This window comes from Schistocerca nitens, chromosome 5, assembly GCF_023898315.1.
Source record: "Schistocerca nitens isolate TAMUIC-IGC-003100 chromosome 5, iqSchNite1.1, whole genome shotgun sequence".
In the NCBI taxonomy this organism is placed as follows: domain Eukaryota; kingdom Metazoa; phylum Arthropoda; class Insecta; order Orthoptera; family Acrididae; genus Schistocerca; species Schistocerca nitens.
This window is the reverse complement of record NC_064618.1, coordinates 552,788,356-552,932,534: the sequence shown is the minus strand read 5'-3', so window position 1 is coordinate 552,932,534 and position 144,179 is coordinate 552,788,356. Positions and strand designations below refer to the sequence as shown.

Sequence of the window (144,179 nt, the reverse complement as noted above, 5' to 3'; positions counted from 1 at the left end):
GATTTACGTGGAGTATGAAATACATTTCAATCGGAAAAATGTGAAAGAAAAACTATTAGAAAGATTTAGAACTGCACGTGAGAGTCACTTCAACGTCACTGAGGAAGATCGGCGTTGATGAGCCTTCTCAACTGCAAGTGAGATTTCATTATCATTGCGAGTGAAAGAAAGACAAAGTCGCTTGTCCAGTCGATGAATGCTATGACACATTCGCATACAACAATGCCAGGGGTAAGTATCAGTGAATTACTGTTTCTGAAGCGTTATACCTGTCTTCAGGAACCTTGAACAAAAGTAGGACCATTTTTTTAATGTGCTCTTCAGTTGCAGGAATCTTGTAATTGATGCAGAAAAACCTGGAAAAACGGAAGAGAATAATTTTCAAAATTATACCCGAAATTCTTCTTACCAGTTGCAGCAAGTAATTCATTGTTTTTGGTGGACTCTTATTCTGGACATAACGTCACATCTGTCTGTAGGCAACGTAAAGATTCAGCTTCTCAATAAAGAAATTTTTCGACATTGTAAGGCATTTTTCATTAAATTATCAGACAGTATAATTTCTCATAGCTCTTTGTCATTTCAAATTTATCAGCAGAATAGTGTTGTTAAACTTCAGTCACTTGTGCATTGTCCGTTTGCATCACCAGGTTTTAGAATTTAATCCAATATGTCTGGCACGCAGCACAATGTGCAGAAAAACAGCTGTGACCATTTTTTCCTCCATCCCAGTACTGCGTAAATAAAATTAGTAATTACTGTGACATCCCAAAAAGCATTAATTTTTCGTATCTCAGGTGAGCATTGTGTAACGAAAATGTTTGTTTCCGTCAATCAATGGACAATTCGCATTTTTATGTCAATTACTGGAAATAATTAAGGAACTGTTTCCTTGTCAGTAAAATAAACATTATTCAAAAATTATCGTAATAGCAGTGCTACACAAATTGTTATAAAGTATTTCATGTCAACAAGTCCCAATTGATGGAAGTCGTCTGCAGTGCAACATCATACACTGCTGTGATTTTCTTTCCTCTGCTTGTCACCTTTGTAGCAGCTACATCTGCAAAAATTTGGCTTACGTTGTTAACTGCCGGTTATTCAAAATATTTATAATTTGAGACATTTTTGTAGTTAACTGCTTAAAATTCGCTTGTGTGCATTATTGACTTTGAGTTTCGTTGCAGTATGTTCTCTCGTCGTGGCTGCAACTGCTCATTATCGATTTGCTCACCAGGCAGGAAGGGCAGTACAAATAGCAGTTCTTCATGCGGCTAAAACAAGTAACTTCAACATTTAAAAAAATGCTTGAAGTGCACCTGAGCAGCTAAAATTTTGGCAGTGCTTTCTTTTGGCATATTCTTTCTGTATGAAAGATTGCAGGTTAGGTTTCGACATTTGCAATTGAATTGTTCCCCTGTAAGTTCACTAGTGTGTAAGTTCCTTAATCATACAGTCCTCATTGAAAGAGACTTTAATCATTCAACACTCAACTGGAAAAATTATAGTTATGAAAGTGGTGGGCATGACACAATGTACTGCAAAACATTACTAAATATTAATTGGAAGCCTACTTACAATGGGAATATACAGTGGTTGAGCCAATAAAAGCAAATAGACCAGACCTTTTTGAAGATATACAAACAGGAACTGGTAAGTGAACATGAGGCAGTTGTAGCAAAAATTGTTACTAAAGTACAAAGGATGCATAAAACAAGTAGAAGGATTTATATGTTCTGCAAATTAGATAAAGAGGCAATAGTGTCATATCTCAATGAGGAACTCGAAACATTTAGCTCTGGAGAAGAGTACTGTTCATAGTGCAGTAATCCTCCATGGTATACAGTTGCTGTAAAAGAACTTCTACAGAAATAGAGAGTAAGCATTATAGGTGTGAAACAAAACTTAGGGCATTATATAGGGGTATGTTGAATAAAACATGTTTAGCTGCTTAGGGGCCAATGCATGAAGCCTTGAGTGACTGCCATAGCAGAGCATTATTGGAAGACCTCTCGCAGAATCCGTAGAAATTCTGGTGAATGTAAAGGCTTTTAGTGACACTCAAGTTACTTTGCAGATACTCATGAACAAGAGTGGAACTGAAATTGAAAGTAGCAAAGCAAAAGCAGAAATGCTGAACTGTATTCAATTGTTGCTTTACAAATGAAAATCCGTGTGTAATCCCCCAATTTAATTTTCCCACCACTGCAAAGATGAGTGATATAGAAATTAGTGTAAGTGGTGTTGAGAAACAACGTAAATAGCTGAACTATAACAAAGCTCCAGGGCCTGATGGAGTCACAGTCAGATTATACACCAAATTTGCTGCTAGGCAAGCCCCTGTATTAACCATAATTTTCTGTAGATTCCTCAAACAAAAAACGTGCCCAGTAGTTGAGACAAAGTACAGGTCACACCTGTCTAACAGAAAGATAGCAGAAGTGACCCACAAAAATATTATCCAGTATCCTTGACATCCATTTGTTGTAAAATCATAGAAGTGTTCTGAGCTCAAATGTAACAAGATATCTCAAACAGTATGACTTCCACAGCAACCTTCACGGAATCTGAAGTCTGGTAGATGCAGTATTTCTAGATTTCTGAGAATCATTTGACTCAGTACCACATCTACACTTATTATGAAATGTATGACTGAATGGGGTACCAAGGGAAATTTATGACTGGATTGGGCACTTCTTGGTATGAAAGACGCAGCAAGTCATCTTGGATGGAGAGTCAACGACAGATTTAGAAGTAACTTCACATTTAACCCAAAGAAGTGTGCTGGGACCCTTCCTGTTCATGTTGTATACTGATAACCTTGCTGACGATATTAATAATAATCTCAGATTTTTGCTAATGGTGCAGTTATGTATAATGAAGTACTGTCTGAAAAACTGCACAAGGATTCTGTCAAATATTGATAAGATTTCAAAGTAACACAAAAATTGGAAACTTTGTTTAATGTTCAGAAACTCAAAATTTTGCAATTTACAAAATGAAAAAACGTCATACACTATGTTTATAATACTAATGAGTAATAGCTACAATAGCTCAACTCATACAATTACTTGGGTGTAAATCTGTAGTCATATTAAATGGAACGATGGCAAAGGCTCAGTTGTACGTAAAGCAGGTGGCAGAACGCATTTCATTAGCAGAAGATTAGGGAAATGCAACCAGTCTGAAAAGGAGATTTATTACAAATCACTTGTGATCTATGCTAGAATATTGCTGAAGTATGAAGAACCTGTACTAAGTAGGATCAAAAGGTCTTATCGAACATATACAGAGTAGGGCAGCACAAATTGTCAGTGGTTTGTTTGCCCACTGAAAGAGTGACATAAAAATACTAAAAAACTGAGCTGGGCGGTACTATAAAATAGATGCAAACTATTCCAAGAAAATCTACTTACAAAATTTCAAGACCCTTGATGAATCTATGAATATACTATAACTCCCTTGGTATTGTTGCAATAGAGATCATCAGGACAATATTGGATTAATTATAGTGCGATCAGAGGCATTTAAACAGTTGTAGTTAATTAGAAAAGACAGTTGGAACTAAGTACGATCAACATCCTTTAAAAACACAGTAACTAGCAGTGTTCCAAAACTGAAACGAGGCAACTATCTTACCAAGGGCGTAAAATTATTGTAAATGGGCCAAATTAACCAAAATTATCGTACTTATCAGCATAATGACCATAATGCATACTACTGAATGTCAAATCTGTTTGTGTATCTGTTGTAAAATATACTGCTGTTTTCGAATCAACAGAGATTTTTTAGAAATAAAATTAATGTTTTATGCTTGACATACACAACTGTTCCATGAAAAGTTGTGTAATGGCCCCCTGATTCAGTCCCGTCATGTTCTGGTTCCATGCCGGACACTTTGCATCCACTCTTGCTTTTTCTTATTGCTACCAACACCAGTGACCTAACAATTGTGACACAATAGTTTCCTGACTGGAATTAACAACAAGTGTTGTACTCCTTGTTATTACGTAGCTGTACATCTGCAGACGATCATCTGGAAAATATGCTTTCACGAAGCAATGTTAGATCAGTGTACATCGAAACCTTAGCAGTTGATTGGTGCAAGACGCACTAGCTCTACAAGTCGCACACACAATGTGGATTGTCAGTGCCGAGCCTTGATTACGTCAGCTTAGTCTCACACATTTCCCCACACCCGGGGAAAAACATAAGACGTGACTCCATTACCTATGGTCTTCAGTTATGATGAATAAACCGAGATGACAGAAAAAAACAAATGCTGGCGAGAGGCATGTCACGTCGAGTGGAGAAGAATTACACCAGTCTCACCAACTCAACGCTGTTCACACAATGCACCAAACATTTGCTGTGCCTGTTCCCCAAGGCAGTGTTATAGGCACTCTGCTGTTCCTGATCGATTTAGGAGACAATCTGAGCAGCCGTCTTAGGTTTTTTGCAGATGCTGCTGTCATTGATTGTCTAGTAAAGTCATCAGAAGATCATAACAAATTTCAAAACGATTATAAAAGATATCCATATGGTGTGAAAATTGGCAATTGACCCTAAATAATGAAAAGTGTGAGATCACCTATATGAATGCTAAAAGGAATCCGTTTAACTTCGGTTACGCGATAAAACAGACAAATTTAAAGGCCATAAATTCAACTAAATTACAATTACAATTATGAACACTTAAAATGGAAAGACCGAATAGAAAATGTTGTGGGGACAGCAAACCAATTAGAAAAGGTAACAGATCTACTAAAGATAGCAGTCTGGTCCTTTTAATCCCACAAACCAACCAATCTACTAAAGAGACTGCCTACACTACGCTTGTCCGTCCTCTTTTGGAGAATTGCTGCATGTTATGGGATCCTTAATAGATGGTATTAATGGAGTACATCGAGAAAGTTCAAAGAAGAGGAGCACGTGTAGTATCATCTAGAAATAGGCGAGAGAGTGTCACTGACATGCTACAGGATTTGTGTGGATATCATTAAAACAGAGGCGTTTTTCGTTATGGGAGAATCTTCTAACAGTATTTCAACCACCAACTTTCTCCTCAGAACGCGAAAATATTTTGTTGACACCCACCTATACAGGGAGAGACGATCATCATAATAAAATACAGGAAATCAGAGCTCGCACGGAAAGATATATGTGTTCGTTTTTACCGAGTGTTGTTCGAGACTGGGATAATAGAGAACTGTTGTGAAGGTGGGTCGATGAACCCTCTGCGAGGCACTTAAGTGCGATTCGCAGAATATTCATGAAAAGGTAGATGTTGTGCACCCTAAAGTTCGAAGAAATTGAGCAAGACTTTTATTTTAAGAGCTTAGTTCGTTGTTGCCTCAGAATATCGCTTCCTTTAATGAATACGTGAAACTTCAGCGCCACCAGCCACGTGATAAGATCGCACACTTCAAACACGTTTAACTCAACTACCAACACTCCAGTACAAAATATGCGAAATGTGTAAAGCGCGAACATCAACAATCAAATTATTGATACTGAACAATGTCATTACATTCTCGCTCACTGATCGGTAGACGTTCACAGCCACTGAGATAATAGGCAAAAAGTGTACCTACCTAAGTAACAAGCCAGTAGGGCTGTGAGGAAAAAATATACCTTTGTAATTTAATTGTCGTCGATCAGTGTAAGGGTACAAAGTTGAAACTAGGCGCGGAGGCTGATGGGAGCGACCGCAAAGGCATTTACCATTTACAGTCGCTTACGTTAGCCACCGCGCCGAGTGTGAACTTTGAGCTAATAATACAATGTATTGTCCAATTTTGTATTACGTTCGAAATTATCTTACATCTGTATACGATAGTAATATGATTTCGCGTATCTTACACAGGCATGAAACTATCGCAAATGTACTGTAATTATCATATGGTTGTGAACACTGGTAACTCTATATTATTCATAGGTCGGTAGAAGCACATTAGCAAAAGTCATATCAGCATTAAAGTCAGAGAGCTTCAGATCCAATAACTGGCAAAAACGTTCCACATCTCAGACCACCTTTGCGGGAAAGTCTTGCCTGTCCAAAAATCGACACCGATCGACTTCGTTATTTCTAAAATTCAACGCTATTGCTTTTGTAGTTGCCACATGGCCATTCTTCCAGTGTTCCATACGTGAATGGAATAGGAAGAAGTCCTAATAATTGGTACTTTGCGGAGTATCAATTAGATGTAGGTATAGAATGGTCACAAGCTTCTTTAACTCGCAGGAGGGTGTTACAGATAGGAAAATGGTGGATTTCCAGACTCTTGAAACTATCCCATGACAGCTTACAAAATTTCAATAACCAGCAATAAGTGCAGAATCTAGAGATGTTCTTCAACACCCTACTTCTTGCTCTAGTAGGAACCATGAACACAGAAGTAGACTACTTACAGCATGTACATAGGCCTCCAAGCTCTCATTCTTCATGCAATGAGCATGTGATGGGAGCAGGGAGACATCTTAAAACTTGAGACAATTCTAACTAATATCTGTCATACACTTCACATTTGTTTGCAGAGTTTGTATGCAGATTAGGTGTTGGCCTACAATCAGGAGTGGATGCCAACAGAGAGAAAAAAAAAGTGTGCATGAACCACTGAATTCCATGATATAAGAAAACCACTTTAAGTGCATAGAGGATGCCTTTCAATCCATTTGTCTTCTTTCATTTAACTCATGGTGAGTTTCAGATCTAAAAAAAATGAAGCAAGGACAGTAAGCATGGCTGTGAACTTGTTCAAACTGATTGATTGTTATGTTTATTCATCCATATTGTGGGGCAGCTGGTTGGAAAACATGTTGCTGTTATATAATTTGTTTGAATGTAGAAACACTGCATTTCCCGTCCAATGCACCATATGTGGGGCGGCGGGAGGAATTATTGTTGTTAAAAATGTCCCTATTATTTATGCTGTCTTTTGCCGTTCTCAACACTGGCTCTCTAACTACAATATTGGCAACCAGAAAGTGATTAGCAAAACGTGAAGCCTGTAATTAGAATTCCTAGTGCCCACTTCATCTGAGAATACACTTATAGTTACAGCTTATAGCTCTGAGGAATTAGGAGATTGTCTGGGATTTATAATCAAAAACGATCGTGAAAAAAAAAAAAAGTTCTGTATTCTGAAAGTCACAGATGAAAACAAAAGAATCCACACATTCTAACTAACAGAGCAGTTCAGAGTCTAATGCGCTGATGCAACTATAAATGTCCAAATTAAATGTTTAAATGAATGCTCGCCATAATTTGATGATTAGGTTCATCAACCGCCACGCTAAATAATGGTAGAATGTTTGTCCCGCGGCGGCACGTGAAAATACGACAATACGCAAACTGAAGATCGATAATTAAAGTCATCCCAGAATTAACACTTCACTCGAAAATGATATAATGGTTACGCGTATTCCGAGTAACTTAATACGGCATCCGAGGCTGTTTGTAGCAATGATACCGACGCGACGCGACTCCCGACACAGATGGCGTGCTATTCAGCGTCTATTTAGAGAACTGGGGCCTATGCTTCCTCGCGCAGCGTTCTTATATATAAAGCCGCGGTGCGGACGGCTAAGGGAACGCCTGATCAAATCGGCTCTCCCGACTAGCCGCTGGGCTAGTAATGCACCACTTTAAGTTACCTAATAAATCATAGCTTCACTTGCTGATGGCCGATGAAGCTCTTAATTTAAATGTGCATTCAGCACGCATGTAAGTATTGATAATAAAATTTTGACGTGGCTAAGTTAAATATTTTGGGCGAGAGAATTAATTTAATTACAATGCACCCAGTAGACGAGCTTTGAACTGGCCCTTTGGAGATACGCTATCGCTATAGTTTTATAGGTATTCAAATGAAACTTCTCACATCTTCGTAGTTGTAGCGGATCTCCAACCTACTTAAATATAAACATCCTACCCTTATATATTAGCCTACTTAATCTATCTTGCTTCCTTAAGTTTTATGACAAAAACCAGAAAATATTGAATTTCAACTAAAATCTTAAATTGTGACATCCAGAAGACTGTTTCTATTAAATATTTATGAAAAAGGAATCTAATTATAAATTTTGAAGTCTCTAGCTCTTTTCTGTTGCGCCAATGATTTTTACAGAAAAACGTCAAAATTTCGAAAATGGCTAAAGTTATCGAACTGATATTCAACACACATTAATTTAGTATTACTCCTGACATGCTAGAAATGTCTTAGGTTATTTGCTTGATTTTTAAAGTATTGCGCAACATTTATGACGTGAGAGCTAGTTACAGCAGACTGGCTGGCACACAATGAAAAGACTGATGGGAATTTACTACGGCGTGAGTAGGCTGCTTCCCTACATCACCCTCTACTTAATTTTTTTTTGTTTATGAATGTTAATGAACGAAAAAAATTTAATTACGATAAGGGAAGCAAGAGAACAGTTTAACTTCCCATGAAAAATTTAAAATTGAAATGTAAACATGTAGAAACATTAAAAGAAAACTGATTACCTACATTAATTATTTAAATTGCGGGCATGTTCACTGCCTCTTAAGCAACATTATTACTCAAAATTTAAGCAAAGTCAATGAAACACTTTGGCTTACATATTGCCTTAGACAAACAAACACATAAAAATATGTAAAATTATGAAAATCTTAAATCCATTAAATACATTTTTACATACACAAATTCGAAGAGAATAACATGATACATAAACAGATGATTATCTCTTAGCAGTCTTTTCTAAACCTGAAAGAAAATTTCACAAATAATTTTTACACACGTGGTTGTAGCCGCTTTGGCTGGCGTCCTACACTTCCATTCACAAGGGTAGAGGAGGGGAAGTTGCTATGGTGTGCGTCCTTCACGTTCACTCTAATTTACATGGGGAAAGGGGAGGGGTCACTATGAGTTGTGTCCAAGTCACTCCACGCTTTCATGCAGCTACCAGGCTGCCATTATCTGGTTTGTCCTGTAGAACAAACAAAAAGAGTGCCTCAGACTCTGTTCACTTAACATCTAAGGGTGGGTCACAATGAAATGGGGATATATATATTTTATCCTTCAGTATGTTGCTGGAACAAAGTTAACAGAACCTTTCTAATTTTACTCTCACAGTTACTTGACTGTCATAAAATCGGTAAACAAATGGCTCAAAACGCTGTTACTCACTTACTAGAGAAAATTTATGCTCAAGGCATACAATCATGAATCCTATTTAATTTCAATTTATTATTTTTGGGCCGGAACACTGAACCAATGCTCGGTACATTCCTGATAAAATTGTATTTTGTTTACTTAGCTGACTCATCTTTAATTACTTTATTCTTAGAGATATTAAGAGTATATTTGATTAGTAGTTTTCTCAGCTTCTTTATACATGTGAGTAACTTTTGGTAATAGTACAGTTCTGAGTGTTCAAAACACACTACGTTTAGTTGACTACAAAATCCACTTATTGGTCCTCTGCTGCTGTGTCAGTTCCACATCTGCAATTAGGTACTTACTTACTTTGAAGTGTATTTATGCTGAGCTATCAATAATGTTTCACGTCTGCCATTAGGTTACTCAAATATGTTGCTAGTGTATGTACTTATTTAACACTCACTCTATTAATATTTAAAGCATAGGATAGCACATTTATTTCATATCTATAGTGTATTGCAGCTGATCAGTTTGCTCACGTGGCAATCCATTTCCACTCGATCGGACGCTGAAACCACAGGTAGTCTCTCTCGACCTACCACTAAAGTGCATCAAGTAATTATGGACGAGCGTAATGCTAAATTCCTTAAACCTATAGGACACCATGAGCTGCTCTGTCTCATCTAGCATAAGGGTACCTATGGTCACATTCACGCCTCCAACTCATAACCTCAATACATGTAGGTGTGTCCTGTCACACACTACACCAAATAACGGCCAGCTCCAACCTTATAAATACTTCAGGGACGTGTCCTTCACGTCTCAACCACAAACACTGCTCAATTCTATTACACTGCCATTCCTTGCTACACAAGGTGAGTTTATCCTTACAACTTATCTGCATATTTTTCATAACACTAAGCAATCTCTTTTGCTATTAATTAGTTAGCTCTATGGCATACAATAGGTTTCACTGCCACTTCAGATCCTGCTTGTACACGAATTCGTATATCTTTTTAAATTACTATTGGTGGACCATTTCCAATAAAACAACACTTTATACTTATAATATTACCAGGGTTCTATACGTAATTGTTACTCAAATACATTTGTATCTTAATTACGTCATACTTCTCTATTGTTTATGTCACTGTTAGGTTTGTCACATTAGGTATTTTTCTTCACTAATCGGTGGATAGAATGGTTCCAGAACTCATGGCTTGATAGTCATGACGGAAAATTTTAGTATTACAAAGGAGTCGAAACTGTAGTGGATAGGAAAGATGAAGAATGAGTGAGACCTGAAATGGAAAGAAGATCTCACACAGCTGGGACTGCACAGCTGCCACACTGTGTAGAGGTTACAGAACAACCTCCTCCCTACAGCATTCATTCATAACCTTTGACCACGCCACGTCGATCTGAAAATACCTTATGATGCCTTTTTAAAACCTGTCTCAGTTCTTCCTTCTGATTAGCTGAAATTTTCTCGATTTCCCGCAATTTAGCTTCTATTTTGTCTAAAATAATTGCTTCTTCTTCTTCTGTGTTCAGCTTATTTTTACTAAGATTAACACCTTCGTCCCAATACCTCCTATTTTTCAGAACTCGTATAGGCAGCTCCCAAGTTTCATCATTAGTTACTACATGTTTATCACTAAAAGGTACTGTAATTACTCCGGTTATTGGCAAGACCATTTTTAACTGACTTCTTTCAAAGTCAACAGCACTCTGATATTTTGACAAGAAATCTATGCCAATTAAAACCTCAATACTGAGATTGTATACAATTAAGCATGGATGATCAATTAAATTACCATTAATGTTAAAGGACAGCAAAGCTTCTAGCTTTACCGTTTTTGACACCTTGCCAGTAGCACCAATTATTCTTAGTCCTGATACCCTCATTACTGTAAGCTTGTCTTTACCAGGTAATGCATCAAAGAAGGACTGAGATATCGCACTCACCTCACTTCCACTGTCTAAGAGACAACGTACATTGATACCCAACATATTCACTATTATTATAGGGTGGCTTATTCTAGGTTGTACAGGTGGTTCCTCAAACTCATCCAATAGTTCCTTTTGGATTTGTCTCCAACTAAAGTGATCGACATCTGTCTTCATTACATTTAGGTCGCAGTGTGTAGGGGTTTCCTGAATTACATTTTCAGCTGCCTTTTCCAGTCGGTCTATTAATTTCAAATCGAAACACCGCTCGACTTCATTACATTTAGTTTGCTGAACATGACCCAAATTACTGTAGTCTGAGCGATTCTGCGCCTCCAGACCGGGCATAACACTAGTTACAGCTAAACCACTTTCACCATTATCGTCGGGTTCCTTCTCAAGTGACAACTGGTCACAGCTACTGGGTTCATCGACCCCCAACAGGCTACCCTCTACATTCTCACTTACCTCCTGTCCTAAATCTATTAGTACAGTATCAACATCCTGCACAGGCACTTTAGATAAGAGCACATCATCCTCATCGTAAATATAAGCATGAATTTCTTCTGCTTCTTCACCTGACAATTCAGTATTTTGTAGCTCCTCCATATCATTACAATGCTGCGCCTTTTCTTTCTCTTCCCACTTAGAAAGCGTCTCTAACACGGTATCTATCAAATACTGTGAGTGATCTAATATTTCTGTTGTATTCTTAGGCGCTACTGACTCTTCATCCACATGTTCAGTCTGAGTATTCTGATCTGTCTTACCAATTACTGTAACCACTGGCTTAGGAAAAGTAACCGCCTGGTGAGCGCCAGTATCCTCATAGACGGGAACTAGTTTTCCTGCCTCTGCCTACTACTGTTTCCTTTATTTATATTATAGTTAACTGGCACAGCATTGCTTTCTGTACTATTGTTTACATGCATAATTTTGTTTCGAACAAAATTATTATCATTTGGATGCCATTGTTAGTTCTGACAATTATTTCTCCAATTCCTACCTCTCTTAGGATGGTGAACACCTACTGTTCTGATGTTTACATTGCCATTCTGCTCGTTCCTAAAATTACTACTATTGTTATTAGCATTTCCGTTATTAAGTGCTTGCTCCTCATTGGCAGCAACACATTCTACACGTTCCAAATATTCAATGAAACGATCCAGATTGTCTCTAGGGGCAGATATAATTCTAGTTTGCCAATACCATGGCAGTTTGGCTTCAAGACCTAGTATAATCATTTCCGGTTTTAGCTTTTCCGCCAAATGTGACAAACGTGAAATCCATGACCTAGCAAATTCTTTAATAGATTCCTTGCCTGCATTGAAGCGTTTTCCACTCCAAAATTCTCTCAACACTTCATTCTGCTTATTGCTAGACCAATACTCATTAATGAAAGCTATTTTAAAGTCCGCTAATGTTTTACACTTCAACATAACATCAGCTGACCAACGCATGGCGTCACCTGCTAAATGGCTTCTAATAAATGAGATTTTCTCTCGTTCAGACCAAGTTGGTGGAATCACATCTTCAAAATCGTTCCAGAAATCTAGCGGGTGGATATTTTTAACTGGATCGAACTGCAAGAATTGCCGACACCCGATAAAAGCGGCGTTTGCAGCTACAACTTGTTGTATACTACCATTACCAGAAGTTACTGAAGCTACTTTATTTTCAATGTTAGCAATGTTAGTACTAATAATTTCCACTCTCATTTCAACATTATCTACCTTTTGCATAAAATGAGTAGTATCAGTTTTGATTGCGTCTACTTCTGCTTGACATATGTTTACTTTTATGTTAACATCTTTAAACCTATCTGAGCACAGTTCAGATTCCGCCTCGATCTTTTCTGTTAACTTGAGCTCCAGCTTCGCATCTTCCATTTGGAAGTCTTTGCGAACCTCAGCAACTTCGGATTTTACTGTTTCATACATTTCAGAAAATTGTTGAGCAACCTTTTTCTTAATATCCTCATGATTGTAATCAATTTTATAATTCAAACTGTCTAGATCCTCTTTCAACTTATTGCAACCAGCCTTGAAGGCATCGTCCATTACCTCCAATCGTTTATTAAAATTAGTTTGGCTGGCCACAATCCTGTTATTTACCTCAATTATATCATATTTTAATTCAACATGACTGCTTTTGACCTGTTCACTTATTTCAGACTTTAATTCATCTGTCATTTGAGCATTACTGGCAGCTATTGCTTGTAATATAACATTTAAATCAATAGCCCCAGTATCTTTGGGTTGCTCACTAGCTGGTTTCTTTTCACACTCAGGTGAAGAAAAACTAGCTCCAACACCAGAATCATCAAAACTAAATGAAACTTCTGATTGATCAGTCATATCTAACTTATCCTTTTTAAACTCTACCACCTCTGATGGCTGTTTTGTTTTTAATTCATCAGATAAACTATCATCCAATAAATTGACAATTTCTGATTTCTGCTTTACTACAGGAGTCTCTATTATTGAATCATTGCCCCTTTTCACACTATTGTCAGGAGACAATACTTCATATTTCACTTTAATATTACTACTTTCATGCATATTTACACTTGAACCGTTGTCTGGATTTACAGTTCCCTCAACAGACATAGGTTCTGATTTAAGTTTAACTTCAGTTTCTTTTGGCGGTTCCATCGCCGACAGTCTTTTAGTGCAGGTTAGTAAATTTTTTAACAGCTTTTCACTTAACTTAGTTCCTTCTGCACGACGTATGGCGTTGCCGGCGTGGCGTACCAGGATTACTGATGCGACGCAGCTCGCTGAATTGCAGACAGCACTCCGACGGCTGTTGTGTGTTTGCGTGGCCCGCAACTGCAGGCGCGGCTCCAGCTGCTGCGGCAGATGACTGCGGTGCGGCGAAACTGGCTTCTCGCGATGCCGTCAGCGCCACTAGCCTCAGTGCCAGCTCCGTCAATGCAGATGCGTTGTTAATCCAATTGCGTCGTCCACATGCACACGTAACACATTCACTGTTCTATGCTCAGTTGCGTGTCGCATTTCACTCGCGAATCTGAATAGTTAAAATCACTTTCACTTTTACTCAGTTTATTTCCTGGCCGATGCACCATATGTGGGTCGGCTGATGGAAAATATGTTGCTGTTATATAATTTGTTCGAATGTAGAAACACTGCATTTCCTGTCCGATGCACCATATGTGGGGCGGCGCGAGGAATTATTGTTGTTAAAAATGTCCCTATTATTTATGCTGTCTTTTGCCGTTCTCAACACTGGCTCTCTAACTACAATATTGGCAACCAGAAAGTGATTAGCAAAACGTGAAGCCTGTAATTAGAATTCCTAGTGCCCACTTCATCTGAGAATACACTTATAGTTACAGCTTACAGCTCTGAGGAATTAGGAGATTGTCTGGGATTTATAATCAAAAACGATCGTGAAAAAAAAAGAAACGTTCTGTAATCTGAAAGTCACAGATGAAAACAAAAGCATCCACACAATCTAACAGAGCAGTTCAGAGTCTAATGCGCTGATGCAACTATAAATGTCCAAATTAAATGTTTAAATGAATGCTCGCCATAATTTGATGATTAGGTTCATCAAACGCCACGCTAAATAATGGTAGAATGTTTGTCCCGCGGCGGCACGTGAAAATACGACAATACGCAAACTGAAGATCGATAATTAAAGTCATCCCAGAATTAACACTTCACTCGAAAATGATTTAATGGTTACGCGTATTCCGAGTAACTTAATATGGCATCCGAGGCTGTTTGTAGCAATGATACCGACGCGACGCGACTCCCGACACAGATGGCGTGCTATTCAGCGTCTGGAGAGAACTGGGGCCTATGCTTCCTCGCGCAGCGTTCTTATATATAAAGCCGCGGTGCGGACGGCTAAGGGTACGCCTGATCAAATCGGCTCTCCCGACTAGCCGCTGGGCTAGTAATGCACCACTTTAAGTTACCTAATAAATCATAGCTTCTCTTGCTGATGGCCGATGAAGCTCTTAATTTAAATGTGTATTCAGCACGCATGTAAGTATTGATAATAAAATTTTGACATGGCTAAGTTAAATATTTTGGGCGAGAGAATTAATTTAATTACAATGCACGCAGTAGACGAGCTCTGAACTGGCCCTTTGGAGATACGCTATCGCTGTAGTTTTATAGGTATTCAAATGAAACTTCTCACATCTTCGTAGTTGTAGCGGATCTCCAACCTACTTAAATATAAACATCCTAGCCTTATTTATTAGCCTACTTAATCTATCTTGCTTCCTTAAGTTTTAAGACAAAAACGAGAAAATATTGAATTTCAACTAAAATCTTAAATTGTGACATCCAGAAGACTGTTTCTATTAAATATTTATGAAAAAGGAATCTAATTATAAATTTTGAAGTCTCTAGCTCTTTTCTGTTGCGCCAATGATTTTTACAGAAAAACGTCCAAATTTCGAAAATGGCTAAAGTTATCGAACTGATATTCAACACACATTAATTTAGTATTACTCCTGACATGCTAGAAATGTCTTAGGTTATTTGCTTGATTTTTAAAGTATTGCGCAACATTTATGACGTGAGAGCTAGTTACAGCAGACTGGCTGGCACACAATGAAAAGACTGATGGGAATTTACTACGGCGTGAGTAGGCTGCTTCCCTAAAATATAATAACGTTGTATGGATGTCGTCAATTGTGTCTTATGAACTAAAATATACATGGGTTCTTACAATGTTTACAATTCAATTCATACAATTTTTACAGGTCAATTCTTACAGTATTTATAATTATGCCATATACTGTTGCTTCATATAGGCCTATGTGGTATTTGTGTCTACTAAATTGCTATCTACAAATATTCTAAATACTCATTTACCTTATAACAGCTTTTACTTAATAAATATGTTTTTGGCTTTTGGCTAAAGATGTGAAGTTCATTTACACCTTTTATTTCCTGTGGCAGCCTGTTGTACAGCTTTAGGACATTATATAGCATACTGTTCTGTGTTTTGGACTTGTTTTTCCTGTGTAGGTATAAGTAGTAGCTGGATCTAGTTTCATTGTCAAGTATTGAGCTGTATGTAGAACACAGATGAATATCTTTCATTGCATACATTACAGTCTGGAAAATATATTCACATGGGACACTCAGAATCAGCACAATGAGCCCTATTACTGCTATTTTTAAGTATTGTATTGTATTGTATTGAACTGGGGACCCAGAAACGATGGAGAGGCTTCATCTGTGACACAGCCCCCAGTGGTTCAAAACCCCACAACAGGCTACAACAGTCCACTCACCCCACCGCCGGCCCACACCGAACCCCGGGTTATTGTGTGGTTCGGCCCCCAGTGGACCCCCCCCTCTCCATGGAACATCTCACACCAGATGAGTGTGGCTCCAAATGTTTGTATAGTAGAGTAATGGTGGTGTGTGTGTACATGGAGACAGTGTTTGTGCAGCAATCGCTGACATAGTGTAACTGAGGCGGAATAATGGGAACCAGCCCTCAGTCGCCGAGGCAGATGGAAAACCACCTTAAAAACCGTCCACAGACTGAGTTAAACTACAAGGCTAACCAGGTGGGCCTAAGTATGGGTATTACTTTCACTTGTTTTAGGTGCTTAGGAAAAACAGTCAGATTTGAAAGATTCATTGTTTATTTTTGTTAATGGAGTTGTTATGGAATTTTCACATACTTTAAAGATACAAGCTTGGGTTCCATTTAGACCTGTTGATTATTAATGTTTTAATTGATGTATAACTTGTGCGACCTCTCTCTCAGTTGCTGCATAGTGTGCCATTTATTTTGGTGGATGGTTCTAGGTGAGTAAGACACATGTGTATGGAAAGTTCTGTTGTAATTTCTTAGCGATGCTGTTGAATTACACATTTACAAAGTTAGCTGTTTCTTTTGGGTGGTTCATTTGTCTATTTTTGTTCTTAATTTGTGAATTCAGATGTTTTTGCCCTGTGTTTGCTGTTTCCAGTTTGATAATATTCAATGCTGGTTTGCTTTTGCTTTATGGTTGTGAGTTTTTTAGTGGCTAGTAGTACCTTTCTGTAGATTCTCTTGTAGTTTTTATAAAATTGCAAAAAGGCTGGGTCAGTCTGTCTGTTTTTGATTGAAACGAAATACCTAACAGTTTCAGAGGATTTTTTGATACCCCTGGTTATCCATATATTTTTTTCTAAAGTTGCAATGGTATGCAAAGTTTTGGGGAAAGCTTTTTGTTATTTAGAGAATGGACATGAAACTATTAAACATTTGGTTCACATTTGTTTCCGCGTAGACCTCCTCCCACCCTTCATATTATATCTGGGATGAAAATTCATGCAGGTTTGACTTTGACAAGAGCCTTTTGTATACTTTTAATTTACGGGCCTTTTCTACACAAATATTTACTTTTAATATCTCACACAAATGATCTGATAAGCATAGATCTTGAACATGTATATAGCATTTTTTCCTGTTTACATCTGTTGCTACATGGTCTATCAATGTAGAAGATTGTTTGGTTACTCTATTGGGACAGTTTACAAGTGAAGTCATGCCATAACTGTATAAAACATTTAAATAAGGACGGCTGACATCATCTGACTTCATTGTATTGATATTGATGCCCCCACAGACGATTGTACTTGTTTCTGAGCAAGATACCTCAGCTAGTGTCTGATTTAGTTTTAAGGAAAAAATATCCACATTACACTCGGTGATCGGAACACACAAATTACCATTAATGCTGCGTTCTGTTACCTCAGTAGCTGAGAGTTCAAAATGTTCAACTATTAATGCAGTAGGGTCATTTCTGTCTTTAAATGAAATATGTATCTTTACATAAATACATGAACCCCACCTTTCATGGAGAGTCTACTGTAGAAACAAACAAGTCCATATGAGGTTAAGGCTAAATATGAGATTTCAGTCTCTTTGCACCAGTCTTTCGTAAGACACACAACTGAGCTGTATAGTGTTTGTGAATTTACTTCTAGTTGCTGAGAAACGTCCAGTTTCTAACCTTAAGTGATTTAAGGGAAATGCGGAAGCCTTATCCTTACAGTGTTTTGAAACTTGCACAATCAAGTGCAGTACTGCAGTACTGATTATTTTCGTTCGATATGTATTCGATCCAATGCGGTGTGCATTTTCAGGGTATGCGAAATATTTTTGTAGTGAACTGCTTTGGTAATTCGAATGGAAGTGGTAGTATTTAAATTACTTGTGTATTTAAAACAAGAGCTGTATACAATATATCCACATTTAACGTGATTTCTGGAATTGAATAGACCTTGGGCGTTCTCCTGCTGTACCAGTGGATCATGCAATAAAATCTAATTGACGACATTTTGAGCCAATAATCTAGCCCGCAGGAAAATAAAACGCATACATATGTTCCTGGAATTAATTTTGACAGGTACACATTAGATTTTTGGGAGTAGATTTAGTAACAACAAATGTCATGAGCGTATTTTATTCTCGTAGGATGTGGTGTAACTGTCAAGTGATAGCAACTGTGTTAGGAAGATGCACGAGCAGGTTGACCGTCAGCAGACATACCACAAATAATAGCGTGATTCGTTGTCAGCAACGATAGCACCCCACATTTCTTGTTTTCTGATTTCGCTTCAGTGTCAATCCATTATAGATGTACATGCGTGGTGTGCTTCCTTGGGTATTTACCTTAATTGACGTAAGACAATGATAATACAGTGGGCGGCACCCTTTCTCCTCAATGTTATTTGTAATCTGTATATCTTGTCATATACGTTCGTTCTCATTTGTAATGGGGGGAACAGCTATCTTTCTCCTCGTGTTTTCATCCGAATTTTAAGGATGCTGCTGTTCTATAACGCAAACCATGAACTGAATCAGCTTTACTGTAGGCCTACTACGATTCAGCCTGTATTTTTACAAATCATTTATTTCGTTGAACATAGTTCCAAATTTTACAGCTTCAGGCCATTCCTGTTTTTTCCAAGATATATTTTGCCAAAGATTTTTAAATTGCCCATATTATATTCAGTGCATTTTGAATTTTGTTTACAGTTGAACCCATTTTCTTTAATGTTTCACACATACTTTATTTCCCAGGAGATTGACAAGAGTATCAAAGTGCAAAGAAAACAGCAAATGAATTGCCATGGAAGTTCACCAGTTGTCATGCATACATTGCCAATAATGCATATCCAGTTGAATTGTAGCAGTCCTCATTGCCAAAAAAATTAAATGAATTAGTTTTAATAATGAGTAGGCAGTGGAGAGGATGCAACATGACAGTCTTAACTCTGAAATAGTGGAGGAGGTACATTTCAATTACTTCACTTTTTAACAGTTTCAGTTTTTCCGTGCTGTAATATGTGTTTGAATGAAATGGGGTCATTCCATGTCAATTCAACCAATTTGAGAAAATGTTCCAGCTGATAGTCTCAGATTTGGCTGAAATTTAGCACACCATGCTACCAAGTGTGGAACACTCGTGTAAAAAATTTTAAGTTCCCCTGCCAATTAGTTCCAGAATTATGGCTTGTGAAAGAAGGTGGCGTGACCTGGAAATTGCAACCTGCATCTGGAAATTTATCTTCAGACCCAACTTCAGGTCTTAATAACTTTGGAACTATTCCACACAGTCCAGTGAAATTTTTACAACCCAGTAACATCCACTTAGAGAACACACTCTATTAATCAAAACACCACCAACATATTTCTGAGGGAAAATACAAAATTCCAAAATGTGATTAAAAAAATGTAATATGTTAAAAGGTACATATTGTAGGTGCCCTGTATGCCAAATCTAATTCACTCAAAAAGGGTATAAACACACACACAACTCATCTTGCCCATATCAGTCACACAAACAGAGTTACATGCACATGAAAATACAAAAATTTGAAAAATTACCTGAAAAACATGGATTTTCTAAGTGTGGTAGCACAAAAGGGACAAGTGATATCCAAGCCAAATTTCAAAAACTGCATAAATAGACCATAATATAATATGTGGCAAAATTTCAACTTGTTATTGCAAGGCATTTGTTTACAATAAAAGTTGACAGAGATGTATTTGGTTACGTTTCTTTTAACACGATTTAGCAAGTAATAGTGATGATGCAGACTGCTTGTTTCAGATAAAGCTGCAGCAATTGTTGGGAACCATTAGGCAACAGAAAGTTAAACAATGGTAGTTTTCAGGGACAGAATGAGTCATGGTTAGGCAGGAACAACAAAGGGAACAAGCAACAATTACAAGTTACTCATATTTTTATGATTCTAGTTCAGACTGGTCAGTACTGTTGTGGAAAGTCAGTATGGAGGCAGAAGAGTGTACTAGTGGTGCTTTTGTTCAAACAAGTTGCAGTATTGGTAGAGCACAAGCATCTGAATGTCATAAAACAATGTATGGAACAAAATGTGGCATTTGCTTTTTACTGTATGATCTGGATGAATCAGACCAAGATTTGTTGCTATGGAGATCTGGGATACACCCTGTGGACAAACGAAGTACAGTTCCAGGAAACTTTAGTGTTTGTTATCATCATATGAAAGTGTTTCTGGATAAGTATTCTTTCCTACAAAGAAGTTGTTTTGATCCGTTTTGGATTCATAAGAAGACAGTAAAGTGTAGCCTCAGAGAAATTGATATAAAATCAGTATTGAAAGTGAATCAGTGCATGGGACTTACCATGAAACCAGGACAAAAGTTATGTTCCACATGTTTTGCACTGCTAAAAAATGAAGAATATTCTGATAATTTACATGACAGTGATGAAGAGTATCAGCCACCTACAACCACAGTGGATGAGCGATTAAATAAGATAAGATAATTTTATTGTTGTTAGGCCATTACAGCAATAGACAAATAGACAAATTTTTGTACAGCACAATTGTTACATTAATAAACACAATAATAAAGCATTATTGACTTACAATTCAAGGTCCCAGTCAAAGAATTCTTTTAATTCATAAAAGAGGTTGGCAACAAGCCACTTATTTAATGTTTCAAAAGATGAGGTGAAATCAGTCGAAGAGTTGCTAAAAAGCAGACTAGAACACATTAAAACTGTTGCAGGCACAAGAAGCCATCATCACTTCTCTCCAGCGGACTCTGACTGTGCAGATGAGCAGACTGTCCAGTTCATGCACAACGTGTGTTTTCACAGTGTGTCTGACTCAGAATTCAAAAGCAAAAGCAGCAACATACAACCAGGTAGCTATGTTATTGCTGTTTATGATGATAAATGGTACTTAGGATGTGTTGCAGAGTGCTGTGAAGCAGAAGGTGATGTATATGTGAACTTCATGGCACCAGCAAGATCATTTCATTGACCACGTTTGGCAGACAGGTGTTGGATTCCTTTTGAACATATTCTTATGACAGTTCCAATTCCTACCACAGTGTCAGGAAGACAGTACAATTTGCCACTCAATGTACAGAGTACAGTAGCTAAAGTGTGGGAGAACTTCTGTTTGAAGCACAATCGACTTGTTTTTAGCAGTTGAGGTGCAGTAAACATTAATGGTAGGTTGTGCTAATCTGTCTATATGTTGTTGCTTAGTGATTAAACAGTTGTGGGAGAGGATAAGAAGAGGCAGAACAGTTTACGATATGTTTTCACAAAATTGTGTTGTGGAACAATGGCCACATCACCAAATACATCTGTCAACTTCCATTGTACACAAATGTCCTGCAATAACATGCTGACATTTTGAGATCTATATCATTATGGTCTACTTATGCAGTGTGTGAAATTTGGCTTGAGTACCACTTGTCCCTTTTGTGCTACCACACTTCGAAAATCCATGTTTTTCAGGTAATTTTTCAAATTTTTGTGTGCATGTAACTCAGTTTTTGTGACTGATATGGGCATGATAAGTTCTGTGTGTGTTTAGGCCACATTAAGCTTACCACAAAAATTTATACCCTTTTTGAGTGAATTATATTTGGCATAGAGGGCACCTACAATATGTACCTTTTAACGTATTACATTTTTTTAATCACATTTTGGAATTTCATATTTTCCCTCAGAAATAAGTTGTTGGTGCTTTGATTCATGGAGTGTGTTCTCTAAATGGATGTTACTGGGTTGTAAAAATTTCACTGGACTGTGTGGAATAGTTCCAAAGTTATTAAGACCTGAAGTTGGGTGTGAAGATAGATTGCCAGATGCAGGTTGCAATTTCCGGGTCACGCCACCTTCTTTCACAAGCCATAATTCTGGAACTAATTGGCAGGGGAAACTAATACTTTGTACATGAGTGTTCCACACATGGTAGAATTAGTGTACTGACTTTCAGTCAGATCTGAGACTATGAGCGGGAGCCCCTGGTTGAACTGACATGGTATGACCCAAGGAAAACTACAAGTTCACCAACAGGACAATAGCTGAGAATGGATTTCACTCCATCATATTACATAATAGGATAGCTATTTTATAAATACTGTTTGATGGTACAGTATTCAAAAGGTAAAAGTTCAGTTCTGTTTCTCAATAGTGCATTTTTGTTACTCAGTTGAGGTAAATGAGATTTATTCACCCATTACAAGATTCTGCATTGAAAAACAGTATAAACCACATGAAACACCTTATTTGAAGTAAGTGCTTGAACATGGGGAGGGGACGGGGGGGGGGGGGGGTGATTTCACACAGTTGAAATGTAATCTCAGCCCATTGAAATAATTTATTTTGGCAGTAATATGTTTATATATGGAATAATAAATGGAAAGTAATTTGTTTGCATTTAGATTGGGTAATAAGACCTGAACTCGCAAAAAAATATATTAAACTGGAAGTGAATATGACAGTATTGCAAAGGCCATGAATCAGACACAAATGTTAGCAAATTGCAACTCAAAGTATGAATGTGGAGAAGTATTCACTGCTGATCAAGACAGTGAGCTTTATGATCACAAGTTAAAAATATTAGCAGTTCACTAACGTATACAGCTTACAAAGTACTTGGGACATAAACAGAATAGGTTAAAAGGTTTCAGGAGCCAATATCAACAGTGCACCTTAACAAAACCTGAAATCATGAGCAGCAGCTTTTAATAAAGCAAATGTTGCAGAATTATTTTGACTGTTATGAATGAACTATTCACGTAGATTTCACAGAAAACTGAATATACATCAGGAATGTTATATTTGGTACTTTAAATGCTGTATATTGTAAAAGTTAGGTAGTGAAATCATCACCCACCCCTCCTCTTTTTGCAGTTTCTGTAGTTTATGTACAGTAAATGTACATAATATACATCAGAGTACTTGTTGGAGTTTTGTTCACTAAGATAGTGTGTCTCAATTTACCTTTCACTTTTCGTGTTTACTATAACAAAAACTGCAAAAAATGTAGCAATCCTACTGATTAGGCTTCCACTACAATGAAGATTTCAAGGAGGGGAACTACTATCACACAGCAGCATTGTAAGTAACTGAACAATTGAATATCAACTGAGCACTAGCAAACACAATCTAGGTGTTTGAGTATCATTCCTCAGTCTGCAACAGAAAAATGTAAGCAAGTGCAAGCGAAAGATATGAAGTTTGCAGCAAAGTACAACCAAGTCCTATATATGGGACAAGTTGAAGAGATAAGAACAAAAATTACTAAGTAAAATTCGTGGGGTCAATTATATTTCTGTTTTTTCAAATTGTATTAGTAATGATAATGCTGCACATATCAAATCAATGAAATATATATTAATTTGGTTTAAAAATAAGAAGAGCTATTGTTACGTAGGTGCAGAAAGGTAACTAATCTTTTGTTGAATAATGCCCCATGGTAGGGATACAAGTCTAAAAAAAAATTGCTTCAGCTGAAATTTAACATTTTGACCTTTTGTTTATTACTGTGAACTATGATTGAAAAAACCTTGTCTAATATGCTATAGAAATTAATAGTGCCAATTCAAAAAGAATAAATAAATAAATAAACAAGTAAATTCATGTTTCATAAGAAGAGGAGTTATAACCAAAAAGTTGTTGAAATGTCCCCATTTGTCACCCCCACCCCCCACCTCTTCTTTCGTACATTGAAACAGTAGTCTATTTTCTGATAGAATACTGGATTCTGTTGTAATACTGTTTTTATAGTATCTAGAAGAACTGTTGATGCTAGTGCACTGATTACAGTTTTCTGCAGTTTTCCAGGTAAAATGAAAATGTCTACAAGAAATGACTCTGGTGTCGAGAACATTGTTGAGTCCTATGAGGCATTCCAAATTCTTCAGGAGATGTCAAAACTGTTAGATACAGGCTTGGATCCTGTCACACTGGCATTCTGCATTCGACTGATTGAGCGTGGTGCTCATCCTGAAGCCCTTGCCCAAGTAATACTTGACATCAGGAGAGAGGTGAATGCACTGAAGGAGAAAGAAGATACTCATAGCAACTGATATGTAATAATGCAGCGCTTAGAAAGAAAGTGAATTTTCAGTCATAAACATATTATTACTTGTAATGGCAGTGGCTCAGACTAACAGGCTTGGGTGCCTATAAGACCTGGTCTCCTTCATTGATAATGAAATTAAAGCCAATTTTTGGAAACCTACGCTCTTTTTCAGATTGAGCAGTTAGGGGAAATGATTTGGAATCCACATAAAAGTGTGCCTCACCCCCCTCCTGAATAGTTTTTTTTATGTCAAAGCTGTGCTCTTTGAATACCTTGTAAATTACTCTCGTGCCTCATGAAAGACTCTAAAGGTACAAAATTGTCTTTAAGTAAAGTAAACATGGGAACTAAGTGTTCCATTTATTACGTTAAATAACAGCAAGGTTGTATTATTTTATACAATGCATGTATGACTCGACAGTGATGTAACCCTGGTTTGTATAGCTTAATTTTAGTGACTTTATGTGCAGATCTGCAAAATACTAAAAAATATTTTAGTAAAGCAATGTAAATAATTAATAACAATGTAAATCTGAACAAAAACCTTCGTACTTAAAAAAATGTATAAAAATAGTGTGATTTAGATATTAAAAATTGTTTCCAGTATATATTTGTAGCCACGTGCCACTAATTAGAATGGAAATTTCCTGTGTTTTATTCCTTTAACCTTTATAGTGCTCACTGTAATCACTTGGAAATGGTTTTTGTTGACATACAAGAGCTGTTTTTAAAGTTACTCTTCAAAATGAGCCATATCAAATTATATCTTCTGAGCCATAATGATTATGATAATGATCATTTACTAATGACACACAGATTCTACTGCAGGATGAAAATAACAACAAATGTTTTCTGTAGCACACAGTAAGAATCAGCAAAATTTTCTGTTTCTTAGAAAATGAGCTGAGATAGTGTTACTTTCAGAGTTTGTTAAAATTTCTTAAGTTCACGTGATTGTATTAAATGTGGTACAATTTATGTGAGGTATAGCAGGTGATAGTGTAGTACTCTGCCTATATTAAACAGTGGCCCATGAAATGCTTGCTGTGACTAAACTACATACAACATGGTGAACACAAAAAGAATGCTGGGTGCATGCTCAAGCAAGGTCATGACAGTTTAGTGAGGCTATTGGAGTAAACATTAGTTCAGTCCACTACATGTTGGTATTGTCAGTAATGTTTTGGCTCCTTCATACTGTACAGTTATTCTTAGATTTACATTGACATTCTGTATGCTCTATATTAAATTAAAGTGTAATGTACATAAAGAAATTTGGGCCAGGTCACTACTGCAACATGAGTGGGGAGAGATATATCATCATTCAAACTTTACACACTGTGTGCATCTCGTCTTTCCAGCTGTCTATGTCAACCATTTTTTAAAAATTCCTTCTGGATATTGTTTCTGCTTCTGTTCCTTTATTCAAATAGATATGTAGTTTATTTATGAAACTGAAGTTCCTTTGCCAAAATCCAGTGTGATCAATGCAAGTACTTAATTGTGTTTATTATTATTTTATTGAATACAAGAAATTCTCTATGGCAAATTTATCAGCTATATCTACGATCACACTACTTTCAGTCAATACTTTTTGTTTAATGGTGTGCCCTTCTAATTGCTTTGAGGTAAAGGACACTTTTTTCCATACTGACCTCTGCAAACAACTCTCCTGTTCTCGCATTTTTACACATAGACCAAACCATTTTTGATACTCCTCTCTACCCCCCCCCCCCCCCCTCCAACTTTTGTACTGTATGTTGTATCAGACCAAAACAAAGACAGCTACTATTGGCCACTATAAAGAAATTATTGCTCAGTTACAATGACAGCAAAAACTCTATTTGATACTATAAATCTACACTTCAGCAGTAGTTTAACATTATATAATGAAAAAACCAGCAGAGCTTCAGTGTATTATTAGCTAGGAAAATGATTCATTTTCCCACATGTACATGTGACCACATAGTGGTAAGGCTGCTGGAATAGAGGGGTTTTTTTGGTATTAGATCACAGTACAGTCTTTATGAAATGACTTAATTTGACAAAATTATAGTTATGTTACTGTTGCTTTTTTAGCATGCAGTATAACAGAGCTAGCTTGTGCAATAGATCTATTTCTCTAGACACTGCCAAATGTTGGGGCGTTGTGAGATAGCATTCAGCATGAAGCCATGTCTATCATTGTTTCGCAAGTTGAACAATGGAAAATCCAGGATGGAATGTAACAATATCATGAAAAGAGAAAAGAAAGTTGCCACTCCTTTGTCAAAAATAGACACCCCCACCCTCTCTCTCTCTCTCTCTCTCTCTCTCTCTCTCTCTCTCTCTCTCTCTCACACACACACACACACACACACACACACACACACACACACGAGACTGCAGTTCAGGTAACTGAGGCCACACTGCGAGCAGCATGATGGGAGTGGCGACTAGATGGGGACAAGGAGGAGGCTGGGGTGGAGAGGGAGAGGGATAGTAGGGTAGGGGTAGTGGAACAGTGAAGTGCTGCAGGTTAGATGGAGGGCAGGCGAGAGAGGGGTGGGGGAGGGGCAGTGGAAAAGGAGAGGACTAACAAGACTGGGTGCGATGGTGGAATAAGGGCTGTGTAGTGCTGGAATGGGAACACGGAAGGGGCTGGCTGGGTGAGGACAATGACTAACGAAGGTTGAGGCCTGGAGGGTTACAGGAACATATGATATATTGCAGGGAAAGTTCCTACCTGTGCAATTCAGGAAAGCTGGTTTTGGAGAGAAGATTGGTTATTTCGCAAGTATCAGTTTTTGCTGGAGCTTGCAATTTGAAGTTGTTGATTGCTGATAATGCTTGCCCACACAGTCTGCTTGAGAGAAGTGTTTGTGTCAGAATTACTTGAGCTATCAGTGTATGATTCACTATACCAAGGTAACTTTCAAATACTTTTACTAACATTATTCCACATATTCAGAGTGTGCTTCTGGTCTCTGAATAGAACTCTGCTGATCTGTTGAATTATGTGGGTGATCTTTGTGGAGTTGTAAACTTTGTTATCGAGTGCAAAAGGTTCTTTTTGTACTAATTTTCCACCTGTGTTTGTTTACTTTATTTTCAATTGATTCGAAAGCCTTTTATGGTCATGTCTTCAGACAACTGCATGTTAATACAAAGTAAGTAATAGTCATCAACATAGTCATGAAATAATAAAAAATGAAATGATCGTATGGCATTGTTGACCGGGATGTCCCAGTCGGGTTCGGCCACCAAGTGCAAGTCCTTACTTGATTCAGCGCCACATTGGGCGTCTTGCGGCCGGTGATGAGCATGAAATGATGAAGAGGACAACACAACGCCCAGTCCCTGAGTGGAGCAAATCTCCAAACCGGGCTCAGTGCATGGGAGGCAAGCATGTTACCACCCAGTTAAGCAGGCGGACAACATAGCCATTATGATGCAAAATAATGAGAAGCATTATGTACATACATTATCACTGCAATCATAGCACAAATCTAAAGCTAAGAATCTAAACATGCCACATTGTGAAAATGGACTACTTAATAGGAATCTGTTAATTTTAAAAATGAGCACAGGCTTGACTGCAAAATACTTTTTTTGGGCACTGGTTATAGTGGTCAGTTTTTGACCCTCTTCAGACCTTTTACTGCGATGGTGGACAGTGGCAGTGGATGGTGCAGCTATTATAAGTCCACAAATGTCAGTGTTGACCTTTGGGGAGTTATAACAGCCACTCCAATCATCACCACTGCCTACTGTCGTGGTATGAGGTCTGAAGGTGGTCAATAACTGACTGAAACCAGTTACCACAAAAATAAATGTTTTTTGCAGTCAAGACTGTTTTTGCTCATTTTTAAAATACTTTTTGCCAGACCCCAGGTCTCCATGAGAAATGTTCTTAAAAATTACTGAATATGTTAATGTCCTGATATAAAATTAGTGGCAAGAACTGCGAAAGAAGGTGATGGAAAAGGAGTCGGATACCACCATTAATCCATTACACGGAAAGCAAGATGGACTTGGAAGGCATAGCCGCATCCTGCTAAACAGGCACTAATTATACATGGGAGAGAATGTGATAAAATAATGGTTAGTGTATTTAACCCTCAGAAAGGGTTAATCAAAAAGTGGAAAATCTATGAAGTATCAATATGGAAAGGACATATTTCTGCTCATCACATAGAGGAGGCACTGAGTTGCAGATGGACACAATGAAAATGAATGCTAGATATATTCAGATATTGGACCAAGTCTCATCAGATGTACAGAAAACACCCACAAGCTCAACTCTCATACATGGCCATCGTCATCTCCTGGCACTAAGGCCTTAGCACCCAAGGACGACAGTGGTCACATGTGTCTAAAGTAAGCTTGTGTGAATGTGTATATTTTCTGTTTGATGAAGGCCTTATTCAGATAACTAAATACATCTAGCATTCTTTTTCAATGTGCCTGTCTGTGATTTAATTCCCCCTGTATGTGGTGAGTAGCACTCTAACCTTTCCCTATTGTTCTTAATCAGTGTTATGGACACATTGGTAACACACACTAGACACAGAAACAAAGATTATGACTGTATTTGTAGGCAGTAAGGCAATGTCCAGCTCTAATAAATAGTACATGAAATGTACTGAGGTATAACCTTAATACTAGCTTGTACCAGAGGAACCTACATGTGGAATGCAAGGATTAGCCAATAATTGAGTTATCTCAGCCCCTCCCACCGGAGGTTTCAGTCCACCCTTGTGTGTGTGTGTGTGTGTGTGTGTGTGTGTGTGTGTGTGTGTGTGTGTGTGTGTGTGTGTTGTTCTTAGCATAAGTTAGTTTAAGTAGTTTGTAAGTCTTGGGACCATTGACCTAAGCAGTTTCGTCCCTTAGGCATTCACACACATTTGAATGGAGTTATCTCTGGATAGGTTGATTGCCGAACTCTTGTCATTTGGGTCATAGAAAGCCACAGGTGCAAGACTTGTCCGATACACCCACTCAGCATATCCTCCAGTTCTGTCACATGTTTATCCTATTCTGTCGGAGACAGGGCCACCTGTGAAAGCAGGTCCTATGAAATTTTAGCTCAGCATTGTATATGGGCATGATCACCAACCTAGTGTCCAACCAAATGAATGGCCATTGCTAAATGTGGCCTAGAGCAGAGTTGCCCATCCAGGGGCAGAAAAGACTGGTTGTCACAGCATAGTCTGATGGCAAAAAAACTGCAACACCAAAAAATAATTAATGTAGAGTGAAGAAATTTCGGGAATACATTTGTCTGGATAATATATTTAAGTGATTAACATTACAATATCACAGGTTACTGTAAGCATGAGATAAGCCATTGCAAATGTGAAATGCTGGTGGATTAATAATAATAGGTGTAACCACCAGAATGCAAGCACCCGTATGCACATGTGTTGAGTTGCACAGGTGATGCTTATCAGTTTGTGGGATGGAGTTTCATGCTTCTTGAACTTGGTTGGTCAATACAAGGACAGTTAATGATGGCTGTGGATGATGCTCGAATTGGCAATATGTCTACACACTGTAGAGCATATTGAGCTATCACAGTGGTATGAGGGCGGGTGTTAACCTGTTGAAAAACACCCATGGAATGCTGTTCGAATGGCAGCTCAACAGTTTGAATCACCAGGCTGATATACAAATTTTCAGTCAGGTTGTGTTGGACAACCACAAGAGTGCTCCTGCTGTTATATGAAACTGCACCCCAGACCAATACTTAAGATGTAGGTCCAGTGTGCCTAGCATGTGGACAGATTGGTTGCAGGCCCTCAATTGATCTCCTCCAAACCAACACATGACCACCACTGGCAACAAGGCAGAACCACTTTTCATCAGAGAAAACAACATACCTCCACCCTGTCCTCCGAGGAGCTTCTGCTTGATGCCACTTAGGTTGCAAATGGTTTGGTGTCAGTGGAATGTAAGCTACAGGGTGCCTGGCTCAGAACTGACCCTGAAGCACTGTGGTGCCAACTGCTTCTCAGATTGTTGCTGCAGAGGTAGTTCAATGTTCTAGAGTCATACACTGAACATGACGGTCTTCCCTCTTGGCAGTGGCACGTGGCCGCCTGGAACCCAGTCTCCTTGCGACTGTACATTTCCTTGACCACTGCTGCCAGCAGTCATGTGCAGTGGCTACATTCCTGCCAAATCTTTCTGCAATATCACAGAAGAAAGATCCAGCTTCTTGTAGCTCTATTGCATGACCTCATTAAAACTCAGTTAGGTGCTGATAATGATATCTTTGTTGCCGTAAAAGGCATTCTTGACTAACACCAACTCACCACATCCAGTCTCAAAAGATGACTAATGCTCACAACCGTAACAGTGTGTGAAACTTCCTGGCAGATTAAAACTGTGCGCCGAACCAAGACTCGAACTCGGGACCTTTGCCTTACACAGGCAAGTGCTACCAACTGAGCTACCCAAGTGTGGCCTGTCATACAGCTTCAGTTCTGCCAGTACCTTGTCTACTAACTCCCAAAGTTTTAATCTGCCAGGTAGTTCAATATCAGCACACACTCTGCTGCAGAGTGAAAATTTCATTCTGGTACCCATGTGTATTTAAAGAAAACTTAATTTTCATCCCCACAGTGGTATTACTAGTACCACTCTTATGACTGTGATGAAATTGGAAAATACACCATCTTTCAGTTTTTGAAACACATCTACCAACTTTTGTTTGTGTCACACAATTTCTTCTTTGTGTTGTGATTTTTTCCCCTCCTCAGTGTACTTGATTTCTGTGGCTGCTTTGCAGCTCATCATCTGTATCCCCCTCCCTTCCAATGACACCTTATCTGCAACACACAGATGTGACCTGTCCTTGTAACGTATCCTTTGATCCTGTAATCCTCCTGATCTCAGTCTCCTCAAGTCACTGCCCATAACCCACCTAAACCCTTACCCCATTCATCCTTAAGCAACACCCTCTTCACTGTAGCATCCCTTTCCTCTGTTTCTATTTCCTAATCCACTCCTCCATGTCATCATGTGCTTCCCACAACTTCCCCTGCCTGCATCTGTAAAGAGGTCACTAGCACCACATTCCTACCCCTTGCTTTAGCTACCTCTCCGTCCCAGTTTCAGCCACTTTTCCCCCTTTCTCCCTACAGTACCTCACCTCCACCAAGCTGCTGTGCTGGCACAATGTAGTCAGCACGGACAATGCCATACAGGCAAGGGTGTTTGTGACACTATCAGACTTGTTTACGTCCTGGAAGACAACTCAGCTTGTAAAATGTATTTCACATCTTAACGTTTACGCTGAGGACTGTAACTTACTTTGTATTAATATGCATGTGTTTAAGATGAAAGTGTAGAAGGCTTCACAATCAACTGCAAATAAAGCAAGCAACAAATATACCTGAGTGGAACATTAATGTGAAAAAAAGTGCTCCATAGTAAAATAATTCACAGCTTCAGTGCCCAGTATTCAGCACCATGAAAGCAATTAGAATGTCCTGCTATTTCTGTTCAGGTAATCCATGCTGTCATCTGTCATTAGCTGGCAGGTTATACAATTTTGTCCAGTAGTGGGTCCTACTGTGCAGACATGTCCCAACTAGCAAGCCTCCAGTCACTTTTAGTGTAATGAAAGGTGGGCCAAATGTGTTGAGCAGTGTCATTAGTTATATTTTGAAGTTGGAAAATGAATGCCTGGTTTAAAATAAAGCATGTTTACTTAGCTAACAGTGAAGCACTTTTGACTGTTATTATCACTGCTCAGTATAATTTGTAAGCTGCTATGGAGAGCAACAATGTTAAGGTTGGATGATTAGAATGTAGACCATAACAGTTCATGAAATGGATGGATCTGTTTGTTGCATACATACATGTTTGTTGTAACATTAATGAGCTGCCACCGCAACATCCAGACTGCTCTGCTCTGAGCTTGTTCATGACTTTGTAAATAGGAACCAAGGTACCGTATTGATGTATGTTGATCATCTGTTTATTTTATTCTTTGATTTCGAGTGTTCAGGAATAGGAACATGCCAGATGTTCTGTTTTGTGGTGTTCAGATTTCAAACTTAATCACATCATAGGTAGGCTTCCGCTTTTTTTTTTTACCCCTAAGGAGAGTAGTAGTTTTAACATCAACGGTATACAGCAATGTCAGTGGTATGTGCTACTGCAAATCTCTTCAGCAAATGGGACAGCACTGATTTCGATGATACTGATACTTGATGTACTCAGATTGTCACAAGAGAAGTGTTGGAGAGAGCCAGTTGGTCAGAGAACATTGTGGTTGAATACTCACTTGCTGGATCTGGGTGCTATGTAAGAATATTAACAACAGACTGGCCACAGGTAGAACATCAACTTATTCATCTGAGAGTGTTGCGTGTCTTCTCTAATTCTAGAAACGCATATTACGCTGTGTGTATTGGACCAACATTTCTTGGTGTTTTTGGTCAGTTAAACAATCTGTGAAGAAAGCTCTTACTGAACTGCATGGAGGTGTAAGCTTAATTGTGAGAATGCAAATAGTTTGAATGCTCAGCTTAGTTGCCCCCCACCCTCCCTCCCTTATTGAAGACCAGCACACAATGAGTATTGTTATGAATAAGTGAAATCAGCCAGATAGTTAGGGATTTCCTTTAAAAGCCAAAATTTTACTATTACATGATCTAGGCCAGATTCCTTCATACAATGTGTGACTATAAAAAAAGGGACTGATACTGTCACAGAGTAAGTACGCATCCACCAATGATGAACAACAAATAGCTATGCAGTGTGAAGCCTTCTCAGCTGAATGCGGCATCTCTGTTGTCTGTAGACAAATCAGTGTGGCTGTCGCCTTTGTTTTTTTAACAGCTGTTGTTTTGTTTTGCCAGAAAAATGATAAATATAATAATAGATCATCAAATTATCGCTAAGTTTCACATAAAACTTGGAAACAACTGCTACTGAAACTGTGACGACACAAGCTGGGATCTCTTTACTTCCTCTCTTGTTTTGCCATCTGCCTCCTTAAATACATTTGTGACTAATTACCATTAACATACATGAGTATATTCTGCATTTTCATAAAAGAGAAAAGTTGACACTCAGTCTTAAGAAATATAGCACCAGATCTAATTTTGTGCTTAGTTTTGTGTATGTAATTAATTTCCTAATTTATCTTTGACTAATCCTAATTAATGTCTTTTGTTAAAGGATGAAATCAGTAATTGTTTCGTGGCTTAAAGTCTATCGTTGACTAGTAAACAATTATAAATTCTGTACTAACTATAAACATTTGGAAGAAGAACTACTAGGATTCTTTAAGTATTTATTTGGCTGTATTCAAAAACATGTTAGAAAATCCAGCCCTTAATTAATTCCAAAATAATTACAAAGCTTGTCAAAATCATTGTTTGCATAACTACATCTGTTAATTTCATTATTTAAAGAACTAATTCAGTCTAGCCTTTGTGATAGAAGGAACTGTTAAAAAGGAGCGAATTGCAGATGTATTCAGTTAATTAAATGAGTTATGTTTTAATTGTAATTTCTGTAACTTAAACATCGAACAATGTATGGTTTCACTGCCTAATATTGTGAGGATATATAAAGGATGGATTTTTGATCCCAACACAGTCAGTCCACGGCTGATTTTCAGATGGGATGTCTGTATCAGTTAGAGTAACAATAATGCCTTAATTTAACAGTGGAATTAGTGTAACACAAATGGGCCACGTGTTTAAACAATGACAGTGTCTGTTCAATGTATTTGAAAAATAGTGTCACACATTGTGTGGTTAGGTATTCACTGCTCATAGATGTTCAATAGCAAACTATTGTAGCAGTATGCTGATGTTTGCCTGCAAACTATTAATGAGGCTTATCAAAAGTTAACCAATAGTGAACTGGCCATATAACTGTGTAATATGGGGGGGTTTGTGAACAGTGAAAGTAAAGAACTGTGAAACACAACTGTGCAACTGTCGGCTACATCATTTGCAGTAGTCAGTGTTGTACTTCCACCACCATTTTTCAGCCAGTATAGCAATGCAATACGTCAACACTGAGGATTATCAACGAAGAAATAAGCAGGTGAACATCACAAAACTTATGTTTTATTAAAAGAAGCATATGGCCAAAATTGTACCACATACTCGAGTTTTTGAGCAGTTCAAGCATTTCCAAGATGGCCTAGATGATGTTGGAGATAACTCACACCCTTCAACTTCAAAAATGGATGAAAATATTGAAAAAGTAGATAATTTGATTCAATCTGACCATCGGCTGAATATTCGATTGAGTGATAAAACTGTAGACAAAACCTGCACAAGGCAAATTTTACGTAAACAATTTAACATCAGAAAAGAATGTGCAAAACTGGTGCTGGAACTCACAATGAACAAAAAGCAGATCATGAAAATGTTTGTACTGACACTTTGAATACCATTTGAAATGATCCTAAATTTTTGATTTTGCACGTATTCTCCAGAAACTAAGCACCAATCCATGCACTGGAAGGGCCCAGCTTCACCGAGAGCAGAAAAGGCTCGAAAGAGAAAATTAAGATTCAATGCAATGACTTTTTTTTTTAATATTAATGGAATTTTGTATCTTCACTGGGTTCCTGAAGGTCAAAGTGTTAATCAACATACTACCTTGATGTTATTGCTCAACTCTGTGAGAAAATAAGAAAAAACGACCCAAATTCTAAAAGAATAAGTTACAAGTTCTGCGTCAAGATAACTCACAGGCTCATACCAAATAGTCTGTTAAGAGGTTTCCAATGAAGCACAGCACCCATATTATTCGCCTGACCTAGCACCATGTGGGTTTTGTCTGTTCTACAAGGTCAAATCTGCATTAAAAGGAAGAAGATTTCAGTCCACAGGAGTACTGGAAAAAAGAGTAGTATGTGTCATCAAGGAGCTAGCACTTTTTCCATTAATGGAAAATGCACATATAGGAGGGAAGTATATTGAAGGTGACAGTAACTGAACATGTACATTTTTGAAATAAAATGTTTTATGACAATAGTTCTATTATTTTATAATCACGCCTCATATGTCTGTTCACAATTTTTATGATTTCCAGAGTAGTGACGGGCGCTATCAGTCTGTTAGCTGGCACGTCTTTGATATGCCAGAGAAAACACAGTGCTAAAGATCTTACACCATTTAAAGATTCTATGCTAATTCAAGAGCCTTTTGCATTTGACGCTAGTAACATAGGGTGGGACAAATAAAAGGGTCCAGACAAGTGAATATGACTGGATTTGAATGTATGCATATAACTGCACCCCGTGATGCGCACACCACATGTACACCTGCCACATGATCCACACTGGTTCAGCGTGTGTCAGCACAAGTGGAGTAGTGCAAATGGGATGATGGTACTCATAGTGGAGCTATGGGTGTTCCTTGTTGAAATGTGTGTGACAACAAAACCATGGAAATAGTGTGGTCAGTTGTTTGCTGAAAGTTTAACTGTGTGCCAGCAAAGAGTGCCACACAACACTTAGTTTGAAAAGGGCATCAGACATGATCTGTTTCAAGTAAGTCAAAAAACATTCCAAAATGTGTCCGCATACAAAAAAATGTGGGTGCAGTTCACCAGGAATGCTTCAGAGACCTACCAAATCAACCTGATGCTTGCCACAAGAGACCGGCATATCATGTTGATCAGACAGATGAGTACTGCACGTGGTCACGGCCCTAGTTTGCCACTCAGGTCACCTGATCTGTAAGTGTGTGATTACTTTGTCTGGGAAGCCCTCAAAGTCTACAGTGGATCGCAACAACCCTCACAGTCTTCAAGAACTACAGCAGAACATTTTGGATGTGACTGCAGCAGTCCAGCTTTGATTTGCCTTCACCAACTTGCTGACCAAGGCCCAAATGTGCCAAGACATGAATGATGGTCACTTTCAACATCTGCTATTGTCAGGTTAGAACTATATTTCCTTTCCTCAGCTGTGCTTCTTTGTACCCTGGAGCACTGTTCTCTGGGCCACTTTATTTGCGCCACCTGTACTTTATTAGGATTATCATCCTCAGATTCATTGATCTCTCTGCCAGGCACTTAACTGTGAATAGCAGAGTAATTAAGTAAATGTAGATTCAAAATATAATTATTGCAAAGCACAGCTCTTGAGCAGGGCTAGGATTCAGACTGAGTTTTAACTGAATCTTTGTCCTGCTGACAAACCGTGCTTTTATGTAATTACGTACTGGGTAACAGCATGACCCATAACAAAGGTCAAAATTGTTAATTAAAAAAAAAATACAAAATAACCCGTACAGTTCCTATCCTCGTTATATTAAAACTGATCACAGAGCCCTTAGACATCATGTCCTGAGAAAAACAATGTGACCACCATCCTCAACACTGATAAATGTGATGAGATACAAGAGTGTACTGAAAAGTAATGTATCTGAGTTTATGTGAAAATGCTTAAAGATTTTTAAATAAAACAAACATTATGAACACACTGCATCTTTAAAGTTCATGTCTACATATTTGCAGCTCTCTGTCACAGGGGGGTCTCCAAATTGTTGCACATAGCATGGCAGTGTGTAATGTAACTATGTTGGTGTGTGAAAAACAGTGTGCTGTAATCAAGTTTTGAATTTGAAAAGTTCATTCATCTATATCTACAATTCACCTTACGGCGTGTGGCGTAGTAGACCCTGTACCACTACTAGTCATTTCCTTTCCTGTTCCACTTGCAAATAGAATGAGGGAAAAATGACTGTGTATATGCCTGCATATGACTCCTAATTTCTCATATCTTTTCACGGTCCCTACACAAAACGTATGTTGTGCAGCTTCGAATGCCAGTCCTCTAAATTTTCTCAATAATGTTCCACGAAAAGAATGTTACCTTCCCTCCACGGATTCCAATTTGAGTTCCTGAAGCATCTCCATAACACTTGCATGTTGTTTGAACCTACCTGCAACAAATCCAGCAGCCTGCCTCTGAACTGCATCGATGTCTTCCTTTAATCTGACCTTGTACGGATCCCAAACACTCAAGCAGTACCCAAGAACAGGTCACACTAGTGTCCTATACACTGTCCACCGTTACACCCAGATATTTAAAGGACGACTGTGTCAAGCAGGACACCACTGATGCTATATCTGAACATTATAGGTTTATTTTTCCTACTCACCCACATTAATTTACATTTTTCTACATTCAGAGCTAGCTGAGATTCATCACACCACATAGAAATTTTGTGTAAGTCATCTCGCATCCTCCTACAGTCACTCAACTTCGACATCTTACCGTACACTGCAGCATCATCAACAAACAACCGCAGATTGCTGCCCACACTGTCCACCAAATCATTTATGTGTATAGAACAGTGGTCCTATCACACTTCCCTGGGGCACTCCTGACGATACAATTATCTCTGATAAACACTCACCATCGAGGACATCATACTGTGTTCTATTACTTAAGAAGTCTTTGAGCCACTCAAATATCTGTGAACTTAATCTGTGAACTTATTCCATATGCTTGTACCTTCATTAACAGCCTGCAATGGGACACTGTGTCAAATGTTTTCCAGAAACCTAGAAATGCGGATCTGCCTGTTGCCCTTCATCCATAGTTCACAGTTTATCGTGGGAGGAAAGGGCAAACCGAGTTTTGCACGAGTGAAGCTTTCTAAAACCATTCTGATTTGTGGACGTAGGCTTCTTTGTCTCAAGAAAATTTATTACATTTAAACTGAGAATATGTTCAATGATCCTGCACCAAACCAATATTACAGATATTGGTTTGTAATTTTGTGGGTATGTTCTTTTGCCCATCTTGTACACAGGAGTCACCTGCACTTTTTTCCAGTCGATTGGAACTTTGTGCTGGGCAAGAGATTCACGATAAGTGCATGTTAAGTAAGGAGCCAATGCTGTAGCATACTCTTTGAAAAATCAAATTGGGATTCCAGCCAGACATGGTGACTTACTCATTTCGAGTCTGTTCGATGATCAAACAACATTATGTTTGTAAGATTCTCCTGCATGAACAAGTTCTTGAATATAAAGTTTAAAACTTCGGCTTTTGTTTTGCTACCTTCAACTCCCACACCAGACTGCCCAACAAGTGACTGGATGGAAGCCTTACACCCACTTAGCAATTTTACACGGGACCAGGTTTCACTCGCACATGGAGCACCCTCTCCTTCAGAACCACAATGCCAGACCACACACGAATGATGTGACATCCGCAACAACAATCCAATGCCTTGGGTTCACAATCATTGGTCATCCCCCCCACAGTCCCAACTTGGCCCCATCTCATTTTCATGTTTCCAGAATTTAAAGAATGCCTTCAAAGACTTTGACAACGGCCTTGCCGCAGTGGTAACACCGGTTCCAGTCAGATCACTGAAGTTAAGCTGTCGGGCTGGGCTAGCACTTGGATGGGTGATCATCTGGTCTGCCGAGCGTTGTTGGCAAGTGGGGGTGCACTCAGCCCTTGTGAGGCAAACTGAGGAGCTACTTGATTGAGAAGTGGCGACTCTGATCTCGGAAACTGACATACGGCCGAAAGAGCGGTGTGCTGACCACATGCCCCTCCATATCCGCATCCAGTGACGCCTGTGGGCTGAGGGTGACACGGTGGCCAGTCGGTACCTTTGGGCCTGTGCAGGAGGAGTTTTCAAGGACTTCACTTTAATAGTGATGAAGTATGCAAGCACGGCTGAGATTGTGGCTCTGTCAACAAAGTCAAACCTTCTACAGTGACCATGTAACCAAACTGGTCTCTGGGAGAAACATGTTCATTGCCAGGGTGACTGTGTTGAGAAATTAATATGAAGATACGAAGAGTAATCAGTTTGTTTTGTTTTATTTAAAAAGCTGTAAGAGTTTTCACATAAAAAATTCAGAGGCATTACTTTTTGGCATGGCCTCATACATTTATCATATTTTGCAGGAAGTTGGATTATTTGCTTTTAAGAAATCTTGCTTAGCATGCCCCATGTGCTTATCTCTTGTGCTCCTAAATCTCTAATGAAAGTTCTTGTACAGTAGATAGTTATCTTCAGTTAAAGCAGTATGTTTGGAGCAAAGCTCATTCCAGTCTTGGGGCTGGGAAGTCTCATTAAGAACTATGTGTGTTACATGCAGAAACACTCAAAGATATCAAGAACTGTGTTTCAATAGATGTGAGTTGTGCAGACTACTTCATGACCTTAAGTCACCTCACACACAACTGACAATCAGTCAGTTTCTTATTTGCACCTTTCTTTAATTACACACATCAAAATAGTTTTGCATCACCCTGGTTCCCAGAACTCCTGAAGACAAGACATCGACTGTGGATATTGTATCACAGACACAGTCCCTTTGACTTTTCATACATGTCACTAAACCTGCCCAAAGATGTACACAACCATGCATGAGCAGCGCCTATTAGACAGAAGGGGTCGAACAGCCGATCAGTTCCAGTCATTCCACGAGGAAGGAGGTACACGGCTCCTGTTGTCTGTAGTTCAACCATGCCTAGACGGTCAATACTGCGGTTTGATAATGTTCACATTGTTACTTTGTGCCATGAAAGGCTCTCAACAAGGGAAGTGTCCAGGTGTCTCAGAGTGAACCAAAGCGATGTTGTTTGGACATGGAGGAGATACAGAGAGACAGGAACTGTCGATGACATGCCTCACTCAGGCTGGCCGAGGGCAACTACTGCAGTGGATGTTGCTACATATGGATTATGGCTCAGAGATACCCTGAAAACAACGCCACCATGTTGAATAATGCTTTTCGTGCAGCCACAGGATGTTGTGTTACGACTCAAACTGTGTGCACTTGACTGCACAATGTGCAACTCCACTCCCGACATCCATGGCGAGGTTCATCTTTGCAACCACGACACCATGCAGCCTGGTACAGATCGGCCCAACAACATGCCGAATGGACCACTCAGGATTGGCATCACGTTCTCTTCATCGATGAGTGTCGCATATGCCTTCAACCAGACAATCATCGGAGACGTGTTTGGAGGCAACCCGGTCAGGCTGAACGCCTTAGACACACTGTTACAGTGAATGCAGCAAGTTGGAGGTTCCCTGATGTTTTGAGGTGGCATTACGTGGGGCCAACATACGCCACTGGTGGTGGTCATGGAAGGCGCCGTAATGGCTGTACGATACGTGAATGCCATCCTCTGACCCATAAATGTAACCACATCGGCAGCATACTGGAGAGGCATTCGTCTTCACGAACAACAATTCGCTCCCCTATCGTGCACGTCTTGCGAATGGCTTCCTTCAGGATAATGACATCGCTCGACTAGAGTGGCCAACATGTTCTCCAGACATGAACCCTATCGAACATGCCTGGAATAGATTGAAAAGGGCTGTTTATGGACGATTGTGACCCACCAACCACTCTGAGGGATCTACGCTGACTCGCCTTTGAGGATTGGGACAATATGGACCAACAGTGCATTGATAAACTTGTGGATAGTATGCCAAACGAATACAGGCATGCATCAATGCGAGAGGACGTCCTACTGGTTATTGGAGGTTCCGGTGTCTAAGGCAGTCTGGACCACCACCTCTGAAGGTCTCGCTGTATGGTGGTATAACAAGCAATGTGGGGTTTTCATGAGCAACGAAAAGGGCGGAAATGATGTTTTATGTTGATCTCTATACCAATTTTCTTACAGGCTTCGGAACTATCGGAACTGAGGTGATGCAAAAGTTTTTTTGATGTGTGTATATTCAACTACTTAGAATTTCTAGACTACTGGAGGAATATAGTTTCAAATATGGCCCTGTTCACTAGTTTTGAACATAAAGTTTTCTAGCAATATTAAATTTCCTGCGAACACTTGACAAGCTCACTATGACCATACAATGCAAAATTGTCCACATGAAACATAAGAAGCATGACAAAACATCAGTTACTTTCATTTAGAAGTGGCCAACTGTAGAGCTAATTTTTATCAACAGCTGGAAGATCTGTTTAATTCATTCAGTTATAAAGGGTGTTAAACAAAGGACTCCCTGATTTTCAAGTTAAATAACACGAAAAGAAAGATCAATAGAAGAATCCAATGAACATCATTGTGAAAACTCTAAGAACATTATACAGAAATTTTTAAGTATTAGTCACAAAAGCTGCTAACAGATGGTGGTGTACTCACAACTTGTACTCTGAAGCCTGCAGCAATCAGATCCACTGCTGAAATGTGAAAGGACGATTGCATGCCACAGAAAGAGGTTGAAATCATTCCATCATCATCATCATCATCAGCCAATTCAATCATTAGATGTTGTGGCCTCTTCGAGTCGTGGATTCAGGTAGGCTTTCAGAAGTCTTCTCCAAGTGGGACGGTCTTGGGCAGTTCTCTGCCAGGTGTTACCAACGATCTTCTTGATGTCTTTGTCCCATCTGTCTGGTGGTCTTCCTCTAGGCCTCCAGTGCTCTCTCGGACTCCACTCCAGTACTAGCTTCGTCCATCTGTTGTCTTTTCTTCTTGCAACGTGGCCAGCCCACTGCCATTTCAAGGAACCTACTCTCTCTAAGATGTCATTAACCTTCATCACAGACCTGATGTCATCTGCCCTTTTCCTGTCCTTTCTTGTATAGCCCAGCATTGATCTCTCCATGGCTCTCTGTGCTGTCCTAAGTTTCCCTTTTGTGAATGAGTTCAGTGTCCATGTCTCGCAGCCATACGTCATCACAGGAAGAATGCATTGATCAAATACTGCTTTCTTCAGATTTACTGGCATTTTTGATCTGAATACTTTTGAATTCTTCCCAAATGCTTGCCAGCCAAGCTTGATGCGTCGATAGATTTCTGGCCTTTTGTCTCCCTTCATATCTATAATCTGGCCAAGGTAGACATATTCACTGACCTCTTCTAGTAGACTGTCCTTGACTTTCACATCTCCAGCTGGGACCCATTTGTTGGATATTACTTTTGTTTTGGAAAGGTTCATGTTCAAACCAACCAGCTGACATTCCGAAGCAAGGTCTGTAACTAAGTTTTGGAGCTCTGCGAAGTCTTTGGCCAGTAAGGCAATATCATCAGCAAATCTCAAGTTGGTAAGCCTTCTTCCATTAGTTCTAATTCCCTTACATTCCCAGCTCAGCTTTGACATAGCCATTTCCAATACAGCAGAGAACAGTTTTGGGGAGATGGGTTCGCCTTGCTTGACACCCCTCATGATGCGGAATTCTTGAGTTGATTCGCCGATGTTAACATAAGCTGAAGAATTCTCGTAGATTTTCCTGAGCACTTCAATGTATGCTGCTCCCACTCCTTGCTCACTCAAAGCTTGGAGGACAGCTACATGGCTAACGGAGTCAAATGCCTTTTCAAAGTCAACAAAGGCAATGCAGAGAGGCAGTTGGTATTCATTCGCTCTGCTTATCACTCCACTAACGGTCAGAATGTGGTCAATAGTGCTAAAATTGCTTCGGAATCCAGCTTGTTCTATAGGTTGGGCCAAGTCTAGGGTGGAACTAATTCGGTTTAGCAAGATCTTTGTGAAAATTTTGTACAAAATTGAGAGCAAGCTGATAGGACGGTAGTTTTTAATATTGTGAATACTTCCTTTCTTGTGTATCAAAATAATCTTAGCCTTGTTCCACAATAATGGGATTGAAGCACAGTGCAGGCAGGAAGTAAATACTTTTGCCAAGTGATTTATTGTTACCTCTCCTGCCAGTCTGAGGATGTCAACGCTGAGCTCATCATCACCCGGCACTGTTCCCTTCTTCATGCTATCTAGAGCACACTTGATTTCCGATGGGAGTATATCTGGAACACTAGGTATATCATTTAAATTAGAGACACTCAAGTTTTCCCCTGGATTGCTATACAAAATGCTATAAAAGTCTCTGATGAACTTCAAAACCGCTTCCTTTCCAGTGATTCGACTGTCATTTCCATCAAGTGCGATAATCTGCTTTTTACCGATTGTGAGTTTGCGTTTGGCTGACTTTAAACTTGTCTTGTTCTCCAAGCTTGCTCGTAAGGTGTCTTCAGTGAATTTCTGTATGTCAGTTTTCATTTCTCTTCGCACTGCCTTACATGTTAACAGAATCTTCTGTTGGTTCTTGGTAGAACAACATTATATTAAATGAAAAGCACCAGCTTGCAAAAGAAAACTGGTGCTTTTCATTTATTAATCCATTTTACATGTGTTACTCATACTAGAATGCTACAGGTTAGAACACATTATTACAGTGACATGGTGGTACAGTTTTCACACATTACTCAGTGTACCAAACGCAGCCGAGTGAAAACTATTCGTAAGCTCTTTGCCGAAGTTGAACGGACAAGCACTGTGGTTGATGATCTACTGGGGAAAGTTAATCCTAGTCCAACTGCAGTTACTCCCAAAATGTTGTCACAGTTTCCTGGGCTTACACAGCAACATCCAAGGAACTCCATCTCAAGAACTGCAGCAGAGACTGATTCTGAGAAACAGTTTCCATTCAAAATCATCATGTCCTACTTATACCTACTTTGGTCAAAAGAGTGGATCTTGGGAACTAGATTCTCACAATTATTGATAATGAAGGATTTCATGCTTGGTGCATTTGGTTCATGAAGCACACTTTCATCCAAATGAATTTCTGAATACATAAAACTAGCAATTTTAGGATTCTGAAAATACTCCTTTATGAGAAGCTAAACTACTGTATTCTCTCAAAGTTACTGTTTGGGGTGTGGTAGAGGCACTATCAGCCCTTTAATTGATAACAAGTGAACGTTATATTGCAATTTTTGGAACAATTTACAGCCGCACAGCATACAGTGGAAGATCAACCAGACACCGAGTGGTTCACGCAAGACAGGACCTGAGCACATTGTACCGATCTGTGTTTAGCTTTCTTAATGTATGCTTTGGAATAATCATTATGATGGATCACCCCAGATTTACTGTAGCAGTGTTGGACTGGCAGTCATATTCACCCAGTCTGACTCCTTGCAACTACTTTTTGTGAGGCAGCCAGAAATATTCCACTATGCTGGACAAGTTTAAATCAAAAATCTGTGTGGCAACTGCATCCATTTCCTTTGAAACCTACAAGACGTGATGCCAAATTTAACTCAAATCAAACTAAATGTGAAACCAGGCCCAGGCATTGTGAGGTTGGGCAGCCACCCCTCATTACAGATATCGGCTGGGCAGACTGGTAACACAGCACAGGTGATGAACTATGGCAGAACTAACATCAGAGTTTAATGCTGGGCAGAGTACAAGTGTGTGTGAACACACAGTGCACCGAACACTCCTAACGATGGGCCTCTGCAGCTGACGACCCATGCATGTGCCAATGTTAACATCACAACATCGGCAACTATGACTGAAATGTGCATGTGACCATCAGCAGTGGATGTTGGCACAGTGGCAGAGGGTTGCATGGTCTGTTGAATTCTGAAACCTTCTTCGTCAAGCCAATGGGAGGGTGTGAATCGGTCATCTTCCGAGGGAACAGCTCCTTGACACCTGTACACAGGACAGAGACAAGCTGGTGGCGGCTCCATTATGCTTTGGGGAACATTCATGTGGGCATCCATGGGTCCAGTGGAGTTCTTGAAGGGCACTATGATGGCCAAGGAGTATCTTACACTGGTTACAGTCCACGTACACCCCTTCCTGATGATCATGTTTCCTGATGGCAGTGGCACTTCTCAACATGACAATGCACTACGTCAAACGCCAGGAGTGTGATGGAGTGGTTTGAGGAACACGGTGGTGAGTTCCAATTGACATACTGGCCCCCCAACTCGCCAGATCTGAACCCGATCAAACGCATCTCATTTATTCCATGCCGCAAGACATTGCTGCTGTTATCTATGCCAAAGGTAGACATACTGGCTATTAGGTAGGTGGTCATAATGTTCTGGCTGATCAGTGTATATATGCACATTGAAGCAATGAATGAAAGTTTGTAACAATCCCTTGGTACAAATTTTCATTTGTGGCTTGTCTGCATATATACACCATAGATGTTTGCGACTTGAACATGTCTCTGGAACCATATAATTCCATTTGATTAGAGCACCTATGCCTGTGTTTCTGGCAGGGTCCTCCATTTCATTAGATGCTGACGTGCTATTGCAATACAGTAAGAGAGCCTTTGCAATGCTCTTCAAGTTTAGGAGGAATACCGCATGGGCTGGGGCACGAGTGGAAATTTGGACCGAGGAGGGAGGTGTGCTAGGGTAGTTTGTGCAGTTGTGCAAAGCCTCTGTGCCATAATGGCAAAGTGGTTAGCTCATCTGCCCAGTGAACAGGTGATCCAGGTTCAAATCCTGGCCTTGGTACAAACTTTCATACGACACTTCAGTCTGGAAATTAAAATGTTTCTTTGCACTATCTCCGTACTGTAAGCGGTGGATATGTTGAAAAGATCCTTATGTGATTGCTAAGACTGTTCGTAGAGGATGGGCTTACATGTGCAATGCTGATACAAGTTGTGGTGTCATTTGTTAATAGAAGTTGTTAACTATTATTACAAAAACTTCTTTACAAAATTCTTACAGTTTTCACAATAAGCAATACTATTTGTTCCACTCTTCTGGTGATGTTTGATTTTACTTTTGACAAAAGTGCATATTTAAATGGCTTTGGGATGCAAGCCAGTGTACACATTAGAAAATGGTCACTGTTAATGTAGGAATGTGTGTCGAAGGTGATTGTTTCTCATGGGCAGCAAGGGATGGGCACCTGAATTAGCCATCTCCACTCATACAGTGCAGAAAACTGTCTCCTGTAACAATTAAATACCAAAAAGCTTTTTTTGTTGTTGTTAACCTACATACTACAATTGTACTCAGCAACTTACCTGAGTGTGTGTACCAGAGGACAGATCTTGTAATACTTTCATGATCTCCTAGACACCCCTCCCAAAAAAAAAAAAAGTGAATCTTGAAGGGAACAGCTGTCAATGAACTCTTATGTATGTTTTAATCTATTTGATTTGATTTTATGGCTGTGGTCATTTCATAAGAATGAATAAACAAAAGAAACATGTGTGACCGTCTTTTCCTGGGAAATGCGTTTGTGTGATTTCAACAATAAGCCTCTATGTTGCATAAACCTTTCTTGTAGCATCTGTCATTGAAATTGCATCATTGATGCTGTTACTACTAGTAAAGAAAATTGTGATGAAACTCACAGCTCTCTTTTCAGTCTTTCCTATCCCTCTATTAATGTTAACTAATAATGTTCAACCGAGCAATACCCAATAATAAGTCCAAGAGCATTTTGTAAGCATTCTCCATCATTGTCCAAATACATTTAATTAGGGTTTGTCCACTGAATCAAATCTGGCACTTGCCTTTCTTACAGCTATCACTGAAGGAGTTCACAAACTGCCCACCCAGTGACTGCTTGCCTCAGAGCCACTGGTGTTGTCTTCTAAATAAACAACCATAAGCTTTAAGTTGTGCTCTTGATTGATTGTGATTTTTATTTCATCACTGTTCAGTGAGCAGAACTCTAGAATGGTTTTCATTTGAAAAATCTTGGGCTTGTCAACAGAATACATCTACTAAGTTTCTCTTCAATGATGGTGTTTATAGAATCATATTATTATGAAAGTATAAGGTTGATCACACAAAGGAAAATGGAACAGTTTGGCTGAGGAAGCTGAGAGAAATTGGTATCAAAGAATAATATAACAACAGCAATATTCTAAATATTTATGGACATGAATATCAGGGTAGGAGGAGGAATGAGCTGACAGAGTCAAGCCACTATGAGATTCTTACAACATATTATGTGTTAAACAAGGCTGTAGAGGGCATAATTCTATCTCCAATGTTAGCAGATGAGGCAGTTCTACTATTTAGAAGGATTTTACCATATCCCCTACTAAGCTTTTGCCGAACTGTCCTGCGGAACTTCACAGATAACAACGTTTCCCTTAAACAGTGAACACTGACAGAAATACATTACAGAAAGCTTACAATCTAAACTGAAATTCCTTCTGAAAGTGATGGTAACTATGTCCATCACAATTTTGTGTTCATATCAATTTCAACACTTTTGAACTGATTTAGAACAAGAAGATTATTTTTCATTTATGCTGATGTTATTGCAACTATAAAATTACATGGAGACAGAATGGTTGGCCATTAACTACCTTCAGGATGCAAAATTTCAAGTAATGCAACAGACGTTCTAGCTTTTGAAACAGTCCATCTTTGTGGAAGAAAGAGTGATTAGAAAGGGGGGCTCACAGGTTGAGGGATCACATGGGTGATCCCTCTGATATTGGGATCTGACTGACGATATCTCTCCTTTTAACAGCCTATCCATTCTTCCTACCTGACAAAGGAACAAACAGTTTCAAAAGCTAGGATAATACATCTTGTCACTCACAACTTACAATTTCACCTATTCAAGGTAATTACCAGACAGTCATTCTTTCTTCCAGCAATTTTGTCAAGGAAATTTTCCTTTTGATGCAATTAATCACCTCTCAGCATTCTTTTGAACTGAAGCCTTCATGTTCTGATGGCTACTCTCTTCTTGATATTCTTGGTTCTGTGTTCCAGTTCACAAATTGTCCTTACCCTATCACTGAAAATAATGTACACTTCCTCATGCTGACAATGTCACTAACATTGGCAATGTTGACAATTTATTCTTTAGTATACATTTTGTATGTACATATACTCAACAAATACAAAAATCTTATGAACAGAACAGTAAACTGTTTCACTGCTTTCAATAATAATCTGAGCCACTTCGATAAAACACATGAATTTATGAATAGTCAATAATTTATTTGCTTTCACTATTAGAGTAGTTTGTAACAACTACGTATGTGAAATATATTCTCCACATGTCAGGAGAACTCATGACTAGACATCATCTGTCGCTTCTAGGACAGCACCACTGTATGCTAGATCCCAGTAATGTTCTACAGAATGTTTTTTAAAATGTTCCCGTGCAAGTTTTTCACTAGGACAAACTTTGAATTTCATTTCCCCAAAATTTCTCTGTTTTACTGTTCCCTGAAAAGAAAACAAAAATTCTGTTATTTATGTGAGAAGAAAAACAATGGGCATATTACATAAAGCAATAAATAATTTTTATGAACTAACATTTCCAGAAAATTCATCAGTACTAGCAACTAATAAACATAAGGGGCCATCAAAAAGTTTCCATTTGAAGGCCATACTGTTCAGAATCAGGATATCACGTGAACTCGTTATGAGCAATGAGGCAGTCATCCCATTGACACTTGAGGTATAAGAACAGCATGTCCTACTGTGTGAAGAAATCTGCACCTACCTGCTGCACATCATCACTTGACAGGAAACATTGACCCTTTAAGGCTTTTTTTTCTTTTAAGGAAGTGAAGGCATGCTATTCACATGACGAATGATCAGGACTACAGGGCGAGTGCGAGTGTATCGCACCTGAGTTTGTGTAACTTCTGCATTATGACATTTGCGACAGGGAGATTGGTGGTGTTATGCACCAGCAGCACCGAAATTGGTGGATCATTCCACAATGGTGGTTTTCAACAGACACATTTTTCATTCTCTGATGGATGTCTATCATCATTTGCCTTCGGCAGCCAAGAGAAGAATAATAACATGTGATAGAAACACTCAGTAATAAAATTGCTATAGTTCATTTTTCCACATTTACTACATGCACATTTTGAAAGACACAAATGCACACTAATGCCTTGCCTAGATGTCAGTGCTTATATACTTGTGGCAGAGTTGCATTATGTTACACATACGCTGCTGCAAAGCCCTCTAACGTAAACTTTCTGATTGTCTCTTATGAAAAATAAGGCCTTAACACACCATTATAATCCAACTAGGTTTCAGTGCAAAACTCCTCTCTATTTTATATCATACTAGTTGATGATTAGAGTGATGAGGCTTGCCTTGAGTGTATCTATCACAACAAGACAACACAGGAAATGTTGCATTAAAATCCAAGGCACAACCAGTAGCTGAGACACATTAGTCACTGGCGACTGACATTAGTGAACACAACTGATGATGCCTGCTAAACAAATAGCTTCTGGTCTATTCAGTTAAATGTGAGGACATGGAAAAACATGCGAAGAACCAGCAAAGGATCGTCATGAGTTTCTGAGAGGTGCAGGAAAGATGTATTATACAATTAATTCATGTATTAATGAAAAAGGTACTAAACAATAAAATTCTTGGCGATCTCTGACTTTTCTCATTGTGACTGATTCACCACATTTTCAGGGGTAAGGCTTAGTAGACAATTTCAGCTTTGTACACAATACTTTAAGTGACCTAAGTCAGTTGCCAAAGTGATGGTCTTATTTGTGCATGTCACCTGACCTTCAACCTGCTGCGTCAGACATCAGACATCAAAACATTGGGCATTCAACAGAATCCATCTGTTTGGGAACCTCAAAACATAGTAGCAATAAAAGCCACTATTAATGTTGAAACATATGTTCAGAGACTTTACGACGTTGCAGAACAAAGATTAGTAAGATTCATTATCAAGTGACAGAAGATAACACCTACATACTGGATAGTTGAAAGTCATCCATGTTACTGATAATGTCTCAGCATAAATAGAAGAAGTAATCTGGTGTTAATATAGTAATTTAAGTGAGTTCTTGCATTCTTCCATCACTTATTGTTTTTTTCTGTATGTTTCGTGCCATGTTCTACAGTGTTTCATAATGTCACATTATAGTCATAGCCAGTATAGGTATCAAGTACAGGTGGCAAAATAACAAATTTCTATGTCTCCCTGACTAAATCAAGTGAGATTTTCATTAACTCTGCCTTAAAGGACACATCCTCCCTTTCTGATAATGATATAAATGGCCCAAACTGTGTCATCCAGCTAGTCTCCTTGTGATAATGAAACAAAAAATGAAAACAGCACACACCACTTCTATGCAAAGTGACACTCCCATTATCTAAAATTCTTTACTGGAAAAAAGAGAAGAGAATCTGGCAGAACAGGTTTGTAAGTGCGCCACTAGGAAACAAACACACTTGCATGATTTTTGTGTTACATAGTTGCCTGTTTTGATTGTGAATGAAGGAATCTGAGTGTGTTAAGAGTCAAGCAGCACTTAATAATTTGCTTTATTTATTAAGGCACATACAACGGGCCATAAAAATTGTATTGTCGCCCGGCAACACTGTAGCCATATGACTATAACATTACCAGCCAGTACTGCCCAGCAATATATTTCCAGGCCAGAAGTGTTTACAAAGCATCACAGTATTGCCACAAAATGAAAGAACGCAAGCTGGTGGAAGTGAGTGTGGCTCTACAGCTTATCCACCACACAAGAGATCAAAGTTAGAAAGAAGAAGAGGAATCAGGCTTCAAGGATGAAAATATAATAATAATAATTATTATTATTGTTATTATTTAGGGAAGTGGAATGCTTCAAAAAATTTTACTAATGAACTGATGCTGGATACCAGATACTGAATTTTACCAGAATGTTGAAACATGATTTCGACTATCTCATACAAACAGTTTGTCTGAGAATTTCTAAAACCCATACAGATATGAAAGAGTGTATGCAAGTTACAACCTGACTGGAGGTAATCCATCAGTTTTTAGTTGTTCGTGATTCATGCAGAAGTTTAAAGTACCGCTTTAAAGTTCACTATTCATCAACAAGCCTTATGGTACCAGAAGTGTGTACTGTAATGCTTTGGTAGAGGGTCTGAAATATTACTGAGCTTCTCAAACTATTAACCGTCCAGCAGGTGCACTGATTTTCGTAAAACGAGAGAGCATGAGGCATACACTATACACATGTAAAGGACAGCTGTCTTTATGCTACCAAGGTATACACATGTATGAGCAAAATCACAGTTTAATTAAACAACAATAAAATAAACTTATATTAGATGAGCTAATCATTGTCCAATTAAACAATAATAAAATAAACTTCCATCGTATCACTCTGTTGCTACGAACAGGTGTTGGCACACATTAATGACCCACTTTGTGCATTAAATAGTACAGTTATTTCAGTTCCTGCCCAACACTTATTCGATTACTAATAGTTGCGCAGGCAATTGCCTCCTTAGGGTGTTGTACTGCTAGCTTGGAATCTGGGTCTACTGCTCACTTGGGCGTATAATGACACAGCTTAACATTGTGTTAGTTGAAGCAATAATTAAGGAATAGATGCAGGCTTGTAATTGTATAACGACAACAGAACGGTACAAAACAATGTTATTTGTGCTTGGTGCACTTTATACGTAGGCAATCCCGCTCGAGGTTCAGCTACTTTTGCTCTCCATATAATTGTTAATCTTGGACACAAACAAATTAACCTCCTGAAATATTTTGTATATATCCACTCATCCATGTCTCACGGAATAATTTTCTGGGGTAATTCACCACTTAGTAAAAAAGAAATGATAGTACAAAAATGAGCAGTAAGAATATAATGTGGTGTTTACCTACAGATGTCACGTAGGTACCTCTTCAAGGAAACAGACATTTGCTAATGAAATTCATCACAAATAATCCATTACAGCTTGATAAGAGCAGTAAGGTCCACACCTACACCACTACAGGAAAAGATGACATGTATTATCCATTATTAAAGCTATCAGTGGCTCAGAAAGGAGTTCAATACGCAGCAACAAAAATATATGAACATTTCCCCAATAACATGAAATGTCTGTATTCATATCCTGTAAACTGGCTCATCCCACATCATTTTGATAAAAGAATTGTTCAAATGTTTTATAGAACATGTAACGAACTTTCATTGAGAGAAGTTCGAAATAAGAATACAATCTTTTAAAATTTTATTTTTATTCGCCAGCACTATCAATATGTGTTTCAGGTATGTCTCAATAACTTCACTCCTCTTACACCATTTTTTTGGTTCGCATCTGGCTTAGCTTCGAAGACTACGGAATTTTTGGTTATGTGTCATCAAGCGTAATTCCGAACTCACTGGCAACAGGTCGTGAACTGATTTTTCATATTCTAATCTTTATATACACTGATCTTGACACCCCATAGCTCTGGTTGTGGATAAATCAAATTTATAAAATTCACAGTTTCCTTATTTGTCCACTTCTCCATTGCTGTAAACCACAAACTCACAATAACAAAACACGTGGCAATACAAATGCACACACAAATCTTTCAAAGAATAGCAAATTTGTATTGTTTTCACTCATACCTATGGCTGCAGTGCTATTGGTGAGAGAAGTAAGAAGCAGAGGTTGGAGACAGAGGAAAACATTTACAGACAAGGGTAGAGATATTGGCCTGCTATATGAAATATTCCCACCCTTGGTGAAGAACACTGGCAACCCCTCAGCAACTACCTGCAAAAACTGCCCAGCCATACTGCAGCCACACTGTAGCAATGTCGACTGACAGCAGTGCTACTGTATTCAAAATGGTCCACTTAAAAGCACATTTAGAAACACCACACAATGTGCCAAATGCAGACTGGCTGTGTGTTAGGACCTGAAAATGTAGAATGCTGTACAGACAGAACTGACAAGGCAAGGTATAGACACAGAACTGAGAATTATTCACATGTTAGGTGATGAATTTACACATGGTCAAAGTACTTTGACAGGTTTTGTTTTGTCTGGTTTCTAGTCTGAACACTATAAACTGGCAGTCCAACCAACTGTAAACGAATTACAATTATTACCAGCAGAGGGGGGAAGCAAGTTCCGCCTCCCTCTCACAAGACAGCAGAGTGCTCTGCATTTCTGGGAAAGCAGAAGTAACACACCTGTCCAATGAATCACCGAACCCTTCTCTTTGAGGATGTCCACATCGAAAATGGAGACCATGATGTGATTGTGCCAACAATGACGTATAAAGGACAACTAAAACAAGCAGAAAGTTATATATGCTCAGTAAACTAGATAAAAAATCAGCAGTGACATACTTCAATGAGGAACTTCAGACTTTCAGCACAAGACAAGAGCATATAGAGAAACTCTGGCTCAAGTTTAAAAGAACAGATGACCACACACTGGATAGATATGCACCCAGTAGAACAGTTCATAATGGGAGGAAACCTCCATGGTATACTGTCACTATAAAGAAACTTCTTAAGAAACACAGATTACTGCATAAGACATGTAAAACAAAGCATAGGGTTATAGATAGAGAGATGCTGAATGAATAGGGTTTCACCATCAAAGGAGCAATGCCTGATGCCTTCAATGACTACTGTAGCAGAATACTGTCAAGTGATCTTTCACAGACCCAAAGAAATTCTGGTCACATGTAAAGGCTGTTAGTGGCACCAAAGTTAGTGTCCAGCCCCTAGTGAATGAGACAGGAACTGAAATTAAGGGTAGCAAAGCAACAGTTGAAATACTTAACTCCATTTTCAAATATTCTTTTACAAAGGAAAACCCATGAGAATTGCCCCAGTTTAATCCTTGTACCACTGAAAAGATGAATGAAATAACTATTAGTGTCAGTGGTGTTGTGAAACAGCAGAAATCCTTAAATCGAACAAAGCTCCAGGCTCAATGGGAATCCCTGTCAGATTCTATACTGAATTTGTGGCTAAGCTGGCCCCTCTTCTAACTACAATCCATTGCAGATCCCTCGAACAAAAAACTGTGCCCAGTTCTTGGAAACAGGTACAGGTTGCACCTGTCTACAAGAAGGGTAGTAGAAGTGATCCACAAAACTATTGTCCAATATACTTGTTACTGATTTGTTGTAGAATCTTGGAACATAATCTGAGCTCAAACATGATGAGGTATCTCGAACCGAATGACCTCCTCAGTGTCAATCAGCATGGATTTGGAAAACATCGATCATGTGAAACACAGCTTGCTCTTTTCTCAAAACATACTGAAAGCTTTGGATCAAGGAAATCGGGCACACATACTATATCTTGATTTTCAAAAGCATTTGACTCAGTACCACACCTATGCCTATTGTCAAAAGTACGATCATATGTGGTACCAACTGAAATTTGTGACTGGACTGAGTACTTTTTGATAGGGAGGATGCAACATGTTATCTTGAATGGAGAGTCATCGTCAGATGTAGAAGTAACTTCAGGTGTGCCTCAGGGAAGGGTGTTGGCACACTTGCTGTTCATATTTGACTAGCAGACAATATTAATTATCAGGCTTTTTGCAGACGATGCAATTATCTATAATGAAGTACTAACTGAAAGAAGTTGCATAAATATTCAGTCAGATCTTGATAAGACTTCAAAGTGGTGCAGAGATTGGCAACTTTCTTTAAATGTTCAGAAATGTAAAATTTTGCCCTCTACACAAAAAAGGTAGTATATTATGACTATAATATCAATGAATCACTGTTGGAATTGGCCAATTCATACAAATACCTGTGTGCAGCACTTTGTGGGGATATGAAGTGGAATGATCACATAAGTTCACTAGTAGGTACAGTAGGTGGTAGACCTCAGTTCATTGGTAGAATACTGGGGAAGTGCAATCAATCTACACTGAAAATTGTTTACAAATCACTCATGCAACCGGTTCTAGAATATTGCTCAAGTGTGTGGAAAGGATATTTAACACATTCAGATGGACAGCACGAATAGTCACAGGTTTGGTTAATCCTTGGGAGAGTGTCAGAGATACTGAAGGAACTGAATTGGAAGATTCTTAAAGATAGATGTAAACTGTACCGAGGAAGTTAACAAAGTTCCAAGAACTGGCTTTAAATGATTACTCTAGGAATAAACTGTAGACCCCCTACATATTGCTCACATAGGAATCTTGAAGATATGATTGGAATAATTACTGCATACACAGATACATTCAAACAATCATTTTTCCCACACACCATATGTGAATTGAACAGGAAGAAACCCTAATAATTGGTACAATGAGACATGGTGGTTTGCAGTATAGTTGCAGATGGTATCTTCACTTATTTCAAAATAAGAAAAGAAAACAATGAGCAAGGCACAAAGAGCATTTGGTAATGGCTACTGCACAATTACTTGCTGACACTGGCAGTGCCTTAAACAGAAATAGTTGAGACCCAACCTCTACCAGTGTTTGATGCAACATCAATTCAAAACACCTGCCACTTAAAACTATCATGTTCAATGCATTCACATTATATCAACTTCTGAACTGTAGCTAGCAGCCAAATGCACACATTTCTTTGTTCTGAGCTGTTAGGTACCACAGCTGAGTACTATGTTGTATTACATGGTCGTTGCTTGGTTGGTTAGTGAGTTTAAAAGAGGGGGAGGTCATCAGTCCCTTGTCTCTAATAAAACATTGCCACAAGTATGAGAATTAAAGAGATGAGACACATAACACAAAATGGAAAGAAAGGGAAGGCAACGGACACAAGGAACAAAAGAGGACAAGAAAACAACAGACGCTAGAAACAGAAGAGAGTAAAACAAGAAAGCAGATTACAGGGGCTGGCCAGCCACGAGAATAAAAAGGAAACGCCAGCCACTCTGCAACACATTAAAACCTCCACCCTAAAAGCACTAGTGTGGAGGACACAGAGGGACAAAGGACATGCGCTAAAACTTAGATCAAATGATAAAACCCGCCCTCACGAATAAAATGTAAAACTAAAAACCAGCCAATGAGGTGTTGTCAGATAAAATGAGCGGCAACGAGTTCAGTAACCAAGATTTTGTCCCTGTGCAGTCAAAGTGGGACAGTGCACCAGAATATGTGCCACTGTTATGCGGGCAGCGCACCGACACTGAGGCGGGTCTTCACGGCGCAAGAGGTAACTGTGGCTCGCCCAAGTGGGGCCAACACGGAGCCGGCGGAGGACAACTGATTCCCTGCGAGAGGCCCGCATGGAAGACTTCCACAAATTCGAGGTCTCCTTAATGACACACAGTTTGTTGTGCGTACTGTTATGCCATTCCGTCTCCCAAAGCCGAAAAACCCTACGGTATAAGTCAGAACGCAGGTCAGGTTCAGAGATGCCCATTTCCAGAAGCAGTTTCCGCGTAGCCTGTTTGGCCAGTTCGTTGCCTGGAATGCCGACGTGTCCTGGGGTCCACACAAACACCACTAAACGACGGGACCGGTCTAGGGCATAGATGGACTCCTGGTTGGACACCACCAAAGGATGGTGATGGTAGCACTGGTCGATAGCTTGTAGGGTGCTCAAGGAGTCAGTACACAGAAGAAACGATTCCTCAGTGCATGAATGGATATACTGAAGTGCACGAGATATGGCCACCAGCTCTGCAGTGAATACACTGCAGCCATCAGGCAAGGAATGCTGTTCAATATGGCCTTTGTTGACAAAGGCAAAGCCAACATTACCATCAGCCATCAAACCATCAGTGTAAACCACTTCAGAGCCCCAGAACACTTAGAGACTCGAGAGAAAGTGACAGCGGAGAGCCACAGGGTTAACGGAGTCCTTAGGGCCACTCGAAAGAACAAGGCGAAGCTTCAGCCTACAGCTACACCACTGAGGTGTACGTGAATGGACCTCGAGGAGAGGTGGGGAAGGGAAGGACTCAAGTTCAGACAGAAGCGATCGCACGCGAACCGCAATCATTAGCCCTGACCTGGGCCACCTATGCAGGAAGCGAACCGCTGTGGTTGGGAAAAGAAGACGGTAATTAGGATATTCAGGAGAGCTATTAATGTGTGCAATGTAACTGGCGAGCAGTTGTGCACATCTGATCTTCAATGGAGAGACTCCAGCCTCCACCAGTATGCTTGTCAACGGACTCGTCCTAAAAACTCCTGTCGCTAGTCGAACCCTGCAACGGTGCAATGGGTCGAGCAAACACAATGCTGAGGGTGCTGCTGAACCATATTACAGGGGATGTACCTTATAGACACTATCCAACTGCCCAGGGTTGGCACTGCACCTGAGCATCGAGCACACTGACATATCATAATGATTGTGCACTTTTTATTTTGCTATCACGTTCTTATGTCATAATCATTCCAAACTGGGCTTCACCAGATGATACGCTATACCACGAACAGAAAACTGGTTACATCTGTGATAGTTAAATTCAGAGAATAAAACTATTTCAAACTATCCCTGATGAAACTGATCATCTAGATACAATCTGCAATGAAACAGCACCTGTTAGAGAATTCTGTATTTTTGCATTTTGAGGCAGAATGTGCAACTATATTTGCATTTATTGCAAAATGCAAATTTCTATCTGTTAGAAGCTTCTGTGTCACACGCACAACTGCTGACTTCATATCATCACTACTTTTCTACATAATAAATTTCAAAATTTGGCAAAATGTGAAAGAAGGGACTGCATTACTGGTATTGCTTAGATGGTACTTGAGCACAATGTCAGATGTTGCTGTAATTGCCACACTACTTCCATAAGACACCTGATCATCATGTTCAAGTGCTGATGGTATGTAGAGAGCTGTGCTGGCAAGTCAATTTCTATAACAGCCAGCTGGAAAAGCAAAGGCACTTGGACAAGGAGGAAGAGGCTGTATCATCATCAAAGGGTAAGTCATCTGGAGCTTCACAATGGGGAAATAAAGAACACTGAGCCATGTAACATTGGAAATGTAACTGCAGGTTGTAGATTACTGGAATTTTATCATTACAGAAGTGGTCAAATACGTGCAGAGAATCAATCATCACAGGTGGCAGAACAATGAATCTGACAAGAAAATACCGGTAGTTGCTCTAGGCCAGGATGGCTGGTCTATCAATAACAATTTTGCAGAGGCACTTATGACTGAGTCTGCTGCTGGTGACTGAACTTCCCAAATTACTTACTGCGGAGTCTGTAACTCATTTTCTCCAATAGGTGCCTCTGGATATTAACTTCCCTTGTTACGAAATTACAGCCATTTCATTCCTCTTGGCCCCTGCACTTTTCTAGGAATTTACTGTATTGATTGGCTCACCACAAACAGCTCTCTAGCTAAAATCAGTATGTGAAGATGGTGAGCACCTTCTTTGTATAAATATTATGTAGTTATTATAGCAACATCTCACACTAATTCTACAAAACGTTTGACTCATTACCATATGAAAGCATATTAATGAAACTACAATCAAATGGGATATTAAACAAAACTGAGTGAATTGAGGATTTCTTGGTAAAGAAGACACAGCTTGTTATCTTGAATGGAGATGCATCAACAGATGTAGTAATAATTTCAGGTGTGTCCCATGGCCCTTAATGTGCATGTGCATGTACATCAATGACTTCGCGGAAAATATTTATAACCTTTTGCAGTTGATGTGCTTAACTGTAACAAATACTATCTGACAAAAGCTACATAAATATCGAGTCAGATCTTGATAAGATTTCAAGCTGGTGGGAAGACTGGTAATTCACCATAAAAGTAAAGTTGTTCACTTCACAAAATTGAAAAACAAAGCAGTTGATGACTACAGTATCACTGAGTCAGAATTGAAATCAGCCAATTCGTACAAATATCTATGTGTAATAATTATGGGAATATGCAATGGAATGTTCAGAAAGGTCCAGTCATTGAACAAGCAAATGACAAACTTCAGTTCCAATGGAGAAATACAACAGCCAACTGATTGGCTGTAGTATTTCTCCATTGAAACTTATACACGGTTGTTGAGAGACACCCATGTTCAAAACTGGAAGACTTCAGTTCATTGGTAAAATACTGCGATCAGGCGGTCAGCCTATAAAGCACTGTGAGGCACATACCACATAGGACTGACAGAGAATACTGAATGAGTACAATGTCAGTCAGCACGAATGGTCACCAGTTTGTTGTACATGCTAAAGAGAATCACAGAAATGTTGAAAAATGTGAACTGGCAGAAACTTTATTAGATCAACTAACCTACGAGACCCTGCTTATGAAGTCTTGAAAATAACTACCATAGTGATGTGCACTTAAGAAGACAGCATGTGAAGCATTCTGCACAAAGAGAGAAGGAGATAACCTGGGGTGTCACCAACGCACCTTCCATCTCTGTCCCATGCCTCACTTTCCACGTGTTGCCTACCCTTGTAACTGCCAACACTGGGGGCACTATGCCAGACTGGTGTGTCTGCTTCTGACACTCCCTAGTAGAATTTATGTGCCTGGGAAAATACCTCCGTCACTTCTTAATGTAATATTTGTCATGCTTGCTTTATGCCACCAATAATGAGCATTACAGTGGTTAAGTAACTTCACCATACATAAACTAACATGAAAATAAATGCTAAATGTTCTCTGTGTACCCTGAAGCAAACACTTACAGGGTGACAGGGCAGAATGACATTACTGTGGTACACTACTCCTTGCCACACCTGCCCTCTTATGTGCACAAAACTGTAAGTAAGGAGTCTAAGAATATGCTATGGCCCCTACTTTCATCCCCGTAGGGTCCATGGATTAGACTATGAGCAGTGGGCACAGAAGCATTAATTCTTCACTTGTTCCGTATGTGAACTGAATGGTAAGAAACCCTATGCGGATGATGCATGTAAATGTAGAAAATCTACTTAAGTTTAATGAACAACACTTGGATACAACAATGTCTGTGCACGTGCACATGCACATGATGTATGTAAACATAGAAAAACTACTTAAGTTTCATGAAAAACACTTGGATGCAACACTGTGTGTGTGTGTGTGTGTGTGTGTGTGTGTGTGTGTGTGTGTGTGCAATGTGAGAAAAACAATGGATCTTAGCTCGTATTGTGTGTATTACAGTCATTCACAAATAAGTAAGAATATCCGCCAATGACATTTCCAAACTTCATTGTCTGCACTTACCTCCCACACTAACACACATTTGTTTGGGTGCTCATTTCCTTCACTATCTTTCACAGTATCTTCTTCCCACTTTATCCTATTCAACATCAATCTTTTGTATTTCTTCTGTTGTTTAGCACCACCTTCCACAACTACAACATTACAGTCTTTAAAAAGGACTACACAACCTGTCATAAATAACTGTTTTGCATTTGTTTCAACTTTATATTTCTTTGCAGGATTTGATAATTCATTTACCCTGGAACAAAATAATGTAGGAGATTAACAGTTGCAAAAAAGTAACAAAATCCCTTAAACAGATTAAATTAGATTTAAATGGCTATGATTTAATTGTTTTTCCTTTTAAATGTAAATGTCGTGTGACTAGGGCCTCCCGTCGGGTACACCATTCGCCGGGTGCAAGTCTTTAGGTTTGACGCCACTTCAGCGACTTTCACGTCAATGGAGATGAAATGATGATGATTAGGACAACACAACACCCAGTCCCTGAGTGGAGAAAATCTACGACCCGGTCAGGAATCGAACCCGGGCCCTTAGGATTGACATTCTGTCACGCAGATCACTCAGCTACCGGGGGTGGAGGTTTTTCCTTGTGATGGAGTGTTATAAAAATGAATGACATGGTATGAAAGGGTACAGTTTACTATATTTTACAAATGTCATGTACAATAATTTATTTCAAATATTAACTGCATCATTCACAGAAAGAGAATTTGCTTCCTTTTACAGGTTCTCCATTTGAAGTTTTACACTAATCTATGAAACAAAGTATGTATGTCATTCTAATTTAATTGGACAGATAAAAAAATCTACTCATCAAGTGGCAGCAGAACACACACACAAGAGGGTTGTAATTAGGCAAGCTTTTGGAGCCAGTGGCTCCTCCTTCAGGCAGAAGGGTTGAAGAGGAAGGAAGAGTGGTGATGGAAAAGAATTGGAGAGGTATAGGAAAAGGAGTAGATTTTGAGATAATCATCCAGAACCTCCGTTCAGGGAAGACCTACTGCATGGGATGAGAAGGAAAGAGTATTCTCATCCTGTGCGGTCAGTGTCCCGACCTGTGGTTCTGGGTGACTTTCCTGAAATCTACCCCTTTTGCTTGATCTCTCTAGTCCTTTTCCTTCACCTGTCTTTCTTCCCCTTCAACCCTTCTGTCTGAAGGAGGAGAAACTGGCTCTGAAAGCTTGCCTAATTACAACCCTCTTTTATGTGTGTGTTCTGCCGCCGCTTGCTGAGTGGAATTTTTTATCTATTCAATTAAATTATTTTGTCAAAAATTGACTGTTTTCGCTAGTATGTCACTGTAAGTTATTAAAGGCCAGTAAGTAGTATGAGATCAGCTACTGGTGAACAATACAAACTATAAAAAATTGTAAATGATAATTACATACATGTCAGTGAGATTGGAATAACACCAGACTCATCTACACAAATATGCAAATACGTTTACATCAGCAGCTAAAATTTAAAGATCAAACCTATTCAATAGCATATTTTATGCTATGTATCACAAATGTCTGAATTTTTTAAATAACAACAACAATGCTGATGTGTTTGTATTATTTTATTCCTAAAATTATATTTTTCTAGGATAAAATTCCTTTTGAGGAATAAATGGTGCTTGTAAATATAAAGCAAGAAAGGTAGTTGGTGACATCCAATAAACAGGACTCGGAAATGAATGAAAGAACAGTAATGAATCAAATTAACTGAGCCCCACTTTATGTTGTTCCAATTATAATGCTAAAAACTAAGTAATTCTTCCTCCCCCAACTTACAAGGTTGAGAGCAGTTAATAGAAACAAACTCAAGATTTACAAAGCAAACATTTAATTTCAGTTTGCAGATTGTATTTTTACTAAATCACTTATATCACAACAATAATAATATTAGAAGAATAATAATATTAATTATCAGTTTGTCATTATTATAAATGCTATAGCTGGCCACAAATGCATTATAAATGCTCAGTAAATTATTAATTAGTATAAGAAAAAAAAAACATAAAAAGTTAAGAGTGGAGTTATTTCAGACTTCGGCAAATACCAAGAATACAGTTCCTGAGCTGTGGTGTTTGATACCCAGTTGTACCGAGTTTATTCAGCTAGTTCTTTGTTTAGAAACCCACCACACAATATTTACTGAAACCTGACTCTAAACAGCATATTACATATACATTGTTATTCCAGCAAAAACATAATGACCACTTTATAAATAGCTAGTCTGACACAGTAAATAATGATCTAAATATAAAGGAATACTGGCTATGACAAGCATAAATAATATTGAATACAAATGATATCAAAACTGGCATGGCCTTATGCAATCAGAAAGAGTTTTTGGCCTATCTTTTCAAGTATTTTAAGAAACACCAAACATTACCGAGGATAGAGTAATCACAGTACCTACGTGAAATTTACAAAATAGTTCATATCTTTGGGGGTGCACTCAGAAACAAGAAACATTAACAGTATTTTAAACCTATAATAAAACTTGTCATACCTATACACTGAAACAAAGACACCAAGAGTTGTGTCTTCCTTCAGTTTCCGTACTTTCTTTTCTCTTTTTTGTTCTGCTGTTAACTGTCTGGCAGCATTTGCTTCTTGGTGAGCTTTCTGTCTTTTTGCCATTTGTTCTCGGACATGAGCTTCAATTTTTGTGGGGTCCTGAACTGCTTCTGTTCCCAATACGCGCATGAGATTTGATATTCTCAGCTGCAGGAAAGGAAAAGTATAAAATTAAAAATAAATCAAACAAAAGTAATTTGGCAGTTTTGAGCCATTCAAGCAAAACATGAAAGAGTAACACTTGAAACACATGCACATGAAGTAATATTTTTGTAACTATAGTTCTAAACAGAAATATCAAACAAATCGTTCTAAGACGAAGAAGTATTTTCATACTTACATATATTTTCACCATAACCTTTTAACTGGACGTAACAACTATATCATCCATGGCCTGCTCATTTTCAGTGAGTTCGACAGATATATTCGTCTGCAGCATTCTATAGCTGTAGCTAATAGGAATGATGAGCTTCAGGCTGGCAGGTATTGTAATGCAATTAGCTGATGTTTCCTCCACTATGCTGCCACTCGTCAGACAAAATAATGTTTTCTCGGCTAGTTGCAATGTTTTTACCAGCACACTTCTTGAGTCAAGTGACAAAAACCATGCTTTTTGTGTTGTTAGTTTTATTTTTACAAGATGATGACCTTCAGCAATGGCAAAAAGGAGCCATTTATTGGACCCAGAGATATAATAGTTGCTTTTAGACAGCGATGACTACTTTGGTAACAGCTTTGATAGTCGATAAGAGACAGAGGGTGAAGAAAACGGAGAGTGATTTGGATTCAATGTCATCTTATGATCATGCAATATTGCAACAGATGCCACAAAATGCTTTTGTGCATGTTAGTTCAGCTCACCAGTACTTTCTGTTTCCTGGTAAGAGTGCCATAAATGTATCATTATTTTACAGAATGAAGTGCAAAACAACAACTGACCCAACAATTTTATGTGTATATCAATACATAGCTTTTCATCCCAATTTAGCAGCAAGGTCTACCTTTTGTTCCTGGCAAGACACAACATACGATGAAGTGAAGACTTTCTTCAAAGATTTGTTATAACACACTATACAATTACTGAAATCTTGTGTTTGTGTGATAAAATAAATAAAAATGCATGTGTAACTACCAAAATTTCTATTAACAATTGAAGTAAGTGTCCTAAAACATTGAAAATATCAGGAAATAATGCCACACAATCAAAAATCACGATGGGCTGTAAAATGTATAGTAGTTATAAAGGTACAAGCACAAAATAACTGGTTAACTTCATGTAAGGGTGAGCAACAAATAAATAAATAATAGAAGAAAAACTGTTGAAGATAGCACAGAAAACGCTGAAGCATGATTGCGTAAAGAAAAACCAAGCAAATGGTGTCTTGCGTAAGATGGAATATCTCTCCAATTTTTCTCCGCAAGCACGAAAAGAAAGATCACCAACATCCAAGGGATGTTTAATCTTCAATGAATTTTGTGCAAGCCAGCACACCATTCTTTAGGAAAATAAATCATGAAAAAAAGTTTCCTCTCTTGGTAAAATTTCTCCACTTTGCAGACAATACATCATATGATCTCTTAGGTGCTGTGAGCAGAAAACTATTCAAATTTCAGACAGTTATGGAACATCAGCAATGCAGATTCAAATCAGTTTACATGTTGATGAACCTCTGCTGCAGTGGAAAAGATGTATTGAATGGAGGCAATTTACTCCTTGAAAGTGTAGCATATTTGCTATCAAGTTTCATAAACTATGTGAAAACTGTTCAGGATATACACAGGACTTCATTGTTTGTACTGGTAAGGACACATATTATGGCAGGCAGCAACCTAAACAGAAAATAATTTCTTGCATTGTTTTAGAGCTTGCTGGTGATTTGTTTGGAAAGAGTTATTGTATTTACTTTGACTCCTGGAACACTACACCAAGTTTCATTGACAAACTAGTAAGTAAGAATGCCAATGTTGATGGCACCATGTGGCAGAATAGAAAGGAGTTCCTTGACTTCATAAAAATCACAAACTAAGGAGTGTGAATATATGATGGCCTACAGTAACAAGCAGATGGTGATGACACACTACAAGAGTGATGCTGTTTGGTCTGCATGTTACATGACAATTCATTTCCTGAAGTAAATTCAGAGAATGGCATCATACAAGAGCCAAGTGTTATCATGGATTACAGTACAAATATAGAAGGCATGGATAGGAGCAATTCTCACCTGCAAAGCTATAAAATGGCCAGGAACAGACTAAAAAATATTATCAGAATCTTTTTCATCATTTACTGGATGACGTATGTATGCTTCAATGCATATATTCTTTAGAAAATCCATGGTAGTGAAAAACAGCAACTGGGACTCAACCCATCTATGTATACATCTAAATAGATACTCCAACAAGCCACCATAAAGTACAGAGCAGAGGGTACCCTGTACCACTACTACTCATTTCTTTTCCTATTCCACTCGCAAATAGGCGAGGGAAAAACGACTGTTTTCGTATGAGCCCCAATTTCTCATATTTTTGTGGTCCTTGCGAGCAATGCATGTTGGAAGCAATAGAATTGTTCGGCAGTCAGCTTCAATGCTGGTTCTTTAAATTTTCTCAAGAGTGTTTCTCGAAAAGAAAATCACCTACCCTCCAGGGATTCCCATTCGAGTTCCCAAAGCATATCAGTAACACTTACGTGTTGTTCGAACCTACTGGTTACAAATTTAGAAGTCCACCTCTGAACTGCTTCGATGTCTTCCTTCAATCTGACCTGGCACGGATCCCAAACACTCGAGTAGTAATCAAGAATAGGTCACACCAGCATCCTATGTTCGGTTTCCTTTAGTGGTGAATCACACTTTCCGAAAATTCTCCCAATAAACTGAAGTCGACCATTTGCATTCCCTACCAGTTCTCACATCCTTGTTCCATCTCACATCACTTTGCAATGTTACACCCAGATAGTTAAATGACTTGACTGTGTCAAGCAGGACACTAACAATACTAATATTAAACATTACAGGCTTGCTCTTCCTACTGATTCGTAGTAACTTACATTTTTCCACATTTAGGGCTAACTGGAAATTTTGTCTAAGTCATCTTGTACATTTCCTATAGACACTCAACTTCGACACCTTACTGTACACCATCAGCAAACAATCGCCTGCCTTCCAAATCATTTATGTAGATAGAGAACAGCAGTTCTAACACACTTCCCTGGGGCACTCCTGACGATACCCTTGTCTCTGACGAACACTCACCATCGAGGACAACATACTGGGTTCTATTATTTAAGAAGTCTTTGAGCCACTGACATATATGTGAACTTATTCCATATGCTCGTACCTTCGTCAACAGCCTGCAATGGGCCAACATGTCAAATGCTTTCCGAAAAACTAAATATGTGCAATCTGCCTGTTGCCCTTCAGCCATAGGTTTCAGTGTATCATATGAGAAAAGGGCAATCTGAGTTTTGCACGAGCGATGCTTTCTAAAGCACTGCTGAACTGTGGACATAAGCTCCTCAGTCTCAAGGAAGTTTATTATATTTGATCTGAGATTATGTCCAAGTTAGGGATGTTGGTCCGTAATTTTGTGGATCCGTTTTTTTACACTTCTTATATACTGGAGTGACCTGTGCCTTTATCCAATCACTTGTGAATCTGTGCTGGGCGAGAGATTCATAATAAAAGCAAGCTACGTAAGGAGCCAATGCCTTACAGTATTCTTTGTAAAATCGAACTGGGATTCCACCTTGATCTGGTGATTTACTTACTTTCAAATCTTTCAGTTGTTTCTCTACACCAGGGATGCTTATTACTATGTCATCCAAATAGGAGTCTGTCCGATGGTCAAATGACAGTATGTCTGTATGATTCTCCTGTATGAACAGTTTCTTGAATGTGAAATTTAAAACTTCGGTTTTTGTTTTGCTATCTTCAACTGCCATACAAGACTGATCAACAAGGGACTGAATGGGAGCCTTAGACCCACTTAATGGTTTTACATAAGACCAGAATTTCCTCAGATTCTCTGCCAGGTCTTTTGTTAAGATGTAATGGTGGTAGGAGGTGGTGTTTGTGCATAGATCTTTTCACAGATGTCCGAATCTCTTAACAACCTTCACTTGTCATTTGTGAGTTCCTGAACTGAGAGCACAACAGCCTCTGCCTCCTCAGTGTCCTCCAAAGCATTGTGGATTTTTCCCATCCTTTAATCCACTTACTAGGCACACAACTCTCCAGAACATAATTTACAATCTGCTTAAACTTCGCCCATAATTCTTCTTGCAGTGGTTAAGTAACTTCACCATACGTAAACTAACATGAAAATCAATGCTAAATGTTCTCTGTGTACCCTGAAGCAAACACTTACAGGGTGACGGGGCAGAATGACATTACTGGAACTAAGTTGGTTGGTTGGTTTTGGGGCAAGAGACCAAACAGCGAGGTCATCGGTCTCATCGGATTAGGGAAGGAAGTTGGCCGTGCCCTTTCAGAGGAACCATCCCGGCATTTGCCTGGAGCGATTTAGGGAAATCACGGAAAACCTAAATCAGGATGGCCGGACGCGGGATTGAACCGTCGTCCTCCCGAATGCGAGTCCAGTGTGCTAACCACTGCACCACCTCGCTCGGTCTGGAACTAAGTGTTGCCAGCTCAATGTCTAAGTAAGATGCTAGTAACTGCTTATCTGCTCTATCTAGCAGAAACACTCTCCTAGTCTTCTTGACTGATTCATTAAACTTTTGTAGTCATAGTTGCTATAATGACTCATGATTAGTTCTGGAAAACAGTTTGCTGTACCCCTCTCCACAAAGTTCATCAACCGGACACATTCCTCAAACATTAAAAGTGATTCACCTCATAGCAAGGCATTTTCCAGAATTTTTGTCAACCACAAAAGAGGAAAGCCTGACAAGGATGTGTGGAGATTGCCTGAGAAGAAATTTTTTGAAAGAGACATCTTACTGGTGTTCAGAATGTGGTGTTCCTCTCTGCACAACATCATGTTTTACAGTCTTTCTCACAAAACACGACACATAAATATGTGAAAATAAAATTTTGTTCTCTTCTATTTGATCCTAATCCATTTTAGTTTTGGTTCATATACTAAAATCAATGAAGAATTGTTTTGCGAGAGCGAGGTAAAAGGTGTGACTGTGCTACAGGAAATTACCCACTAATGCACAAGACTGCACATGGAAAAACCTGCATAACAGGTTATGATCATATACTGCTAATTATTTCTCAATAGCACAGGAGCAACATTGGTCTAATACTTAAGTGGGTAGTCATAGCAAAATGTCAACTGTTCATATTTCTAAGCTTTACAGAACTACTTTGCCAATCAATATCATCAGTCTCTGTTGTTTGGGCATTTGTGCAGATCTATTCTTTTTCCACGGGTTATCGTTCCAGGAATATCAATGTAATAAAGCCAGTACAAGAAAACAGCAAGGGACACTGATTAAGATTATGGTATATGACAGTTTGAGAAAAAAAAAAATATTACTTTGATTGTCTATAATTTGGCTGAGGGTTACTTGTTTTTACAGGCATAACTAACTTGAAATATTGGCACAACTATTGCCAATCTCTGAGGAAAAGGATAATTGTACTGCAGTTTTAATGGAAATATGAAGTACCACTTAAGTGAAAACACAGTTTAGAATAGAATGAAACAAAATTCTAACAAAAGAATACATAACTTCTCATGCATGAGAAAAGTCTCAAGTAACTAGAAGTATTCAAGACATCCATGAATAACCTGCTGGAAGGCCTGTGTTGTACGAAAATGGCAACTACTCAGCATCCTCCTCCAATTCCAAAAGAAGTCTACACAGCAAATGGTTAATGAGCCGGAAATTTCAAAGTCAAGTGCTTGTCCGATTTTAAAGTAGGTCACTGTAAAAGATATATTGCAAATTTAGTCCAACTGTCAATGAAAGTGTTAGCTGGAACGTTGTGTGGAAAATGCAACATTCTTATATTAAATTGACTGACAAGACATTTGAGTTGAGTGATACAATTTACAGACACAACTGCAGAGTCCCACCAAAATTGCATGCTGCTGCAAAATTAATGTTAAGTTACGAAGGGTACACCAGTAACTGTCATCTTCAGGCTTCATTTCTTGACAAAAACTTCACTGGTAAAATGTCTGGAGAAGTAGAGACCTGTTTACAAAAAGTTAGAGCATCTCCCAATAATCACAATGATTTAATTATCTGTATTAATGCAGATATTCTGAAGATATGGGTTGGTTGGCAAAGTTCTGTTGATTAACTTGCTTGTTCATTGCGCACCAATAGACTTCTCTTTATTGAAGTATTTTTAAGATATGGTTTCTGTGGCAAAACTATCAATAGTTTAAAGGTTTAAAGTAGAAAATGGAAAATACAATTTTAAACATCAATAAAACCGTTTCATACAGATTTAGATTAAAGTGCCCAGCATTATCAGGCTGGTTAGAACATAGACACACACGAGCGAACACAAGCGGACACACATGGGGGCAACAGTTATCTTTTCTTTGACATAAATCATACACCTTATATTCATGATAGCGAACAGTACATTTAGTGTCATTTAGTGTATTCTTCTTTTCCTTATTTTAACCATGAGTCTGGTTCAATAAAAGAACATGGCTGCACTCCCATTACCAGCAGGTGACTTGTTAAGACATGGAAACTTATTTTTTAAGTATGTCAATCTTCGAAAATGTCAACATGACAACTCTGAAGATTTACAGATGCTAAACAAATACAACAGTTTGATTATTAAAAAATCAGTGGCAAAACCTTAATCTGAGTTGATATTCATGCTGTTTATTTTATTGATTAAATTTAATAACTATAAACTGTAAACGTTACATGTAATTTTAGTCCTGTTATAAAAACAACAGTAATTTTTTTTTACAGCTGGAAAACCATTATAAGTTGATGTCATTAAACACATTGTGTCATTAAACACATCGATTTGTATGTCCAATTATACTACCTTTGGTTCAGGTGGTGGCTCCAAGCCCAATCTGATCTTCTCCTGCTCTTCCTTCCACGCTTCTCTTCTGTTTTGTCTACGAAGCTTTTTCCTTTCTTTTTTTGTAAGGAACACAGGCATGTACACGGGTTTTAAAGGATCCGCTGCGTAAAAAGTAGAATATCTTTTACCATCTGAGTGACATGAGAATCAGTTAACTAGGTAATATGCAAAGGTGACTGAAAGGTTGGGTAAGAAAATCTTACTAAATAGTCACAAGTTACAGAAAAAGAAACATAATAAAAATAAACAACTGTTTGCCAAATGGAGAGAAACAATTATTTAATGTTCTTGCGATAAAATATCTTTCTGCCACCAAATACTATTTTATGTTTATTCTTCTTGGTTTGTGACAACCACGCGGGAGCAAATTATTCTCGGTAAAAGGACAGAGATAAAAATGAGAAGAGAGTTACATGATTTACATGAAATTCACACAGTGTAGTTAACATAAAATATTTTTTGTAATGGAGAGTCCTTGGTAGAATATAAGTAGTTTAAAGAGTAAAGACGACTCACTGAATAGCTGAGATGCCAAGCCTTCAACAGTCACATAACCAAGATAGAGAACTTTGATAGCTTCTGGGCAAATTCTCTTCAGAGCTAGAATAAGGCACATACTCAGAGGGCACGAGTGCCTGTGCACCCAGCCCACTCACCCAGACCACAGACAGAGTGTACAATGATGTGAAGCAATGAACTGGGAGGTTCAGATAGAACAGAGGAGAAGGGAACCTGTGGAGACGAGGATGTGGGTGCAGGATGAGTGAAGTTATGGTAAGGGGGCAAGGGTGGAGGTGGATGTGGGGCAGGGGCTGGCAAAGACTGAGGTCAGGAGAGATACAGCACTGAAGGATGTGTTGTAAGGACAACTCCCATTTATTTAATTCAGAAATGGTGGTGTTGTAGAGAAGGTTCCAAGCAGCACAGGTTGTGAAACAGCCATTGAAATTGAGCACACTTTACTCAGCAGTGGGTTCTGTCAAACGTGGCAAACTCTGCACTTGGCCACAGTTTGGTAGTGACCATGGCCTCATAATCTGCTGTGCAGAAATTACAGCAGAACAGAATATGATGTGACTACTTTTACAGATGGCCCTGCCACAGAATAAGATATGCTCATCACGGCATCTATGTTTCACCGCAACTTCGTGACAGGAGGGTCCCTCTTATCCTGAGATCCGACTACCCATCACTCCTTTCTAACCTCCCCTAACCTGTCTCTAAGGTTGAAACTAATAGTTCCAGAAGCTAGGATTAGTGTTTTGACTTTTAAACATATCTATCAGCAATACTGTAATTCTGCCTCTGAAATACGGGGGTTAAATGAAAAGTAATGCCTCCACCTTCGTTAATTGGGCTTGGCTGGGAATATTTTAGTAAATCAAATGCAGAAATAATCCTCAGTATGTGATCTTTAATTACTAATATTCACTTTTCCACATCACCATCCAATTGGATACATTTCTGCCAATGATAAACAAGTTTTCTGAAGCCATCACGGACGAAGTCAACACCTTGTTTCCACAACCACAGTCTCACAGTTCTCTCGACATCTTCATTAAAAGCATAATGATGTCCCCGTAGATCATTTTTCATTATCGGGAACAGATAAATGGTGCTAAATCTGGAGAGATTCAGTCTCTGAAGTTCTGCTACGGTGGCACATGAAGTGCGTGGTTTGGCATTGGCCTTTTGGACCCTCGTTAGCCATCGTTTCAGAGTTCGCAGCATTGTGATGTAACAATATGATGATAGTCCTGAATCAATCTGTCGCCATTTTACTTGTGAAATTAAGTGATTGCTGTCACAGGACGTCCAACTCTTTGTTTGTCAAGCAGGTCAAATGTTCCCGCCTCAACATCTTTAAACTTACTTGCCCAATGATGCACAGTACTCACATTTACACAATCACCATAAACTGCTTTCATTCTCTGCTGAATCTCCTTTGGGGTGACACCTTCTGCTGTCAAGAATTCAATGACTGCACATTGTTTAAATACCACTGACCTACTGTCTGCGCAAGGTTCTATACTTTATACTGTAACAACACAACCATTCAATGCTAAGGCTTCCTGCCAACTGGAGCTGTAAAGAAGAGGCTACGGTACAGGCCTGTACCTGCCGCATACCAATGCTGCCACCTACTGAAGATTTACGAAGGTGGAGGCATTACTTTTCAGTCAACCCTCATATAAGTAATGACCAGCCATTCTGTCTCTCTGACTGGTTTGATGCAGCTCTCCATGATACTCTATCCTGTGCAAGCTTCTTCATCTCCCAGTACCTACTGCAACCTACATCCTTCTGAATCTGCTTAGTGTATTGATCTCTTGGTCTCCCTCTATGATTTTTACCCTCCACACTGCCCTCCAATGCTAAATTTGTGATCCCTTGATGCCTCAAAACATGTCCTACCAACCGATCCCTTCTTCTGGTCAAGTTGTGCCACAAACTTCTCTTCTTCTCAATCCTATTCAATACCTTCTCATTAGTTACGTGATCTACCCACCTTATCTTCAGCATTCTTCTGTAGCACCACATTTCGAAAGCTTCTATTCTCTTCTTGTCCAAACTGGTTATCGTCCATGTTTCACTTCCATACATGGCTACACTCCATACAAATACTTTCAGAAACGACTTCCTAACACTTAAATCTATACTCGATGTTAACAAATTTCTCTTCTTCAGAAACGATTTCCTTGCCATTGCCAGTCTACATTTTATATCCTCTCTACTTCGACCATCATCAGTTATTTTACTTCCTAAATAGCAAAACTCCTTTACTACTTTAAGTGTCTCATTTCCTAATCTAATCCCCTCAGCATCACCCGATTTAATTTGACTACATTCCATTATCCTCGTTTTGCTTTTGTTGATGTTCATCTTATATCCTCCTTTCAAGACACTGTCCATTCCGTTCAACTGCTCTTCCAGGTCCTTTGCTGTCTCTGACAGAATTACAATGTCATCGGCGAACCTCAAAGTTTTTACTTCTTCTCCATGAATTTTAATACCTACTCCGAATTTTTCTTTTGTTTCCTTTACTGCTTGCTCAATATACAGATTCAATAACATCGGGGATAGGCTACAACCCTGTCTCACTCCCTTCCCAACCACAGCTTCCCTTTCATGCCCCTCGACTCTTATAACTGCCATCTGGTTTCCGTACAAATTGTAAATAGGCTTTTGCTCCCTGTATTTTACCCCTGCCACCTTCAGAATTTGAAAGAGAGTATTCCAGTTAACGTTGTCAAAAGCTTTCTCTAAGTCTACAATGCTAGAAACGTAGGTTTGCCTTTTCTTAATCTTTCTTCTAAGATAAGTCGTAAGGTTAGTATTGCCTCACGTGTTCCAACATTTCTACGGAATCCAAACTGATCTTCCCCGAGGTCCGCTTCTACCAGTTTTTCCATTCGTCTGTAAAGAATTCGCGTTAGTATTTTGCAGCTGTGACTTATTAAACTGATAGTTCGGTAATTTTCACATCTGTCAACACCTGCTTTCTTTGGGATTAGAATTATTATATTCTTCTTGAAGTCTGTGGGTATTTCGCCTGTCTCATTCATCTTGCTCACCAGATGGTAGAGTTTTGTCATGACTGGCTCTCCCAAGGCCATCAGTAGTTCTAATGGAATGTTGTCTACTCCCGGGGCCTTGTTTCGACTCAGGTCTTTCAGTGCTCTGTCAAACTCTTCACGCAGTATCTTATCTCCCATTTCATCTTCATCTACATCCTCTTCCATTTCCATAATATTGTCCTCAAGTACATCGCCCTTGTATAAACCCTCTATATACTCCTTCCACCTTTCTGCCTTCCCTTCTTTGCTTAGAACTGGGTTTCCATCTGAGCTCTTGATATTCATACAAGTGGTTTTCTTCTCTCCAAAGGTCTCTTTAATTTTCCTGTAGGCAGTATCTATCTTACCCCTAGTGAGACAAGCCTCTACATCCTTACATTTGTCCTCTAGCCATCCCTGCTTAGCCATTTTGCACTTTCTGTCGATCTCATTTTTGAGACGTTTGTATTCCCTTTTGCCTGCTTCATTTACTGCATTTTTATATTTTCTCCTTTCATCAATTAAATTCAATATTTCTTCTGTTACCCAAGGATTTCTATTAGCCCTCGTCTTTTTACCTACTTGATCCTCTGCTGCCTTCACTACTTCATCCCTCAGAGTTACCCATTCTTCTCCTACTGTATTTCTTTCCCCCATTCCTGTCAATTGTTCCCTTATGCTCTCCCTGAAACTCTCTACAACCTCTGGTTCTTTCAGTTTATCCAGGTCCCATCTCCTTAAATTCCCACCTTTTTGCAGTTTCTTCAGTTTCAATCTGCAGTTCATAACCAATAGATTGTGGTCAGAATCCACATCTGCCCCCGGAAATGTCTTACAGTTTAAAACCTGGTTCCTAAATCTCTGTCTTACCATTATATAATCTATCTGATACCTATTAGTATCTCCAGGATTCTTCCAGGTATACAACCTTCTTTTATGATTGTTGAACCAAGTGTTAGCTATGATTAAGTTATGCTCTGTGCAAAATTCTACAAGGTGGCTTCCTCTTTCATTTCTTCCCCCCAATCCATATTCACCTACTATGTTTCCTTCTCTCCCTTTTCCTACTGACGAATTCCAGTCACCCATGACTATTAAATTTTCGTCTCCCTTCACTACCTGAATAATTTCTTTTATCTCGTCATAGATTTCATCAATTTCTTCATCATCTGCAGAGCTAGTTGGCATATAAACTTGTACTACTGTAGTAGGCATGGGCTTTGTGTCTATCTTGGCCACAATAATGCGTTCACTATGCTGTTTGTAGTAGCTAACCCGCACTCCTATTTTTTTATTCATTATTAAACCTACTCCTGCATTACCCCTATTTGATTTTGTATTTATAACCCTGTAATCACCTGACCAAAAGTCTTGTTCCTCCTGCCACCGAACTTCACTAATTCCCACTCTATCTAACTTTAACCTATCCATTTCCCTTTTTAAATTTTCTAACCTACCTGCCCGATTAAGGGATCTGACATTCCACGCTCCGATCCGTAGAATGCCAGTTTTCTTTCTCCTGATAACGACGTCCTCTTGAGTAGTCCCCGCCCGGAGATCCGAATGGGGGACTATTTTACCTCCGGAATATTTTACCCAAGAGGACGCCATCATCATTTAATCATACAGTAAAGCTGCATGTCCTCGGGAAAAATTACGGCTGTAGTTTCCCCTTGCTTTCAGCCGTTCGCAGTACCAGCACAGCAAGGCCGTTTTGGTTAATGTTACAAGGCCAGATCAGTCAATCATCCAGACTGTTGCCCCTGCAACTACTGAAAAGGCTGCTGCCCCTCTTCAGGAACCACATGTTTGTCTGGCCTCTCAACAGATACCCCTCCGTTGTGGTTGCACCTACGGTACGGCCATCTGTATCGCTGAGGCACGCAAGCCTCCCCACCAACGGCAAGGTCCATGGTTCATGGGGGAAGTGAAATGAATTTTCCGAGTTCATGATAATGGCAGCAGCAATAATAGCTGAAGTGGCACAGAAGGATCTGACACAGGTTTAAGAATTCTAGTAACTTGCTATCACACAAAGATTTACAAATCAATTCAGACATCAGTATGCCATTAGCTTGGGGAAAAACATTTTGGTTCCCTTGCATGCCTACGAAAACAGAGGCTGGAGGTTGGAGTGATGTTACTATCTCCATTTATTGAGTGTCCATAATAAACATTACATGAAACAGCATACATATTTTATTTTTCATTAGATTTGCTGTCAAAATTCACTGTTTTTAAGCATTGAAGCTCGCTTACATCAAAAAGCATTGATGTGCTAATTTTAATCTAAAACACATTATACATTAACTCCCAATATCTTATAAAACATTTCACTTACTTGGAGGTCGCATCTGTGTTGGGTGTTCCACCAGGTGACTGATAGCCATATCCTTTAGTTCAAATTTTCCATCTTTTACAGTAAACCTGAAAACGGTATACACTTTAGACAGGACGAGTTACACAAAAATCTGAATATTTTAAATCCAGACAATTTTAATGGTTACTGCCACAACTGAAGTGAGGAGGATCACTATTATTAATAAGCTGAATTAAATTATAACATTATGTGTAACCTCTTTTACCAATACCAACTCACTGTTGAACAAAATGTATCAGTAGTATTTTTATTTACCGTATTTACTCGAATCTAAGCCACACTTTTTTTCTGGTTTTTGTAATCCAAAAAACCGCTTGCGGTTTAGAATCGAGTGCAAAGTAAGCGGAAGTTCTGAAAAATGTTGGTAGATGCCGCCACAACTAACTTCTGCCGTCGAATATATGTAGTGCTACACAGGCATGCTTTGCAGGCACAAAGATAAATACTGGCGCCAAAACCTCTGCGTCAGTAAATAAAGTAAAAAAGAAAGGTGGAAGACGAGCTTTTTTGTCCGCCCCGAGTTTCGACCACTGCATTTTCATACATTATCCAACGAAGTAAATACAAATTAAGTACAGGGTTATTACAAATGATTGAAGCGATTTCACAGCTCTACAATAACTTTATTATTTAAGATATTTTCACAATGCTTTGCACACACATACAAGAACTCAAAAAGTTTTTTTAGGCATTCACAAATGTTCGATATGTGCCTAATCAAGTTTCTCCCACACTCGGTGCAGCATGTCTCCATCAATGAGTTCGAAAGCATCGTTGATGCGAGCTCGCAGTTCTGGCACATTTCTTGGTAGAGGAGGTTTAAACACTGAATCTTTCACATAACCCCACAGAAAGAAATCGCATGGGGTTAAGTCGGGAGAGCGTGGAGGCCATGACATGAATTGTTGATCATGATCTCAACCACGACCGATCCATCGGTTTTCCAATCTCCTGTTTAAGAAGTGCTTCTGCTCTAGCCTTTTTCGTAAGATTTTCCAAACTGTCGGCTGTGGTACGTTTAGCTCCCTGCTTGCTTTATTCGTCGACTTCCGCGGGCTACGCATGAAACTTGCCCGCACGCGTTCAACCGTTTCTTCGCTCACTGCAGGCCGACCCGTTGATTTCCCCTTACAGAGGCATCCAGAAGCTTTAAACTGCGCATACCATCGCTGAATGGAGTTAGCAGTTGGTGGATCTTTGTTGAACTTCGTCCAGAAGTGTCGTTGCACTGTTATGACTGACTGATGTGAGTGCGTTTCAAGCACGACATACGCTTTCTCGGCTCCTGTCGCCATTTTGTCTCACTGCGCTCTCGAGCGCTCTGGCGGCAGAAACCTGAAGTGTGGCTTCAGCCGAACAAAACTTTATGAGTTTTTCTACGTATCTGTAGTGTGTCGTGACCATATGTCAATGAATGGAGCTACAGTGAATTTATGAAATCGCTTCAATCATTTGTAATAACCCTGTATTGTTCATCTTCGAATTCAGCAGCATTTCAATGTACTACAAAAATCCGACTGGCAAGACTGTCAATATGGCCAACTCTATGTTCTGAATTTTTTCTTACCTGTGAGAAGAGATGGTTGCTAATAGTAACTTTTATGAATTGTGAATCACATGCAATATTCTCTTCACCATAAGAATAATATGAATATAAACATTTTGCCATGTATTCTTTCGTGTTTGCTGCTACCTCATTAAAAATCTGTCTGCTCTATAAACTACGAAACTAGAGTGAGACAACAGCAAACACGGAAGAATATACATATCATGTCATGTCACGTTTACATTCGTATTATTCTTGTGCCTAATAGTAATACAGTCAGAAATGATGCACGGCAATTGACTAGATTTTTAAATCTAAGATGACTAATTTCTGTGCAGAATGTAATGTACTAAAGAGGCGCCTGCAAAGATTTTCAAACGGAGAAAAATTTTCGCTAAATTCTCGTTCAGAACATCTTCTATCATACGCATTCTATTATTTGGTTCTTGTTGATCATTATCAAAGAAAGCAGCAGTGTAAGTAACAACAAATAGCAGTCTCTTGCCATTGTTTCGCTAATGAGACGATTCCTCTCTCTCTCTCTCTCTCTCTCTCTCTTTTTTTTTTAGCGGCGGTAGTGTGCACTAAAGCAAGCCATGCCGCGAGCGGCGACAGGCCGTAAACACAGAATGCAACAAACAATGCATGACACAGTATAGTAATACATTTTTAGCTTAGAGTGACGTAAATACCTATAACAAAGAGAATGGCACTTATCATATCAAAGAAAAATAAGCAATCAATTCAAACCAGACGAAGCACGTGAAAAAGGAAGGGTACCTGTATAATTACGGATGCAGTGCCTGACGCATAGCAATGGCTACCTGGTATAGCTTAATTGCTAAGCTTATGACTCGAACCAAACCACTGTAGCCGTATCGTCATTCATTCGACCTAAGTTGTGTCTCTTATTACAATGGACCAACGTTGTTTCGATTTGGAAGTGCGGTCTAAAACTTTTCTCTCCCCTTGAATTTTGAGTCTCAAATTTCAGGTGCGGCTTAGATTCAGGAATTTTTTTTTCCCTTGATTTCGAGTCTCATTTTTCAGGTGCGGCTTAGATTCGAGTGCGGCTTAGATTCGAGTAAATACGGTAGTTGCAGGTACAACTACATTACTGAATTCAGATACCTGATAAATTTTACATGCTAAATGTATGTAATTATATTAGCAGTAATAGTTAAAGGCACAAACAAATGTGAGATACAAAGCCATAATATTTTTGATAGCTTAACACAAGAAGGATGTCTGAAAAATGACTGAAATGTGTATAAAGTCAGTGCCTGCCATTTCTACTTTAAAATTCTTTCTACAGGCCAGACAAGTTCGCAAAACAATCAAGTAGTCAATTAATTATCTCTAAATGTCCTGCTTATAATCATATGAACAATTCTATCATGTGTGTGTGTGTGTGTGTGTGTGTGTGTGTGTAATTATTCAACAAATAGCATTTTACACTATAGAATATGTTGTGAAGAACAGCTTGCTGTAAAAAGATTACAACTTCTGAGGATGAAAAGGAAAAATTGGTCCACTTGTGAGTGAACACTGCAAGTCTAATTTCCAATTTTACTTTAGAAAAAGCACCACAAATTTCAATCCAAGTGTTAGCTTGAGGTTAGTACCTTAAATCATGCAGGCTCATTGTTATCATCAATTGATGTTTAGACTAAATACTTGCCTGACTAGTGTTAAGGTGACCTCTCACGGGACATGAAAACATTGGAAATTATGAAACAAATCTCAATCTTGGAACCTATTTTGATGCAGTATGTTACTTCTGAATGGTGGGAGACAATACAACTCCGAGAATATTGATATTATGCATGCTGCAACTGACATTAGGCACTTTACCTATATCCAGTTTAAAACAAAAAATGTGATGCAGATTACATTTAGTTAATGAATAACTTCTATCAGTACATTTCTCAGACTGTTGTGCAGTATACGTAGCATTCCTCTACCAGCAATTCGCTGCTCAAGAATCGAAAAGTTGAATGTCTGCTTTGCGATTTTCTCTCCTTTCCCTCAACAATGGCTAACAGAGTTAAAGCAACTATGTTACACGCATCCATTTTTGGAAACAAAATGTGTCATTGGTACACAAGATACTACATACAACTGCCGTTGGAGAGCACTACATCACAAATCACAGTACGGAGCACATTCTATGAGATGTCGTATATCATTTCTGAGTGTGTATCAAACATGATGGGTACCATGTCCAATGTACTACGAAGGTTGCCCAGAAAGTAATACACCACTTTTTTTTCTCAGCTGAAAACAATGCTACAAATGCAAAATGTTATGTATGTGTTATTCAAAGTTTCCTGAGTGAGTGCGCCAAGTTTCCGTCACTTCTGACAGATAGTGTAGCTGCAGGACAGTTTCAAAATGATGCCTGTAGGTGATGTACATCAGAAACACTGTGCCGTCATTGAATTTCTCACTGCAGAGAAATTCACAAACACTTATGCAAAGTCTATGGAGCATCTGCTGTAGACAAAAGTACAGTTAGTTGCTGGCCATGGAGGGTGAGGTTATCAGACTGTGGTTCGGCAGAGCTCCACGATTTGCAAAGGCTGAGGAGACCATCCATGGCTGTCACATCTGACATGTTGCACCAAGCTGATGCAAGGACATGCGCATTACGACTTGGCAGTTGGTGCTGCATCTATCAATCAGCAAAGGAAGTTCACACAGTGAAGCACTGGCTCCACCGCCAGGACAAGGACTGGTACCGACAAGGCACACACGCCCTGGTTTCTTGCTGGAGGAAGGCCATAGAACAGGGTGGAGATAATGTGGAAAAATAGGATGTATGGATCAAACACCATTCTTTCGTGTGTATAATTCTCATTATGTTCAATAAAGAATTATTGGAGAAAAAAAAAATGTGGTGCATTACTTTCTGGGCAACCCTCGTACAGGATGAAGAAAACGTCTCATGTGAGGGAACAAACAAAGTTTGAAACATTTATCTATCAAAGACGTTTGAGAAATGACAATAAGGTAACAATTATTAACACTGAAATTCATTCTAAAAGTAGATAAATGTATTTTAAAAATATAGTTGTAAAATCGTAGCCTAAGCATAAAGAATCAAGACCTTGTCCTTTGGTGATGTAGTTTTGTTCTAAATGGTTAGTTTAGTTTTAACAATTTTGCCCTAAAAATGATGCAGTAATACACATACAAAGAAAAAATGCAAAAACTAATATTTAATGAAAAGAGGGACAAACAGTCTATGTGATTGAACATTAGCGAAAGAACACTACGTTAGGAACTGCATCATGTCATACACAGTTGTACTTCCTGTTTTTATTTTTACGGTCAGGTTTGGTCAAATTGAGACCCTCCTTGCCCATAAAAGATGTATTCAATTATCCATTCCACAATTGCAATGACTATCATTTTGCAAATGTCCTATTTAGGTATAACATGTGTTACAAAAAACATGTACTCTGACTTGCAGTGTGAACATTAATATGCCTGGAACAACAGTAGGCTAATTTGTTCTGGGCACATTAATGTTATATCTAAATAGAATCTTTCAAGAATGATTAGTTCCTGCAGGTGAATATAACTTTTATGGCCCAAGGGTGGCCTGAATTCGACTAAAATTGATAGTACAAAATAAAAAAGTAGTAAAATTGTGTATCAACCAGTTCCAAACAATTGTGAAACTATCCAATACTGTCACACAAAATATAAGGACTACATAGTTAATTTTAAAATAAATACATGAAAGTACCTGCAAGGAAAAACGGACCATCATTACTGTAGCTAACACATCACAATGTTTTACAAATTGTATGAAGCACTGTGGTATATTTTCTGCTTCAGCATTTTAAAGGCTAAAGATTCAAAACTGATAGCCAGGATCTGCATTAATTGCCCATCTGAAACTCATCAGCTCATAGCTGCACTTTTTACATGTCAAAAAATTAACAATACATGGAAGGCATAAAAGTTTAATTTTAATTTTAATCAGACATTTGGTAGGGTTCTTCAGGGGTGTTTTAATACACAAAATTATGAGAGATATAGAACAAGTTCAGACTGGGCAAAAATGGCACAGGAAATTGGATGATATTTTAAGGAACCATTTGGCTCAGGGAAGACACTCCAACCATAAATCTAGATATCCAAAGATAGATTTGAATTCCTCTCCTCCTGAAAGTGAGTCTAGTGTCTTAACTATTGTGTCAACTTGTTTGATGTTAGTATTGTGCGAAAAAGATCCTCCATATTTCATAACATAAATAAATCAATAAAAGTTAATTGCTTTGTGTGTGTCTCCCTATGAGAGCTCTTCAAACACTGACTGCTGAAATCTTGACAAGGCAGTAAAGTGCTCCTCCTTGCCCCTTCCCCAGTTGTATCAACAGTTTATGATATGTCACTATAAAGTTTGTTGAGATTATGAGAGTAAACAGTTTGAATTGCTGTCACAAAGTGACAGTATTTAATTCCTTTGCAATAAATTAAAAATCAATTAGGGGACACCATGCCCAAAGAGACCAGCATGCTTCCATGTGTATTGTTCCTGTATCTGTTGAAGTCACCTCTCAAACCTTTATCTCAATACCATTATGTCAAGTATAAATACAAAATGTCCAACTTATATAAAGGTTAAACAAAAATCTGTCTCCTGTCTCAAGCTATTACATTAGTATTCCGAGAGCAAACAAGTATTAAAATAATACTGGTAGCTCTACCACAAAATTTTGTCAGGTGACATGTGTAAAACATACAGGTGCCTTGGTTTATAACCTGACTTACCTTTCATCTTTCAAAATCACTGCATCCCACCATTCCACATTAGGTACTTCATCTTCCTGGTGCTCTGTCTTGGGTGCAATTAGAGCGAGTTTTGTAGCTGAAGTAATTCCTGTCTTTTTTGCAATTTGTGCAATCTCATTCTGAAGTCTCTCGAGTTGTGCCTGAAAATATTTCACATAAGGTCTTAAATCAGCCTTGGTAAGTCAACACCAAGTTTCAATATGACATAAATAACTAACTCTGACATTCAAGACCACAGTATGAATTAATAAATGGGAACATCACAGCTAACAAGCAAGGTAGAAATCAGACTGAAAAAAACAGACATATTTGGAAACAAACAGAGTTTAAATAAATGTTCCTCTAACAAATGATAAAGGAAAATCAGAAGAAACGAAGATTTATAGAAACAAAGAGACAGAAAGGAAAGAGCAAACCATCCTTACTGTTTTAACAAAGAACTCTAAGATAATATAATAATGCGATACTGATGCATACTGCATCTTGAGGATGCCAAAGAAGTGGGTTTGCTCAGTGAGTAACATTCATGATGTCATAGTACAATTCAATGCGACTACAAAATGGATTCATCGTATTCCATTTTGATCATATTATAAGTTGTGTGTTATGGCATATGTCATTTCAGTGCAATGATGCACTGAAGATTTATCACAAACGAGTCACTCTTGGTAGAAGTTGTTATACTTAATGTCAGTTAATGGCACTTTATGGTAAATGCTTTCAGAATATTGTAAAAAGACAGATAATGTCTGAATTTCCAATGTTCACCGGGGCATAATGAGTAGAGGCATGGGATAATGGAGTTCATGGAAGTATGTTCGCTTCCTACTCTAAACTCTGTAAACTATTTTTTTTTCTTATTCATATTTGTAACAGATGCTGGGACATTCTTAGTAATATAATGTAATATAATGCAAGCATGTACTGCAATATTCAATATTATAGCACATAAGAGCTCATCCTCTCTGGAATGAGTTTCTTTGAGTTTGTGACCTAAAAAACAAAAAATGAAATTGCTGCAAATGAAAGATCAGTGATGGCATTTATATTCTGTCTTGTCACAAACATTTGGACATTTCTCTGACTATGGTGAGATTTCTGAGGGTGCGGTAAGTCAAGAACATTAAAGCACTGCTTAAATTGTTGTGAGAGGAATAAGCACCAATAACATTCACATTCTTGCTTGTCATACATATTTGGCTGTTTATTTTCAAATACACTGTGATGTCCGAGAGTGTGGTTATGCAGGAACCTAAGTGGACAACTTAAAAGCCAACAGAGCTTCTTACAGGCCAATTCAGTGAAATCACTAGGCAGTGCTGTTACAGAGACTTTCTGCTTTCATTATGTCATCATGAATGTCAACCAAAAAGCAATCAATTCTTTGGCAGCTGGGAGAGAGAGGTCCTGATGCAAGCTTCTAAGTGACATACTTTTCTTTGTTATTACAGGGAAGTGTTCTACATCTATTTCTTCCTTTGGTTTTCTGATATTACCAAAAGGAAGCATTTTAGTCCTACAGTTTCGACTACACTATAACTTCCATTATAAATGTCATATATACCTCTTTAGACCTCCAAGTATTGTTATGTCGTCCATTAAATTTGGCACAAACTCTTTCTTCACCAGACAGCAGTTCAGCAAGAAAGGAGCTTACCTTCATCCTCATTCTGTCGGCCAGCTGTTGAAATTTTCCTGGCTCGTGGAAACGTAAAGCACGCTTGCCACGAACAGCAGGTTTTGCGCCAATACGGGGGTCAAAGAACTGTGTTTCAGAGAGGTCTTCTACAACTCTGTCTTGTAGCTGTTGCCTGAATTCCTCACGTTTTTTAGCTCTAATATTTGCCTGTGGAAAAAGAAGATATAAATAAGCAATAGGAATATAGAATGGAAATTATGAGGGAAGTCTGTTAGTGATTTATTTATTAATAGAAGAGCTAATAAACAAAATGCAAAATTGGATCCTCCTTGAACCATGAACAAGTAGGAACTTGGGTATTGAAACAGAAAGAAAAGTGTTCAACATTAACTTTTTTTTTTTTTTTTTTTTTTTTTTTTTGCGGGGGGGGGGGGCGGGGGAAGAAGGGTGGTAGTGGTTGTTGTGTTAGATGGAAGAACATGTCAAAAAACAACAGAATTTGCTGCCATATGTTAAAAAGAAGCCTTAGTATAACAAAATTTTAATGTATCAATTAGTAAAAATAAAAAAAAAATCTTTTATTTTTACATAATAAAGATGTATAACACAAAATGCTTTTACTGGTACATAGAAGAGGCACAGATCACAAGACTCCCAGTACATTGCAGTTATGACTAAGAGTTCTACAAGCACTATAATGTTGAGAGAGTAGGATGTACTAATGTCAATTACATAACACAGTTTTTCACTTTTATTTAAGAGAAAGTTGAGTGTCTCCATTTGAAACATAATGTCAACTGGAGAAACAGTTATCATATAGTTCATAATTTATTTATTTCCATTCCTATATGAAACAATTTTATATTGCAAGCACTGCAATGAGATCAGTTTTGACCACCTCTGATGATCACCATCTAAATCTACATCCTTACTCTGCAAATCACTGTGAAGTGCATAGCACAAAGTACTTTCTGCCGTACTATATATTAGGTTTTCTTCCTTTTCCAATTACGTATGGAATGTGGGAAGAAAGAATGTTTAAATACCTTTGTGCACACTGTAACTAGTCTAATTTTGTTCCTATAGGGGCAACATATGAGAAACTGTGAAATATTCCTAAATTCTTCATTTAATACTGGTTCTTGCAATCAATACAAAAGTTGCGATAGTACTGGCACAAACTAAAATGATCATAACAGAAATACGAATAATTAATTCAAACATGAACAAATGCCACAAATTGCAGTTACGAGGGTTGACTGAAAAGTAATGCCGCCACCTCCGTAACTATTCAACAGTTGGCAGCATTGGTATGCAGCAGGTACTGGCTTGTTCCATAGTCTCTTCTCTACAGCTCCAGTCGGCGGGAAGCCTTAGCACTGAATGGCTGTGTCAGTGTCAAGTATGGAACCCTGTGCAGACGGTCGGTCAATGCAGTTTAAGCAACATCCACTCATTGAATTCTTGACAGCAGAAGGTGTCACCCTGAAGGAGATTCATCAGAGAATGAAAGCAGTTTATAGTGATTGTGTTGATGTGAGTAGTGTGTGTCATTGAGCGAGTAAGTTTAAAGTTGTTGAGGTGGGAACATATGACCAGTGTGACAGACAAAGACTTGGACGGTCTGTGACAGCAACCACTGAGTGTCACAAGCAAAATGTTGATTTCCTTGATCGTGGAACAATAATAAATTCAGAGCGTTACATCACAATGTTGGAAACTCTGAAATGATGGCAAACAAGGGTCCGAAAGGAAAAGGGAAATGTTTTCCTGCAGCATGACAATGCCAGACTACACACTTCATGTGCCACCACAGCAGAACTTCAGAGACTGAATCTCACCTCCGTATGGCATCCTCCATACAGTCCAGATTTAGCACTGTCTGACTTCCATCTGTTCCCGATAATGAAAGACGATCTGCGGGGACACCATTATGCTTTTGATATAGAGGTTGAGAGAATTGTGAGACTGTGGTTGCGGAAACAGAGTGTCGACTTCTTCCGTGACAGCTTCAGAAAACTTGTTCATCGTTGGCAGAAGTGTATCCAACTGGTTGGTGATTATTTGGAAAAGTGAATATTAGTAATTAAAGATCACATTTTGAGGATTATTTCTGCATTTGATTTATTCAAATATTCCCATCCAAACCCAATTAACAAAGGCGGAGGCATTATTTTTCATTCAACCCCCGTATTAACAAGTCATCCCTTTAATATGAATGTATTGTGTTACAATAATACCATAATATATCAATGAAAATGATCAACTTTTGAAAATACAAGTAATTGGATATACATAAAAATCTATGCACCAAATGGCTGCTAGGTGAGTAGATTTTTTTATCCATGCACTTACTAATAATACACGTAAATACTTCCTCACTCAAAATTCTTACCTTAAGGGTTGGAACTAGGTGTGTAAGTTGAACTTCCTTGCCAGTAACATCAACTGTTCTGCCCTCTTCATCCAGAATGAGTGGTGTTGGTTTGTCCTGAACAGCCGGTCTCAGAGGTGGAAGGCTTGGCAGAACTCCTGACGATAACTTTGACTGGATTTGAGCCTTAGGAAACATTAATGATTTATCAATATATGTTAAGCGGAATGAAAAACATGGAGCATACATTACATTGTATTAGAGTGTATCATAAAATAAGCATGGTAATTTCATACACCAGAGATTATATAATCAATGCTGCAGCAGTCTTGTGCACTAACCGATCACAGATATTTACTGTGCAATTATTTATTTTTTGATGACTGAAATGAAATGAAGTATTTCATAATTTATTATAGAATGTATAAAGAACAATATCTATCTTGTACAGAGTGACATAATTTTAAGTCCTTTTCATTTTCAGAGTCCTAATTTCATCATGGGAAAATTTATTTTAAGTTATTGGGTAATTACTGGTGATTATTAAACTTCCAATAAACTTCAATTAGACTACAATTTATCTGGTGCACTGATAGACTGCTGACTTATTTACTGATTTGTAAAGGGTATCACAGGAAAGGTTATAGTAGCTATTATTCGGCACTAGACTATACAATTATTACTGAGAGTAATATTATTTATAAGAGGGATACTTTAAGTGGCGACAGACAGGACCCAAAAGGAAATTTGTTATAGAGTTTACCAAAGTAAATTAAGCTTATTTTTATGCAACTGTGTTAATCCTTTATATTTTTGTATGTTTCAGTCCTGTGTATGAGTGGAGGACCAGGAGAGCAGCAAGTAATGAGTCGACTGATCAACAAGGGCTCCGCTGCTGTCAATTATGGTGGTAGACTGCAACTGCTTATCCGCTTTCTCACTTTGCTTGTGCCAAGGATGGAGACTTTATTCACATTTCAGAGTAGTTTTGGTAATTTAATTCTCAAGCAGACTGAAGTTATTTTGCGAAAGTTTTGTTTTTATCTGGAACTGTGACTGTGACATTGCAGACTGATAAGTGTTGCTTGATTATTTTTTGTTTGTTGCGTTATTGTAGCCCTATTGTTGAATTACAAAAATCTAATAGGAGTGAAGGGGACTGATATTGCTCTAATTAAGAGTGAAAAGGATTTTCTTTATTTATTGTGAATTTATTGTGTTATGAGTAGACAGCAATCCAGAATGCAAGATAGGGATGAAGTTCATGTTCAACCAGTTATACACAATATTGCACCACCTGGTCAGCAGAAACCAATGGACAATCCTTTGACTGAACTTTTCTACAGGATCGAGAAGATGGGTGGACCAGTAAATGCAGTGTTTAACCAAGTTACTTTACTCAAAGAAAAGCAGGAGGATATGACTGAAAAACAAGGATCAACTAAGCAAGAATTAATTGGTCTGATCGGCAAAAGTGAGTGTTTTGTGAAATGAAATTGCTGGGCTACGTCCCACACCGGTTAACAAATACCAGATTCGTGCCAGGTTAACCAACATATATCATATATCAGAAGTTATTGGAACTTTAACTAATGAGGTAAAGGACATACGATAAAACCGAAACTCATTAGCTACAAGAGTAAAACAATTATCAGACCATGTTTCTGATTTATCCGTAAACAAGACAACAGGGACAGCCACAGAAGTGCAGGCTGCTGCAGAAAATGTCACATCTAGGAAGGATACCCTAAGTAAAGAACTGGTAAATGGGATATGTGATATTAAAGCCCAACTAGACAACAACTTTTTGCAATGGCAATCTGCTATAAGTGATTATGTAGACAACATGACCAAAGTACTTGCTGATGTCAAGGATGTGATGAGTGATTCTGATCAGATACAAAATCCACACACAGCTGTCAGAAAACTCATAATGTAACCAGTCACAAATGTGTGCAAGTGTGTCACCTCACATACAAAGTTTGGAAGGGTTGAAAACCAATTACGCAAAGATGATTATGGAAGAAAAGTTTATTATGCACAAACAGTTTTCAGGCTTTAATGCCCAGTAAAAGGTGTGTCCACCCAATAGTGTTTCTTCATTTAAAGGAGCATTATCATGTTCACGGACTGAAGGGCAAACAATATGATTTGTGAGTGGATATATTCACGAGGATGCAGCTTTTTCAGCCATGGATGCTGTTAAGCAATATACAACAGTCCAACACTTCCAATAATTCCCATTTTCTTGGCTGAGTAACCAGAAATGACCTAGCTAAGGAATAAGTTTACCAACATGACATCTACAAGAAAGTGCATGATTACGACATATTAGTGTGTTTTTGTGCCTGAAATGGTTTAATATATTGGCATCATTCCAGTCACAGAATGTGCCTAAATTAATGTAACTTACCTAATGAATCAACTTTATTGATAAAACCATCTTGGTATTTTCTGGGAGTAATTTGGGAAAATCCATTCTTGTGATCATGAGCATATGGTTTAATGTGCTGCTTTATCTTATACTCTCGAACTTTATTTTTTAGTGAATTTCACAGAGAAAGGTAAGTTCTGAGGCAATGCACAGAGGCCAGGAGCAATGTACTATGTGACACTTCAGCCAATAGTGTCATTCTACTGTTTAGTGTTTGTAGCAAACTCTTCAAGCTGTGTGTACAACATTTAGTGTTGATTTCTGTGTTAGTTTACTTATGGAGGAGTTACCTAGGCACTACAAATGCTCATTATGGGTGGCATAAAGCAAACATGGCAATATTAAGTAAAGAAATGAGAGAGTTTCCCAAGAGTATAAATTCTACTACAGAGAGTCAGAAACAGAAACAGTGGGCTGCTGTAGCACCTACCCCAGCAGTGACAGTTATCAGGGTTGATGACCGTGGGAACATGTGGTGTGGATCAGAGACATGTAGCCCACTGGCGACACCACGAAGTATCCCTCCCTCCCCCTCTCTGCACTGAATGAATCACACAGCTACTTCCTAACATGCACACCATTATACATTTCCTCTATCAATAAGTAGCTTTAAGAGAACTTCTTATTAATGTAGATTACGAATCATTCTATTAAGTTCTATATCACACTTCACTATTGTGTGTCACCCAATCAAACACTTCAGCCATTTTATATTTCAGATGACTTGAGTTCAAGAGAAATACAATACATGTCACACTACAGTACTTGGAATGAAGGTCATAAAGTACATTGTCGCAACAGGGCTGAAATGTAACACGTAATCTAAGGAGGACCTTATTGCAGCATGATGCTTGGCTCTGCGTCCTACTGTACACACAATGTTCTTTTAAAAGTAAATACAGAAAGAAGCTATTTCTATAGTCATTCATTGCGAAAATAAGTTACTGCCAATCTGTGATATGGTCTCACCTGCAACTGTGCAATCTTTCTAGCTTTATCAGGATCACCACGATTCATTCCAGATGACAGGCTAGGTGGAGCTGCAGAAAATGCTGAACTTCTCATCGATTGTGTATCATCTCGTCCATACATAGAGCGCATTGGAGGAATTTCATCAACTCTAAGCGCATTTAGTGCACGTTTTCTCTCTTCAATCATCTTCTGAGCATTAGCCATCATCTCTTTGATCTATAAAAGAAAAAACAGAATGCACATTGAAGATTACTAAACAAAAGTGAAAGAAATATGAAAAAATCTATTCTGGTAATAAGAGCCAGTTATCGTATCCATGACAAAAATTGTCAGAAACTGTGTTCAATTATTCTTCCAACAATATGAACAGATAATGGTTGATTGCGTAACTAATTTCTTTGTTTTTTTAAATTCTGAACATCATTCTTCCTCTGTTTATTAAAGTACCATGCTGTCACAAAACCTTTCACTATTTCCTAATTTTTCATTCTATAAAGCACTCTGTGTGTAAAGTTGCTGCAAAAATTGAGAATCTTGACTGCCTTTTCTATCTCTATATAGTTTAGTTACCGTGTGTTTCCTTAGAGAAGTATTATTTTTTGTTATATAAACAACATAAGAAAAATGATTGCTACTCAATTAAAGATCACATGTTGAGTTGCAGACAAGCACAACAAAAAGAGATTGTTATACATTTAGCTTTCAACAAAAGCCTCCTTCAGAGAACTAAAAAAAAAACACACACACACACACACAAGCAAACAGCAAACCTCATGCACACATGACTGCCATCTCTGGTGGCCCAGACCAGAAATCAGACCGAGTTAATGTCGAGTATGATTGTGAACATCAAAATAACTGAACTGCACCAATGCTTAATTCAATTTTTTGACATTAATATCAATGCACAGAACATTCTTCAGGGGCCATTTCTATTAGCTTACATCAGTATATCATTTGCATAGCAATGCAAGTTCCTCATTCTATCCACCAAGTTCTTAACTCTGATAGCTACACATCTATACATATGTAAAATTTAAAGTTCCCTGCTGTCTTTTTCTTCCTGTATGTAAAGGCTCATTTAAGAAATTACTGTTAGGATTTTGATACAGTTTTCACCAACAGGTAGTCTGATTAATGAGAGAGATGTTTGTATATAATTTGTTACCACTACGCCAAATGAGTCATATGGCCAAAGATACTTAGTACTATGCGAAGCTGGGATGAGTCTCTAGTATATCGATGAAGAACTCTGGAATAGAGATAATCAGCCTTGTTTTTTTTTTTTTTTTTTTTTTTTTTTCCAGTCTTCCTGTGCCTCTGTCATTATCCAAGTCTCTAAAAATATACTCATCTATTTTCTGTTAATTGCATGGAGGAATAACATAAAATTTAGCTTTCCTTATTTGTGAAACTGGATATTAATTTTTTTACCTCTGACATTAAGGTCACAGGAAGACATGAGTTGTTACTTATATTATGGTATAAATCCATGTATGTCATATTTTCCAAAAAATATACTGGCTTTATTAAAACATAAAACTGTTGGTCAGTGAAACGAATGTCTCATGAACTGTCTCGGAAGCACATTTCTATTAGGTAATCTTCCTTAGCTGATGTGTTTGAAATAAGTTATTGTACACTTACTCTGCTAAATATAATAATAGCCTTCTGTAGGCACAACTCCCAAAACAGATAACAGAAACACACAATAATAATGGTACTCCCTGAAATCTTGAAAATTTCCTCTTATCCCACTTGCAGTACCAAAAGCAACGAATATTATTACGTACACACATCTTTCATGGGCAATGTGCTACAAATTACTTAACACTACTTACATTCATAAGACAGACAGATTCAAAGATTCAGTTTGTTACAGGGTCCACCCCTATCCTTCCAAACTGACAAAAAGGTAGGAATCTGGGTCAGAATCCTCATGGAAAGTCTACATCACAATATCCAGATGGATATTTTAACACTGTTCTTCCATTGTGCCACTTGGTGCACTATTTACAAAATCTAACTACTGTCACTCAATACACTAGGAAATCTGGTGACTTGATACATTACACCTTAATGTTACAGTAATGAACCTAAGGAGAAAAAGTGCAAAGTTTACTCTATGTAATTTACATTTTCTCCGTGTGCATCAGTACTGATGTTACTGATTTGCAATCACCACTCAGTTTCAGAAATAATCCAGGAATTTTATATGGCTTGTTTTCCTATAGAACTGCAGGAACTCAGGATGCAGAAATCCATGCACAGGTTTAAATGAAACTTGCAGAATCATGAGACAACTACAACACAGGTGGACATTATTTTGAGAAATCACTTCTGTTTTCAAACCAGTCCCCATATCATTAGGATTTGTTTATTCATACACATTTTTACCAGAACTGAACCTATCTAGTTTTGTCCCCAACTATCATCCACAACAATTCTAAATCTGAATGATGCTGTTAGTACTTAGGTTCTCTTCACTGTATGTTTCTACCTTTCGGTATCACTATAGCAGTTGTGACATACAAAGGGCACAAAATAGATTTTTAATGTAAAAAAATAAATCTGCACATGCTGTAAGTTCAATCTTGTTTATTGAGTGGTTAGCTTTACTCCTCAGGCTTTTCAACTTACACACAGAGAATCAAACAGTGAAAACCATATTATTAAAACAAGTGGAACTGATATTACAGATGGTAACAACTAGTAATGTGGGATGTAATGGCTGTAGAATCCAAGACCAACAATAACTAACAAAGCATGGCAACTCTGTTGGCATAGCAAGATCTGGTGCTCTTGAGTTGGTGGAGTGTGACTTGAAAAAGAGATGTTGCCAAATGTTTTTTACTGGCTTCAGATAGACAACTGTCATTAGTCCTTAGCTGCTGATTACCGTATGTATGTTCTGTCTGACAAAAAAGGTGAAGCACACAGACGACATGGTCGAATGTAACTTCATTCACTTATGCATCAGCGGGTATGTAAATGATTATTAAGACTTGCAATTCACTGCAACAGGTAAATGGGCCATAAGGGTGCATCAGTGTTGTTGCCAGGCCTAATAGGGTATGTAAGTGGTGAAAACAGCATCACATGTTGAGTGATCACTGTGATAAAACACAGATATGCTGTGTACTCATGTGACAGAATGCTATCATCACTTGACAAAACTTGAAATGGCCTCACTGTGGGGCTCAATTTGACCAGTTGGTCAAATCATGTAATATCCAGATTTGTGGGACATTTGGATGTGACGGCGCCAAACTGGGATTCGAATCAGATCTCCTGCTTACTAGGCAGATGCGCTGACCACTATGCCATCCGGACAAAGTGGTCAACACAACTGCATGGACTACGCAAGTATGTCTCCTGTCAGATCTACAGTCTCAACTTATCCACACACTAGTGATGTAGTGGACAAGTTAAGAATTTGCGTCTGACAGGAGGCAAGTTAGGTTACTCCATGCAGTTGTGTTGACCACTAAGTCCAGATGGAGTAGTTGTCAGCACACCTGCCAAGAAGCAAGAGACCCGAGTTCAAATCCTGGTCCAGCATAAATTTTCAACTTTCCCTAATGATATCAATCAATGCCCACTGGCAACTAAGTCTTTAATTCTTTTGTGTCTTGATTCACTGAGACTGCAGGATCAACACAGCCCATGGACCAAGGTGTTATTTACACTCTCACGTCCAATTATAGGTAATTATTGATGTAGCCTCTTATTCTTAATGTTGAAATCGAAAGTGCATTTGATCCTGCAGGTTAGTTTCTGTCCTGGATGCAGTAAGGGGAAAAAGCTCAAAACTGTTAAAACAGCTTCAAGTAAGCAGGGTTTGTAGGTCATTGAAGCTCAAGAAAATGCAGAAGCAATCCTGAATCAATTAAAACGTGAAACATTTCATGTAGTGTAGATGACTATATTTGAAGTGGTGACTATCTGTCAACTCACACTGCTTTTTCTTCAGAAACAGATTTAATAGAAATCTACAACACAGAATATGACCAGGAAGAAACAAAGGAAGTAGAAGAGGAGCAAAATGATGTTCGTGGAAGAATTAATACCACTAGAAACTGATAAATGCATAAACAATGTTGTGCAGACTGCAGCACCTACAAATTCTCCCAAGCTGTTTGAATTATTGTATAATACAAAAAATTGTGTAGAAAAAGTAACTTTGAACAGGACATTCAAAAATGTTATATTTCTGTGACATGTGGAAAAAAAGCAAATAAATACAGAAATAATATGTATGTAATACAACAATAAACGAATTGAAGTTAGAGTATACATGCAGAAATGCAATATTATTTATCATTTGATTTAATAGTCAAGTGTTTTATTGTACAATATACAGTTTATGAACAACTACTGAGCAGGAGAGTACATAAATCTGTGCATGATTACAAATTTACACTTTTGTGCATGATACCTGACAAATTTTATGTAGCCCAGTGAGTTTTCTGTAATCTGGAAACCTGTCCTATTTAAAACATTATTTTACGACCTCGTACTCAATTTCTTTTTTTAAATGTTAAATGAAATCGGGAGGAAGCTACCTGGTTAAGCTGCAGTGAAGATCAGGTGCCTGTTGAGTGAACTGTAAAAGGAGAATCTACGAAGAATACACTAACCGGGACGAATTACATTTACCAAGGAAGAAGAGGTGGCACTACAGGTAATCTGTGTAATTAAATCTTAAACCACGTACTAGAAGGCAGCTGATAGTCAAGTTAGCATCTTTCCTCTTTTCGCTGAATCTACTACTTGTAAAGACACGCTACAAACAATGGCAAAAAATTGAAAATTGCAGCACACAACAGATCAGCCAAAGGCAACTCGGCCCACAATTTTAGCAAGGGAAAATTCAGTCGAGAAAAATAGTGAATCATGAGACAGAATTCCTGGTCAGAACTTATCTTCAGAAAGCTAAATGTGTGGTAAAAGTGGCACATTATCTGGTTCTGGAATTAATAGTTCCTTCCTCATGGAAGGAACAGAGCAGTGTGCCACTGTAGCTGTTCAGAATCGGTACTTGGACTCTAATACAAACAGTAAAAAGAATTTTTCTGCACTGTTGAAAGACAAAGTGTAATGCAATATGGAAGGAGTCAAACAACCCTGATCTTAGCAAGGATTAACTCTTTTGCGGAGCCAACATTCCCATAGTTCCGGTTTCCACTCTTATTGCCCCCAAGCTGTAAAGCCTTCATAGCATTTACTGATATTGAGCTCTTCTACTACAAAGAAAACATCAACTGTATTCTTTAGTAGTCCTTTTATGTTTTTCTTCTACTATTTACGCAAAGTTACATTCACACAATACATCAAAGGATGGTAAGTAAACATGAGGTAGCTCCTTATTTGAATTTGCCAATTTTTGGCAGGATACATCCTGTGCATTTTCCCCAAAATGCGATGTTTCATTTTTTAACTGTCATGATAAGTCTACATTGAAAGACAAATACAGATCTGTAGAGTTTAATGTATAAAAGATGAACTCACCTGAATGGCTGTAAGCTGTCCAGGGCTTGGCTGAGCAGCTGCTGGAATTGTTGGAGCCTCAGCCTCAGTGAATTTGGTTTTTGCCTTTTTGGAACTATCTTCTTGCCTTGCATCATTTTCATGATGGCGTTTCCTGCTATTTCGTTGCGCAGATTTTATGTCTTCAGCCAAATCAAACAGCTTTTCCGCAAATTTTGCTGCTTTCTTTTCATCGAGGAGTGAAGCCAACTTATCTGGAACAAAATGCAATCTAATTTACCAGTATGGATGACAGTTCTTTGACGATAATGGCAGTAGTACCAGCAATAACACAAATATCAGAAATGAATGGTGTTATCAAACAGACGGCACTAAATAAAAATTAGCAAAAAAATTGAGGTTTCCAAAGAAGTTTTTTATCTAGGGAGTTAACAACACAAAGGGTAATAAGAGTTTAAGATAATGCACGAATAGCAACGGGGTGTACTATTTACAGGTTCTTCTCGCATAATTAAAACATCAAGAGAGTTCAAATCCAAGAATTCAACTATGCAAGAGTTGAGTACCACACACATATCAATTTATAAAATACAGAAACTGGAGTACTAATGTAATTCAACAGTTAAAAGAGTGACATAAACAACTGTAAGAGGATTTACAGGAACTCAATTGAAAGTTCCACTGTAAAGTATAGTGTATGTTGCTCTTGTTTTGTTAAAAAAAATTTCTTAATCTTTATCCACGAGTAAACATGGCACACATTCTCTCATCGAATTTTTAGGCCATAACTGAGTAAGATAAAACTGCTATCACAGTTTTAAAAAGAGAAGAAAGAAAAGTACTAAAAAGGGAATGCCACAACATTCGCATCACTGATTTACTTCAAACTTCATGCACTTTCAGTAGTCCATTAGAACAAGTTGATTTAGAGAAAATCACAAGAGAAGTTTTACACATCTATGATGTACTGGTGTATTGTGACACTGAGCACGAGTTGGCAGTAGTCATGTGGTTTGCATTCAAGCTTCATAATTATTAGATTGCTTGATTGACTCCTACTATTCTTTTTTTCATTTATATTCCTGCAACACTAGTAATATTATTTTTTACAAATTACATTTGAAAGGTAACACATGTATGTTTGCATGTACTTTTATTGAATTTACAACATTATTTCACTGTGTAATGGAATGTAGACAAATTAAATCAGGTGACGCTGAGGGAATTAAATCAGGAAATGAAACACTTAAAGTACTTGATGAGTTTTGCTACTTGGGAGGCAAAATAACTGATGGTGGTGTAAATAGAGAGGATATAAAAGGTAGGCTGGCAGTGAAAAGAAAAGGTTTTCTGAAAAAGAGAAACTTGCTAACCTCAAATATAGATTTAAGTGTCGTGAAGTCTTGTCTGAAAGTATTTGTATGGAGTGTAGCCACGTATGGAAGTGGATTGTATCCACGCACGGAAGTGAAACGTGGACGATAAATAGTTTATTCGAGAATAGAATAGAAGCTCTTGAAATGTGGTGCTAGAGAAGAATGCTGAAGATTAGATGAGTAGATCATGTAACTAATTAGGAGGTACTGAACAGAATCGGGGAGAAAAGAAATTTGTGGCACAACCTGACTAATGGAAGGGATCAGTTGGTAGGAGACATACCGAGACATCGAGGGGTCACCAGTTTAGTACTGGAGGGAAAAATCGTGGAGGTTAGAGCAAAGGATGAACACAGTACACAAGTTTCAGAAGGATGTAGGTTGAAGTAATAACTTGAAGATGAAGAGGCTTGCAAAGGATAGAGTAGCATGGAGAGCTGCATCAAACCAGTCTTCGGACTGAAAACCACACCACCACCACCACCACCACCAACATTTTTTATTATTACAGCAAGTATTACGTGACTTATTTCTACAGCCAAGTTAAAAAATTTATCAAGTACCTTCAAACATGTTCATTTCTGACTGACAATGAACAAGAAAGTGCTTCTCGTGAAGAAGCTATTGCGATACACTGAATCAGACATCACCGATTTTCGGCACTGATATGTACGTAAATGTGCTTTACACATGTTTTGCTTCCAATAAAAAGAAGTAAAAGAAATTTTTCAAAATGTTGATGAACTTTGTTGTTCCTTACCAACTCTGAAGTTCGTTATGCACGCGAGGAAATGCATTCATTCGATGTAGTAGTTGTCATTTTAATTTATGTTGCCCATGTCTGTGAAAATATCATCCTGCAGCTTGTAATATTGAAAGCACATCTGACGATTAATCGTAAATTACCCTCATATTCTGGTATAACATAACTCATTGTATTATGGAATATAATTACTTAGACTTTTATTTATTAATGTTTGAGTTGGGTTTTTGAAGCCTGTCCCTTGTCCATGAAAACAGTGTCTGGAGATTCAAGTGTCCAGGTGCAAAGCAGTTCTTGGTAACATATTTGACTGCATGAATAGACATTTTGATAATAAAAATGTGCAAACAACCAAATAAAATTAAAAATTCAATATAGGCTCATACATATGCATGCATCTTTTCCACCATATTAGTTTTCGAACTACTGGCTTTCTACGGATCTGAGTGTGGAATGTCAGATCACTTAATCGGGCAGGTAGGTAAGAAAATTTAAAAAGGGAAATGGATAGGTTAAAGTTAGATATAGTGGGAATTAGTGAAGTTCGGTGGCAGGAGGTTGGTTGGTTTTGGGGAAAGAGACCAAACAGCGAGGTCATCGGTCTCATCAGATTAGGGAAGGAAGTCGGCCGTGCCCTTTCAGAGGAACCATCCTGGCATTTGCCTGGAGTGATTTAGGGAAATCACGGAAAACCTAAATCAGGATGGCTGGACGCGGGATTGAACCGTCGTCCTCCCGAATGCAAGTTCAGTGTGCTAACCACTGCGCCACCTCGCTCGGTAAAGGATGTAGTAGTGAAGGCAGCAGAGGATCAGGTAGGTAAAAAGACGAGGGCTAATAGAAATCCTTGGGTAACAGAAGAAGTATTGAATTTAATTGATGAAAGGAGAAAATATAAAAATGCAGTAAATGAAGCAGGCAAAAAGGAATACAAATGTCTCAAAAATGAGATTGACAGGAAGCGCAAAATGGCTAAGCAGGGATGGCTAGAGGACAACAAATGTAAGGATGTAGAGGCTTATCTCACTAGGGGTAAGATAGATACTGCCTACAGGAAAATTAAAGAGACCATTGAAGAAAAGAGAACCACTTGTATGAATATCAAGAGCTCAGATGGAAATCCAGTTCTAAGCAAAGAAGGGAAAGCAGAAAGGCTGAAGCAGTACATAGAGGGTCTATACAAGGGTGATGTACTTGAAGACAATATTATGGAAATGGAAGAGGATGTAGATGAGAATGAAATGGGAGATACGATACTGTGTGAAGAGTTTGTAGAGCACTGAAAGACCTGAGTCGAAACAAGGCCCCGGGAGTAGACAACATTCCATTAGAACTACTGATGGCCTTGGGAGAGCCAGTCCTGACAAAACTCTACCATCTGGCGAGCAAGATGTATGAGAGAGGGGAAATACATTCAGACTTCAAGAAGAATATAATAATTCCAATCCCAAAGAAAGCATGTGTTGACAGATGTGAAAATTGCCGAACTATCAGTTTAATAAGTCACAGCTGCAAAATACTAACGCAAATTCTTTACAGATGAATGGAAAAACTAGCAGAAGCCGACCTCGGGGAAGATCTGTTTGGATTCTGTAGAAATACTGGAACACGCGAGGCAATACTGTACCTTAGAAGCTAGATTAAGGAAAGGCAAACCAACATTTCTAGCATTTGTAGACTTAGAGAAAGCTTTTGACAATGTTGACTGGAATACTCTCTCAAATTCTGAAGGTGGCAGGGGTAAAATACAGGGAGCAAAAGGCTATTTACAATTTGTACAGAGACCAAATGGCAGTTATAAGAGTCAAGGGACATGAAAGGGAAGCAGTGGTTGGGAAGGGAGTGAGACAGGGTTGTAGCCTCTCCCCGATATTATTCAATCTGTATATTGAGCAAGCAGTAAAGGAAACAAAACAAAAATCCGGAGTAGGTATTAAAATCCACGGAGAAGGAATAAAAACTTTGAGGTTCGCCGATGACATTTTAGTTCTGTCAGAGACAGCAAAGGCCTTGGAAGAGCAGTTGAATAGAATGGACAATGTCTTGAAAGGAGGATATAAGATGAACATCAACAAAAGCAAAACGAGGATAATGGAATGTGGTCAAATTAAGTTGGGTGATGCTCAGGGAATTAGATTAGGAAATAAGCCATTTAAAGTAATAAAGGAGTTTTGCTATTTGGGGAGCAAAATAACTGATGATGGTCGAAGTAGGATATAAAATGTAGACTGGCAATGGCAAGGAAAGTGTTTCTGAAGAAAAGAAATTTGTTAACATCGAGTATAGATTTAAGTGTCAGGAAGTCGTTTCTGAAAGTATTTGTATAGAGCGTAGCCATGTTTGGAAGTGAAACATGGACGATAAATAGTTTGGACAAGAAGAGAATAGAAGCTTTCGAAATGTGGTGCTACAGAAGAATGCTGAAGATTAGATGGGTAGATCACATAACTAATGAGGAGGTATTGAATAGAATTGGGGAGAAGAGGAGTTTGTGGCACTACTTGACTAGAAGAAGGGATCGGTTGGTAGGACATGTTCTCAGGTATCAAGGGATCTCCAATTTAGTGTTGGAGGGCAATGTGGAGGGTAAAAATAGTAGAGGGAGTCCAAGAGATGAACACAAAAAACAGATTCAGAAGGACGTAGGTTGCAGTAGGTACTGGGAGATGAAGAAGCTTGCACAGGATAGAGTATCATGGAGAGCTGCATCAAACAAGTCTCAGGCCTGAAGACCACAACAACAACAACATAGCTTTCGAACATAATACATATGAAACAATGCCGGTAGTGTTGTGTGGGGGACCGATGAAGAGAACTCGATCCAGCAATCTACCAATTATGAAGCTTGAATCCTTACCACAAGGCCACCGCCATCTCGTGCTCAAAGTCACAACACAACAGTACATCACTGACACATAAAACTTCTCTTGTGATTTTCTCAAAATTGCCTATGTAGTATGCATTATTACTTGCACATTATGTTGTCACAATGGACTACTAGAAGTTTAAAAAGTTTGAAGTAAATCCATGATCTGAACGTTGTGGCTTCTCCTTGTAAGTTAACATTTCTACATGTAGTTAACATCGCTGTTATTCTGTTGTTCTATGATTGTATGATTCTTTCTGTTACACTTCAAGAGTATAGAGTTTGCAATTATCTACACATATGTAAACAGCATGCTCTGCAAGGAAACCTTTAATTTATTTACACTGCATCACACACAGTACCAAGTACCAATTATAATTACTGCAGTGCAGATGAAATAAATATCAACAACACAAACATTTTAACCTCTGACATTAAAACTTACATATCTGCATTTTTAATAATAAAAAAAATAAAAAAGTCATCAAAATATCAATGCCAAATAGTCCAGTGATCTCCATCTTACTATCTCAGATTCTCTTCAAATTTTGTAAATACCTGTATATTTTGCAGATATTCCAAAAGTTCTTAGCTCTCAAAATGCAGTGCCTGACCTTTAGCATCCCCATAAGTCAAAACTTTCAAAATTGTACAATGAGGATGCAGAAGTTTTTGTTGTTTTTCAAGTGACATCTTACACTGACTATTTAAGCTACATACCAATGCTGATGTGTCAATGAAAATAATCAATTTTTGAAAATATAACTGGATAGATAAAAAAAATCTGCTTACTGAGCAGCAGCAGAATTTACATATAAAGGTTAAAGAAATGCAAGCTTTCAGGGCCTGTGGCTCATCCTTTTGGCAGAAAGATTGATGGGGAAGGAAGAGGGATGAAGCAAAAGGACTGGCAGTATTTAAGTGTGTGTGTGTGTGTGTGTGTGTGTGTGTGTGTGTGTGTGTGTGTGTGTGTGCGCGCGCCATCATCGGTCCCTAGACTTACACACTACTTAAACTAACTTATGCTAAAAACAACACACACACCCATGCCCGAGGGAGGACGCGAACCTCCGACTGGGGGAGCCGCACAGACTGGGTGTTCAGGAAATGGGGAGAGTTTGGAAAAAGTCACACCCAACCCCGGGTCCGAAGAGACTTATCACATACAATGATAAGAAAGACTGATTGTTGAGGACTGCATCGGATGAGGTCTGGAAACCTATAAGGTCTCCATCTCTGCAGTCCTTTTCCTTAATCCCTCTTCCTTCCACTTCAACCTTTCTGCCAGAAGGAGCCACCAGCTCTAAAAGCTTGCACATTTATTTAACCTTTATGTGTTTATTATCCTGGTGCCACTTAAGGTGAGTAGACTGCTTTCATCAATCCAATTATAATATAGCTAAGAGTTGGTACACTAGTTCACCAGTTTGGAAAGTACAAGATATACAATTTTTGATATGGCATTCATTGTACTGGGGGCACTTTGTCATTTAAACATTTCATAATAACAAAATTACTTCCTGTAGTAATTGTCACAGAATATGGTATTCATTGTACAGGGGGCACTCAGTCCCATCGTACAGGGGGTACTCAGTCATTGAAACATTTCATAATAACAAAATTACTTCCTGAAGTAATTGTCACAAAAAGCACGGCTTTTTGCAGATCATTCTCTGTTAAGTTTCTTCATGGGATTTTCACGATTTAGCTTTCGGGAGTGGACAATTCTCAAGATAACTGGAAGCAAAATCTGCTCCAGGAAATATTTCCCTGATATTTAGGCCATTTTGACATCGCACCCCAGAAAGGCTGAAATTAAAGCAACTCATGCAAAATAGGGAATGGATTTTTATGTAAATAAATATTTTTTCTTTAGATCAAAAACTGTAACTAAGACAGAAATTCCCGACACAACACACTTCAGTTGTATACTAAATTCTATTTCACATAAAATACATATTTTTGTAATATTTTATGTAAATAAATATTTTAAATAATTTTTCTGGAAACAAATTATCGTTTTTATTTGTTATAATTTTGAACTTTAACAAAAATTTGTGCACTGTCATATTATGAGAACATATTTTGAATGAACTTCATTTATAAATGTATTGTGTAGTGAGTGACCTCCACTACACGTGGTTCCTAGCTAACTGGGGGAATCCCTTATTTACAACGTGGATGACTGAGACAATGTGCACAATTCTTCAGTCACTGTCCTTATCTTGTTCAAAACAGAGCAATTATTATAGCACGGTATGTTAAATGAAATGATTGGTGATACAATACAAAAGTAAAGTCAAGTATTCACACCCTTATACATCAATAGGTTGCTGAATCTAATGGCATCTTTGCAACTGATGGAAGAATTCTATTCTGCCAAAAATGTGAGAAATCAGTAAATGCAGCCAAATGATCTCAAGTCTTTCAGCATTTAGCAAGTAGTTAGGATAGGTTAGCTGGTTAATTTGGGGAAGGGGACCAAACAGTGAGGTCAGCGGTCCCATCGGATTAGGGAAGCATGGGGAAGGAAGTCGACTGTGCCCTTTCAAAGGAACCATCCTGGCATTTGCCTGAAGCGATTTAGGGAAATCACAGAAAACCTAAATCAGGATGGCTGCACACAGGTTTGAACCACCATCCTCCCGAATGTGAGTTCAGTGTGCTAAGCACAGCGCCACCTTGCTCGGTCATAGTTAAAACAGAATGACCACTTCACATATATCTTCTAGGGACGTCGTTTTAGGTGAAGCAGCTTCCTTTCCACATATCCCCTAGTTCCAAACATTATGCAGATTTATGCAACACTTTCCTTACATGTGATACTCTTTTATATAAATTTACAAGTCTAGCATTCAGAAATTTTCTTAATAATTACAAAATTTTCGAAACACCGGAAGAATCAACATTATGAAAATTGTATATGACTACATGCTATGAAGAAATTCCATGAAACATCCGTGCACAATGTGAAAATAATTTGGGTAAGCAGTGATGAATCATCAGACTCAAAGTAGGAAAGTGGGAAATGTTGTGGTAGGCACGCCTGGAAACGACAAAATAGTTTTCAGCAGTGTTTTCTTTTAGCATGTAAAAAAATACTGGCACTGAATCATGTCACAATGGCTTGCTTATTTAATGAATCTCTGCAGTTGTTGTGGCCAAATGGGGTTAAGTTTGATAGTGTTTTGCCCTTACATACAAATGCTGCTCTGCACATGAAGAAGGTAACCAAAGTCCTGTCTGTAAGCTTTCCACACGATATGACTTGTACATGTCCTGGTTCACATAGAGTATGTGAGCAGATAGGAACATTATTTCCTAAAGTGGACAAATTTATCTTAAATGGCAAGATGGTGTTAATGAAAATGCCAACAAGAATTGATTTGTTCAGAACCAAAAGTCCAGATCTTGCACTTCCACCTACAACCATAGTTACCAGTTGGGGGGCTTGGTTGAAAGCAGCAGTGTATGAAGCAAACAATTTTGAAAATTTTAAATCAGTGATTGATGAATTAAATAAGGATGATGCTCCTTCAGTTGCAATTCTTCAGAAATTAACAACAGAAGGCTAAAAAATGAATTGTCTTACATACCTGCTAATTTGATTTTTGTTTGTTTCTCTCTACCAATAAATTAGAAACATCAACCGACTTTTTAATTTCAGGGATTTAATGAAGTACAGGACATTGAGAAAAAAATTAATTCACTCAAAGGTCCAAAAGTGGAAGCTATCAAATGAAACTTAAAAGTGCATTAAAAAAGAGGAAAAATGGATTTCACACTATGTGTCAAATTGTGCAAGACTTTCTAAGGGGAAGTAGATGGCAGTGAAATTGAAAATGTGTGTGCCAGTGACATCCTTTTGATGAAATATGCAAGACTGTTATCATATGATGTTGGAAGGTCCTTCTCTCAGCATTATGTGTTTTTTCGAGACAATCAATATCGGTTTATGATGGAAATCTTGGAGGAAGTTTTCGTAGTTCACTGTAACAGTGACTGTTTCCACCCACCACTGTGCATTTTTAAGCATATTTTTCCCACATAAAAATATTTCAAAATTTTTTTGCAAATAAAAATCCATTCCACATTTAACACTATTTAGAAATAGCTGTGTTTCTCTAGAAGCAGCCTCAATTTTACTTTTCTCTGTTTTGAGCTATGGGCAACATTATGCAAGATAGGTTCATACAAAATTTCATACACAAAATGAATTTCTGTTCAGTTTACAGCATATTGCTATTTCATAACTCCAAAATGTATTTTGATGGCAAGAGAAATTGTATTACACCATGTTGATCAAAAGTTACAAATTTCAAACATGATGGGAATGTACATTTTTATACAGCTTATCTAAAAACTCTATCAGTTTATTTTGTGTCAACATGTCAAGTCAACCAAGTCCACTGCAAGCATGGGATTTTTGCTGAAGCTGGAACTCCCTTTGAGAATTAACTTGCATCAGTCCATACTAATTTTTAGTATTAACACAATGATAGAAATGGTATCAGAACTGATAAGGGTTTACAAGTGATGGACGGAAAAGTCAAACCCACGGGTGGAGCACTTTTCAAAGTTCTAAGGCCTTTGGTGGAGTGTTTAAAAGAGGTTCATAAACCTAAAAGTGGGCTGCTGAGCTAGCATACCTCTCACACACAACCACCAAATAGGTTGGTAGAATACTTGAAAAATGTGACTTATAATACACTGAGTCCTAAAACAAGGCTGAATTGTCTGTTGCGCTGCATTTAAGACGAAGATGGTCCCCCAAAACCTGATGTAAGCCAGATATTGTGATAATGGCACTGTCAGATGTAGACACTGCAAAAATTGTAATTTAAAAGGTATAAACAACACCAAAATCACAACAACCTTAAGAAAACAAATTACTCAGCTATTGTCGATCACTGACTTGTGGGCAACAACTGAAGTATGTGCAGGCGCCAAACTCCTGGGGGACGTATAATAAAGGAGATGATGATGACAATTATACAACTGCACAAGTTAATGAGCAACGAATGAAACTTTTTACTTAAGTAACACAGCAGATGTGGCACTTGATTCATCTGGAACTTATTAATGAACCTTACTGCCACCACCCAGAAACAATCTGTGTTAAATACACAGCTTGCCCAATTCATTTTGCTAGAGCCCGTTCTGCGAGCATCTGAGATTTGGAAGACCATTAGAAAGGCTCTGAAATTATCACATAAAATGACAATATCAGCTTAATTTCAAGCTTCAAAATCTGAACAATCACAATAGAAAAAGTGTTTACATATATATCCTGCAAACAGAACCTCTGCTTTTTTCTGCTCAATTGAGCCGACAAAATCAGCTTTGATGAAAAACGTCGTATCGGACCTGAAGAAGCAAAACGCACAAGATTTGAAAATAGCGACCAATATTTGTAAAAAAAAAAATCAGCTTTGATGAAAAATGTCGTATCGGACGTGAAGAAGCAAAATGCACAAGATTTGAAAATAGCGACCAATATTTGTAAACGTTTCCACGGGACTTAATTCTTAATAAGATACACATATTATAAAAATGTCTGTTGTGTGTGTGTGTGTGTGTTTGTTTTGTGACGTCTCCTGGCAAGACATTCACAAAATCATTGTAATATATGTGAAAAAAAAGAAACATTTATCTGTATTATTATTATTTCATTTCTGAAAAAAAATCTTTTTTCATTTTTATGTTTCTGCAATAATTATGTAGGCCTATCTATATTTTGCAAATAACGTCTATGGTTGGCGAGTGTAGAAATCAAAGCAAACATTGCCTATAAATAGTGGAGGTGAAAACATTACTCTCTCTATCTTCTTGTAGGCGTTAAAGTTGTACGAGCCTGTAATGCTCAATTGAATGCTCGGTTAGCTTTATTTTGTTCCTTGTTCGAGAAAGACGCCATAGGAGGCTGATGAATGAAAAAGGTGTGTACTTTAAATTTATGTTGATTTTTGAATATAGAAATTGTTCAAAATACTTGTAATGATGCATTGCTAGCTTTCCCAGTATTTCATTCCACATTTTTAGCCGTTTTCAGAATATTTAGAATTTTTCATGACGCAGAGCTGTGCAACAATCGCGGGAGCCACTGCCGCAGCAGATTCAAATTAAATTGAATGAAAGCTGTTTTCCCGCAATTAAATGGGCAGGAAATGGTACATTAAAATTATTTCTTTCAGCTTCCCGGGGACCTCAGAGGTGAATGGAGGATTTTATTATGTCATTTTCAGGTGGACATGGGCAACTGCTATTACAATATTAGTGACATAAATAATTTAAGTAAATCAGTGCAATAAAATTTTACTTGTGCGATATCAAAGACTGCTGTGATGAAACCTCTTCTGGCAAATAATACAAAAACCAAATCTCATTTTTAGTCTCATGCTCTCGTGTTAGTCGTGGCAACCGATAGTCTTCATATATTAAAAAAAGCTACTGCAGCTTTTACATTTAGCGAACATAGCATACTGTAACTTCGGTATGTATAATAAGAGTAAATTATAGCGCATTTCAGAGATGAAAGTAGCGAAGGACATGTTTAATTTCATAATTAGTTACAGTAATGATATCATGTTCCATTTCTAACAAGCCAGATCAGGGTTACATAAAAATAGTTTGCAAATTAAAAATCATACGTGCACAGCAGGAAATCTTTTAGTATTGTGCAAATCCCCATACAACAGATCAAGGTGCACAAAGTTAAAATATTTTCAACTGCAGAAACTAATAGTGATAATCACATTTTATCTGCCACATAAACTGCATATAAAGTCAAAAGCACAGTGGGGATTACACAACTATGTGTGTGATGCGCGTACACATATGTTTTTCGCGTACCTCTTGAACCACTGGACCAATTTCAACCAAAATTGGTACACATATCCCTTGCAGTTGTGCAACAATAAATGTGGAAGTAAAAACCACCTACCTCTCATAGTTCAGGAGACACGATGTCATAAACACTGAAGTGTGTGACGAATTGCTGCATTATGCATGAAGTTGTACTACATTTATTCTTTACTAGCAAGATGCTACTAAGTTCAGCCAACTAAAGGAAATGCCTGGCACCTGGCCGCACTTTTGACAGCTCTCAAAAGGCTGATGGTGAAAGCTGTCTATAGAGCTACGAAGAGGTGTTGCCATAGAGACATTTAGAAAATCCTGCTGGACACAAGCCAAGCAGCTGCACCCAGTGTACAAAAACTTCCTGGCATCATGTTTTTTATCTGACTACTGTACTTATGCATCATGCATGTATTTCTTTGTATGACTGTCTTATATTCAAAGGTTTTCAGATGACTACAGGGACATGAAATTTTTTCAATACTTGACAACAAACACAGTTTTTATTTTGTTTTCATTTCTACTTGAAAACTGGCAAAATGAATGTCCAGGCAATGCCAGGTTTGTCAGCTAGTAAATATATAAACTAACAACAAACCCACAAGAAAATGGGGTTTTCAGTGGGGAGAAATTAATATGTACTGTAAGTACCTGTGAATCACAGCAATACAGTAGTATATCGTAGGAAATGCGAGTCAACGGAGGCGTCCAATCCCATCCGTCGGCTTCGACCCAAAACGTAAGGGTCTTTTGGTGGGTGACGTCACGACGGTGCTGAGTTTAGTTTATGAGTTGGTTGTGTTTGTACATGTCGTCTTGTTGTGTTACAGCACGGAGTTTAGTTTGAGTCTGTTGTGTTTGTAGAGGTCGCCTTCTTGCAGTTGGTAGTGCCGTCTGGTGGTGTGTGTATGGTCCATGTGTTATGTGGTGTATTAGGTTCATTTGAGTGTCGTTGGTCGCAGGGTGAATTAATGTGTATTGACTGTGGCTGAAGAACGGAAATTGGTTTCAGTGAGTTAGCAATTGATTCTTTTTTTTTTTATGTGATTGCTGTGTCAATTGGTGTATTAGTTTGCTGTTTGCCATGCGTTAAGGCATTTAATTTATTTTGTGGCTTCTTTTGTTAGGCATTGATATGACAGTGACATTTAACAGTTCATAGTTACGTGCTGAGATGGGGGATGACATGACGCCCCTCATAACACTTTCGCAAATGTTTGGACTGATGGCCGAAATAGTGCAATGTCTGTAAAGAGAATATGCGGTTGGCCAGAGTTTCAGCATCTCGGACCAGGGACTGTTACACGTGGCGGTGCCGAAGGGATAACCTTTGGTGCGCCTTAAGACGTGGTACCTGGTTCGAGAAGTCTAGGTTGGCCATGAGAGAGATTAATTTTGTTAGAGATCCACCATCAGTTTTTGTGCACATGAGACTGGTGTAAGTGAGAGGACAGTTTTAGATTGGCTTTCTTTTTGTAGGGAAGTTTGTTCAGAATATGTTAAGTGTAAGGTTAAGTTGGGTGGGCCGGGTGTGGTGGTTGAGATAGATGAGTCGCAGTTTTCGAAGAGAAAATATGGGAGGGGTAAGTCTCCCGTTGGTTTATGGGTGTGGGGGGCCATTATTTCGGGGGGGGGGTGGGGTGGTGTTGGAATGCAGATTGTATTTTCAGGGTTTTAGAGAGGCGTACGAAGAGGGAAATGATGGGGTTAATTGAAGAGTATATAGAGGAGGGGAGTACAGTAGTTTCAGATGCTTTTTCGTCTTATAGGGTGTTGGGGAAGAGGGGGTTATGATCATTTAGTTGTCAATTATAGTTTAGAGTTCTAGGATTACGAAACTGGGGAGTAGTGGGGGGCATTAAATCAGTCATAGGGAGGGAGAAGAGGTGCTCTTCTAGCCTGCAATCTAATTTACATGAGTACTGCTGGCAGAAGAGCGTCCCTCGGGAGTACTGCAGTTTTCGTATTTTTTTGAGGGCTGTTAAGTAAAATGCATAGGCCAAGGGTGGTTAGTTGGGGGGTTTTGTACGTGGCGGAGGATCTGTTTCATTGCAGTTGTTTTGAGTTATAGTGCGTGGTTAAGTTTCGTTCATTTTCTGGCTTTTATCTGTTGGTGGAGTTTTGTTTTTGGGGGGAGGGTGAAGGGGGTAGGTTGTGAGTGTGTTGGGAGTTTTTTCTTTTTTTGGTTATGTTTTCTTTGTTTGTGTTTGTGGGCGGGGGCAGTGTTCGGTTGGGGTGGCTGAGCTAGAATGTTGTACTGGAATTTTTTCGTGGTAAGAAGTCGTTTTTTCGGGTCTATTGTTCACGAGTTGTGATGTTTTGTGGGGTTTTTCATGTGTTCTTGGTTCGGTGTTATTTACTGCATGTGTAGGTGATTGATTGATGTTTTGGTATCGTCAGTTGTGGCTCATTTATTTAACTTAAGGAAAGTATCCAATTCCAATTTTTTTACTTGTAGTTGCATTTTGCTATCATGAGCTGTTGTTGATCTATGTAGCTTAAGGGAAGTGTCAGACTCCAATTTTTGCTGTTGGTTTTGTGGTATTGATAGTTGCGGTCTGATTATAATTTTTGGGTGTTGTTGGTTTTTATTTTGTGGTAGTGACAATTGCAGTTTTGAGCGATATAGGTGAAGGGAAGTAACCGATTCCTGTGCATATTGTGAGTGTAGCGGAATGTGAGAAATTTGTGATGTTTTTATGTCATCATTTTGTGTGTTTTGGGGTCATGCTGTGTCTTTATGTGTCTATATTTAGTTTGCCCACAACCAACAATCCCCAATTTCCTGCACTGATCCCATTTGTTTGATCATATTTTTGGAGGGAATTTGTTTGTTGTTTTTATATTATTTTTGTGTTTATGCAATGACATCATAGGCACCATACTGGAGATGTTGAGAATGGTTGTTTCCTCCATATTGGTGACGTCATGGGTAAAAGCAGACAGGTGGAATCGGACGCTTTAGTAATCCCGGAAATGCAGCAGACAAAAATACGAAATAGCAAAAAATCACTAGAATTGATCTACATAGCTCGTAAACTGCCAAGGAAATTGTGTGATATTCTCGGGGGGAAAAAAGAGAGAGAGAGAGAGAGAGAGAGAGAGAGAGAGAGAGAGAGAGAGAGAGAGAGACTGCAGCTCATTTCACTCACAGTAATTTTAAGATGTGGTTTTGGACTCCTGCTTATCCATATCCTCGGAAACTGTGACAGATTCAGAATAGACAGAAAAGTTTGTATGCCAGTTACTAAGATGAGTCAACCAAAGCGTCTGATTCCACCTGTTGGCATTGACCCGTGACGTAATGCTGTTGTGGTGTGTGACGTCACGACGGCGCGGAGTTTAGTTTGTGAGAGTGGCGTGTTTGTAGGTGTTGTTTTGATGTGATTGGTGGTACTCTCTGGTGGTGTGTTTATGTGTTGTGTGTTAGGTGATGTTTTTGGTTTAGTTTGTTTGTTTGGCATGTTTACAGGTGGTGTGTTGTTGCGGTCGGTGGCTCTCTCTGGTGGTGTGTTTATGGGTAGCGTGTTATGTGGCGTATGGGGTTCACTTGTGTGGTAGCATTGCATGTGTGTGGTATCGGTAGTGACTGTGCTTTCAGCGGAATATTTTTCAGTGAGATAATAATTTTGGTTTTGTTATGTTGATGTTATTGTAGTATTTTTTCTGTTCATCATGTGCGAATTTTGGTAAATTGTTTTGTTTATGTCTGTGGTAGGTATGGATATGACTGACAAAGTCAACAGTTTTTGGTTGTCAGCGATGATGGGGGACAGTGTGTTGTCTCTAATAAAATTTCTTCAGCTATTCGTCCTGTTGGCTGAAGTCATGAAGTGTTCAGTGTGTCGTGAAGAAATGAGGCTTACTAAACTTCCGGTGTCTCTGACCAGGTCAAGGGAGGTGCTCGATTCCAATTTTGATTTTCTAGTTTTTTTTTTGTGGTGTCATTAAGTGTGATGGTGGTGAAAGTTTCGAGATTTATAGTGTAGTATCGGTAGTTGCTGTTGACCTACATTGGTCAAGGGAAGTGATCAATTCCAGTGGATTTTGTGTGTAGTGGAATTTAGGAAAGGTTATGGTGTCTTGTTTTGTCATTTGATGTAGTGGCATGTGTTTATATTTAGTTTGTCCCCACCCAAAAACTCCCAATTTCCCACAATTGTCGCGTTAGTTTGATTAGGTTTTTTGTGGAAGATGTGTGTGTTGGTTTTACAATGTATATTTCTGTTTGTTGTCATGTTTACATAATGATGTCATAGGCGTCATATGGGAGTCGTAGTGGATGGTCTTTTCCGTCATATTTGTGACGTCATGGGTCAAAGCAGATGGGTGGAATCGGATGCTTCCCTATTTCCACTAAGATAACTACTGATAACATTTAATTACAAGTCAGTTACATCCTTTGAATCATAACATCATAGCTCAGTCAAGAACTGCAGTCGCACACTTGAAACGGCTCCAGCATTTCACCCACTGTCCCATCTCACCAGATCAAGAAGTACACAGGTTGGCCCAGTTATACAAAGGAAAACGATAACCAATTCATGCCGGATGAATATCATAGAAATCAGTAATACATAATACAGCTCCCATCCATGTCTCTGGCACTAATTACTCCACATCAAAATTATCAGTGTCATGAAGTGTAGGGCCTATGGTTGTTTATACTGTAACTTCTGATGTGAAAAACAGTACTATGTATGCACACTAAATTGCCACTTGGTGCAGTGGCTGATAGGAGTGATCGTAAATGAGAAATGCCTTTATAGTTCCTCCCATCAGACACAGCACAGAGTGTCAACTTAGTTTGTGTGTATGGTACCTCTGGTCCTACTTTATGTTACATAATTTATATGTGTTACTTGGGCTTTTGAGCACAGAATCTCCTAATACTATGTTTTGTTTCTATCTGTAAGTATAACATACATATAAAAAAACAACATTCATGGATACTTAACTTCCTCTTATTACATAAATCATAGGATATGTAACATTGTAAAGACTTTGTACAGAACGGATCATACAATATTAATACTTACTTGAGGTTTTTCTCTTGTCATATCCAGATGCTAGACAGTTAAGAGCTGCAGTCACTACTGATGGTTCACTAAAGCCCAAAAACTTTTGGACTGCTTTGTCTACATATGGTTTCATTTCTTCTACATCTTTTTTTGACAAGTATGACGTCATTGTTACAAGAGCGCTCCAACAACGATCACAACTGGAATCATAATTTATGTAATAAGTTAGATATCTCATCACAGAAATGAAGCAAATTACATACCACACTCTACAATGTTCTATAAGTATTATGGGTAATCCACACTGTATTCACTCACTTACGATTCTCATCGAAAAATAATCTTTGATACGAACACTCTGGTTTTAGTGCCAAATGAATTGAGCAGTTATCAAGTTTGCATAAACCGACACAGTTTACGTGAATGATGGGCGAGATCGTCTCGTTTCCTCCTTACCCTGGGAATTCTTTGTGAAATTCAATAACAAACTGAAACGTCTTACTTTTCTTCATGGGCGCATTAGCATATTTCCACCTCTGAACAGAATGTCTAAAGGCTCATCTAGCTAATAACACTTTCATAGTGAGTGAGAACAACACACCCGCCGCTACGAAGACTTGTGATTACAGTGTGTACATTACTAGGCGCAATTACTAAAATAATAATATTTGTGTGGTACTGAAAACTTAATACCTGTTTACAAGGCAAAGATTAAATGAAATGGTCACAAGTGACGGAAATGAAGCCTACAGGTTATGTTCACAAACACAACTACTGTTGGATTACAGCACATACAAAACAGGTAAGGCTAAAATATGCTACAAGAACATATCTCGAAAAACAACTTCACTGTATTTTTCAAAACAACTGAGTGTCTCTACAGTACACAACACATACAACCCACACATAAACTCCTACCTCCATGCAAATTACAAACACCGTGGTGCCAAAGATCATATATATGAAAACAAGTTTGCATCTTTGCCTCCACTCTGCCATCAACAGCTGTCATACTATAGAGATCGCTGACTGCCACCAACACAAGATTCTGCAATCATAGAAGTTCCGCATCATAGGCCAAGGGGGTGGAGTATGACTACAACGTGCATCCGTTTTAACCTGCTTACTGTAGTCAAGCTTTTGCCTCCCTCTTTAATTTTTAGTCCACTCTCCCTACATTACCAAAGTGACGATTGGTTGATGGCTCAGGATGTGTTCTATCACCCAATAACCAATCCTTTCTTTTAATCAAGATGAGCCATAAATTTAAATAACTTTTTTCATTCTTTTCCACTATTACACAAGAGAAGTTTATATTACAAAGTGCTGAGAAGTGAAACGACAGGAAAGTATTGTCCAAACATTTAAAAACATCGTGCTGTTTTTGATAGAGGAGATATACCATGGCGTACAGACACATCAGATAATATATATATAAGCCAAAATATAGAGCATTTAATAGCTTTTTCTTTTAAAGTACTAAATAACATAAAAACATCTGTATTTTCTGCTTCAATAGATCTGTTTTCTCGCTATTTACGTTCTTATTTATACACAGTATAGGCTTTTCCTTTGCCCAAGTATTGAAAATATAAATAATTTTTTTGCTTTCAGGTCTCTAGAAGAATGCTCATGGAAAAAATAGTCAAGTAATCACAGAATGTCTAATGAAATAGAAAATAAACCAGTAAGACTTTAAAGTATTTACATTGACTCCAAACTCCATTGGGAGCACCATATGAATCACATATGGGAAAAAATGTCTTGAGTGTCATACCTTATTTCGAAGCTAAGCATTTATTGAGCTTGGATCACATAGACGTAGATGTGGATAACATTAGGATAACATATTTTCGACTATTCCAGTCACGTATGTTGTATAGTCTGATTGTATGGGGACAATCCCATTATATTAAGAATATTTTAAAAAGACAATAAAAGTCCAATGTATAATGTGTAAAACAGGACATATGGAGCACTGTAGTCCTCTTTTTTCCAGGCTCAGAATACACAAGATTATAAATTTATACTTATATATGTTTTTTTCTCTAAGTTGGATATAATATTTCAGGATTTGCTGTATGGGAGAAACTGATGAACACAGCACCAGAGCTAAGGCTAATTTAGATATACAAAGGTACAGGTTAACAGGTACAGGAAATTCTCACAAATTGAACTCACTCAGAATTTTCAAGAAAGTACCTATCTGTTCGGTCTATGGACCTAAATTTTTTTTACAATCGTGTGGTACATCTGGTTATCAGGTCACCCATTTTACTATATTAAACATTATTTGAGATGCTTGAAGAGGATATTAGTATTAAACAATTTTTCCCATGATCTACCGTGTCATTATGTCCACTGAGTCAGGTGGCACAGTGGTTAGCACACTGAACTCGCATTTGTGAAGATGATGGTTCAAACCCATATTCAGACATCCTGATTTAGGTTTTCCATGATTTCCCTAAATCGCTATGGGCAAAATATGGGATGGTTCCTTCGAAAGGGCGTGGATGATTTTCTTCCGAATCCTTCTCTGATCTGAGCTTGTACTCCATCTCTAATGACCTTTTTATTGATGAGACATTAAACACTAATCTCCTCCATCATTATATGGTGTGTTTATGCTTTGTATAATTAGGCTTGCATATTTTGTATAATCATGTCCTACATACTCTGTCCAAGTATTATTGCAAAGTGTTTGTACCATACTACACTATAGTATAACTTATGGATACTAGCTCTTAGAAATTTACCTGTAGCTTATTTTATTATTATAATGATTAATATGTGGACTACAGTTAATTGAAGTTATTTTGTATCACTATAAACCCATAAGTATTACTACATCCTGTATTATACAACAATGAAGAAGCCTGTTTCATTATAAAATGATGAATGACGAATTCTTAATTTTCGATTCTTAATTCTTAAAAATATTTGCATCATATTACAAAAACAAAGAAAACAATAAAATGAAGATAAAGAAGAAATGAAGCTACGTAATCTACTGCCACAACATGAATAAGTGACGCGAGTATAGGTTAGACTAGGTTCAGTTTTCGTTGCATAAACTAAAAAATGAGATGATTCTCATGCATGTGGAAAATCTCAGGAAGTATAACTTAAAAACATAGAATATCTTAATACAATGCCGACTTCCCTGATCATTTATCAGCAGATTGTGAAGATATGTGAATATGTCACAGTAAACTAGAACTGCTGATAGTTACAGGATTAATACGCTGTCAGATAAATGATAGTTACACGTTTTTCATAAATTTATCACACACAAAATACATAATCTTGACTGTTGTGGCCAAGTACTGCCAAAATCTAACAGACATTTTTACTTAAGCTGATCTAACAGGCCCTGTTAAGACATTCATCCACAGTAGAAGAAGTTGTCTACTGAAAAGTCTTCCAAACTCTGTTTAAACTGTACTTTATCTGAAACCAGGTTTTTAATGGTTGCTGGTAGTTTACTGAAGATGTGTGTTGCTGAATATTGGACCCCTTTTTGGACCAAGGTAAGATCTTAGGTCTTTATGTAGATTATTCCTAATAGTGATACTTTGTACTGAGCTATTGGTTGGAATTAGAGACATATTATTTGCAACAAATTTCATTAAGGAATAAATATACTGAGAAGCAGTGGCTAGAATACCCAATTCCTTGAACTGGTTTCTACATGATGTTCTTAAATTTACGCCACAAATGAGTCTTAGGCACTCTATGCTTTTGCACTCTAAAACTTTTTTCTTGGTTTGATGAGTTACCCCAGAATATGATCCCATATGACATAATAGAATGAAAGTAAGCGAAGTTTGCAAGTTTATTGTTATTTATATCTCCTAGATCTGGCATCATTCTCATTGCAAATACAGACCTATTTAGCTGCTTCAGCAGTTCGTGTTATGCCATTCCTAACTGAGTTTACTGTTGAGTTGTAATCCCAGAAATTTAACACTGTCCACTGCTTCTGTCTGCATGTCTTCATATTTTGTACTTATGCTGGAAGGAAATCTTTTACAGGTTCTGCACTGCATATAGTGGGTCTTTTCAAAGTTTAATTTCAGTGAATTATTTTTAAACTATTTATTAATGCCAGTGAAAATTTGATTAGCAGCCACTTCCAAATCTGTATTTGGATTGCTATTAACTGCAATGTTTATATCATCTGCAAACAAAGCAAACTTAGCATCTGGCAAAGTAATAGATGAGAGGTTGTTAACATACACAAAAAAAGCAGTAGACCCAAGATGGACTCTTTAGGAACATCATATGTAATTAATTCCCAATCAGGTGAAGACTGATTGCTTACTCCAGAGGTACTGCACAATGACACCCTTTGTTCCTGTTAGTTATCTGTCAGTTATGTAAGACTCGAAACATTTTGCAGCACTGCCTGTGACACCATAACATTCTGATTTACTTAAGAGAATGCTGTGAGTCACACAGTTAAAGGCCTTTGACAACTCACAGAAAATGCCAGTCCCCTCTAATTTGTTATCTAATGAATTAAGTGCGTTATCACTGTATGTGTAAACAGCCTTCTCCATATCGAAACCGTTAAGGAAGCCAAACTGTGACTTCAACAATATATTATTTGCAGTTAGATACCTAAGAAGAAACTTGAACTCAACATTTCAAATATTTTAAAGTAGCTGACAAAAGTAATATCGGTCGATGATTTGATGGTATTTCTTTATCCCCTTCTTGTAAAGTGGCGTAACTTCATCATATTTTAGCCAGTCTGGAAATATTCTGCTCATAAGACATTGGCTACACAAATGACTTAAGATGGAACTCTATTCATATGAATACTCTTTGATTAATTTCATTGATATTTACCATAACCACTGGAATACTTTGATTTTAATGTTTTTATGATGGATGCTACCTGTTTGGGAGAAGTGAGTGTCATTTCCATTTCACCAATGTTATATGTAGGCCTGGTTTCAGATATTCCATTGCACTGGTTACTAAACCTGATAATCCCAAACTGTCAGTAACAGAAACAAAGTACTTTATTAGATGTGGCCAGCACTATGTGCACTTAATTTCCAATATTAGCAGACAAAGCCACCAATATCTACTTTCTCCCAGAGAAACCTCGATGTTGACATCCTATTCCTTACGTGAACGCTGCTATGTGGAATGCATTTTGGAATGTTTTGGCATTCCGTTCATGTCAATTGTGAAGTGAGCTTAATAACACAAGAAGACTGAACTTGAGGATAAAAGATTTCTTTAACTACTTTTGCTTAGATATTTTTACGTCTGTTATGCTTGGAATTGTGATAAGGTTGCACATAAAAGATTTTTTGTCATGGAACTGTTCGATTAGTTACTGCCAAATGTACTGTCACATTGGTCTATTCCAACTAGACGTTGGTGACCGAAACGTCAAAATAATACTCATTGAATTTCAATTGGCACAAATGGTCAACAAATCGCAATGGAACAGGATGGGAACATCAACGATTTTTGGGAATAGAGTTTTGACTATGACGTTGGTTGGGGGGGGGGGGGGGAGACAGGCTTCAGTTACTAACATCTGACGTATTCTTGCTGTACTCTTTCATGTTATAGTAGTGAATTTTGTTCTTTTGCGTTATTTAAATATGTATTTTACTGTTCTATTTGTCTCCATGACACGTTGCAAAAGGTATCCTGAGGACTTGGATTTTTTCTAATGAGTATTCTTCTACAACAGTGGTGTGTGTGCACAAATGAGGACGTAAATTAATGGAACATGTTTAAATGAAAATCCTTTTTGAACAGTGAAAAAAAAGAGCTATCGAAGATGAAAAGTACGGTTGGTTTTGACACTATTTGATACTTAGAAAGAGAACAAACCACAATGATTAATGTCTTAAAATGCAAATATTCTCTCGACCAAATAGATGTTGATGTTTTGAAATCACTTTTTCTATTCTTTCACTTCTCTGCTGAATATGGGAAATTTAACAAACAACCTCTCTCTAGAACATCGGACATAAATTTGCTTTGAGTAGGCCTAGTAATAAACTCTATCTTTGTTAATTCCGTACTTTTCGTACTACATTCCAATAACGGTGTCTCATAACCTCTGTTTTATCCCTTATTACTGGGATAAATGAAGTCACATTGTCTTGATGTTCCTTGCACTGTGAACACATCTCCATTTGATGGTGATGTTGCCTTCAGTTCCATTGATGCCCAGGGCGAATTGACCTATAGACATCAACAGGTAGACTTTTGTGAGGCAGCGGCTTGAGGTTGCAACATGCCCAAGATGAATCATTAACACCTGTATAGCAGGTAATGACCCATTCAGGAGGGGGGGGGGCGCTGTTTGAACCATTATTCATTCACCATTTTCAGCACACAAGAAGATCTGAAAAGAAGTATCCCGACCTTCGAGTTATTGGCAGCTAATATTGGTCTACTAATTAGCTCTCAAAAGACAGAGTATATGACCATAGGAAGAAAGATCCAAAACTCTCAAGATTTAAATGTGAACCACACCAGACATAAACACATGAAAGAGTTCAAATATTTTGGATCAATTTTCACAGAAGTAACATCAACTAAAGCAGAGATAAAAGCGCATCTGCAGGTGGGAAACAGATGCTATCACTCTCTAGACCCTATATTAAAATCTAGAAGTGTCTGTCAACAACTGAAGCTATGGTTGTCTAAGACATTAACAATACCAGTAGTACTTCATGGTTCTCAAAGCTGGAGCACTCGAAAACAAGACCTTAACCGACTGCTTACATTTGAAAGGAAGGTCCTCAGGAAAATATCTGGACCAGTCCGAGATGAGGCTACTGGAGAATGGAGAAGACGCCATAACACAGAATTAGAAGAGCTATACAAGGAGCCTAACATCTCGGGAGTGCTGAGAAGCAAAAGACTGCAATGGGCTAGACAAGTAGAATGGAGGCAACAAGGTGGCACAAAACTGCAATGGCAGCAGACCAGTGGGAAGACCTAGAAAGAGGTGGATCGATGGAGTGAGAGAAGACTTGTAGCAGCTGAGAGTCACGGAAAACTGGAGACAGATAGCAGAAGACAGAGACAGATGGAGAGCTCTAACTGTGGTGGTTCACTGGGCCTGATCGAGGGAATGAATGAATGAATGATATTCAGCACATGTTTCTTCAGGGGAAAGAGATAGTTTTGCCTAACAGAAGAGGCCCATAAGACACATGTCTGCAGTTTCTCAAAGTAAAATATCTTGTGAGTCCCATCTCTCTTTATAAACAGTTACCTTTTCCACACAGAAGAAAACAATAAGTGGTATAACCTAAGTCACTCTGTACATCAGCATTAAAGCATTAAAGATATGCTTATAAATATGTAAGTACAAAGCTATTTAGGTCGTAAATTTCACAGAAAACTCATGTCCCACTGAAGATCTTCAAAAGTAGAACACTAAAATGGCTGAACAGAAAGACTTTCCACACACTCAAATAATTTGAAAACAGTTCAGAATAAAATATTATTAAAAATCATTATACTTACTGTAGTTCCATTCCAGAAATTATATGTTTCTTCTTGAAAAGTTTCATTTGTATATATATATATATATATATATATATATATATATATGGCTTTGCCAGACTTGGACAAGATAGATAAAGTAACGCTACATATTAACAACTTGGTGGAAATGAATAAAAGTGTGGAAGCATGTTGGCAGATGCCTCCCAGTCGTGCACATGAAGCTAAATGCCACATGGCGTAAGGTCAGCGTGACTATAGCGCCAAATGAGGCTGGTCCAGAAAACCAGGGCACTTGAAGGAATGGGAAAAGATAGTGTTTATCAGTCAGTGATCAGTTAAGGTGCGCTGTGGTACTGTTCTTCATAACAGCATGGCCCAGAGGAAAATTTGGATGACTTCACATGGAGAAGAATCGTCACAGTACTGGAAGAAGGGTGAAGTATGGTGATGAAGCACTCCAGTGTGAAGCAGAGGAGGTGGGGATGGTACTGGAAGCAGACTGAAGTATGATGATGCAGCACTCCAGTCTGAAACAGAGGAGGTGGCTGACCACAGCTAACTACAGGAGCAGATGTCTGCTACATTGAGCAATAGGCAAAGAGGACCCTACGTTAAACAGTTGACACAATTGTGAACATATTTAACATGCCTGCAAGGCTCACAATATTACACTAAACAGTGACACAGGCCTGCACACAGGTGGTCTCTTTGGCTATTTCATGTTCTTTTGACACCCACTCATTGGCAAAATTGGACCAATGGAGAGGAGGGTCATGTGCTCTTCTCAGATGAGAGTGTATTTAGTGTGGGTAGTGATTCTGGATGTGCCCTCACATGTTGTTGTTGTTGTTGTGGTCTTCAGTCCTGAGACTGGTTTGATGCAGCTCTCCATGCTACTCTACCTGTGCAAGCTTCTTCATCTTCCAGTACCTACTGCAACCTACGTCCTTCTGAATTTGTTTAGTGTATTTATCTCTTGGTCTCCCTCTACGATTTTTACCCTCTACGCTGCCCTCCAACACTAAATTGGTGATCCCTTGATGCCTCAGAACATGTCCTACCAACCGATCCCTTCTTCTGGTCAAGTTGTGCCTCAAACTTCTCTTCTCCCCAATCCTATTCAATACCTCCTCATTAGTTATGTGATCTACCCATCTAATCTTCAGCATTCTTCTGTAACACCACATTTCGAAAGCTTCTATTCTCTTCTTGTCCAAACTATTTATCGTCCTTGTTTCACCTCTAAACATGGCTACGCTCTATACAAAAACTTTCAGAAACGACTTCCTGACACTTAAATATATACTCGATGTTAATAAATTTCTTTCCTTCAGAAACACTTTCCTTGCCATTGCCAGTCTACATTTTATATCCTACTTCGACCATCATCAGTTATTTTGCTCCCCAAATAGCAAAACTCCTTTAGTACTTTAAGTGTCTCATTTCCTAATTTAATTCCCTCAGCATCACCCGACTTAATTCGACTACATTTCATTATCCTCGTTTTGCTTTTGTTGATGTTCATCTTATATCCTCCTTTCAAGACACTATCCATTCCGTTCAACTGCTCTTCCAAGTCCTTTGCTGTCTCTGACAGAATTACAATGTCATCGGCAAACCTTAAAGTTTTTATTTTTTTCCATGGATTTTAATACCTACTCCGAATTTTTCTTTTGTTTCCTTTACTGCTTGCTCAATATAGAGATTGAATAACATCGGGGAGAGGCTACAACCTTGTCTCACTCCCTTCCCAACCACAGCTTCCCTTTCATGCCCCTTGACTCTTACAACTGCCATCTGGTTTCTACAAATTGTAAATAGCCTTTCTACAGAATCCAAACTGATCTTCCCTGAGGTCGTCTTCTACCAGTTTTTCCATTCATCTGTAAAGAATTCGCGTTAGTATTTTGCAGACGTGACTTATTAAAATGATTGTTTGGTAATTTTCACATCTGTCAGCACCTCCTTTCTTTGGGATTGGAATTATTATATTCTTCTTGAAGTCTGAGGGTATTTCGCCTGTCTCATACATATTGCTCACCAGATGGTAGAGTATTGTCAGGACTGGGCTCTCTCAAGGCTGTCAGTAGTTCTAATGGAATGTTGACTACTCCCGGTGCCTTGTTTCGACTCAGGTCTTTCAGTGCTCTGTCAAACTCTTCACATAGTATTGTATCTCCCATTTCATTTTCATCTACATCCTCTTCCATTTCCATAATATTGTCTTCAAGTACATCGCCCTTGTGTAGACCCTCTATATACTCCTCCCACCTTTCTGCTTTCCCTTCTTTGCTTAGAACTGGGTTTCCATCTGAGCTCTTGATATTCATACAAGTGGTTCTCTTTTCTCCAAAGGTGTCTCTAATTTTCCTGTAGGCAGTATCTACCTTGCCCCTAGTGAGATAAGTCTCTACATCCTTACATTTGTTGTCCTCTAGCCATCCCTGCTTAGTCATTTTGCACTTCCTGTTGATCTCATTTTTGATACGTTTGTATTCCTTTTTGAATTCTTCATTTACTGCATTTTTATATTTTCTCCTTTCATCAATTAATTGCAATATTTCTTCTGTTACCCAAGTATTTCTACTAGCCCTTGTCGTTTTACCTACTAGATCATCTGCTGCCTTCACTACTTCATCTCTCAAAGCTACCCATTGTTCTTCTATTGTATTTATTTTCTCCATTCCTGTCAATTGTTCCCTTATGCTCTCCCTGAAACTCAGTACAATCTCTGGTTTAGTCAGTTTATCCAGGTCCCATCTCCTTAAATTCGCACTTTTTTGCAGTTTCTTCAGTTTTAATCTACAGTTCATAACCAATAGATTGTGGTCAGAGTCCACATCTACCCCTTACAATTTAAAACCTGATTCCTAAATCTCTGCCTTATCATTATATAATCTATCTGAAACCTGTCAGTATCTCCAGGCTTCTTCCACGTATACAACCGTCTTTTATGATTCTTGAACCAAGTGTTAGCTACGATTAAGTTGTGCTCTGTGCAAAATTCTACCAGGCGGCTTCCTCTTTCATTCCTTAGCCCCAATCCATATTCAACTACTACGTTTTCTTCTCTTCTTTTTCCTACTACCGAATTCCAGTCACCCATGACAATTAAATTTTCGTCTCCCTTCACGATCTGAATAATTTCTTTTCTTTCATCATACATTTCTTCAATTTCTTCGTCATCTGCAGAGCTAGTTGGCATATAAACTTGTACTACTGTAGTAGGCGTGGGCTTCGTGTCTATCTTGGCCACAATAATGCATTCACTATGCTGTTTGTAGTAGCTTACCCGAACTCCTATTTTTTTATTCATTATTAAACCTACTCCTGCATTACCCCTATTTGATTTTGTATTTATAACCCTGCATTTCCTGACCAAAAGTCTTGTTCCTCCTGCCAGCGAACTTCACTAATTCCTACTATATCTAACTTTAATCTATCCATTTCCCTTTTTAAATTTTCTAACCTACCTGGTCGATTAAGGGATCTGACATTCCACGCTCCGATCCGTAGAACGCCAGTTTTCTTTCTCCTGATAACGACGTCCAACTGAGTAGTCCGCGCCCAGAGATGTGAATGGGGGACTATTTTACCTCTTGAATATTTTACCCAAGAGGACGCCATCATATTTTAACCAGACAGTAAAGCTGCATGCCCTCGGGAAAAATTACGGCTGTAGTTTCCCCCTGCTTTCAGCCGTTTGCAGTACCAGCACAGCAAGGCCCTTTTGGTTAGTGTTACAAGGTTCAAATGGTTCAAATGGCTCTGAGCACTATGGGACTTAACACATTGCAGTCGGGCCACAGATACTACTGCAATCCCTCAGAAGTCGTAGACTTTTGCGCCTTTTTTACATGGCTCCTGACCAAAAGGTAATGAAGGAAAGCAAAACCTTTTAACTGATGTGTGTGTTATCATCCTATATCTAAACATTTGTTTAAAGTTTTTTGTAAGATATCATATATTTACAGAATTATTATATTTTGAAAATTAGATGATTCAGAGGTAGAAAAAAAGTTTGAAATTGCAAGAAATCAGAATTTATTATAAAATAAATGTACAAAATTATTTCATTGAATTTTTACAACTCTTTTCATTGAGTAAAATTTGTCTTTGTGTGATATTGCTTGAAACAGTCAGGTAGACACATTTCTACATTACATTCTTCACACCACCATCTCGTCTCCCTTCTCACTCGTTTGCCAGTACTCCGTGCGCCCTTCTCAGAGCAAACAATGCAATATCTTGATGCATATTTCTTGCTTGTTGTCGATGGGACAGGAGTGCGGAAATGCCTTGCTGTTAGCCTGTTTGCTGCTGAACCCTGCTTTTCATTTTCGTTGAAAACTTCGCCAGATTTCTCCAGTATTTGTTTTCCCAGGTTCACCATAAAAGTAAACAAGCTGGTTGGTTTGTGAGAGACAGGCCGAAGTTTCTTGTACAGAATGTAAGAATTGACCACGCACATCATAAATATATGAAAAAATACCTTTTTCCACCATTTCATTGTTCGTCGTTGAAAATAATAGTAGGTCACCAGCTGATCTCCATGATCAACACCAGTTTTATTTTTATTATAATCAAGTATGAGATCAGGCTTCAGTTTTTCTACCATTCCAGCCTTGGATTTTGTCTTAGTAACACTACTTGTCATTCTATGTTTGGTAGAAAGGGCAAACACATCCCTAGTATCTTTCCAGTGAAGTGCTAGCACGGAATTTTTTCTCTTGAATACGATTTCACCTCTTCTTAGTTTATTCTGTTTGAATTCCTGTGGTAGGCCTCTTCTGTTTCTCATTACTGTGCCAACAGCAGATGTGCCCTCATTAAACAACTTTTCAAATAATTTTACAGAAGTATAAAAGCGGTCCATGTACAATGTATGACCCTTACGTAGATAACTGTTGCACAAACGTAGCACCACTGAATCTGTACTGTTGTCTTTTTCACCTGCACCGGTGTACACTTCACAGTTCAAAACATATCCTGTTGCTGAATCACTTAGAATGAAAAATTTTATACCATACCTGCTCGGTTTGTTCTTGATATATACTCGAAATCGAATTCTCCCTCTGAATGGACATAAACCTTCATCAACTGTGAGATTCTCGCCAGGAGAAAAACTGTTCTTGCTTTTCAGTACAAAGTTATCAAAAAAAGGTCGGATTTTGTGTATAGGATCATGGTTTGGTTGACCCCTTCGTACATAATTGTCGTTGTTATTTACGTGAAGCATAAAGTAAATTGACCTAAATCTGTCTCTTTTCATGATTTTTGCAGGTAAGGAGGAATCTAGCATTAGGTCATTGCTCCAATAGTCCGTAATATTTGGTTTGTGTACAAGGCACATGTGAATAATTATAGCAAAAAACTGATACATCTCATGTAGCTTCACAGCAGACCAATTGGCCCAAAGCGACCTGGAAGTTATTTTATTTTGCATCCGCAATTTGGAAATTGTTGCTGCAGCGTAGCGGTTTGTTTCTGTCTTTATATTTTTGATGACATTTGCGTCAATAAAGACGCTCCAACAGTCAAATTCACTGCTTTCGGCGCTCAAAGGTGCCAAGACATTACTTACGCCTTCAAAGAGCGGTAATTGTTGTAGGACATCGTCATTTACCCATTCAACAACGTTGTTTTGGGACTGCTGTTGTTGTATTCTGCCTCTGCCTTTTTGAATGGGAGCTTCACACTCTTCTAATACGTCTGATGGCTCATTTTCATTTTCGGACCACTCGTTGTTACCTTCGAAATAAATGACATAAGTCAGTGAAACTGCCGAGATTATAATTGTGATTCGTAAACACAATGACTGACCATTATAATTACCATCTATTTCAGAAGAACTATTTTCAGTTTGAAATCCATCATCGTCAATTTCAGATCCAGATTCTTCCAGCAGCCTCAGAATTTCCTCTTCAGTCAAACTGTCCCCCATTTTACGACAAACGTTTGCGATAAAGACAACTACATAAGCACACTGCAAGAGTGAATGCGCGGGAATTGTTTTGGCGCCTTTTTTGAGTGACATAGCGCTTAGAGGATGCAGGAACACCATCTAGCGGTCGTCCGATGTACTACAAGACCGAAACACTCAACTCTAGATGTCACTGCACGGATATAATGCGCCGCAACCTGAAATAATAATCGAGAAGGCGGCGCTCGGAGAATCTCCGAGCGCCGACTGTTACGGCAATAAATGCGCGCTCGTAGTTTCTACGGGCAACGACCGGAATGTGTTAACATCTATGGTCATCAGTCCCCTAGAACTTAGAACTACTTAAACCTAACTAACCTAAGGACAGCACACAACACCCAGTCATCACGAGGCAGAGAAAATCCCTGACCCCGCCGGGAATCGAACCCGGGAACCCGGGCGCGGGAAGCGAGAACGCTGCCGCACGACCACGAGCTGCGGACAGTGTTACAAGGCCAGATCAGTTAATCATCCAGACTGTTGCCCCTGCAACTACTGAAAAGGCCCCTCTTCAGGAACCACACGTTTGTCTGGCCTGTTAACAGATACCCCTCCATTATGGTTGCACCTACGGCACAGCTATGTGTGTCGCTGAGGCATGCAAGCCTCCCCACCAACGGCAAGGTCCATGGTTCTTGGGGGGGCCTCACATGATAAGAGGTAGGAACATGAAATACTCCTAGGAACATTCTTGAACATGATCGTTTTGGTGATGCAGATGTTATGGTGTAGGGGGGGGGGGGAGCATAATGTTGCAGGGCCATACTAACTTCCAAATCTTTGAAAAGGTACACTCACTGATCAATGTTATTGTGATACTTCACTTCTCCCTTACATGTGTGTTTTGAGGGGAGCATACAGCCCTGACGTCACTTTTAGGGATGACAATGTGCGACCACTCTGAGTAATGCTGGTGGAAGAGGTACTGGAACAAGATGATATACAGCAAATAGACTGACCTGCCGATTCATCCACCTTAAATACCATAAAGCATGTGCAGGGTGTGGTGGAGTCATGTACTGCAGCACATCCACATGCAGCAACGACCATTCAACAGTTGTCAAATGCGTTGGTGGAGGAATCGGAAGCCCTACCATAAGAACTCCTTACCAACCTTGTGGGGACCATGGAAGCACATTGCATTGCCATCTGTGGTGAACACACATCCTATTAAGAAGCATGTGCTCCTTTTCTAACAGCCAGGGAACCATTATAAATCGTGGCGACTGCAGTGTAATTATCTTCTTTGAATAAAAGCGTCGTTTCTATTAGTCTAATAGCGTGTTTCTTTCAGTTATCTTCTGTACTGTACTGTAGTAGTTCTTACTGTGTATGGCCCATGTTTCATCGAGCTGTGTTACTTGCGTAGCAGTTTCAAGTGTAGTGGCATGGAAAGCAGCGTAGAAATGAAATGAGGCTGCTGCTGTGATACATCACCGACGATGCCCCTGAAAGTTAATAGAAATTGCCCACTTCTCTGTCAGCATCCATTTGCGTACCAATGATCTGGAGTGCCAGGAAGCTTCTGCAGTATGACCAACTACCCATGACAGCAGCCAAACCACAGCATAATGTGCATATCTATTTAACTAACAAAATAACAGATATTACCATTGGCTGCCCTATCCGGTGACACATGGCAACCAGGGAAATTAATTCTTTTCTGAGTGTTGCAAAAAAAAGATAATCTCTGTGGTGACTAGTAAATGGGCCCTCAGGCGCTGAATATTAATTGCACAATGCTGAGTATTGTACAGTAATATTTACTGTATGATAGTGGTATAGACGATTTGGGTGATGCATTGAATGAGTCTGTAGAGCTTTAAAAATATTGACACTAGCTCAATATATTGTAAAATAATCGTACATTGCACTGTGTTAGGCTGGTATTACGCAGGACAAGGCTGTTCCTGCTGAGACTTCATGGTTTGTGGATACTGATACAGTAAAGCCACATGAGTATGCGTACATCAGGGATGACAGATGAAAGGAAACGTCTGTTAAAGTGCGTTCAGTGAAGTAGTTTCATTACATATTTAATACTTATCCACTAATTATCTGTATAAACATTCAACAAAAGTGTTTAAGTGCAGGAAAGTAACAGTGCAACCGCTTATTTGTTCATTTCGGAGGCTTGAATTGCTTATTGCAGGAACACACAGTGGCACTACCTACCTATCCTCTACAATAACGTATCTTCCTCTTTTCATGTTTATGGATTGCTCACAGCATTACAAAAAGTGAAATGCGACAGGTATATGCCAACAGTATCTTTACATAAGGTACCAATCCACAGAAAGGTTTCTAGTTCATTTTTAAAATATTTCTATAATCATCTGGCTCTGCTTAAAGTGGTCTCTGTATATTATTATGGCCATGTGCAGAACGACTACCAAGTCAAGTTTTCACCCATTGTCATGCTTCCTTTTTTCTTCGTAGCACACAGTGATTGCAGACGCAGTACATGTGAGTTCTACATCATCAAGTGCAACACATTCACCACAAAGGCAGAGTTCTAACAATGTGTCCTGACATAAACATAACTCAATAATTTTATGCCGTTCATGGTCTCGAGTTTTGCGCAATATAGTTACACAATATTATTGCTCAATAAATACTGAGTGTGCGAAGACCACTAAAGGCTGCAGGTTCGTCTTTCTACCATGACTGATCTGAGCCTGTATCCTCTCTAACTACACTCCTGGAAATTGAAATAAGAACACCGTGAATTCATTGTCCCAGGAAGGGGAAACTTTATTGACACATTCCTGGGGTCAGATACATCACATGATCACACTGACAGAACCACAGGCACATAGACACAGGCAACAGAGCATGCACAATGTCGGCACTAGTACAGTGTATATCCACCTTTCGCAGCAATGCAGGCTGCTATTCTCCCATGGAGACGATCGTAGAGATGCTGGATGTAGTCCTGTGGAACGGCTTGCCATGCCATTTCCACCTGGCGCCTCAGTTGGACCAGCGTTCGTGCTGGACGTGCAGACCGCGTGAGACGACGCTTCATCCAGTCCCAAACATGCTCAATGGGGGACAGATCCGGAGATCCTGCTGGCCAGGGTAGTTGACTTACACCTTCTAGAGCACGTTGGGTGGCACGGGATACATGCGGACGTGCATTGTCCTGTTGGAACAGCAAGTTCCCTTGCCGGTCTAGGAATGGTAGAACGATGGGTTCGATGACGGTTTGGATGTACCGTGCACTATTCAGTGTCCCCTCGACGATCACCAGTGGTGTACGGCCAGTGTAGGAGATCGCTCCCCACACCATGATGCCGGGTGTTGGCCCTGTGTGCCTCGGTCGTATGCAGTCCTGATTGTGGCGCTCACCTGCACGGCGCCAAACACGCATACGACCATCATTGGCACCAAGGCAGAAGCGACTCTCATCGCTGAAGACGACACGTCTCCATTCGTCCCTCCATTCACGCCTGTCGCGACACCACTGGAGGCGGGCTGCACTATGTTGGGGCGTGAGCGGAAGACGGCCTAACGGTGTGCGGGACCGTAGCCCAGCTTCATGGAGACGGTTGCGAATGGTCCTCGCCGATACCCCAGGAGCAACAGTGTCCCTAATTTGCTGGGAAGTGGCGGTGCGGTCCCCTACGGCACTGCGTAGGATCCTACGGTCTTGGCGTGCATCCGTGCGTCGCTGCGGTCCGGTCCCAGGTCGACGGGCACGTGCACCTTCCGCCGACCACTGGCGACAACATCGATGTACTGTGGAGACCTCACGCCCCACGTGTTGAGCAATTCGGCGGTACGTCCACCCGGCCTCCCGCATGCCCACTATACGCCCTCGCTCAAAGTCCGTCAACTGCACATACGGTTCACGTCCACGCTGTCGCGGCATGCTACCAGTGTTAAAGACTGCGATGGAGCTCCGTATGCCACGGCAAACTGGCTGACACTGACGGCGGCGGTGCACAAATGTTGCGCAGCTAGCGCCATTCGACGGCCAACACCGCGGTCCCTGGTGTGTCCGCTGTGCCGTGCGTGTGATCATTGCTTGTACAGCCCTCTCGCAGTGTCCGGAGCAAGTATGGTGGGTCTGACACACCGGTGTCAATGTGTTCTTTTTTCCATTTCCAGGAGTGTATTTCCATCAGACAAGACACAATACGTAGTAAACTAGAAATTGTTTGAAAATTCATTTCATTCTCTAGCACTTAAATTCCTTGTTTTGTTTGATAAATAGTGTGAGGCGTGAAAAAACCTAATGAGAACGTAGAACATGTATGTAACCTCTAACATGATTACACTCATCAGCCAGAACATTATGATTACCTACGTAATAGCTGGTCTGCCCACCTTTGTCACTGATAACAGCAGTGACGTGTCGGGGCATGGAAGCGATGAAGCCTTGATAGGTCGCTGGAGAGAGCTGGCACCACATCTGCACACACAAGTCACCTAATTCCCGTATGTTCAGTCATGTCCCAGATGAGTTTATTCTGTTAGAAATATGGCGAGCTGGGGAGCCAGCACATCAATTGTATCATGCCATTGTGTTCCTTGAATAACTCCATCACACTCCTGGCCTTGTGACATGATGCATTATCTTGTTGAAACATGATTGTCATTAAGGGCTGTAATCGGTGTGCAGCCAATGTACAATACTCATTGGCCGTCATGGTGCCTTGCATGAGCTCCACTGGACCCATGGATGGCTAAGTGAACATTCCCCAGAGCATAATGCGTCCGGCGCCAGCTTGTCTCCTTCCAGCAGTGCTGTTCCCCCAGCAGACATTGGATTAGCACTCTCCCATCGGCACGATGAAGAAGGCACTGGGATTCATCAGACCACAAAATACTCTCCCACTGCGTCAACATCCAGTGCTGAACTCGTCCATATCAGTCGTAGTTGCCGCTGTCATGGTGTTGACGTTGGCACATCTGTGGGTCGTTGGCTAAGTGGGACCATCGTTTGGAGTGTTTGGTGCGCTGTGTGTTCAGATACACTTGTACTCTGCCTAGGATTAATGTATGATATTAATTCTGTCACAGTTCGCTGCCTGTCCTGTTTTGACAGTCTGCCCAATCTGCATCATCTGCCATCTGTAATGAGGGATGGCAGCCTGACCCAGTGACGTCTAGATCTGGTTTCACCTCGATTTCACCACATGTTGTGGACACTCACCACAGCACTCCTCGAAGATGTGACAAGCTGATCCTACAGGCCATCCCAATTTGCCCTCAGTCAAACACCAATAGATCGCAACTTGCCCATTCTACAAATGGATAGCTCGCTCACTGATACCACATGCACCATGAGTGTGTCTGACTAGCTGATCATTTCTCACCCGGTGACGCTGATATCGCTCAGATGGGTTTATATTGATAGTAGTTTGGTGGTCATAATATTCTGGATGATCAGTGTGTAATTTAATGCTTTAAGGATAAATACAGTTTCCTTGCACCAATGAATACCATTAGCTGTCAAGGAAAGAAACTAAGTGGAAATTTAAAACGGTTGTAATGGCTTCTATTATATTTTTCAATGCCACCGAGTCATGTTTGAAGGTGACAGAGATTCATATTTCACGCTACAAGCTCCTAAACATGGTTATTGTTATAACCAGGAATAACGCAATAAACATATCACTAATACAAGTAATTCTGTTACTATGCACCAAGTTGTAGATGAAGATTTATATAAATTGATGGTGGTTATACCACTGTCTAGGAAGTGCAAGTCAAATGAAGAATTGCGGCAGAAATCACAAGTCCGTTGACATACTAAGCCTAGGGAAGGTTGAAGTCCAAGTATAGCATTCGGATTCTAGGTCCAGAGCACAGCCAAGTCTACATCTTACAGCAGCTCCACCGCAGTGTAGCACTTCTGAGTTGCGGAGTAGAACATAGCACGATGAGAATTGGCTTTCAGATGTCAGTAGCGACGTCAAATAAGGCTGCATAGTTAATGGAGGCTGCAGCTGTGGTTGCTGTATACTCTGGGCAGCCAATCTCTGTGTGTTATGTGTGACCAATCGCTGCGGTTTGAAGTGAGCATGCACAAAGGCAGCCTACGATATTAGACAGCAGGCCACATTCGGAGAAGTGCGACCAGCAATGCGTTTCTGAGCCTCATGGAATGGAGCACGCCACTATTCGGTGTGGAGATTTAGTAATGGTGTGTATCACAATTACATAATGTCTAGCGATGATCAGAGGCAACAAGAATTACCAATATTTCATATTGAAAACCCCTAATGCCCAAAGACATTATGTATAGAATAAAGAAGGCTGACACCATTCTCACATTACTCTCTGGCATGTTACGTGGTTGCTAATATGGCCAAGTTCAAGTTTTTTCTTTTCTTCAGGAACTTTGATTATTTTTGGCTGACAGATATGGTCATAGCTTCTTTTTTGCGGATGCAGTTTTGATTACCTAGGTTATGGATATTATTAGATTATTTTTTATAGGATTTTTTCTTTCAGAGATTGGCTTGATGTTACATTCTTGTCCATAGTTCTTTGCATTGTCGATCCTTGTTTACATTAAGATTTTAAGATCCGATTTCTCATATAGTCTCTGATCAGTTTAACCGTACCTCGCTATTTGGTTTATGTTCAATAGAAAACTGGGCAAAATCATGAATGAGACCTTTGGCCTTACATTGAACTGTTTCTTAAGTTTATTCTTTCGTTAAGTAATTTTTATGGAAAATCCGTGGGTTTTACCAAGTTCTTTCATTAGTTGCTTAAATTACATATGTTAAGTTGGAGTTGTTGTTGGCCTCTTGATTCGTCAGTGGATCAGCATTCTGTTGTTCCAGACAAGGGTGTACATATTGACACATGAAAAGGAACCCTCACAACAGCAGCAAAGGGTACAGCTTGTGGGAGTGCCACCGATCGGTTGTGGCAGCATCACATGAAACAATTGTACACAATATCAAGAACAAATAAATAATAATAGATTCCTAGAGAGGAAAAAGCACAGCAATAATTAATTAGCAGCAAAAGCCAGAGTTGTGATCTGTCGTTAAGATATTATAATTTGCTTCACACTAGAATCTTGCAGATTAGGGAGGTAAGGTCTACATTATATTCTATTGTTTTGTTATAACATAATTTGTCCCCTTGTTAAAACAATTATTGTCCATCACCTAGTGGTGTATTACACACTCTGTTTACAAATTGTTTATTACTTTTTATGACTGCTACACACACACACACACACACACACACACACACACACACACACACACACATATATATATATATATATATATATATATATATATATATATATATATATAGCAAGCCAGTTGGCAGTCTTAGCAACACATGTACGTTATCAAATTCCAGCTCTTCTTGCCATATAGCAGGTGTGCTCATGGGCTGAGTGCTTTTGTCATTTATACATCACTGAAGAAATTCCTTCACCATTGAGGCCACTGCTTGCAAGTAATTTGGATTCACAATTTATTTTTCGAGTCTACAACTAAAGCCTTCCCTTCAGGTCCATGGCATGGCACCAACTCACATATATTTAGTTAGACCAGTTAACATATTAGCTTTTTATATTGTCAATTTACAATATACAAATCTTTCTGACATGTATAATTTCCTCGCAAAATAATTTTCTGTTCGACTGTTATCCAAAATCTCATGTGATTGCTAATTATCCTGTTACCAATGAAATATTATGCTACCTATACAAGCATTTCTTTTAATCTAAGCATTTAGATTCTCTTTAAGGACCTCTGCTCTAGGGCTGGTTTACATATGCTCTTAGCTGGTGTCTAGTATGCACACAGACATTGTTTAAATATGGAGCACATAGGCTCCTATTTGTTATTTGACTATGTATTTTAATTGCACCTACGTGTGTCAATCCCAGCAAGAAAATCGATCACCAGCAAGATTGAGCAGTACAACAAAATTAGAACTCCCTCTTAATAACCAGAAAAATTCTGATAATAGCTTCAGGTCCTTTTGAGGACTCATAACAACTCAAAGTCAGCAGTTGCTAAACCTCGGCATCTAGCTTATCACATGGAAAATGGATAATTCTTGCTGCCTAAATTTATTTTAATTGCTTTTGCTATTATGTGGATATACCCATAAACTTATTTTTTTCTTAAACATTATATATATACAGACAGAGGGGTCCAGAAAAATGTAGACACTCTTTGGTAGTTAATATGTTTGGAATACAATGACATATAGTTGCAGTTTTGCGCCGTAGCATACCCCAGATCTTGGCGCACGTTTCCCAGTGGATGACAGTGCAGCAATGTATGCAGTAAGTTTGTTGTTTGAACAACACAAGGTCATATTGAAGTGATGGAGGCACAGCAGCAATGGCATAATTTGTACAGAACTCAGCTACCAACATGTACAACAATTTATCATATTTGGGATAAATTTGAAGCCAATGTCACTGTTCAGGATATGTTTAATGAAAGATCGGGCCAGGCAACATTTACTGTGTTGCAACATTTTGGTAGGTCTTCTCAAAAACCTGTGAAGCAGGGTGCACATGAAAGAAGGGTAAGCCAATCAAGCATATGACGAATTCTGAAGACTAAAAAGTGGAAAGTGTGCATTTCATGACTGTTGCAAGGATGAACGGTTTGCAGGGATGGTTATCTGGTCTGACGAGGATCAATTTAAACTGAACAGTGCTGTAAACCGCCACTAACGAGTGTACTGGGTTCCTGATAATCCTCCCGTTCATGCTGCAGACATGTATTTTACCTGCCATCTGAGAGATGCTTGGCACTGAAAGTTATCAGCCATAAAAAGATTGCGCTCCTCCGCACTATCACAGAGATGTCAGAACCTACTGGGATGAAAATCTATCTAGACGACAGAAAGGTCGAAGAAGAACTATTGAAAATCCACCATGGTCTCCAAAACTTACAGCTCTTTCCTTCTACGTATGGGGGACGTTGAAAAATGAAATTTATTAACTGAGGCCACTTGTAGAGAAACTATCAAGGTTTCCTGTGTGACTATCACACTTGCAGCCATAGTGTGGTCAACAGTTCAGCGGCATCGAAGTTGTTTGGTTGCTAACTGAGATCACTTTGAACACATGAAGTAACTGTCCCCCATACAAGAATTGTAATGGTATGTCATTTTTCATTAATATTGCCTATCAAAGAATGTCTACATTCTCAATCTTTATTCTTCATGACTTCATGGTTATTTTTCAACATAGCCACCCTGGAAAGGAACACATTTGTCCCAACGGGAGACCAGTATGTAAAAACCATCGCTGTACTAGGTTTGACTTTGATGATGGAGCCACAACCTAACCTCTGCTTATTACTCGAATCTGCAATTTGATATTTCCAGATATGTTCCCTGTTGCACCCATATTCTTGAAATTGTTAACGGGAAAAGTGGGTGCACGCATATTTTGGCGCATTCTTCAGTATAAGTAAGTGGAGGTAACCGGCATCCAGTACCATCGTGGTTAAGATGTCGCCTACATAAATATTAACAGGGGACTGTCGTACGGTTATAAGCCAACTATCGCATTTAGCACCATTAGAATATAGTTTGACCCTGATGTCACGTCCGTCCTCGAAACATATCAGCTGGACTGATTAGTTTTTGCTGCTATCCCACCCATCAACCATCGTTTTACTCTGGTCTGAAGCATTTTTCTTGTTACTATTTCTGTTAATTGTTGGACACGGCCTCAATGTCTTCTTGTATGAAGTCAATACTGATAGAAAGTCTTCCATATTCGTCTGTGACACAGGAATTAATTTTCCGGTTTAGGCACTATCAGGATTGCTTTTACTATCTGGAGCACATTTCTGTGAAATACTGGATTATTCAAGTATGTTGTTTTAATAATATATTTTCCGAACTATTTGCGCAAGCTGCCTCGATAGACCTGAAACGGGTTCTGCGTTGAATACATCTTTACAAAGACTTTCCTGTATTCTGTCGGACAGATACTTTGCCAGAAAAGCTTTTTCAGACTCATCGTATGTCCTACAGTATTTTGCAACTTCTGTGGCCGACATCGTGGCTTCGCCCTGAATAATGCCACACAAAAACGTATTTTCTGGTCATCTGACCAGGACTTTGATATAGTCCCACGAAATAAGCGAATATATATGACGGGATGAATAGACTTCTTGTCTGGTAAAAATTCTTAAATTGACAACATCACATTAAATTATTCTCTAATAACATCACGGCATAAAGTGATGTAGCCTGTATATTGCGCTGCACATTGTGGAATAAAGTAGTCGCTGGCACAGCTTGCATTTGCCACATCCAGATCAACATTCGTTTGGAAGAAAAATTGCTTTCAGAAATCTGTGCTATGGACTGAATGTCTTTCATATCTTTTACTTCTTCTGTCTCTCATTTAACATTTCCTATTAGTTTATTCACAATATCTTTCAATAATCATAAACTTAGTCCTAATTTATTTTACACAGTTCATTTCCTGCTTGTCTGTCGGAACAGTTATGTCCCCTTGCATCCAATAAGTGTACAGCTTGGGCGTCCTTTTCATTGTGATATTTCAGTAAATAACTCCTTTACTAAATTCTTTTGTCCTTCCGAAAGTTCGGTAAGGTCGGACTAGTGTGTGTTTTATTTTTCTGCGATTTCTGAAATATTCGAATTTTCGGTACATGTAGCTTCCAGTCTTTTTGAAATATACCTAATTTCGATAGCAATAGCTTCCTGCATTTTTGAACTCTCCATAGTTTCAGTAGACATCTTTCAAATATCTGTCGACTTAGCATCCGGCTTTTTTGCCAATTTGGTCAGTGTCGAAAACATTAATTCTAGTTGCTTAAAAAGTTCTGTTATGGGATACATCAACTATACTTCCTGAGTGCTAGTTACTCCCACTTCTGGATTCAATATTATGTCGCTAACCTGTTCAGGGTCCATGACCATCTGCTTGGCAATCTTGGATCTGGTCAAAAATTGGAAAATGAAAGAGTTTAATACCAAAATAGTTAATATTGTGATCTACTCGTATTACTATAGTCTTGTAACCTCCCCCTCACTTATCGACCTTAATGACAGTGAAAAATTAAACCGTGTGTACCCAATGGAAATTTGGGAAAAAGCAATCGTCACCGAAGTTAATTTGTCGGTAAAGAGGGAGGAAAGGGTTACATCTAAATGAAAGGAAAAATGCAAATGAAACTGGTGGAAATTATTTTGAAAAGGGGTAAAGTTAATAAAGAAAGTAAATGTGCGGCCGTTACGTTAACAATTAACTAGCAGTAATTAGATATTTGAGATTTGGGGGAAATTACGGTCGCCTGTCCTAAGGACAATTACTATAGTAACTGAAAAAGAAAGGTTATTACACATATAATTAGCACTAGAAGCGTGGCAACTGAAGGTTAACACATGTAGTGAGAAAACTGAAAGTTTGTCAGAAGTAATAAATTTCGCTACACTGTGACTTAATTTAGCAAAAGAATTAATAAAACCGGAAAATCGAAAGCTAATTTAGTGACTGAAGTTAATAGTGAGCTTTCTTTCTGAAGCACATCGAAATTCAGTAAAATACGGTTAGTCTTGGACTACCTCAACAATCATTTCAAAAGCTACTTGAATCTACGCAATTTAGAAATAAAACATTTAACTTTGAACCTGAATTAAATAATTCTGAACAATTAACAATAGTAAAATTTAGTACGTACCAAGCTGAGCTGCAGTCACAGGTAAGCTAAAATATGGTAGCAAAACTCGCACTCTTAATTTGTGCTTGTTTAATCTAAATATTGTAGCCAGCTATGAATACCTTAACTGAGCTTTGAAATTAATGCAGTGAAATCGAATAATATTGCTTTAATGTTGGCGTTTGAATTTCAACGACACTCGGGCTCATTTCGGAAAAGGAAGGGACCCTACTTGGCAACGCAATTGGGACAATGAGCAACAAAGGTTCATGCTAAGTTGCTGTAATTTTGTGATGCAACAATTTTAAAAGTTTGAAAAGCTGAGGTCTGCCATACAGTTCTAAAACATTACGTGCTTCCAGTCTTCCTTGTTGGCTGATTGAAGGTTTGAAGCCGTCGATCGAGGAGGTGGCGACAGTCACTCATTGTCGGCCGTCGCTGTTGCAGAAGCTGGATGTTGGCGCGCCTTCTTCTCGACACGGTCACCAGACGAAACGGGCTCTTGATGTGCGCCAGCTAATGCTTCCCGTCCGCGACACCATGTCAGAAACTATCATCGCAAGTCGAACGCAATTACATGCTGCCAAACCCCGAAAGCGCGGCAACTCGCAGGAGCTTCACACAACAAACCTGCTCCACCGCACCACCCCAGCCAGACTCTCTCTGCTCAGCCCGCGCTCCACGCGGCAGAGTTAACACTACCAAAGATCCTAAACACTTTCGTTCTCTACACGACCTATCGATGTATTCGTTCGATAGTATAGTTTTCCCTAGGCCAGACTCAGCGTAAAATTACAAATAATATTTACAAAACAAACCAATTATACATCGACATAAATGCATAAATATATATATACAAATAGTAAAACAATTACAATATATAAAGAGACAGAAATGTCATATCTTCAGGTGACAAAATAAGGAAAAAATTTATAGTACAATAGATGGAAATAGGAGGATATGCATTTCCCGCGTTACACGTGCCCCACATTGTCTGAGGATGTTCGTGTAACCTAAACAGACTCAGAAAATGTCCCAAAAAGAAACAGCGGAAATGCATATGCTCAAAACATCAACAAAATTTAGCATTCGTCTAATTTAACATAAATAAATTTTTAGACCATAATAATTGAGTGGAGACACTCCTAATCTTATTCCACTTTGTCATCTTACAGAAAAGAAAACAGGTTGACAACATATTAAAATTTATAGAAAACATAGAAAATGGTGTAGCTATTCTAAAATCGTCAAAATTCCTAACACTATGAAGAAATGGAATTCTATTTGCAAAATCAATCAGAGTACATGGTAGATCAAAATATGCAAATTAATTATTAATCACACGGAATACACATTTTTTATATAACCTTTTCATAATTAATATTCTCGTCATGAGAGTCCACTTAACGCTAAACAAGAAAATAATATACAGCAGATCGAAAAAAAATACATAAATATTGACAGCAGAATTCGTCCACATCAGCTGTTCGGGAAGAAAAACAACTCCGCATTCCGTACCCGCAAGTACAAAGAATGCCGAGAGCGGCACAAGAGCCGACAGCGGCACCGCCTCGCCAGTATTGTTGCGCCCGCTTGTGCGGCACGCTTGATCTCACTCGCCTGTCTAACGGCATTTCCAGAACGTCCGTTTCACTGAATTCTTTGGGAAAAACTCACTCCCGAGTAATCTCAAGGAGTCCATTAACACTATCACAGTGGATAACTCAACACTGTCCATCATCATACGCATATACTAGCCTGAAACTTAAAACAGCGTCTAAGTACATCGGCAATGACTAGTAAAACACATATTCATGAAATCTTACAGCTAGTTACAAAATCATATTTACATTCCTTAATCTACTGTGACTCAGCTGAAAACTTAAACTAGCAGCTTGGATTTTTCAATTGAAAAATAATCACTCTCTGTTAAATCATTTAGTACAAATTAATTACTTATTAATTACAACTTCTTTAATGTCCTCTTGGTCAGGCAAAAGCATATCAATCTAGCAAATCGTTAAATATTACACTCTATATTTACATACTCTACAAATTACCCATTCTGTGGTATTAATCAATCCTTCGTTGGTACAATATCAAGTCTACAATGTTCCGTATACCTAATAGTTTTCCTGAGCTTGGATACTCTAAGCAATAAGCATTTGTGTGAGGTATACCAATGACTTTATATGGTCCATTATAAACAAACTTAAATTTAGAGATTTCATTGTCTATCTCGCTCGATTTCTCATGAGCTTTTACAAGTACTAAGTCTCCGATTGCAAACTTAGCAAAACGCCCTTTAGCGTCATGACGACGTATGCGAGCATCGGCTTTTAGCTTCATTATTTCTCGCAAACGATCTTTTTTCACACCAATACTAACGTCAGTCCGTGGATTCCTCACGTTACAGTAGTTCAAATTCATATCTATGTCAATAGCATCCGGCCAGTTAACAATGTGTATAGGCTGGTATTGCCTATGCACACCATCTTCTGCCGCGTCAAAACTAACTACTATTGTTTTATCTTGTGACGTACATGTCAAAGATTTGCTTTCGCAATTAATCACTGCACGATACTTTAATAGCCAATCTAAACCGATAATTACTTCCGTAGTTAAGTCTGGCACGACGACAAATTCTTGTTCAAATCGTGCCCCACATATCTCGAAGTTGACAAAAATCTGTTTTGTGACCGGTTTACTGACCTTCCTAGTAGCACCGACAATTTTCTCTCCTGTTACTGGCATAGCTACGATACCAGGTCTGTCTTTCAGTAAATCAAATATTTTCCCAGATGTTGTTGTTGTGGTCTTCAGTCCTGAGACTGGTTTGATGCAGCTCTCCATGCTACTCTATCCTGTGCAAGCTTCTTCATCTCCCAGTACCTACTGCAACCTACATCCTTCTGAATCTGCTTAGTGTATTCATCTCTTGGTCTCCCTCTACGATTTTTACCCTCCACGCTGCCCTGCAATGCTAAATTTGTGATCCCTTGATGCCTCAATACATGTCCTACCAACCGATCCCTTCTTCTAGTCAAGTTGTGCCACAAACTTCTCTTCTCCCCAATCCTATTCAATACCTCCTCATAAGTTACGTGATCTACCCACATTATCTTCAGCATTCTTCTGTAGCACCACATTTCGAAAGCTTCTATTCTCTTCTTGTCCACACTAGTTATCGTCCATGTTTCACTTCCATACATGGCTACACTCCATACAAATACTTTCAGAAACGACTTCCTGACACTTAAATCTATACTCGATGTTAACAAATTTCTCTTCTTCAGAAACGATTTCCTTGCCATTGCCAGTCTACATTTTATATCCTCTCTACTTCGACCATCATCAGTTATTTTACTCCCTAAATAGCAAAACTCCTTTACTACTTTAAGTGTCTCATTTCCTAATCTAATTCCCTCAGCATCACCCAATTTAATTTGACTACATTCCATTATCCTCGTTTTGCTTTTGTTGATGTTCATCTTATAACCTACTTTCAAGACACTGTCCATTCCGTTTAACTGCTCTTGCAAGTCTTTTGCTGTCTCTGACAGAATTACAATGTCATCGGCGAACCTCAAAGTTTTTACTTCTTCTCCATGAATTTTAATACCTACTCCGAATTTTTCTTTTGTTTCCTTTACTGCTTGCTCAATATACAGATTGAATAACATCGGGGAGAGGCTACAACCCTGTCTCACTCCTTACCCAACCACTGCTTCCCTTTCATGAGCCTCGACTCTTATAACTGCCATCTGGTTTCTGTACAAATTGTAAATAGCCTTTCGCTCCCTGTATTTTACCCCTGCCACTTTCAGAATTTGAAAGAGAGTATTCCAGTTAACGTTGTCAAAAGCTTTCTCTAAGTCTACAAATGCTAGAAACGTAGGTTTGCCTTTTCTTAATCTTTCTTCTAAGATAAGTCGTAAGGTTAGTATTGCCTCACGTGTTCCAACATTTCTACGGAATCCAAACTGATCTTCCCCGAGGTCCGCTTCTACCAGTTTTTCCATTCGTCTGTAAAGAATTCGCGTTAGTATTTTGCAGCTGTGACTTATTAAACTGATAGTTCGGTAATTTTCACATCTGTCAACACCTGATTTCTTTGGGATTGGAATTATTATATTCTTCTTGAAGTCTGTGGGTATTTCGCCTGTCTCATACATCTTGCTCACCAGATGGTAGAGTTTTGTCATGACTGGTTCTCCCAAGGCCATCAGTAGTTCTAATGGAATGTTGTCTACTCCTGGGGCCTTGTTTCGACTCAGGTCTTTCGGTGCTCTGTCAAACTCTTCACGCAGTATCTTATCTCCCATTTCATCTTCATCTACATCCTCTTCCATTTCCATAATATTGTCCTCAAGTACATCGCCCTTGTATAAACCCTCTATATACTCCTTCCACCTTTCTGCCTTCCCTTCTTTGCTTAGAACTGGGTTGCCATCTGAGCTCTTGATATTCATACAAGTGGTTCTCTTCTCTCCAAAGGTCTCTTTAATTTTCCTGTAAGCAGTATCTATCTTACCCCTAGTGAGACAAGCCTCTACATCCTTACATTTGTCCTCTAGCCATCCCTGCTTAGCCATTTTGCACTTTCTGTCGATCTCATTTTTGAGACGTTTGTGTTCCCTTTTGCCTGCTTCATTTACTGCATTTTTATATTTTCTCCTTTCATCAATTAAATTCAATATTTCTTCTGTTACCCAAGGATTTCTATTAGCCCTCGTCTTTTTACCTACTTGATCCTCTGCTGCCTTCACTACTTCATCCCTCAGAGCTACCCATTCTTCTTCTACTGTATTTCTTTCCCCCATTCCTGTTAATTGTTCCCTTATGCTCTACCTGAAACTCTCTACAACCTTTGGTTCTTTCAGTTTATCTAGGTCCCATCTCCTTAAATTCCCACCTTTTTGCAGTTTCTTCAGTTTCAATCTGCAGTTCATAGCCAATAGATTGTGGTCAGAATCCACATCTGCCCCTGGAAATGTCTTACAATTTAAAACCTGGTTCCTAAATCTCTGTCTTACCATTATATAATCTATCTGATACCTATTAGTATCTCCAGGATTCTTCCAGGTATACAACCTTCTTTTATGATTCTTGAACCAAGTGTTAGCTATGATTAAGTTATGCTCTGTGCAAAATTCTACAAGGCGGCTTCCTCTTTCATTTCTTCCCCCCAATCCATATTCACCTACTATGTTTCCTTCTCTCCCTTTTCCTACTGACGAATTCCAGTCACCCATGACTATTAAATTTTCGTCTCCCTTCACTACCTGAATAATTTCTTTTATCTCGTCATACATTTCATCAATTTCTTCATCATTTGCAGAGCTAGTTGGCATATAAACTTGTACTACTGTAGTAGGCATGGGCTTTGTGTCTATCTTGGCCACAATAATGCGTTCACTATGCTGTTTGTAGTAGCTAACCCGCACTCCTATTTTTTTATTCATTATTAAACCTACTCCTGCATTACCCCTATTTGATTTTGTATTTATAACCCTGTAATCACCTGACCAAAAGTCTTGTTCCTCCTGCCACCGAACTTCACTAATTCCCACTATATCTAACTTTAACCTATCCATTTCCCTTTTTAAATTTTCTAACCTACCTGCCCGATTAAGGGATCTGACATTCCACGCTCCGATCCGTAGAATGCCAGTTTTCTTTCTCCTGATAACGACGTCCTCTTGAGTAGTCCCCACCCGGAGATCCGAATGGGGGACTATTTTACCTCCGGAATATTTTACCCAAGAGGACGCCATCATCATTTAATCATACAGTAAAGCTGCATGTCCTCGGGAAAAATTACGGCTGTAGTTTCCCCTTGCTTTCAGCCGTTCGCAGTACCACCACAGCAAGGCCGTTTTGGTTAATGTTACAAGGCCAGATCAGTCAATCATCCAGACTGTTGCCCCTGCAACTACTGAAAAGGCTGCTGCCTCTCTTCAGGAACCACATGTTTGTCTGGCCTCTCAACAGATACCCCTCCGTTGTGGTTGCACCTACGGTACGGCCATCTGTATCGCTGAGGCACGCAAGCCTCCCCACCAACGGCAAGGTCCATGGTTCATGGGGGAAGTTTTCCCAGATACAGCACTCAATTCTGTACCGGTGTCAATCAACACGTTTAGTTGTAGGCCGTGCATATTAACAGACACTACTAACTGTCTACACTTGTCCTCGACTGTTTCTTTATTTTCCCACAGTAAATCCTCGTCTATATCCAGGTCATTCCAGAAAAAACCATCCGGCTTCGATCCTAAATCCGGCTTATCTGGCGGCCTTTTCAGGCTCTGTTCACATACAGTTTTAATTTCAACACGTTTGTCCTGAGGCTTAGTCTGTAGCTTCGCCTCAAATACCGAAACCTTTTCCTGTAACTCGTCAACTAGTGAGTGTAGCTTTGCTATCAATTCACTAATTGTCACCTTCGTTGATTCCTCTTTGGCCATATTGATCTCATCTGCCAATCTACCTGGAGGAATGTGCCCAGTAGTATCTGCAATTACTTCCTCTGGATCTGCGCAACCTACACTGCTACCGTCTGACCGTATAACGTCAGCTCTAACCTCATACACGCTGTAATCTACGTGCTTTTCTACCAATCGTGTCCGGCTATCGCTAAAATTTTCGTAATCTTTCTCCTTAATACTCTCGCAATGTTTAAACTGGAGGTTTGCGTCGGATGGGTCGGCTACTTCTACCACTACAACTTTCGGTAAGGTCTACCGGTTAGGCCCAGAACTTTCCGTTACTACTTCAACATCTAACTCCTGCGGGACGAAACACGACGAATCTTGCTCGTGCTCCCCATTAACATCAACTGTTTCTGGTAAAGTCTGCCGGTTAGGGCCAGAACTTACTATCATTTCACAAACACTATCTTCCTGCGGGACGAGACGCGGAAAATCCTGCACGCGCTCCCCATAAACACTTCTCCCATACAGGCCCCTATAATCTCTTAGTTCGTCGTATAAGCGACCGAACTGCCTTAACCAGACCTCATCCCTCTCTGCATCCCCTCGCTCGATGACGGACGTTTTATCCGACATCTGATCTTCTCTCAACACTTGCGAATCATTCTTAAACTCAATCTCCAGTTCCGCTGTGGGTATTACAGCTGCCACTTTATAATCGATTTCCGGAACACTACTTAAATTGTTCTCACTGACAGTGAATGTATTTTCTACTGCCGTGTATACAGCTGATCTACTACTTGTGG

At 38.8% G+C, this 144,179-nt stretch overlaps 1 protein-coding gene across 2 annotated transcripts; it reads right to left on the bottom strand.

The window, feature by feature from the left end:
- Window positions 1–47,527: 47,527 nt before the first annotated feature.
- LOC126259980 (U4/U6 small nuclear ribonucleoprotein Prp3) lies at window positions 47,528–112,797 on the bottom strand. 2 transcript variants are annotated; one of them, XM_049957113.1, is made up of 12 exons: window positions 112,730–112,797; window positions 111,830–112,011; window positions 94,949–95,181; window positions 89,435–89,653; window positions 86,053–86,217; window positions 83,676–83,864; window positions 81,998–82,158; window positions 75,628–75,713; window positions 69,688–69,830; window positions 62,625–62,839; window positions 60,123–60,360; window positions 47,528–48,425 (listed from the first exon to the last, which is right to left on the bottom strand). In XM_049957113.1, the coding sequence occupies exons 2-12, from the start codon at window positions 111,978–111,980 to the stop codon at window positions 48,273–48,275; spliced, it is 1,953 nt and encodes a 650-aa protein (XP_049813070.1). In that variant the 5' UTR covers window positions 111,981–112,011; window positions 112,730–112,797; the 3' UTR covers window positions 47,528–48,272. The 2 variants fall into 2 exon arrangements, with proteins under 2 accessions (XP_049813070.1, XP_049813069.1); XM_049957112.1 differs by lacking the exon at window positions 112,730–112,797 and adding an exon at window positions 112,505–112,701.
- Between the last annotated feature and the right edge of the window lie 31,382 nt (window positions 112,798–144,179).

What these genes read in the sequence shown, in the direction of transcription:
- LOC126259980 (XM_049957113.1), bottom strand. Translation starts at nt 111,980, where the DNA reads ATGACGTCATACTTGTCAAAAAAAGATGTAGAAGAAATGAAACCATAT. An exon ending in CCGACAGAATGAGGATGAAG is followed by an intron (nt 82,159 to 83,675) that starts GTAAGCTCCTTT and finishes AAATATTTTCAG; the next exon opens with GCACAACTCGAGAGACTTCA. An exon ending in AGCCACCACCTGAACCAAAG is followed by an intron (nt 62,840 to 69,687) that starts GTAGTATAATTG and finishes CCTTTCCTGCAG; the next exon opens with CTGAGAATATCAAATCTCAT.